Source organism: Miscanthus floridulus, chromosome 1 (assembly GCF_019320115.1).
Source record: "Miscanthus floridulus cultivar M001 chromosome 1, ASM1932011v1, whole genome shotgun sequence".
Lineage (NCBI taxonomy): Eukaryota > Viridiplantae > Streptophyta > Magnoliopsida > Poales > Poaceae > Miscanthus > Miscanthus floridulus.
The window spans coordinates 117,651,032-117,794,482 of NC_089580.1; the positions used below are offsets into that span (position 1 = coordinate 117,651,032).

Genomic DNA, 143,451 nt, shown 5'->3' on the forward strand with positions numbered 1-143,451 from the left:
ACGGCTGGTATGTTTCTTGTCAACAAGCATCCCGCTGTTGTTTTATTTGATTCGGGAGCTTCTCATTCATTTATGAGTCAAGCATTTGCATCTAGACATGATCAAGAAATAATAGAAGTAAGTAAAGGGGGTTTTAACATAAGTTCAGCAGGGGGTACTGTTACTACCAAAAAGATAGTCAAAAATGTACTCATTTTGATACAAGGGAGGGAGTACACAACAGATTTGATAATATTGCCGGGATTGTCGATAAGTGTAATCTTAGGCATGAATTGGATGAAGGATCATGGTGTTCTTATTGACACTAGCACCCGTACTATCATGTTGAGAGAACCCACGGGAGGGAATGCTTTTCTAGTTCCACTCTCCCGCGATTTCGAACCCCAACATCTAGCCTGTGCTATCCAAGCCACCACCATATGTGATATTCCCGTGGTTTGTGAGTTTCCGGATGTATTTCCAGAGGAATTACCAGGTCTACCACCGGATAGGGACGTGGAATTTAAGATTGAATTAGTGCCAGGTACCGCACCCATATCCAGAAGGCCATATAGAATGCCACCCAATGAGTTAGCAGAACTTAAGGTTCAATTGCAAGATCTATTGGACAAAGGTCTTATCCAACCTAGCTCATCTCCGTGGGGATGTCCAGCACTGTTTGTGAAAAAGAAGGATAAGTCACTAAGGATGTGTGTAGATTACAGACCACTCAATGCTGTGACCATCAAGAACAAATATCCGTTACCCCGCATCGACATCTTGTTCGATCAGCTAGCGAAGGCAAAGGTATTCTCCAAAATTGACTTGAGATCAGGTTACCATCAGATAAAGATTAGACCGGAGGATATACCTAAGACTGCTTTCTCTACTAGGTACGGCTTATACGAGTATTTGGTATGTCTTTCGGACTAACAAATGCTCCAGCCTATTTCATGTACCTGATGAACTCAGTATTCATGCCCGAACTTGATAAGTTCGTAGTCGTGTTTATCGATGACATATTGATTTATTCAGAAAATGAGTCAGATCATAAAGAGCATCTGAGGATTGTCCTATCCAGACTCAGGGAACATAAGCTATATGCCAAGTTGAGCAAATGTGAATTTTGGTTGAGCAAAAGTACCATTTTTAGGTCACATTTTATCCAGGGATGGAATTTCAGTAGACCCATCAAAAGTGCAGGAGGTCATGGATTGGAAAGCCCCAACTTCGGTGCATGAAGTTCGGAGTTTCCTAGGGTTAGCAGGATACTATCGTCGGTTTATTCCAGACTTCTCAAAGATAGCCAAGCCTATGACCAGACTACTTCAGAAAGATGAGAAATACAAGTGGACATCAGAATGTGAAACAGCTTTTCACACCCTCAGAACTTTGTTGACTACAGCACCTGTGCTAGCACAACCAGACATTGAAAAGCCTTTTGATGTATTTTGTGATGCATCAGGAATAGGTTTGGGATGTGTACTTATGCAAGAAGGGAGAGTAATTGCATATGCCTCTCGGCAACTGAGAAAACATGAAGTCAACTATCCTACACATGATTTGGAACTTGCAGCCGTTGTCCATGCACTAAAGATATGGAGACATTACTTGTTGGGCAATGTATGTCATATCTATACTGACCACAAAAGCCTCAAGTATATCTTTACCCAGCCGGAACTGAACATGAGACAACGTAGATGGTTGGAATTGATTAAGGACTATAATTTAGAAGTGCATTACCACCCGGGTAAGGCTAATGTAGTAGCCGATGCACTTAGTCGAAAGTCCCATTGCAACACAGTGGAAGCGCTATTGGAAGATGGATTCAACTTGCTACATCCTGCTGTACTACACAATATCACAATCAGTTGTTCGCTTGAGGGCAGAATCATAGAGCTACAGCAGACAGATGTAGGAATAAGTCACATCAAGAGAAAAATGCAAGAGCAAGAAACAAAACATTTTAGATTGGACGAAAGAGGTGTATTATGGTTTGAGGACCGACTAGTGGTGCCAAAAGACCGTGAGCTAAGGAATCAGATTTTAGAAGAAGCTCACTCGTCCAAATTGTCTATCCACCCGGGTAGTAGTAAGATGTATCAAGATTTGAAAACCCGTTTTTGGTGGACTAAGATGAAAGAAAGAGATCGCAGCCTATGTTGCAAGGTGTGATAACTGCAGTAGAGTGAAAGCCGTCCATATGAAAACCGCTGGATTACTTCAGCCATTGCCTATTCCAGGATGGAAATGGGAGGAAATCAGTATGGACTTTATTACAGGCCTTCCAACAACACCACAAGGTCACGATTCAATCTGGGTCATTATTGATCGTCTCACCAAGTCAGCACACTTCATACCCGTGAACACGCGGTATATAGTTGGGAAATACGCGGAAATATATGTTGCCCAGATCGTGAGATTGCATGGAGTACCCAGGACCATAATCTCAGATAGAGGACCACAGTTCATAGCTCGTTTCTGGGAGCACCTACACCAAGCTTTGGGAACCAAGCTAATCAGAAGCTCAGCTTATCATCCGCAAACTTCAGGACAGACAGAGCGAGTGAACCAAATCCTAGAAGATTTACTTAGGGCTTGTGTTATATCTTCAAAAGGTTCATGGGAGAAATGGTTACCTTTAGCTGAATTCTCCTATAACAACAGTTATCAAGCGAGTATCAAAATGGCTCCATTTGAAGCCTTGTATGGCAGAAAGTGCAGAACTCCATTGAATTGGATCGAGCCCGGTGAAAGGAGATATTTCGGTATTGATTTTGTCAACGAAGCCGAAGAACAAGTACGTATCATCCAACAACACATGAAGGCAGCGCAATCAAGACAGAAGAGTTATGCCGATCGAAGAAGAAGACCACTAACTTTTGAAGTAGGTGGCTATGTGTACTTGAGAGTATCACCCATGAAAGGTGTGAAGAGATTTGGGGTGAAAAAGAAGCTTTCACCAAGATATGTAGGGCCATACAAAATTTTGGAACGAAAAGGAAATGTTGCGTACAAGCTACAACTACCACCAGAGATGAGTGCAATCTTTGATGTGTTCCATGTGTCTCAGCTAAAGAAATGTCTTCGAGTACCGGAAGAAGCTATTGCACCCACCAACGTGCGGCTCCAATCGGATCTGACCTATGAAGAAAAGCCAATTCGAGTATTAGAAGTGATGGAGAGAGTAACAAGGAGTAAGATCATTAAGTTCTATAAGGTGGTGTGGAACAATCACAGTGAACAGGATGCTACATGGGAAAGAGAAGATTATCTGCAAGAAGTTTATCCCGCCTTTTTCCAAGAATGGTAGGTCTTGCAAATCTCGGGACGAGATTTTTATAAGGGGGAGGGGCTGTAACACCTCGGGTGTTAGCCTTGCATAACTTGACTTGCATAACATGAGCATGAGCATCAAGCATTCATAAATCATCATTTACAATTGAAACATCTGATCGAAACATATGAAACATTGCTTGTTATTTCATGTTCCTTGTAACATATACATATGATCATGAGTGACTAATACATGTAATGATTGTGTGACCTTGTGAATTGCTTAAACATGTTTAGAATATCATCATGAACAACTTTGGTATTAAGTGCTAAGGCTAGTTTGGTCATTTAGCCATAGTTTGAATGTGTAGCATGTTTTCAAGGTGACATGTTTGACTAAAGTTGAACTAGGTGTTAGAGACCTTGCATGGAGGAGTTCACTAAAGCAAAGTTGTAGTGTTTGACATAAGGAACAACTTTTATTTTTATGACATGGACTGATTTAGCTTCTAACATGCTTGAATGGGTCCCACAAAAACCAGCAAAATCCAGTTTTCAACACTTAACAAATTTTTCTAAGTGTTCGCTCACTAACAGCCTGACAGCCGATCTTTGGGAGGACTTTACTCGATTTCGGTTGGGAATTTGAGCTTGATCTTTGAATAAGAATTGTAGCTGGCACATTGGACTTCATCTTTGATGTACGAAATTTTCGCTGAAAGTCCACGGTAACGGAGTTTTCTTCACGGCAAGGTGCGTCGTCAGGCTCGGCCATCACGTTCTGACGAACTGAATCAAGTCCGGCACGTCGGCTTCGGTGGCCGACCAGCTTCAGAGCAGGGCCGCCGCGTGGAGGTCCCGTCGGCCGCGCGTCGCCGTTGCCCTGACCGCGCAGGCCACGCCGCGCCCGAGCGAGCCTTCATCACGCCAACGCCCGCCCGCACCCAGCCGCACCCCATTTTCGCGTTTCCTCGGCCTTTCTTCCTCGCCGCAGCAGCCGCCGAGCTCTCGGAGCCCCGCCATCGCCTTAGCCGACGCCAGCTCGCCCTCGCTGCTCCTCCACCCCGGCAACGCCTCCACTAGTGCCCCCGCGACTCACTGCGCCCGCCCGTGCCCGTTGACCACGCTCGGTAAGCTCCAGCCGCGTGCACCGGCTCGTCGGAGTCTCGCCGCCGTACTCCATTATCGTGGCCACGCCGCCACAGTCCCCTTCTCCAAGCGTTAGCTAGTGCGCTAGGTCCACCGTAGTACCCTAGTGCTTGTCCGAGCCTGTGATCGAGTCACCGAGGACGTCGCCGGCGTTTTGCCGTGGTCCAGCCTCGCCGTTCCGCCATGGCCGCCGCCGCTAGCTCTAGGGTCAGCAATAGGGCCGGCCAAGTGGCTCAATAGGTTCGCCAGGTCATGTCGGTCCTACCCTGATGACCTCACCGCCGGCGAAGCTCGCCGTCGTCGAGCCGCAGCCGCGCAGTGCCCATCAGCGCCGCTGCTCTGCTCTGTGTCGATGACGTGTGGGGTCCCCTGACCAGCGGGGTCCCACCTGTCAGCGACAGCAGTAGTGTAGGCTAAACCATTTTGAATCCAGTTTTTGATTGGTTTTGTTATTTTTGTATCTGCAGATTGGTAGCTCCAAAAATGTTGAAATAAATATGGTTGTGTTCCTTAGGAAGTGTAGTATTTAGGAAAAATATGTTCTTGGGTTCAACAGTAGAAATTTTTGGAGATTTAAATAGGGATTTCAAATGTGCTTTTGAATGCATTTAAATTTGTTTATTTTATATCTAGAGTTCCTGTGCTCCAAAAATTATGAAATTTTTGTGGTAGGCTATTCTTGTCATACATGAGCTTGGATAAAAATTTGAGAACCAGTGCATGTGTAGATCTATAGTTATAGATTTTTCTTTTATAAATAGTTAATCCTTGCATGAATTTTTATAAATTAAATATGAGTCCAAAATTCATGAAATTTGTTGGAGGTAATACTAGTACCATATGGATGTTAGGAAAAATAAGAAATCTGTTGCTTGACACTTTTCAATAGGATTTTCCATTTATGCTATTCCAAGCCTTGCTTCCTTATCATTTTTGTATAGGATGTTCTACTTAGTAAAATGACATGAAATTTTTATAGTAGTCCTTTGATATCATTAGTAAGGCTCTGTAAATTTTTGAGAATTTATTAAGCACATCTGATATATATTTATTATTTAACCTAGATATCTAAATAAAATGATAAAAGCAATTTAATAAATAGTTTGGGCTTTGCCATTATATTATCTTAACTATGTTTGGTATGCTTAAACTGTTGGTAGGTTCTAGGTTGTCAATTTGGGGATGATTACATAAAGTAGAAGTGTTATTACTTTATATTGCATGTTAAATCATTTCCGGACTGATTCTAGAGTATGAGGAGTTACATGTTGAAACTGATGTAGACTGTAAAAATGGATAATAACAAAGTTGTAGAAAATTTGATAAGCTTTCCAGAAAGTCTAGGATCACTAGATTTGGAATTGTAGAACTCCAGTTATGAGTGAAACAAGTAGATACTGTTTATGGCATAGTCGATGCTTTGTAGAAGTAGTTAAGTAGTAAGCGAGAAGAGATATGCACCTACTCAAACAACGCGATGCACTTGTTAACATTATGCATTCGTAATACTCATACCATACTCATGCATCTAGGATCGGAGGAAGAGATCACGTTGTTGGAATTCGAAGAAGCAGAGGAAGGGAACCCGCAGGAGGATCCGCAAGCCGCAGCTCCCGAAGGCGTGGAGCAGAACCCTGAAGAGCTTCCGGAGTGCCCTGACCACCGTCCTACTTCCTTTCTGCGAGGCAAGCCCCGGAGCATTATAAGTCTCCCAGTAATTTACGAATGTTTACTTACGTATTTATGATTGATGCATTAGGTTATAAGAGTTGAATGAAACCACTTGATGCATGTACATTCCTTGTCCAGATATTACACCTTTAACCGGTACAGGTCCAGGATCGAATATATTTATGCTTAGCCATGCTTAGACCGGTAGAAGTCGGGTGATGTCCTGTCACCTGCGAGATATAGGTGGATACCGGAGCACGGTTGGCTATATCTGCTATCGTGGAACAGAACCATGAGGTAAAAGTAAATTGAGACCGGACGGGAGGTCGATAGGGAAGCAACAAGGCATGGAGGTCTTGGGTGTGGACTTATCCCCGTCTGTGTCGATTAAGGACCGTACCGTTGTTGGCGCTTCTGACAAGATTGAACGCATGCCTCTCACTTAGCTGGCCGGATAACTCGTTCCGACCGCGAAGCCGAGTAATTCAACTCAGGCCGGGAATCGTTCTGTTGTGCGCTCCTTCCGGGGAACGATCAGACTGAGCCCAAGGGCAGGTTTGGCCTGAGCATCCTGGCATCTGGTGTTCCAGATTGTGCGGCGCGGTACGAACCCGCGAAATGTGTACCTGAGTTGTACCAAAGGTGACCTAAGACTATCGTGGCTGGTAGATCTAGGTTTGTGTTAGGAAGAAATTCCCAGCTGGTTGAAATCGATTCGAATCGCCGTCTCTCCCGGATAGTGAGAAACTTGGCTAGTCCCAACATCGTAGTAACTGTGTTATGAAACATGATGGTTCAGGTGAATATGGAATTACAATACCTGCTATGGTTACTAGTGTATGCTTCTAAATGATATACCACATGTTTGGCACAGGATAGTTGCAAATCTAGAAATGGATAGTTATAATTAACTTGATAAAAGAATCATAATGGTACAACAGGTAATTGCCTTTTTCGCAAAATGTTGTCAAGTTACGTCCACTTATATAGCCTTGCATAATCCTTGGAGTCATTTTATTTCTGGTTCATGACGGGTAAGTCTAGCTGAGTACCTTCTTGTACTCAGGGTTTATTTTCCCATTGTTGCAGATGGCACTGTGTATCATGGTTATTGCAAGAGTTGCTTCTATCCCGCTGTGGATGAGGAGTAAGCCTTGGGCAGGCTTCCTTAGTAATTCCTATCTTTGCTTTTGTGGATCGTGATCTGGCATGGCACTGTATCAAACTACGTTGGAATCTTATCTTTGAACTTATTTGCTTCCGCTTTAATTATCAAACTTGGTTTGTAATAACTTTCTATTCGTACTCTGATGATGAAAAGTATCTGTGAACTTTATGTAATATGTGGCATGTATGTTGAATCCTGTACGATCTTGGTTGTTGTAAATCGTTTATCGAGACCCGTCGTGGTACTCGACGGACTACCGGGTTTATATGGGTTCAAGTATGACAGTGCAACCGCTTGCGGATTTGCCATTATACTTGTATTCTTATAAATTGGTCGGTTCTGCGACAATCTATAGACTCCTTCTCATTCTGCTCGAAGTCAAGGATTGCCCTTGGTAGAGAGACGATATGGGACATGGGGAAAATGCAAGACAAAACTTGTTTTTAAGTTCATCCTAGTCCCCTTTTGTACTTCCTATGGCATGTGTGTACCATTACTTTGCCTCTCCTATGAGAGAGAAGGGAAACAACTTCCACCTTAGAGTTTTTTGTGCCATGCCCGAGATGCTCAGGCATAAACACATTTCCTCGAATTCTAGCAGGTGTTGGCAAGGTTTTTCATTATCATGCCCCGAGAAGGGTAATGCCCGAACCATGGTTGTTAAGCCAGGGTGGAGTTCATAGACAGATGAACGGTTCGATTTTAAAGAAAGTGGTGGCTCATGGAACTCCCCCTTTGAAGCTGGACAGTGTTGGATAAGAGTTGGGTTCATGATGGAAGAGATAACAAGAAAATATTTTTGTTTTTTATAAGAATAAAGGATACAGATACAAGGATGAACTAGGTTCGAAGAAAATAGCAACCGTTCCTCGGTAACGGTGCCAGAAAGCTTGTTGGTATTTCTTAACGTTACAGAAATTAATCCATAAGCGTACGGAATTACCGTTGTAGCTTTCACCCGGAAGTATTCAGGTATCGTATTTCCATAGGGAACAGAGGTATATCTTCTAGCTAATTTGTCCAAGGACAACACAAGGATAGCGGATGAGGGTAGAGAAGGATTCCTATGGCTTAGGGTCTAAGGATAGATAAACTCTACTTCTACTTGCTTACTTCAGGCATCGGAGCACACCGGGTCTGCCAGGTGATACCGGCATGTAGCTCTAAACCGTACCCGAACGTGGGAGATTACGAGGGATGGACAGGGCTGTCACCACCTGCCGCCTACCCCTCAATCATGGGATACGAGGCAAATGAAGGTACCCTCTAGCCTAGACACCACGTCTATGCTATCAACTACTACTCTAGTGTGTTAACAAGGGTTATCCATTTTTATGAGGGCCCTTCAACTAGAGCATCTGCCACAGGGACGAACGATGATCCTGCAAACAAGTAAAAGTATAGTGTAACTACTCAAAGACTTTATAACCAAAAGAACCATGAAAACTTACTAAGATACCCGTTGAGGTATAAAGCAGTGTTCGTCGAGGTACAAGCGGGGAAAGGTTATAGACAAGCCTGGCCCTTCTTCCCCAAACTCTCCCTCACATCTCTCCCTACTAAGTTGCTAGAGCTAGCTAGGGCCTAAGCCCATGGAGTGGAGATGCTCTGGCTCTTGCTCTTGCTTTGTGATGCTCTTGTGCTCTTGTGTGTTCTTGTTATGAGGGGGGAGAGGTCCTCATTTTATAGGTGGAGAGGAGGGGTGTATTCCTAGGAATATTCCCTAGATCCCCTTACATGGAAAGATCAAAACTACCTCCCCGCATTGATTATGCCGACATCCCCACCTAGACCAACCATGGGGAGGCAGTAAGAAGGGGCCTGTGAAGTTTGGGCCCGAATGGGGCCATTGACGGTGTGGCCACACCCCAACTAGGGCCTTTGGGCCCCATCTTTGGGGGTGATCTCCTTTGGACCTCTTAAGTGGGTCCACGTGTGTGCCCGACAAAGATTACGCGATTTGTTTTGGATTTAGCCTTATGCTCCTCTCGTTTGGGCCCTATTTTGCCTGGTAATGGGCCTCACTCCTTTGGGCTTGTGTAGAATGGCATTTGTGCTTTGTTCTTTTGCACATTTTTAGCCCTTTTATGTGTATTTCCACAAATGCCCTCCTGCAAATGAATAAACACCAAAACTCATGGAATTCGTTAGTTATAAACCCTATCACTAAGTTTGGTGTTTATTTTAGTGGATTTTATGCGAGTGTTGGTGGTTAAAAGTGTGAGTTAAGGACCGCCAACAATAGTCATCATCTAGCTTGCAATATTTTTGAATGACTTCATAAAGCTCAACAACTGTACTTGGTTTTTTGCGAGCGAGATGAGAAGCACATTGGCCTACTCGAAGCCCTTTAATTGCGGATATTATCACTACTTCGTCTAGGATATTTGGAATTTGTGCCTTGATTTAGATGAATCTTTTGAAATATTGACTCAGGGGCTCTTTGATTTGCTGCTTGCAATTGAACAGGTCTATGTTTGTGAGGCCAGCTGGTTGAAATCCTTGGAAGTCAACAAGCAAATTTGCTTTGAGTTGATCCCATGAATGTATGGATTTTGCTTTTAGCGAAGAGTACCACTGTTGTGCTGGTCCTTTAACTGCCATGACAAAAGATTTTGCTAACATAGTTTCATCACCATCCCCAGAAATTACTACGGCTTCAAAACTCATCAGAAATTGCCTTGGGTCAGATTAGCCATCAAATGTTGGTATCATATTGAATTTGTACCCCAAGGGCCATTGTGCTAGCTGTAAATTTATCGAAAGAGGAGAGCTTGTGTCAATTGATATGAATGACTTTAGGGAATTCTTCTCTTGAGAGACTTTGGTTGCTGAGTTTGGGTCTTCTAAATGTATGACTTCGTGACTTGCACTTTGAAGTTATTCATTTAGTTCTCGAAGTGTAGCTTTGGCTTCTTCAATTCTTTGTTTGAGAGACTTTTCTCTTGCTCTTGTGTGGTATTCTTTGAGTTCTTTTTGCTTTCTCAAGACCTGCACTTCTAGTTCTCTGAGTCTTTGTTCTTCGGCTTTGCTTGCCTTTGAAGAGCTTGGGTCTTGGGGTGCATCTTTTTTGAGACTTTGGTCTTCGACTATTGGTGGGTCATCTTCGGTTACCCTAGTGGTAACTTTCTTGTTAGGCCTGTCCATTAGCGTCATGTGGTAGTGGGAGTTTTCGAGCACACACAAACGATGGGCGCTAGATGTTGGGTAAAGAAGTTACTCAAGCATCAAAATCTGAACACAAGTTAAAGTTGTATTCATTTCATAATCGTACTATACATGTCAGAGGGGGTATTTATAGGGGTCCTAGTCTTCGTACTTTACATAAAATGACTATTTTACCCCCCAACTCAAATAGTTACGACCCTTCTCAACTACAAGGGCGAAGTGGTCTTTTTCCCTTTTGAGTCTTCGTTCTTTAATTTTTGTACAAAAATTTTATTGATGTCTTCATCTTCTAGACTTAGTTAATTTCTGTCTTGGTTTTCTTCTTCTTCTAAAATGTTAGGCAAAGTCAAACTCTTGTCTTCGCCTAACTTTTCCTTCTTCTTTTCACCAGCGAATACGGAATCTTTCTGGTAAAGTCAAATTTCCACCTTCGCTTCACTTCTTTTTCCTGCAAGTAAACTTTGTTATAGAAATCACAATTTCAACTCCAAAGTTCTAGGGGCTGAGTTTTCTTGGTGAAGTTAAATCCCTGACAATGTTGATCATAATCCCTTTTTGGTGGTAACTCTGTTGGTTCACTGAACAAATATTGATACTTCTCAAGCAATTGCTGTACTTCAGGATGGTTTCTATTGTCTTCCACAAAAGTATTTGAAGACAACCAACTAGTTGGAGATATTCATGATAGATAATGACCCTAGGAATTGCTGCTCTAAAGGATAGCTTGCTTTTAACTCTAATAGATGAGTGACTGCCTTTTTCTTCAACATACCTTTGAGTTTACGAGCAGACACCTGAGAACATTTCCTCGGTTCATCAGTAACTCCCCTCAACAATATCCTCATGTCATTGTGAGTGAACCTGATATGCCTTTTCCTCTAATGAATCAGCATAGGACTGTGATGTTCTAGCCAATCAGCTCCCAAAACCATATCATAACATTTCAAAGGCAGGACTTAGACATCATAAGCAAAAATATGACCTTGCACATGCCACTGCATTTGAGGGATAATAGAATCTGATAACATCAAACTACCATCAGTAGAAGTAAACTATATAGGGTCATAAAGGAACTGGCTTCTGAGCAATTTGAGCTGCCAGCTCCTGACTGATAAAGGATCCAACACTTCCTGAATCCAACAAAATGAGCACATCCTGAGAGTTAATGATACCTCTCAATCATAGAGTTCTATTCTTCTTATCAGACTTTACTATAGAACAACCAGCAGCAGGTGACTGGATAGCCATAATAACTTGTCCTGCATGCAGTTCAGAATCCTCTTCCCCAGATGAATAATCCAAATCTGTTTCAACTTGCACTACTTCAAGTAACTCGTGGATTACATGGGTTGGTACTTGTGTTGGACATTTGTGATTTCTGCCTGTCCACTTTTCTCCACAGGTGAAACACAAGCTATTGGCTCTTCTATAAGCTTTGAGTGCTGATAGCTTGTCAGAGTTGCCATTAGTCTGAACATTCTCAATTGTCTTGACTTCTTCCATCCTGAACTTAGCTCTGTCAGACACATTGTTGATCTTGGACTGAAACCAGACAGAATCCCTATGATCAGACCTTGACTGGACCTTGCTCCTAGCCATTTCCAACTTCGCTTCCCATAACAAGGCCAAAGTACCCGTAGCTTCCAGATTCAATGGGCGATGCAAGATAATAGGTGCTCTTATTTCTTCTTTGAGCCCACCTAAGAACCGTGTCACAAAGTACACATCATGATATGAAGGATTATACAATAATATACTATGAGCAAGTTTCTCAAACTTGGTCTGATAATCTACTACTGAGCCTGTCTGTCGTAAACTCTCAAGTTGCTTCATATGCAGAGGGTACTAATATTTGTCAAAATGTGCAAATACAGCCTTGTGTATCTCATCCCAAGACTGAAAATGACCATGCAACTGAACCGTCTAAAGCTAGATCACAGCCGAGCCAATGAAATTCAATGTAGCAAAACGAGTCTTCATAGCATTAGAGACTCCATAGATATCAAAATAAACTTTGCACTGCTCCTTCCACAGCCTCGATGATAGGATGTGAAGTCCTATCGAAGTTGCTGCGGAGGTTGTAGGGATGGAAGAGGGGAGGGTGAGGTCTAATCTCTTGGCGACGGCGCGGAGCTAGGGCGACGAGAGGAAGAGGCGACGGTTGCTTGCTGTTGTTGCCCTAGGGATGTGCGTGAGAGGAGGCAGGGAGGCAAGGAAGTCACGTTGATGCAGCCCTTGGCCCTTGAGGCTGGGCAAATAATGTTTGCCATGCTTATCTTCCAATCATTCCAGATTACAAGTATTTATCTTTTCCTATAGATGCTATAATTAAGGAACTATATTTGTCTCTAAGAAAATACCAAATAAGCGATAAATTGGGCCTCTAAGCCCCTTAACAGAGCTGGCTCCCAAGCCACTATTGGGCCTACGCCTGGCATAGGGGATGCCTGTCATAACATCTCTCCCCGCTTGCACAAACAGCTCATCCTCGAGCTAGAAGTCAGGGTAGACATCATGAAGATGCTGGAGAGGCTCCCATGTTGCGTCCTCCACTGGCAGGCTGCGCCATTTGATAAGCACGTGCCACACATCTCACCAAAGTTGTGCACACAGGGCGCGCTCCAGAGCTAGCAACAGCCGGCCATCTGATGTTGGCAGTAGAGGAGCAGGCATCGTTGGGGCTTCAGTAGCCCCACATGGAAGACATCATGTAGACGGGCACCCTCCAGAAGCTAGAGGTGGTACGCCACCTGACCGATGCACTCCAGCACTTGGAACGGACCGGCATAGCGAGGGCCAAACTTCCCTTTGGCGCGGGGCTCAAGGGATTGGGCAGTGCGGTGGAGCAAGCGCAACCATACCCAATCCCCGACGGCAAACTCCTAGTCATGGTGGGACACATTGTAGTATTTCTTGGATAGCTGCTATGCTTGGAGAAGCCTTTCCCGAATCTCCACGAGCACCTCGTCGCGCTCCCGAAGAAGGTCATCCACCGTGTCCGTTTTGGCCAACCCGACCATGTAGGACAAGATGGCTGGGGGTGGCTAGCCATAGACCACCTCAAAAGGTGTGGCGCGTAGTGCTATGTGGAAGGAGGTATTGTAGCAGTACTCCACCTAGGGCAGCCAGTCCACCCACGATCGCGGCCGGTCACCTATGACATACCGAAGATACATTGCAATGACCTTATTGACCACCTCAGACTGACCGTATATCTGTGGGTGGAAGGCCATGCTCATGCGGAGCATGACGCCGGCCATCTTACAGAGGTCACGCCACACATGACCAGTGAAAACCGGGTCCCTATCGCTGACGATGGAAGAAGGGAACCCATGCAAACAAACAATGTCGTCGAAGAATGCACGTGCAACCGAGGCGGCAGAGTAGGGATGGTCGAGGGTGATGAAGTGCGCGTACTTGGAGAATCTGTCGACCACCATGAGAATGACGGATTTGCCGCCGACCTTGGGTAGGCCCTCGATAAAATCCATCGAGATGTCTGCCCAAACCTGGGATGGAACGTCGAGGGGCTACAATAATCCGGCGGGCTACAGGGACTCTGTCTTGTTCCACTGACACACGGTGCACGCCCGCACGAAGTCTTTCACAAGAGCGCGGTCGCCCAGGATGTAGAAGTCTGAGCGTAGGCGATGGAGCATCTTCTGGACTCCCTCATGGCCCACTAAGTGAGCTAAGAGGAGCACCTAGTGGTGCATGTCATCATAAGCTGGCACAAATATGCGAGCACCGTGGAGCAGGAGACCGTCGTTGACGCGCCAGGGTGCGGCCAGCGTGCCTTCTTGGAGGCGCTGAAGGAGAAGTTGAGCATCCCTGGCTGCTGCTGTAGCCACGTGGATGTCGTCGATGAGGGCAAATGTCGGCGTGGATAGAAGTGCACAGCTGCCCCTAAAGCAGCACCATCCTCGACATCACGGCGGGACAAAGCATCCGCCACAGTATTAAGCCGTCCGGGGCAATATTCCATGGCGAAGTGAAACCCAAACAGCTTACTGATCCATTGGTGCTACGACACGGTGGAGAGGTGTTGGTCCAGCAAGAACTTGAGGCTGTAATGATCCGTGCGGACCAAAAAGTGACCCCCCATACGTATGGCCGCCAGTGGCGGACAGCCTGGACAAGCCTGGTTAGCTCACATTCATAAGCCGCGAGCTTGAGATGGTGTGCAGCGAATGACCAGCTAAAGAAGGCGAGCGGTCCAGCGTCCTAGTGGAGAACCACGCCAAACCTAGCGACGGATGCATCACAGTCCACGGTGAACTACTTTGTGAAGTCGGGCATCTAGAGTATGGGGCCTATAGACAGAGCCCGCTTGAGCGCCTGGAACACCATCTCTGCCTCATCGGACTAAGCGAACACATCCTTGCTTAGGAGGCGTGTCAGCGGGGCTATGATGACGCCAAAGTCATGGATGTACTTCCGATAGTAGCTGGTGAGGCCTAGGAAGCCGCGTAGGCCATGGGTGGATCGTGGAGTCAGCCATGACACCACAGTGGCCACCTTATCGGCGTCCATGGTGACACCACCTGCTAAAATCACATGGCCGAGGTACGCCACCGAGGAGGCCCCAAAATGAGCATTTGGAGCGCTTGAGGTGGAGCCTATGCGCCCGTAACATGTCAAGGACGATGCGGATGTGCTGCAAGTGCTCTGCCCATGAAGAGCTAAAAATGAGGATGTCGTCAAAGAACACCAGCACGAACTTGTGGAGGAAGGGGCGAAACACGTCGTTCATCAGGGCCTAGAACGTTGCCGGAGCGTTGGAGAGGCCGAATGGCATCACCAGAAACTCAAAGTGCCCATGGTGTGTGCGGAACACCATTTTCGCGATGTCGTCGGGATGCATCCGCACCTGATGGTAGCTCGAGCGTAAGTCGAGCTTGGTGAAAAATCTGGCGCCATGTAGTTCATCGAGGAGCTAATCAACCACCAAGATTGGGAACTTGTCTTTAGATGTCTTGGCGTTGAGAGCACGGTAGTCGATGTAGAAACACCAGGAGTTATCCGCCTTGCGCACCAACAGCACGGGGGCGGAGAACAGGGATGTGCTCGGTCTGATGATGCCTTGGGCGAGCATGGCTACACACTGTCGTTCCAGGTCATCCTTCTATAGATGTGGGTAGCGGTAGGGACGGACCACGACCGGTGTTGTGCCCGAAAGCAGGTGGATGCGGTGATCATATGGCCACGCCGGTGGCAGCCCTGTGGCTCGTCGAAGACTGGCCCGAACTGGTGGAGGAGGTGGTCCAATAAGGGTTGTGATGGGGCAGCCACGACCGCCCACGTGGCTGGCTCTCGAATGTCATCATGGGGAGAGCCAATGCCCTTCCACAGAATACGTCGGTCGCCGCGGGTGAATGCATGCACAGATCCTCGAAGTCCTAGAGAATAGGACCCAAGGTGCGGAGGTACTCGATGCCGAGGATGAGATCGAACCCCCGAGGTTGATGCCAAAGCAGCTAATGGTAAACTCCTCTCCACCAATGGCGAGAGCGACGTCACGGGCGACCCCTTCGTAGGGCACATGGTCCCCGTTAGCCACCAGCACCCGCATGGAATGATTTGGCGTGGTGGAGAGGCATAGGCGGCGCATGAGGTCGGCGTTGATGAAGTTGTGCGTAGAGCCTGAGTCGAGGAGCGCCACGAGATGATGGCCATGAACATGGACCGGGAGGAGCATGGCATTCTCAGTCCAGATGCCAGCGATGGCATACAGGGAGATGGTGGGCTGGGTTGCCGGCTCCTGGACGATAGCAGGAACAACCTCTTGAGGTGCGGCATCCTCCTGGAAGGCTGCTACTGTAGCCACCTCCACAGGAACCTCGTCGATGAGGAAATCTATGGACTCCAAATAAAAGAGTCATGGACACACATGACCGCACACACATGGCTCATCGCAGTTATAGCAAAGACCCTAGCGGCGACGCTCCAATTGCTCGACTAGAGATAGATGGTGGAAAGGCTGAGTAGGGGCTATTGACCCTGCTATTGCTGGCACAGCAGCCACGCTGGTAACAACTGGAGGGGTGTTGGAAGACCTGGCCGCTGGGGTGGTCGGGTGCCACGTTGTCCTATGGCTGGCATAGTGGTATGAGCTCGGTGTTCAAACACCCTAGCCAAATGCATGGCCGTCTGAAGGTCCTAGGGCTCCCGAAGCTCCACGTCTACTTTGATATGCTCCGAGAGGCCGCCCACAAATAGCTTAGCCTTCTATAGTGCTGAGAGATTGTGGGCATGGTAGAGCACAGCGTTGAAGCAAGCCGAGTAGTCCTACACTATGGAGGTGAATGGAAGGCGAGCGAGTTTGGACAGACGGGTGTTACGAACCGCTAGCTCGAACTACAGATTACACAGTTCCTTGAAACGCTCCTAGGTGGGCATGCCCTCATCCTGCTCCAAGGCATAATACCATGCCTGGGCCACACCAGTCAGATGATAGGACGTGAGCCAGGTGCAATCTAAGGCGAGGGTATGTTGCCCTCATAAAAATTGCTCATAGTGATTGAGCCAATTCAGGGGGCCCTCGGAGCCGTCGTAGGTCATAAACTCAAGCTTGTAGAAACACAGAGGGTGAGCACCCTGAGAGGCCCCATGCGCACCATGGATGAAGGGCTCTAGAACACTGCCTGTGGACAAAGAGGCACTCACACCGAGGTGCCCAGCTCCATAGAAGAGGGGGCCGTCGAAACTCCCATAGAAAAAACCATCAACCTAGGGTCCCCCATGGAAGACCATAGCGGCGGTAGTGGGCGGTGGCACTACTGGTGTCGCAGCCAGAGAGGTCGCCATGGTGTACACCGGGCTGGTCATCGAGGCTAAAGCCCACGACGGAATCGGCGAAGGGGAAGGCGGCATCCGGAGGAGATGGATGGGAACGCCCATCATGCTAGAGTAGGGCATCCCATATGACAGCACCACTGGCAGGGTGGTCATAGCTTATTGTGGCGGTGGTGGCACACCGGCCAGGTAGGACTGGATGGCAGCCACCGAGTGAGTCAGCTCCCCGATGGCGACAGCCACCTGATCTGGCATCATCTGTGTAGCAGGCGTCATCTGGGCAGCGGGCGCAGAGGCAGGTGGCAGCAGCGAGGTGGTGACCACCGCGGCAGCGGAGGTGATCAACGGTGGCGGCGGCAGGGTGTTGGTGGGATTAGGGCCTGACATCTCTGATATCAGGTTGATAGGACGTGAGTCCTACCGGAGTTGCTGTAGAGGTTATAGGGATGAAAGAGGGTAGGGCGAGGTCTGATCTCTCGGCGACGACATGGAGCCGTGGCAACAAGAGGAAGAGGCAATGGTTGCTTGCTCCTGTTGCCCTAGGGCTGTGCATGAGAGGAGGCAGGGAGACAAGGAAGTCACGTTGATGTAGCCCTTGGCCCTTGAGGCCGAGCAAATAATGTTTGCCTTGCTTATCTTCCAATCATCCCAGATTACAAGTATTTATCTTTCCCTATAGATGCTATAATTAAGGAATTATATTTGTCTCTAAGAAAATACCAAATAAGCGATAAATTGGGCCTCTAAGCCCCTTAATAGAGCTGGCTCCCTAGCCACCATTGGGCCTGCGCCTGGCATAGGGGATGCCGATCATAACACTCAGGTTGACTCCATCAAATTTTGGAATGTCCATTTTAGGCACAGAACCAGCACGAGAGGTATGAGCATGGTAACCAGAGGTGACATTAAATGATTGGGGAGGGGGTTAGGATTCATACCTAGGTGGTTGTCCGGTGGAGGGCCTGACCCCGGAATGGGTCCGAGGATCCCTCCGCCCATGTCGTGCCCATCGGGTTGCTCCCCAGGGGAAGCAGAAGAGGACGGAGCCGCATTGAGGTCGACGCGTCCTGGGATCCATCCTGCCGGTGGAGGGGCGGTGACGGTGGTGGTGGTGGTGCCTTCTCTAGGCTGTTGATGTATGACAACGCCTCGTCGTCTTGGTAAGCAGCGACCCCAGCGATGCATCCGTGGTGGTCCTCCACTCCTCAAATCCGTTCATCTTGTCGAGCATTTGCTGCATCATTAGCTGGAAACCCTTGATCTCCTCCATGATGTTCTCAACGTTGTTCGCCATCTTCGCCTACAATGATGGAGGTTTCTTCTTCGGCGCCAGTCCAGATGCGATGGGAAGAATAGAAAAAAAGTCCGCCAAGGATACATGGCTCTAGATACCAATTGTAACTATCCTGAGTAACCAAGATACAGGAACAGACAAATTTGGGGATTGGTGAAGCAAGAACAAGGGAAGAGTAGCAAGAACAGCAGAGAGGTGGGGTGGAGATCAGACGTAGTTGGGGAATAGTATGGAGTTCTGTTATTCGATAAGCCTTCAGAGTTTGTTACTGCGACTCATATACCGTCGCAGCCACCGACCAACTACATGGGCCGAGCCCCTACACCTACACGGGCGAAGCACAGCTTACAAAGCTATCAACATAACAATGAAGAGCCTAGCCACTCTTGGAGCTTCTCCTGGTCTTCTTCATGGGCCTTATCTTGGTCATGACATAGGGTTGGACGGTTTTTCACCGAAAACCGAGAACCGAACCAAGCCAAACTGAAATGTTGTTTTTCTCCAATTTCAGCTTCGGCTTCAATTTTTGTTTTCTAGAAGGCCGGTATTTGGCTATGGCTTCAGTTTTGTACTCGAATGGAACCGAGCAGCCGAACAACCGAAGACAACCTAGGAGTGAACGTAAACAACAAGCAAGCAACCCATCTTAGCTAGTCGGCCCAATAATCGTGATCGTGGCATAAGCCTACTACCCTAGTGACATCCCCTCCTGGCCTCCCCCACCCCCGTCATTGTCTCCCAGTTCCAACTCCCGATCGGTGCCTACACTCCGTCGTCAGTCCCGCACCCCAAATCCAAACCCTAGCTTCACGGCGGGTGGCAGCATGGTGGTGGTTCGAGCAGCATCGCATCCTCACGAGCAACGCCTGGTGGCGGTGCTGGCAGCGGCACCGTGAGCCAAGAACGACGCGAGGAGTGTCGCGCTTCTCCAATGAAAGGGCAGCTCAGTTTTATCGGTTTAAACCAAAAAAAAAGCAATGTAAAAATTCAAAAACCGAACATATTGGTTCTCTGTTATGAAATTAACCAATTGGTTACTGATTCTTGAGAACGGAAGTATTTGAAAACCAAATAAACCGAATCAAAATGTCAGTTTAAACCGTATGCGCTGTCCTATTGGAGAAGATAGTGCTACTACAAAGTTGTAAACAACATGATGCATGTTATTTAATGTGCAATCAGAACTTGAATTTTATTTTTTATTTGAAATTTTCCATACATGTCTCAATGGTTAAGCAAGACATTGCGTTTGAGGAAATGTTGTTTGCATTTGAGCAGTGGGTTGGATATGAAACATATTTTTCTGAGCTAAAACAAACTTTTTATGATTTTTAGTAATAAAAATATATTTTAGTATTTTTAAATACATGTTTATTCTATAAAAACTGTTTTTATAATTCTTGATAAAATTTAATTGATCTTTCCAGACAACCACCAAAGTTCGATTTACCTTTCTCGTAATTCATGACTAATGTGGCACCAAATAGAACGGCTGACGCTGCGTCATGTCAGCTAAAATAGGTTTCGAAAATAAATCGAATAATGTTAAAAATTAGAGAAGTCTAGCATTCTGTTTTTAAATTTTTTTAGGGGAACATTCTGTTTTTTAATTGTGTGTGTGTGTGGGGGGGGGAGGAGGGTAAATCGGATTTGCCCACTTTTTTTTATTAAGAAACGGACTTGCGCACTCGTTGAGGGAGGCTGGGCCTGATCGTTATATTGAGACGCAAAGGCTGGGGTGTGCTAGGATGGGCTTGAACTGAAATGAAACAGCCCAACACCGCCGAAGCCCGGCAATTTTTGCCAGCTAATTTGGCTTGTTATTACCTGCTGGGTCTCGATCGGCCGCCGCCTCCTCCGGGACTCCGGTCCTCTCCGTGTGGCCGTGGGAAGGGGAAGGGAACCAAACGAGGACGGAGGCGGACGCCTAACGCCTTCCCTCTTCCGCCGAGCGGCTGCTCCATCCTTTTCCTTCCTCGTCTCCGTCTTCATCGACCAACGGATTGCCGCCGACTCCGACCATCGTAGACTGTCCCCCGGTACGTTCCTCGATCCCCTTTTCTTGTATGCTTCTCGATTCAAAAAGTCTAGTCTAATATCCCCAATTTCCAAACCCTAATCCCCCGCATCCCTCCTCGATCACGCCGTAGAACAGAGCAGGCAGATGGATAGAGGATAGGTATACGCGCAGATTACACAGCCTGCGTTATTTCCTTTTTATGCTTGAACGTTTGGTGTTCACCTCACCTTATCTCAGCTCTAACGAATCTTGATTTCCTCCTCTCTAGGTCTTTCTTCAACGATTTCAGCGGATCGATCGATTCGATTCCATGGCCGGCTGGACCAATTCCACCGGCACCGGCACCGGCGGCGGTCGAGGATCAGGAGGAAGAGGCTACACGAACCACCTTTATGCTAATAATTCCATTGACATGATCCATGGAGGTACCGGCGGCGGCGGCGGCGGAGGTAGCGGCAGGTTCATAGGAGGTCGGTCAAGGGGGAGGCCGCCCCAGCAGCCTCACTATCGCTACCGCCGTGTCGATGCCGTTCATCGCGACTCCCCGCCCGCCTCCCTATCTGACCAGCAAGCGGCATCCTCCACTTCCAGCCGCCACGCGCGGCTAACTCATCCCATCTCAACCGCGGACAAGTCTTCCGCCTCTAGAACCGCGGCTCCTCCAAGCACCAGGGAGCCCGACGACAAGACTATCCGCAATGCCGCCAACTTCGAGTGCAACGTCTGCTTTGACATGGCCGCTGACCCTGTGGTCACCAAGTGCGGCCATCTCTTCTGCTGGGAGTGCCTCTATCAGTGGCTCCATGTCCACTCTCACCACCGTGAGTGCCCTGTCTGCAAGGGCCAGGTAGCCGATGATGCTATCATACCCATCTATGGGCGTGGTGGCTCCGCAGCCTCTGTGGACAATGCGCCACCAAGGCCTACTGGAGCCAGAGTAGAGAGCTCCAGGCAGCAGCAGCAGCAGACTTCCCCCCATCCCATGCTGTTTGATTTCCCAAGCATTATGAACTTGAGAATGAGAACTACCTCATTCAGAGAGGCTGTCTTGAGCATCATGTCTCCCAGCATTGAAGACACGGAGATGGACAATTCTGATGCCATGACCTATTTTGACGACGGTGAATTCTACCCAGGGGTCAATGAATTTGACATGGAGGTGGATCGATATGGTGACCCGGATGATGAGGTTTATGAATATGACTACCATTTTGGAGGTGTTCCGTTGTTTGGGTCTGCTGGGACTGAGGCCAGCAATCCCAGCTCTTCACAGGCACATGCTGATATGATCAGTATTAGAGACAACACCGTTGGCACTACCACTGGTGGTTATCATCATCAAGAGTTTGGCTACTCTGGCGCGAGACCTAATAATAATAGGGGACGGCGTGGTTGTCGTAACCGCACAAGGCTGTCAGCAGATCACTTTTTGAGCACTGATGAAATGGTGATGGCGTTGCCGATGCCGGGTGGCGGCAGTTCTAATGTTAGTGCAGGCGCTGCCTTTCGGCCTAACGGTGGCTGGACTGAGAGAAGAGGAAGAAGCAACAGGAACTCGAATTCAGGTGGTGGAAGAGGAGGGATGCAGGATCGCAGGAGACAGAGGACACACTACATCTGATGGTGATGTTGATGAGATAAACAAACTTTTTAATCTGTCATCTTCCTTTTTTTTCTTTGTTTGTCTTAATCCTTTTGTACTCCGTGGCTATGCGCACCTTGTTAAACATGTTCTTCATCTTCTCTCCTTTTAACCCTGAAATGCTTTGCTTGGTTAATTTTACCACTTTTTAGTACCATCATCTATATCTGTTAATAAGGCATTGGGCTAGCTGAAAAACTAAGGCCCTCTTGTTTAGTTGTTTAACTACGCGGTGCAGGCAAAAATTTGTTGCTGGCGGCAGTGCTGAAACTGTCTGAGCAGTTGCATCAAGAAGCCTGAGTATTCAATTGTTTGTCGTTCAATGTTTGGAATCAAAGAAACAGTTGGTTTCTCTTGCACGCATGTCATAGTCAATTCTGAAGATTGGAGGAAATAAATTATAAAAATCGCAAACATTGGAATGATTTGTCTTACTTCGGTGCCTGATTACCAGTTCTTGAATCGCCACACCAATACATTACAGAGGATCAGTTATAACGGCATACATTTGCCGATAGATGGATACTCTAGGCAACAAATAAGCGCAGCGCTGACAAAGCTGCCTGAAATTGCAGATGCTGTAGTAACTTGCAGCTCCTATCCTGTTCTAGACTAGTTGTCGTCTCCGTAGGCGAGGAAGCGGTAGCGCTCCTCGTACGGGCCGTCGAAGTAGAGGTCGGCCTCGAACCAGCGCGGGTACCTGACCAGATCCCCGGCCACGAAGTGCATGTAGTCGTCGCCGTGGACGGCGCCGGCGGGGATGACCTTCACCTCCCCGGACACGACGTACACGAGCTGGTCCACCTGCCAGTCCCACGGCATCCGGCACCGGGCGCCCGTGCGCCACGACGACCACGTCTCCATCACCCGCAGCGCCTCCACCCACGCCCGCGCCACCTCGCCGCGCTCCACGCGCACCTTGTACACGTCCTCCAGGGGACGTCCCAGCAGCGCGCCTCCGCCGCCTGCTGGCGCTGCTGCCTCCGCCGCTCGTATTCTTACTCCTCTTCGGCTACTGCTGCTAGGAACGCAAGGAGGAGGCCTGTGCGCCGCGGGGAGCACGAGACGGAACCCGCCGGTGCTGGCGGCGGCGGGCCTCACCGCGCGCGAGGCCCCTATCCTTTCCTCTTCTCCGGCTTGGGCTTTGGGTTGGGTTTTGGCTCTCTGAAGAAGCGAGGAGGGACGGGGCAGGCAGGTGCCTTATCCTGTGTCCTCCGCACTGCTCTGTTTCTCAAGTGGCGAGGTCCGTCGTCACATGCTCCCAAAAAAAAAAATTGGCAGTTTGACACTGTAAACACACACTGCCACTTTGATTAGAGTAAGAAATGAGCGAATGTTATTTTGTGCGGTGGCAATGGGCAAATACGATGCGTTGAAACTGGCTATCTGCTATGCAACTATGGGCCTGTTTGGTTCCTTGACGGCCCGTCGCGCGACTGCGATAAGCGAATGTGGCTCGGACGATGCGTTCGCGATTTTCGAGCGTTTCATTTTTTCGCGTTTCAGTTGCACGTGGTCGTCCAACGCGGGTCGAATTAAGGATGGCAATGGGTAAATCTCCATCGGGTATGGCCATCTCAGATCCATCCCTGTCATAAAAATTTGGTACCGTCAGAATACCCATACCTGTCATGGGTGGGGAGTTTTTCCCCGACCCATACCCGGCCGGGTAAATCATACCCGTCGGGTCACCCGTACCCGCCAATAATTTATTCACGCACATAAAAATCAACAATTCAACAGCAACCACCACTAACCAGAGCACATAAAATTAGACAAATAATAGCATATAATAATATCTTCTGCAAATTAAGATTCCTTTTCATTTAGTTTCTCTTCTACATTAGTCATGATTAATGTAGAAGTTACTGATTATAGGCATGGCATGCAGGACATGGGAAACAAGCAATATGTAACTAACTGAATGGCATGCAGGACATGGCTTACATATGGCAATAGCAGATTCAGTTATTTTAGCGGTATACTAACTGAATGGAAGGCTATATTGCCTATATGCTTGATGTAAAATGTTTCCGTACTGAACTCCTTGATGTGGCTGGTTACTGGCTATAGAAACAAAAAATTCATGTTGCTATGTTTAAATTAGAAACTTATAACTCATAACTCTTACTGGCTACATAAACTCTTATTGGAAACTCATAACTCATGTTACTATGTTTAAATTAGAAGAAGCATATAGTCACAATAAATACAATCTGCCACTAGCACTATTACTCTTGGGTTTACTTACATCAGTGGCTGCAGCAACTTGCGGCTAGTACCAGTAGGCCTAGTATTAGTTACTGCTCCACCTCCACCCGAAGATGTGGCTGCAGAAGAGGGGCGGCGGCCGGAACGAGCAGCAGCAGCACCTTCCCGAGATGAAGCCGGAGAAAGAGGGGGTTGGCCGGTCCTTTTTTTCTTCTCCTTGGTGGTGGTGTTCTTGGCCTTGGATGTAGGAGCGGTGTCGTTCCCGTTCTTGGGCTTGGATGCAGGAGTACTGCCAGCGCCAGCGCCGTTCTTCGGATCCGCTGCAGGAGCGCCGCCAGCGACTTCAGCTTGGACCTCCGGATCTAGCAGCTTCGGAGTCTTCACGGCATCGATGAGCTCGGGATCCGACAGCTTCAGGCGGTCACCGTCCTCCAGGACCTACACGAAGTCCCTTGACGCCGGAGTGAAGGAGCTGGTTAGTGCAATAGTGCGGGGGAGAATATGATATGAAGGGAATTAGGGGAAGGGGAATCACCGTTCTTGCTCCGTCGCCGGCATGGCGTGGCGAGTTCCTAACGCTAGGATGCGAATCTGCGATGCGAATACGATAAACGCCGAGACAAGGTCACGAGGGGCGGGCGGCGTTGTTTTTTCGGCGGCGGCGTTTTTTTTGGCAAGGAGCGAGACTTGCGATGCGAGCGCCAGAGGAGTAAACGCGGCGCTATTTTTTCGGCGGCGGGAGGCCAGGCGTCGACGGCTCCAGAATCTAGGCGACCAACCGGGTCACGCGGGTGGGACCGTGGGAAAATGGCAATTGGGATAGGGTTGGCAAACCTAGGGTTTTACATGGGCTGGTGGGCTTCTTCACTTTTGGGCCGGGTATTTTTCACCCATGGGTAAACGGGTACGGGGACTGCTGGAACATACCCATACCCGCGTACCTGATGGGTGAAGGGTTTGGTCCATTTACGTACTCGTGGGTAGTGTGTTTAGTCCATATTTAGACCCTAATGGAGTAAATACCCGTCGGGTATCGGGTCGCAGGTCCCCATTGCCATCTTTAGGTCGAATGCAGATCATTCGGCGGGATTTGTTCGCGTTCTCCGCTGAAAAGTCGACGCTGAACCAAACAGGCCCTATGCAAGGATTGACGGTTACATGAGATCTTACATGGGCAAACGCTACCCCTCCAACAAAATTACACTAGCACTTTGCACTCCGTCTCCAATCAAATGACTGCGATTTCAGTGAACTGTTTCATCAGATCACACCAGACCTTGAATAAAAAAAAAGATCACACCAGACCAGACGAGTAGCTCTCTTGCACTTCAATCAGTGCATGGTCATGTCACCGCTCAGGAGTCAGGACTTAGCAGGCGGCGGCGTACCTATGGGATTCCATTTCTTCAGTTTCAGACGACGAAACCAAAGAGAACCATGTCATCAGTGGTAGTATTTACAGTCACTTCCACACACACAGGCGCGATGGATGACGATGCCTGCTTTCGAGTAGCAGACGAGTACGATAACACCACCGTCCCTTACATCATCACCACGGAAACCGGCGACTACAGGCCCTGTTCGGCTTACCTTATATTCGGCTTGTTCGGCTTCTTTTTCGGTCAGAACAGTGTTTTCCTCTCACAACAATTCAGCCGGAACAGTATTTTCAGCCAGTTTCGTTTCAGACCAGCGAACGGGACCGCACCTAGCCTTGCCAGATGTACCACCCAGTTCATAGCACAGGTATAGCCAACAGCAATTGGGGAAACACAAAAGAAGAAAACAAAAGTGTACAAAGCCTGAATCGCAAGATGATCCTTCAATGGGCGAATCAGGAGGATCAAATCATCTGTTCGTCCTGTTACACGTGGTTTTCAGGATGCCGATGATGATGCTGAGGTTATCCGTCCAGAAGCACGCATTTCGTCCAGAGTGGTCGCTAGCCAGTCCAACCCTTCATACAGGCCATCACCTTTCAGAGCGCAGGTGCCCTGGATGTGCCAGATGCGGTTCGTCAGGTCATACAGCCCAAGACCCTCACACACTTCCATCGGAGTCATTGCTCCCCTCTGAATTAGCATGCGTGTTACCAAAGTGAACATTAGTATATGGTAAAAAAAAGGAGACAGGCCATTTATCTGACACAAAAGTACAACTACATTTGAGCTTCGTTAGTGCAGTACACACATCTAATGCTACCACACAATATGGCAACAATACAGAACCCATAACGCCTGCAGTATTAAGTTTATGGAAAACCAACATATTGACATATTCTGTCAACAATGGAACAGAACTGCTTACACAACTAAAAGATGGAGCAGCTATTTCCAGTACAGGCATTGGGATGGCCACAGACTTAGGCAAGAAACGATAATTTGCAAGTTTATATTTATGAACGAAACATATTCGTTAATGTTATATATGAACAAAAAATAATCAGACTCAACCAGACAGAATCAAAAGCCAGAACTGAAAAAACAAGAAGTCCAGGAATCACAAATCACCTACTAAAATGAATCACAATATAAAATAAATGCTCCAGAGTAAACGTAGCCGAACATACCATGTCTTGCTTGTTAGCAAACACCAATAGCACACTGTTAAGCATAAAAGGGTCATTGATTATAGCCTGAAATAGATTTAAGATATCAAAACAAGTTAGAGTAGATATTACATAGAATCTCAGTGCACAAAGGCACCCATTAGAAAAAGGAAATAAAAACCTGAAATTCTGCCCTGGCTCTCCCGATTCTCTCTCTATCCAGTGAATCAACCACGTAAATCTGCAAGTTCAGCAAATAATGGGGAGCATCTTACATTTCAAGAAAGCCGTGTTTACTACAAATAAATGTAAATAAATCAAGGTTGAGCTATAGCATAATAAATGAAGATCTTGAACAAGGATATATATGTATATCAACAGCTACGAAGAATGAGCTATTTCCTATAATAATATTATGTTTTCTAGTACCTATATGTGCTAAGTTATAAAGAGTAGTAAAAGATGCCCAATAAAAATGGGCTCAAGCATCCACAAAGAAATCAGTGGACCTATATGCTTGGGAGTGGTATTGGTCTACTGGAGTTGCACTCTGAGCTACGAATACTAAATCCAAATGGGCAGATTTAGTGGAAGAAACATTACAGCACAAACACTTCTATGTCGAATTTCTACTTTGAATAGAATTTATGCTGCTTCACTTGTGAAACAGAAATGAGAGTAAATAATGACCAAAGCATCGGTGTTGTTGAAGTAGTGCCTCCACAAGGGCCTGAGCTTCTCCTGGCCACCAACATCCCACACAGTGAACACTACATTCTTGTACTGAACCTTCTCAACATTGAAACCTACAACATGATAAAGTGCATGCTATCACTAAACATACGAATGAACGAATCAATTAGCATGGCAGATGTAATTAGCAATGGTTGAAACCAAAAGTTATGAAATGCACAAGCAGACAGCTGGTACAATTGTACCTATGGTAGGGACAGTGGAGAGAACTTCACCAATGTGAAGCTTATAGAGTATGGTGGTTTTCCCAGCTGCATCCAACCCAAGCATCACCACCTGAGGACAAAAAACACGAGAGGCCATTCTATTAGAGGCATGTTCAGCTTAAAAAGGATATTGGTACTAATCTCCGATGATACAAAATATTAGGCCAGTCTCAATGGAGTTTCATGGGGGGTTTCATGCACAATTAATAAGGTGCCACGTCAGTTTTTGCATGAAACTGGGAGGAGAGAGAAGAGATTCGTTTCATGGCCATGAAACTTATCCGCACTGTTTCCAAAACTTTGGAAACGCCGTGAAACCTGCACTGAGGCCCTTCCTTCGTTTCATCGCGACTTTTCTTCTCCGGGACCACGCAGGGAAGAGAGGGATGATAGGGATAGGTGGGACCCGTGAATAGTAAAATAAGGGATGAAACCGTGCCATGAAACTTTGCACTGTGGGAGAGACCCGTTTCATATCAAAGTTTCACGTGTTGGAAACTGGGAGGTGAAACTCTCCATTGAGACTGGCCTTAGAGGCATGTCATTAAGAAGACATGATACATGGTTGAAACACAGTATGCCCTGCACTTGAATTGGCATGGTGCTGTACACACTATGGAAACACCTAATCTGGAAAACGAGTGAAGTAATAATCCATCAATATATCATTTGACCCAGGTACAATTTGATCTGGCGTATGAAAGATCCAGCACGCTGTGGCTGGCAACACATCATTCTACTCTCCTAGGATGACTGGCAGCTCGACGCAAAGATTTATTGCCGGTATAAATGATCCACTACTAATAGAGTGCAAGAAATCAAATCTATAACCGTCAGGAACAAGAAAGATTAGCACAGGACACTATAGCTGTGTATGGCTGGCCAGCATCTTGACTCATTTTTTTCTTGCCCTTGGATGTTAGTGATTGGTAGCCAAAACAGTGCTGGCAGATTGTTGGCGGAACAAATGATTCACTACCTATTCAGTAGTAACTGAAATCAATGCTAGGAGACATGGAGATAACAGTGCGACAAGACCACCACCGCCCTTGTGAAGGGATCGGTGTATCGAGGAGCCCGAATCATTGCAGTCTCCTGTCGAGATGGGAAGGGAGCGAGGGGAAACAGGAGGGGAGGAGATAGCGTACCCGCATCTCCTTGTTGCCGAAGAAGGCATCGAAGAGCTTTCGGAAGGCCTGCCCCATCTCCTGACCTTGCCCCTCGATCCAACCGGATCTGGGAGGCCGCGGCGGGGAGGGAGGTGACGAGACAGGCGGCGCAGGCGGAGGCGGGGAGGGCGGCACCTCGGTGGAAGGTTCTAGAAGGTCGGAGGGCGGGCGGGCTAGGTTTTGGAGGAAGGATCGGCGGCAAGACGACGAGAGGTAGGGTGCGGTGCGGCCGTGGAGGCCAGGAGAGGGTGGACTCGCACTGGCCTCCCCTGCCCAGACCCCAGAGTGGCGTCGTCCACTGGATGCGATGCCGGATCGATCGATCTCGGCCGTCCAATCTGTGTTTGCCAAACTATCGCGCAAATTCTTGCCAACTTTAAAGTTGGTTGGTCCTGCATGATTGATGGACGAACATTGCAATTGTAAATGGAATAATTTTTGCGTAGGGGGAGGTGATTTTTATTAAATGAGTGAATACACTCTATATTCCTGAACTATTCCCTTGTTGTCATATGGATCCATGCTTTTTGAAAGTGATCATCTAAGTCCTTACTTTCTACGTGGTTCATTCCATAGTTGTCTGTATGCCAATCCATACTCCAGAATCTTAGGATATTATGATCCTGTTAATTCAAAACAATATTTAATTCTAGATCCCAGATTTTGTAGTATCCTGATTCTATATAAGGTTCTATATGATTTTGTATAAAATTTCATACTATTCTGATACTATAACTCTATACAATAATTAATATACATGATTTCTTAAATGAATCATCGGTAAAAAAAAAGTACTGTTTAAAGTCAAGCGGTGTTAAAAAATAATGCCAAGAATTGTGCTTAAATGTAAAAAAAGTCAAATAAATAAATCAAAATCAATATTATAGGCTTAAATATTTAAAACATATTGCACATCTTGTGATTTGTTCAAGTAGTTGCTACTTTCTAACTTGAGATCTCTTCTAACTTTGCTACTAGACTTGGATGGGAGCGCTAGTGCTTTGGCTTGCTTGCTAGTTAGGCTTAGTGCTTTGTCAGGGCCATCTTGTCTAACTAATTTGGCTAGTGTTGTGCCTTGAGAAAATTTTAATAAGCTATTTAAACACCCCCCCCCCTTCCTCCCTTCTAGTCATCAACCGGTCCTTTCAAAATGTGTCCTGATGTTGGTGCAGTTGATCTCCGACTGCTCACACCACGAGTGCAAGAAACACAGCCTCTACAAAGATGCTCCAATGTACGAGCAACCATAGCAAGGTCGTTGCGGCTCTCACGGAACCCTTGTCCATTGGCTACGTCGTCGAGGTGCTCACCATGTCCGCACGCGGGTCTAGCTTCGTTTGAACACGTGACAGCTTCCGAACCTAGTCCCTATAGCTGGATGACACTCATATTTGTTCAAGGACCATGATGTGCAATTTGAGAGTTTAGATACCTGGATGACACTTTCAATCAAGTTTAAGGTCCGTCGATGTATTTTACCGGCAATTTAGCACATGTTGTAGAGGTTTGAACCTCTCATGAGGTAATTAGTAAGTTTAAAAACTCCAATAAGTATTTTAGGAGTTGATGAATTTAGGTGACACTCCTGCCAAGTTTAAGATCCACTAGTATATTTTACTTGCTTATATTATAATTATAAATTGCAGTTGCACGCTAACAAACCTAGGCAGATCATCGTCCTCACCAACCTTAGACCGATCACGGATCACATGCACGCTTTTGCTTTCCTGCTAACCTAAGCGGTCCTATTTGTGGATGTAAATTGCAGTTGCACGCAACCACAACGGCCCTGCTTGATTTTTTCTGCCGCGGTAGCACTACTGCTACTAATAAGATCACAAACACAGCGTGTCAGCACAGCTGGCCTAAGCAGTGTCATGTCACTTGTACAAATGACGACGACATTACTGCTAGCGTGGTTAAAATAACTATGAAATCTGCCCTCTCTGTTTACCTCGAAACAACTACTCCCTTGGTTCCAAGTTATAAATCGCTTTGACTTTTTTTTTCTCATCCATTTTGCTATATATATAGAGAGAGATATTATTATATCTAAATACACAGCAAAGTTGATGTATAAAAAAAAAGTCAAAACAACTTATAATTTGGAACGGAGGGAGTATGAAACATCTTTCTATTTCTACAAATTTGAAAAAAAAAAGAAAGCATAAAGCCAAAATCAAAGATCTAAAATGCTGTGAAATTAGCGGCTTCTGAAGAAGCAGCTTCTGATTTTATCCATTTGATTGGGGTTCTCTTCTATTTTTAGCGACAAAAGCACTTTACAGAAGCTGAACTAAACGCAATCTAATAACAGGTCGATCTGAAAGAAATGTTAACTGGGGAGCATCCATGTTTCTGCTAGTGTAGGTGTATAGTGTAGTGTATCCTACTCGACCATATCATTCACTCGCTGTCTCGTTCACTGTATAGTAAGCGGATCAAGTTGCACTCGATCGATGTGCCCAATTAATCATTCGTCGCTGCTGCTGGAACGCATCGGCTCCACGGCGGCGGCGACCTGCTTGGGCGTGTACCGGGCGGCGAGCACCATGTAGAGCAGCAGGTTGGCGACGCTGATGATGGTCCAGAGCCAGAAGTAGTAGTCCAGGTGGCCGGCGTTGAGGTCCGGCGCCAGCCATCCGGGCCGCTTCGTCACGGCCGCCACCAGCGTCACCACCAGCGAGTTGACGTAGAACCCCAGCGACAGCGCCAGGAAGGAGAAGGCCGAGCAGATGCTGCGCATCGCGGCGGGGGCCTCCCCGTAGAAGAACTCCAGCTGCGCGATCCCGCAGAAGACGTCGGAGCCCGCCACCAGCACGAACTGTGGCACCTGCCACGCGATGGTCATCGGCCCACTCCCGCCGTGGATGACGCGTAGCCGACGCCTCTCGACGAGCGCGGCCGTCCCCAGGGCCAGCACCACCAGGAACCGCCCCACGCCCATGCGCTGCAGCTGCGTCAGCCCGCCGGGGCGCCCCGTCAGCCGCCGCGCCGCCGGGATGATGGCGGCGTCGTGCAGCACCACCCAGAGGAGCATGAACACCACCTCCACGGACACCAGCGACGCCACGGGCACCTTGAACCGCCCGCCCAGCCGCGTGTCCATGGCCATCCCCTGCTGGATGAAGGTGGTGGTCATCTGCCCCAGCGACGCCGCGTACAGAACGCACGTCACCCAGATGGGCAGCATCCGCACCAGGATCTTGACGCCCTCCACCTCGCTCACCGTGCACAGAGACCATTCGCCCTCCTGCGCCTTGTCGACGATCGCGGCAGCCTTGTCAAGGCACCGCAGGCCCTTGGTGCGCGCCAGACGCTGCTGCTCGCCGTCGTCGTTGGCGTCGTCTTCGTGCAGCAGCTCCGCAGCGCCGTCGTCCCGTTCCATCCTGACGTTGCGCTTCCTGAAGGCGGCGACGAGCACCCTGATGATGTCCTTGAGCGGGCTGCCGGTCGGCATCTGCACCCTGTAGCAGGGCGTGCCCGCCACGAAAGCGAGCGCGGCCACGAAGAAGCAGGCCGTGCCGATGCCGAAGCCGAGCGCCCACGACACGTTCTGCTCCAGCCACGACACGAGCGTGCCGGCGACGAAGATGCCCAGGTTGATGGCGGCGAAGAACCAGCTGAAGAAGGCCTGCTTCCGCTCCGGCCGGTCGGCGTCGTCGTCGTACTGCTCGGCCCCGAAGGGGAGCAGCGCGGACTTGACCCCTCCCGTGCCGACGGAGGTGAGGTAGAGCGCGGCGAAGAAGACGGAGAACTGCGTCTTGGTCGCCGGCGCGCACGACGCCCCCATCTGGCACGCCGTGGCGGGCCGCAGCGACGGGATCGCGGCGGACACGGTGAGGAGCACCAGGCCCTGCCATTCGGCAACAATTGGTTGCATTCAGACATTCAGTATTTCAGTGGGTGATCTGAGTGTCATGCAGGCATTCCTGAATCTCACAATAAATTACTTGTACCCACTCACCACGAGGTAGAAGACGATGGAGGCGAGGATGGTCCTGTACTTGCCCCAGTAGCTGTCGGCGAGGAAGGCGCCGATGACGGGGACGATGAAGGTGGTGCCGTTCCAGGTGTCGACGTGGGCGGCGTTGAAGGCGGTGCTCCCGTGCAGCACCGTGGCCAGGTACACCACCAGGTTGAGCGCCACGCCCGAGAAGGCGATGCTCTCCAGCAGCTCGAAGACTGGATGGAAAAAGTCACCAACAGCTCCCCTCCGGAATCGAAGGCCATGGACCGGGATCAGATTCCTTACCTAGGACGATTACCGGGCCCTTCCAGGTGAAGCGCTTCCTCGCCGCCGCCGACGCGTCGCCGCCGGATTCCATGGACGAAACCGCCTGCTGCCGCTGCTGGTGGCGGCGGCCATTGGAGCCGCCAGGGGGAGGGGGAGACATGCCGCTCTGCGGGGACAGGAACGAGAATGAGAAGGATTGTCTCAGGCTGGCTCTGCTCCTAGTAGAAACTTGTAAACGAGAATACGAGATGCAATGCTGGCCACAGACGCGACACGCACGGACTGATGACGACCAGATCGCTGGCTGCGGAACAGCGGCAGTCAATGAGGAGGAATACGGATCATGGATGATCTCGATTCTTCATCTTCATTTAAATATAGTAGGCAGCTCAGCACCGAGGAGTCAAAGGAAAGTACGGATCGGATAGCGTGCGGTGCGTCATCGTCGCCGTCTCGATCGCTCTCCCCTCCTTATTCGCATTGCCTTGCGTGATCTCATCTCATTCTCATCAGGGTCGGAGGCCCGGAGCAGAGTGAGAGACAGCGCACGTACGCGCAAGACGAGAAGGGGTAGGAAGAAGAAAACCAGGCGGAAAAAAAGGACGTCGAAATTGGAAGCCTGACAGCCAGCGGCGGCGGCGGCGGCGGCGGTTGCAACATTTGGCTAGGATCTCTCTTCTCACTCGCTCACTCTCGTCTCGTCTCATCTGCCAACCACCATCCAGCTAGGAGCGCAGATGGATCCAACCAGGCGTGCATGCAAGGACTGGTGGCAATAATCAAGGCAACAAATTAACCAACCAAGGCAACTAGTAACTGGATTGATGGGTGGCATCAAATTGCCAGCCAGAGTAGAACAGCGAGGACGAGGAGAATGGCATGAGTAGTCAGTCAGTCAGTACCTGCGTCTCCGGAAGCAGGGGGCCGCCGACCCCGGTCTCGGCCGCACCCGCGCCCACACGGCTCCTGCCGCCACCGCTACCGCCGCCCATGGGACTGAAATGGTAGTTGTGGGAGCCCAGCAACCCCAGCACCAGCACCAGCACACGAAATCTTGGAGACGCGTCGACGTCAGGGTCAGCTTGCCTCTCCTCGGCTATCCTATCCCTTACAGGTGACTCAAGGGGAGGGGGGGCAACATAGCTAGCTCATCAGCTGAAAGAAAGGCAAAAAAGAAGAATATGAACAAGTGACCATCCATCTATCGACCGGTCCATCTCCTCCTTTGCAAGCAGAGTACGTGGCTAGGTACAGCGCAACCAACGGCAGTTGAAGCTCGTGCCCCTCTCCTCTCATCTGACAGCAGAAAGTCCGCGCTTCCTTAGCTCCTCTGAATATCACTGTCGCCGGGGAAGGCAGGCAGGCACACAGAAGTACAGAATACATTCAAGTTGAGCACTAGTATAAAGACTGCCATCTCTCCCGTCAGCAGCTCGCAAAATAAACCAGTCAGCAGCAAAGTACAGTAGGCTCGCTCCATCATCTGAAAAACCGGCTGGGCTGGCACTGACAGGCAGCTCGCAAAGCCCAGGCCGAACCGAACGACCTCACGTTGTCAGTAACATGTCCAGTTGCTGCTGCTTAGGCTCCGTTCGCGTGTCCTTAAACCCGACTTAATTCGTTTATTTTTTTATCCGAAACAATATTTTTCTCTCTCAAATTCCTCTAACATTTCTCTAAACCATCCAGATTCTAATTCAGACAAGCAACCGGCGATAACAACTGCTGCCCGGCCTACTGCTCCTACTCGATCCCTTCTCGAAAGGGATTAAAGAAAGATCCGAGCCTTCAGTTGCTTAAACAAATCCGAGTGTGGGGTATCAATGCCTGCAAATGCTGGTGACAGGCAGGCACATCATGTGACTTCATTGAACTCGTGAATACACTACACTGCACACCGTTAGGGTGTGTTAGTTCGCGAAATAAAAATTTTTAGATGTCACATCGAATATTTCGAGACGTCGGAAGAGGTTTTCGGATACTAATAAAAAAAACTAATTACATAGCTCGCTTGAAAACTGCGAGACGAATTTATTAAGCCTAATTAATCCATCATTAGCGCATGTTAGTTACTGTAGCACTTATGGCTGATCATGGACTAATTAGTCTTAAAACATTCGTCTCGCGATTTCCAACCAAACTATACAATTAGTTTTTTTTCGTCTATATTTAATACTCCATACATGTGTCACAAGATTCGATGTGATAGTTTGGGTGAAAATTTTTGAAAACTAAACCAGACCTAAGTTTATCTACAAACACTCTTACAACTAGCCATCCACTGTGCCGTGGCGGCAAAAGTCAATGCTGACCACGTACGCGTAAACGGTATGTCGGTATTTTTCTCTCACAACAAATCAGTCAACACTTCAGTCATGGCTTATCAGCCGCGTTAGCTGTGTGCAGCTCCTCAGGTCAACTGGAATCAATCGCCCAACTTGCCTCGGGCGCGCATGTTGTTTGCGCAAAACATAGGCTCAACCAGATGAAAGGCTGCAACTGTGCACAAAAACAATGCCTAAGCTCTTGCCTAGAAGATGAAGCAAATGCATGAAAAAAATCCACTTGTCCAAAAAAGTTCAGCTCATTGGACTAATGAAAAGATAGATGAACACCACGGGCTGCACAAGTAAAGCAACAAATAAAGTAATGCTCGCTCCTTTTCTACCAGTCAGGGGACATGAGATCTCAATCTCAACTGCCCAGTTCCATCAGATTAAACAGAGCAAAGGAAGTTGCAAAGTTACATCAGGCAAAGAAACACCCAATCACCTGGTACCAACACAACAACCAAATCTGCATATTATGCATACCAATTCTCTTCCTTTTTCCATGAAAAATATTTATGCAAATCGTAAGACAAGACAGTACGATGGATCATCCTAGTAGGCTAGTACAGAGGTCCATGCATTCAAATGAAACAACAAAAGTCTTGGTTCCGGAGTAGTGTACACTGCAAAATACAGTAGGATACATGCAGTACAGAGAGTCTGGAACCTTACTGACAGACAACCTTCTTGACCGTATAACGCCTTGCAAATGCCATGTATACGACATAGTTCACCACACTGATCCCCGTCCACAGCCAGAAGTAGTAGTCTAGATGGCCGTTGTTGAGGTCAGCGGGGAGCCAGCCCTGGCCGCCCCAGGCCGTGGTCACGGCCGCCACCAATGAGACCACCAGCGTGTTCACGTAGTACGCCAGCGACATGGCCAGGAACTGGAACGCCGAGCACAGGCTGCGCATCGACGCAGGCGCCTCCGCATAGAAGAACTCCAGCTGCGCGATGCCACAGAACACGTCTGAGCAGGCCAGGATCACAAACTGTGGGAGCTGCCACCCGATGCTCAGGTTATGCCCGGCCCTCACGCTGCGCAGTCTCCAAGTCTCCACCAGTGCTGCTGCTGCCAGAGATGGGATCGCCAGCAACCGCCCGACGCCCATCCGCTGAAGCAGCGTCAGTCCCATCGGGTTCCCGGTGTACCTCCTGGCTATTGGGATGACGATGCTGTCCTGGAACACAACCCAGACAAGCATGAAGATCACCTCGGCAGAGTTCATAGAGGCAGCGGGCACGGAGAAGGATCCAATCTTAGTGTTCATCGCGTTCCCCTGCTGAATGAAAGTAGTAGCAGTCTGGCTCATTGCAGCCGAATAGAAGACACAGGTGAACCATATTGGAAGCATCCGGATCAGAATCTTCACTTCCTCCACCTGGGTTACGGTACATAGTAGCCATGTGCGATGTCTGTCCTTCGTCTCTTGGTCCTCTACAACCACAGCAGCCTTATCTAAGCACCTGAATGGATGAGTTCAGATATATTTAGCAGAATTCCAAACAAAGGATTACAGAAAGTACATCAATCAATTTACAAAAAAGAGTCCATAACATGGCGCTAGACAAAATCTTATCTTCAAGAGGAAAATGCCTCAATCGATCAAGAAAATATGTAGTTCTAGGATGAGAAAGGAATAGGCCTTATCTAACAGAAGATGGCAAAAAATATGTCAATCACAGTTAGGAGAGAGCATTTAATATGACAAAGAAATGTCCACCACAGTTAGGAGAGAGACATTAATTCAATCCCATATGCAAACAGGGCTACATTGTATCTTCAATTGAGTTGCCTGGGTATTATCTTTCTCCAACAGGCCCATCTATATTAGAGTTCATCTTTTCAGAACATATAACAGTTTTATCAGCTACTTTCTTCACATGATTTTGAAGCTATTTCCAGTACAGTGAAGCAAATTTTTGAGATCCAGAAAAATATTTTGTTCTCAACTCAAGGTACATTTAGGAGTTGATTCGAAAAATAAGATGAGTAGCATGGGTACCCCCCCACCCCACCGAAAAACACCAGACCTGTATTTCAAACATAACAGTTCATAAGATACCTTTTGTTCATGGGATTTCAAAACTATATGCAGTATGGTGTAAACTTTCAGGTCTAGGGTCCACATCTAGAATAGTCATTTTATTGCTCAAATCACATAATTCAGAGGAGCATTTCAGAGTTGTTGACTTCTTCCAATAATTTTGTATTTATTTTTGGCCAAGACATGCTTTCTTTCATCATACAAAGTTTCAGTCCTGCATAATTGCAGGTTCTGGTGAGCAGTAGCGAGATTAGACCCTGTCTATCTTTCAAATGCCTCTTTACTCTTTGTATATAGGTAATGAAGCAATTAAACTAAAGTGTAAATTTAAGTCAACTTTTCCTGCTATGCTAGCTCTGAAGTCCATTATCGGGACAAAGTGATAGGTATACCTGAATTCATCAGTGTGTTCTAATTTGTTTGGCACTATGCTGCTCGATTCAGCGTCATCCCCTTCAAACAACAGCGTGCTACCAGCAGGAAGCGCCACTCTTCTCTTCTTAAAAGAGGCAACAAACACCATTACTATACTCTTGAGTGGGCTCCCAGTTGGAAGTTGAACCCTGTAAAACGGTGTTCCAACCAAAAAGGCAACTGCGGCGATAACAAGGCATATCGAGGAGATGCCAAATCCAAAAGACCAAGCAACATTCTGCTGTATCCAGACAAGAACAGTGCCAGAGATGAACACTCCGAGGTTGACAGCCATGAAGAACCAACTGAAGAACAATTGTTTGCTTTTACTCTCTTCGGGGTTTGCATCATTGTATTGATCCGCTCCGAGGGGAAGTAAAGCTGACTTGACGCCCCCCGTACCAATGGAAATGAGGTACAATGAACCAAAGAGCACAAAATACTGAAACCCTGTTGCAGGAGGGCAAGAACCGCCTTCACATGAGGCAGGCCGTAGGGATGGTATGAGAGCAGAGGCAGTAATTATGAGCAAGCCCTATTTGCAGACAATTGTTATGAACATAAGACGGGGCACATAGCGGAAGAGGATTAGTACTGTATGAAGATGGTGCCTGCACTTACAACGACGTAGAATATTATAGAGATAGCTGCGGTCTTGTACTTTCCCCAGTATGTATCAGCAAGAAAGGCTCCAAGGACCGGTGTAAGAAAAGTGGCACCATTCCACGCATCAACGGTTGCAGCATTGGAAGCAGTGGTTCCATGGAGGACGGTTCCAAGATATACGACCAAGTTGAGTGCTATACCAGAGTAAGCAATGCTCTCCAAGAATTCGAAGCCTGGGATCACGAAGCAGCACGAGTGGTTAGACAAACAGCTTGGTAGATAACATTTACGATAGTGAACTGAACATAATGCAAGGACATGACAGGCATGTGAGTACACTGCTTAGTGCTTAACATATGGTTGTGTTAAGATGAGATGAGACATACCCAAAATAATGGCTGGGGCCTTCCAGCTGAAGGGCTTGTTATAGTGCTGATTCGCTGAGGAAACCTGCAGGGAGAAAAAGAAATCACCATGTTGTGGGACTGAAACGAGGAAACAAAGCATGGAGAGTATTGGTGAAAGAAAACAAGAAGTCGTGTTTGTTTTTTCTTTCTTTCTTTCTGAACCAATGAACCATACATAGCAATATTAAGAAGAGTAAATATCAGCAAGCATGGTTTGGTTAAACATAAGATCCAATTCATTCGGAGTTTCGGACACTACAAATTAAGCCGTGGTAGGTGAACAAATACATGTACTCCAGTGAAGAAGCAGAGCAGCAGTAGAACTGTAGCAAGGATGAATCGAACCGGGAGACGCGAATAAGGAGGAGGGCGGAGGGGATTGGGGGATTCGGTTACCTGCGTCTGGCTGGGAAGGTGATGCGGCAGCAGGGGAGACCGGGTATCTCCGGTCTCCGCATCCATCGCGGCGGCCGGTGGCGCCTGAGCGAGCTACCTCCTCTTCTCCTCTTCTTCCACGGAGAAGGGAGGTTGCTACTCCAGGTGTAGGTCCAAGCAAGGGCAGAAGAAGGGAAGGAGGCCAAGCACGTATGGAGCCCCAACTATAATTAATATAATAATTGGCCTCGCCGAGCACGAGCGTGACCTCCAGCACTCTAGTTCTTCCACCGAGCCCGACCAGTCGATTGCCCGCGGGGGGTGAATCGGAAGACGAATTAGTCGTCCACCTCACCCACCCCCACCCCTGTGGCAGAGGAGGAACAGGCACTGCACACGGGGGCTGACGGCTGAGAGGCTGACAAAAAGGGACATCGCACCCCCGCCGGCTGGACTCTCAATCTCTCGTTCCGTCGTCGTCTTCCCCCCGTCGGTGTCCCCCAACAGCTTGCTCTACCATCAATTCGCGGCCTCCCCCCCGTCACTGCTGACATGACATCATTGCCATGATGCGACGACGAAGGAGCTCTTCAGACCACAAACCATACCTAACTGCGACACAGCCAAAGCATTCCTACTCCTTCCCATGAAACGTGTTTTTAGGTGGTGTTTAGGGCGCGTTTAGTTCCAAAAAATTTTGGTTTTTCTCGTCACATCGAATTTTTGGACGCATGCATAGAGTATTAAATATAGACGAAAAAAAACTAATTGCATAATTGGATGAGAAATCACGAGACGAAACTTTCAAACCTAATTAGTCCATAATTAGAAACTAATTGTCAAATATAAACGAAAGTGCTACAGTAACCAAACCCAAAATTTTTCGCAGGCTAAACGTGCCCTTAGATTCAGCGAGTGAGTTGGGTATCACATCGGATATTCGGATATTTACATGGGGTGTCGCATTAAGTGTTTGGATACTAATAAAAAAATAAATTACAGAATTCGTCAGTAAACCGCGAGACAAATTTATTAAGCCTAATTAACCTGTCACTAGCACATGTGTGTACTGTAGCATTTTTATTGTCAAATTATGGACTAATTAGGCTTAAATGATTCGTCTCGCAAAGTAGTCGCAATTTGTGCAATTAGTTATTTTTTAGTCTATATTTAATACTTCATGTATGTGTCTAAATATTCGATGTGATAGGGTGTAAAGTTTTGGGGAGGAACTAAACAAGGCCTTAGAGTAAAAAATGGACGTGGTTTTTAAACATTTTCTATATCTTTAATTTGGGTCTAAACGATCGGGGTAGGTTCTTCAACTTTTTCGAGTGATTCGTTCAAAGTTTACTCTTCAAATGAACTACAAACAATTAGCATGTTTGGTTGGCTGGTTCATATCGTTGCTGGTTCGTGAAGAAGTACTGCTGGCTGGTTTGTGTGAGAGAAAAATACTGTTCCGACTGGAAATTTACGATCATTTACGATAAGCCACAGCCAAACGAACAGGCTGAATACAGGTGGCAAATGATCACATGTATCTCAATAAGAATATGAAAATAAAAGATAGTATGCACCATGCATTTCACTCTTTTTGCTATATAATAATGTAACTATAATTTTTTTTATATATTTATTTATTTGTAGGTGTTAATGTATCTTTCGTAAACTTGATAAAACCTAGTTTTTTACTTATAAAATAAAACTAGTAAAGGTATCTTGCATTTTAGAATATATTTTCCTCTATCCTAAAAAAATGTAAATTCTATATTTAAACTAAGCCAAATTTTCTTAAGGTTAATTAAATTTATAGAAACAATATCAACCCTTCTTGGTAGTGCTACAAGAAGAGTTAGCGTCAACAAGAATAGGAGCACAAATAGATTCATAAAAAATATTACAATTTACTCCTACACTTGCTATTTTAATAGGCTCCTTCTTTTGTGCAAGAAGAAAAGAGTGAGCCTCCTTCAACTTTTCATGAGTTTTAAGAGTAGCCAAGTGCTCCTCAAGGGATAGATCAAGAGCCTTGTGCCTCTTGCACAGTTACTTGAACTCCTACCTGTAAGGTCGAGATGGCGGACTAGAAGGGGGTGAATAGTCTTTTCTAAAACTTAATTACGTTGGCTAACCGATACAAATGCGGAATTAAAACTATCGGTATAGCCAAGACTATACCCCACTATATATGTTCACTAGCACCTTGCAAAGATAACAATTATGCAACAAAGGTGCTGGGCTAGCTAGAGCTCTCCTAATCAATTCTAGGAGCAAGGTCACACAAACCTATGCTACTAGTACTTTAAGCTATGAGGGAGCTCCTACCTATGCTAGTAAGCAAAAGCACAAAGCAAACTAAGCTTACTAGCAATGCTCAATAACAAGGCAATCAATGCCTAATTAGAGAGCGCAAATACTTAGCTACACAAACTAAGCAATGTGACTAACAAGGTTACTAAAACCAAATTAGTCACGCAAGGGAGCTACTTCTATGCTACACAAACAAGAAGGTAATTAGCAAGCTACACAAGCTATCTAATTACAAGAGGAACTACACAAGCTTAATATGTATAAAAGTAATTGCAAGCTTGTGTAATAGGGATACAAACCAACGGGAAGAATAAGGTTGACACGATGATTTTTCTCCCGAGGTTCACGTGTTTGCCAACACGCTAGTCCCCATTGTGTCGACCGCTCACTTGGTGGTTCGACGGCTAATTAGCATCACCCGCTAAGCCCGCACATCTGGCGCCGCAAGAACCTACCCCTTGAGTGAGGGTAGCTCAATGACACGCTTTACTAGAGTTGCTCTTTGCGTCTCCCGCGGGGCGAGCACAATGCCCCTCACAGGCACTTCTCCGGAGCGCCGCACAAGCTTCTTGCGGGCTTCGAAGGAGACCACCACCAAGCCGTCTAGGAGGTGGCAACCTCCAAGAGTAACAAGCACCATAGGCTTACAACTCGATCGCCTAGTGCCACTCGATGCAATCTTATGATGCAATCACACTAGAAACGCTCACTCACACAATCGGATGATCACTATCAAGTATGTGTGAGATGGAGGGCTCCCAAGCACTCACAAGCATGGACACTAAGTCCCCTTAGGTGCTCAGCACCAGCCATGGCCGAAGGCCACTTCTATTTATAGCCCCAAGGGCTAAACTAGCCGTTACCCCTTCACTGGGCAAAAATCGGGCCGACCGGACGCTCCGGTCGTGTTGACCGGACGCTGGACCTCAGCGTCCGGTCACCCACAGACGACCACGTGTCCCGATTCCAACAGTCACTCGACCTGACCGGACACAGCAGCTTCAACTGACCGGACGCTGAGCCTCCAGCGTCCGGTCGTTTCCAGTAAGCTCCCCAAGGCGTATTTCTTTGACCAGACGCGTCTGGTCCATCATGACCGGACACAGACCAGCGTCCGGTGCAATACCCTCGGTACTGTGCCGACCGACCAGCTCGACCGGACGCATGCTACCAGCGTCCGGTGCTTTCAGACCCAGCGTCCGATCAGTTGACCGACGCCAGCGTCTTCGCGATCAACTCGTTTTCACTTCTAACTTCTTCACCCTTGCTCCAATGTGCCAACCATAAGAATTTGCATCCGGCGCAATAGAAAATAGGCATTCCATTTTCTTGAAAGCGCCGAATCCTAGGGACCCAAACCCATCTCATTCCTACAAACCACCACCTCCTTTGTAAATGTGCCAACACCACCAAGTGTACACCACCATATGTATGTGTGTTAGCTTTTCACAATCATTTCTCAAAGGATATTAGCCACTCAACTTGCCACGCCACTCGATCCTAGCGACGATGCAAAGTTAGATCACTCGAGTGGCACTAGATGACCGATATACAAACAAGTTTGCTCCTCTTAATAGTACGGCCATCTATCCTAAACCCGGTCATAAATTTCTCTACACACCTATGACCGGTGAAATGAAATGCCCTAGGTTATACCTTTGCCTTGCGCATTCCATTCCATTTCCTCCAACGTCGATGTAACACATGCACCAACATGATCAACACTGATATGATCCACTTCATATCATCACGTGATCATATTGGTTCATCGATCTTGACTTCACTTGCCCTTCACCGTTGTCTTCGTCCATCAGCGCCAAGTCTTGCTCAAGCTTCACCACCACGCGGTCCATCACTCCAAAGCCTTCGACTTGCCCTTCACACTTGCAACCGATCCATCAAGCCAAGTCTTGTCTTGATCTTTTCCACCTTGATCACATGACTCAATGTCATGTCTCATGTGCATTTAAGCTCCTTCATCATCACATGTGTGAGCTTTGCAACATCTCCAAGCCATTTTCACCTTCATGGCATATGTTGCTCATACACATATACCTATGGACTAATCACCTGTGTATCTCACATAAACACAATTAGTCTATCTAGGTTGTCACTCAATTACCAAAACCACATAGGGACCTTTCAATCTCCCCCTTTTTGGTAATTGATGACAACTCTACAAAGATATGGAAATTAAGCTCTTTTGGATTCATGTTGTTTGCCCAAGCAATTTTACCATGCGTAAATGATTTTGGACAAGTACCACAAACCCAAAATGGTAGTATTAGCTCCCCCTACATATATGCTAGAGTGATTGATTTTAAGTTCGCACATATGCATAGATTAAAAATGTGGGAGAGTAATATCTACCGAATGATGCTAAGGTGTATAGAATAAACCTTTGAAGTGTGATACCAATCGGAGTTGCACCTTTAAGTTCATCCTTAGCACCATGGTTAGCTAGATAACACTTGGAAATAAAAAGCACTAGATACCTCATGAGATCAACATTAAAATCAAGGTACTAGCATTTACTTGAAAGCATACCAAGTGTCTAGCTGTCATCCTATGCATGCTAGTTATCAAATGATCATTCAAGTTCTATAACTAGCATACACCCCACAAGCATGCATATTAAATTTAAAAACTTATGCGATGCAAGCAAGCACATGAATATGCACATATCAAATGCAACCAATCAAAGTTCATGAGCTTGCTCCCTCTACTTGTGTGCTTCTCTTGTCCAAGACTTGTGATCCACTCTTTTCTCCAATGTTGCTCCCTCTTTGTCCATGTCCATGTCCAACCTCTTTCATATCTTATCTCTCCCCCTTTGTACAATCTCTCCCCAAGCTTCATATCTTTGTACAATCTCTCCTCTTTTGTCATCAATTTTCATAAAATGTATGCTTCTTATTGATGCAAAGGTGTGCACTTTGGGGTAGATGGTTGAGACTTGAATCTTGCATTTTGATGGACATTACTTGATTGTTGGAATGACACTACTTGTAGATATCATTTTAAACTTGTAACTTGTACTACTTGTATCTTATCATTCTATGTATGGGTCATCCATTTTATACACTTAAGATCTTGTAGGTGAGGGATGCATTCTTTATTTTATGATCACTTAAAGTTTAGGATCACTTGTGGAACCATCTTTTGCATGATTGATATCACTTGTATGATTGATACTATATGTAGATGTGATACCATTTGAAATAATTTTCTAGTTTAAAACCACTTGTTGGATGTATCAATTTTGATCATTTCTTGAACATTTGCTATCTTCATGAGTACCACTTATAGGATATCACTTGTGGGTTGATCTAGACATTACTTATGAATTTTTGATAAAATACTTAAGTCTAGATACCACTTGAAATATACAAATTAGATATCCATTTGCATTGTTGTCTTGTGCTTGTACTCTTATCATTACCATGAGCTTTTAAGTTGACTTGAACTAAATTAATTTGCCTAAGCTTCCAAGTCCGGTTTGAACCAATGATAAGCTTCTTCACACCTCTTATAAGGGTTATCTTGTCAATGTTGTACTTGTTACTTGTTTAGCAATCCAAAATAAATCAAGTACTTGGGTTCACTAGCTCATGAACAAATTCATATACTAACCACTAGATCAAGTAATCATTCAAGCAATAGTGGTAGGCTATGAATTTTAAACATTTCATTTGTAATGCATGATCCTATGAAGCATGTACTATATGCATTAACCGCATACTAGTAAGGGATAAAATGATCATGCACATTATAATGATACCTTTGTTATGTTGGAGTAGAGGATAGTCACATAGATTCCAATTCATTACTCCAATAGCAATGTGAAGTCCAATTTATAAGCTTGGTGAAGACCAATAGATACCAATTTGAATTTCATTCTTCACCCATATGACATGAATACCACTTATGATCAAGTGCACTTTCTTGTTATGGTTGACTTGCTTCATCTTTTGATTCTTGCTTGCATGAGAGAACTATTTGGAATACCACTTGGAATAACTAGCTCTCTTTTGGGTGTTGCTTGCTCTTCTTGATCAATCCTTTTGATTGCTTCAACTAAGCATCTTAAATGTTCCTCGGATCACTACTTCCATATTAGCCTTACAAGTACCACACTTGGTTTACCTACTCATAGGCGGCAAGCCCCTACACTAGGGAGAAGTGACCTCTCTCTAAGAACCATTCTTGATACTCACTTGAAATGACTTGATTGATTGATCCAAGTGATGGACTTAACTTGGTGAGTAACCTTGATTCCTTCTTTAAGTCCTTTTCTTTCTACCAAATGATTTCCAATAGTCACTAGAACTTAAATTTCAACTTCATCTTGAGTTTGATCTTGATCTTTCAATTTGAGTACCGAATGTGTGCAAAGCACTTCACAATCAAATAGCCTTGTACTCTTTGCTTGTCATACTTCTAGATCATCTCAAAACCAAACTTAGGTACCTCAAACACTTATAAACATGTTTCCAACTTGAGGACCTTTCAATCAAAGTGACTCTAGATCAATCCAACATTTGTCACTTTTCTGACAGATTCTGTACTCTCTAAAGAAGTAAGCATATTTCTCAAAGTACAAATCTAAATACCACGAAATTTGGTGGAGATGAGCTTCACTAAGTTATCTAGCAGCCATAAAAATTTTAGCTTCATTTGACTTATGTATTGCTGCCAAATTTCAATTCTTCCACCACTGCTACATGCTGAAAACTGCTGCACTATAGCTGACAAGAACCACTCCAAAACCGAAGCATTTCTTATCCAGCATCTCATACTATAAGTCTAGAGCATGTATACCAATTTTCAAGCCAATCCAATAAGATTTGATCACTCAAACATGGCTATGATCATAGGTAGCTCAGATTTTGAATATAGGACAGATTTCAAGCAATTGAGCTATACCTCATCAAATATGAATCAAACTTGAAACTAACTTGTTTGAATACTTCCATAAGACATATATCTATTCAAACCACTTACTAAAAGTCATCTTATGAACTTATCCAATCACAAATCAATCCAAACTTGATTACTAATCAATTTATCCATTCAATCATCTTATAGCAAGCAACATTGCATATTTATCCAATTCAATCAACTCATATGCACCCAAATGAAATGATCAACAAAAGATATACCTTAGTTGGCTCATGATCATCCACTTAGCAAGCTTTATCTCAATTATTTGCAAGTCATCAAATATATCCAATGAATCACCAACAACTTGAAATTTACACTTGTATGTTGTAGCACATTTGGACTTCATTCAATTTGTCATGGCATTAGAATAATGATCATCACTTAGCAATACTTGGCTCAACTACATGATCAACAAGATGAATATCATTTGAACCAAGCCTCCAATGCCGATGGTACCTACAATCAATCATCCACTTTTTGATGGTACCCAAATAATTTTGGGTCCTCTCAAGTTAGGTGCAACATACTTAGGCAACGCCTTAGTATGAATAGCGGGATGTTTTGCAATAGCAACCATAGAGGTACCATTACCATCCTTTCTAAGCACATTATTATCATCAATTGAAATGGGCTTAGAAATATCACCTAGGGGACATGAATGTGCCATGTGTCATCTTTCCCGGCATGTGTAGCACTTCCTCTTTGATTAAGCCTTTTCTTCATTGCTCATGTTGTGCTTCTCATTGCCTTGCCTCTCATGGATTGCTTGAGCCTTCTTCTCAAGCTTGGTAGGACACTTAGAGGCAAGGTGTCCCATACTTTTACACTTGAAGCACTTGATGTGAGCATAAACTTTCTTCTCATCTTCATTCTTGCTCATCATCTTGGCATCTTGAGTTTGCATTGGATGCCTTGCCTTTCCACCCCTTCTTGTTTTCTTCTTCTTTATCATCAAATCATCACCATCTTCATGGTTGATCTTGATTTGAACTTAGGGTGTCTTCTCTTGCTCAACTTGTGGCTTTGGTTGAGGCTTCACTTGTTGCTTCACCAATTGCTTGGTTGGGCACATTGAGGTAAGATGACCCCAAGTGCAGCACTTGAAGCATTTGACATGCCTTAGCCTCTCTTCTTCTTTCTTCAACTTGAGCTTTTCTTCATTGGGGCAACCATTGGCAAGATGTCCCACTTCATGGCACTTGAAGCACATGAAGTGAGAAAGCTTCTCTTGTTCTTGCTTCTTCATCTCTCTTTCATATCCTCTCTTGCCCCATCTTTTACCCTTGATCTTGCTATTGTTGAAGCTAATGCCACTTGTGTCATTGCGGCTTTCTTGATGATTGACTTTGCTAGTCTTAAAGCCGACTCCACTCTTGTCACCAAAGTTTTTTTGAGTCTTTAACATATGGTCAAAGGTGACTTGAGAGTTGTAGCACCTCTCTAACTTGTTGCTCAATTTCTTCACTTCATTTTTGAGCTCATTGTTCTCCTTCAAAAGGTAAGTCTCACAAGACATAGAAGTAGAACAAGTATCTATATGTGAAGAGTATGGCATATCTAATAAATCATCACAAGAGGTGGATACATGCTTCTTACCTACATCACAAGGGTTAGCAACATTTTGCAATTTATCATTTGATCCATGTGATGAGCTCTCATTATTTTTAAGTTTCTTTATAAACACTTTAATGAGAGAAGCATGTTGTTCTAATAATTCATCATGAGATGCAAGTAGTGTCTCATGATTCAATTTAAGCTCATCAAGTGAAGATTTATAAGCATCAAGTAATTTCTTATGTTCTTCACAAGAGTTCTTTAGAAATGAGTTTTCATTTTCTAATTTCAATGTTTTAACTTTCTTATTTTCTAAAGACATGGTCATGCTAGCAAGTCTACTAACAAACTCATCATATGAATCAACATGATCAACCACATTATCATTTGATACCTTAGTGTCACCTTGTGACATGAAGCAATGTGGTGATGTAGATGGAGAGCTTGTAGTAGCATTATCATCATGGCTAGAGCATGAGCCATCATCATCATGATCACCACCAAGTGTGCTTGAGGTAGGATCTTTATGTGCAACACTTGTGGCATCATTATCAACCTTGTCAAGTGAGCTTGTTGTGGATTGATCATCATTATCCTCACTTGACAATGAGGTGGAGCAATCTTCCACAATCACCAAATTGTGGTTATGCTCAACACACTCATGTGACTCCTTCTTGGGCTCATCCTCCTTAAATTTTTCATCATCCCATGTGGAGGAATCACCGAAGGTGTCCTTGATGGAGTCTCATATCTCACGAGCGGTCCCCTTGTAGTTTACTTGCTTCATCAAATCAAAATGTAAAGCATCCAATAGAAAACAACAAGCATGTGCATCAAATTCATAGAGGACTCTTTGAGCTTTGGTTAGAGTTCTATAATCCAAGACATGGGAGAGACCACTAGTGACAACCCACCAAAATTTAGGTCCCTTTGCATGAAAATAATCAAGCATATGATTTTTCCAAAGTGCAAAGTTAGTGCCATTAAAAATGTGATTCTCACAACCATCTAGCCCATTAGGTGCCATCCTCTCGGGTCGGTGAAGACCACAAATGAGAGACCGGGCTCTGATACCACTTGTAAGGTCGAGATGGCGGACTAGAAGGGGGGTGAATAGTCTTTTCTAAAACTTAATCACGTTGGCTAACCGATTGAAAGCTCTAGTTTGGTTTTTGTTAATTGATGAAACCCTAAGTGCTAACCTAGTTTATCAAGATGATTATGAGATAGGTAGCACTACTCCAAGTGATGAAGCAATGATGAAGATCATGACAATGGTGATAGCGTGGTGATGATCAAATGCTTAAACTTGGAAAAGAAGAAAGAGAAAAACAAAAGGCTCAAGGCAAAGGTATAAAATGTAGGAGCCATTTTGTTTTAGTGATCAAGACACTTAGTGAGTGTGATCACATTTAGGATAGATAGCCGTACTATTAAGAGGAGTGTAACTCGTATCAAAATGCGGTTATCAAAGTGCCACTAGATGCTCTAACTCATTGCATATGCATTTAGAATCTAGTGGAGTGCTAACACCCTTGAAAATATTTGTGAAAATATGCTAACACATGTGCACAAGGTGTTTGCAGGGTTGAGATTTGGAAAAATGAAATGTCTATTTTCTATTGCGCCGGATGCAAAATTCTTGGTGGTTGGCACATTTGAGCAAGGGTGAAGAAGTTAGAGTTGAAATGGAGTTGGTCGAAATGATGCTGGCGTCGGTCTACTGACCGGACGCTGGGTCACTCAGCGACCGGACGCTGAAAGGCTGTGTCCGGTCGAGCTGTCAGATGGCACAGTGGGTAGGGTTGAGCACCGGACGCTGGTCTGCGTCCGGTCAAGGTGGACCGGACGCGTCCGGTCGAAAAAACATGCCTCGGGGAGCTTACTAGAAACGACCGGACGCTGGGGCTTCAGCGTCCGGTCAGTTTTGACCGGAGCGTCCGGTCAGCTTCGTAGCCGTTGAAATCTGACGAACAGCGTTTGAAGCTGGTGACGCGTGGCGTCCATCGGGTGACCGGACGCTGAGGGCCAGCGTCCGGTCGGTATGACCGGAGCGTCCGGTCAGAGCATGTTTTGCCCAGTGAAGGGGTACAACGGCTCTATTTGATGGGGGCTCTATTTATAGCCCCATGGCCGGCTCAAGGGATAACTCTTGCACATTTTCATTGACATAGCATCCTTGTGAGCTTAGCCAAAGCCCTCCCACTCATCTTCATCATTGATCCATCATCATTGTGAGATTGGGAGAGAATCCAAGTGCATTGCTTGAGTGATTTCATCTAGTGGCACTTGGTATTCGTGTTGCGCTGCGGATTTCGCTTGTTTCTCTTGGTGGTTGCCACCACCTAGACGGTTGGAGCAGCGGTGAAGGATCGGCACGAGTTGGTGATTGTTCGTGGCCGTCTTCGGTGATTGTGAGGGGAGTTGTACCTTCTCCGGCGGAGCGCCGAAAGGTAACTCTAGTAAATTGCTCGTGTCATTGAGTTACCTCACTTGTGGGTCGGTTCTTGCGGTGTCCAATCGTGTGGACGAGGTTTGTGAAACACCTCTTAGCCGCTGAACCACCAAGTGTTGGTCGACACAACGGGGACGTAGCGTGTTGGCAAGCACGTGAACCTCGGGAGAAAATTGATTGTCTCTCTTCTTTGTCATTCTCCCGGTGATTGGCTATATATTCATCTTGTGATTGGTTCATCCCCTACACATCGGTATAATCACTCTACTCACTCATTTACATTCTTGCAAACTAGTTGATACAAGCTCTTTAGTGTAATTAGAATTGAGAGCTTGCTTTATTATTTACATTCATCTAGTTGAGCTCTTTAGAGTAGCAAGGTTGAGAGCTCTTAGTGAGTAATTACATAGCTAGTTTGTGTGCCTAAGTATTCATTGCAACTAGAATTGTTGGATAGGTGGCTTGCAACCCTTGTAGAGCTAGAGCAAGTTTGCATTACGCTATTTGTCATACTAATCAAATTGCTCTAGTTGATTTATAGATTTTTAAATAGGCTATTCACCCCCCTCTAGCCATATTAGGACCTTTCACCGATACAAATGCGGAATTAAAACTATCGGTATAGCCAAGACTATACCCCACTATATATGTTCACTAGCACCTTGCAAAGATAACAATTATGCAACAAAGGTGCCGGGCTAGCTAGAGCTCTCCTAATCAATTCTAGGAGCAAGGTCACACAAACCTATACCACTAGTACTTTAAGCTATGAGGGAGCTCCTACCTATGCTAGTAAGCAAAAGCACAAATCAAACTAAGCTTACTAGCAATGCTCAATAACAAGGCAACCAATGCCTAATTAGAGAGCACAAATACTTAGCTACACAAACTAAGCAATGTGACTAACAAGGTTACTAAAACCAAATTAGCCACGCAAGGGAGCTACTTCTATGCTACACAAACAAGAAGGTAATTAGCAAGCTACACAAGCTATCTAATTACAAGAGGAACTACACAAGCTTAATATGTATAAAAGTAATTGCAAGCTTGTGTAATGGGGATGCAAACCAACGGGAAGAACAAGGTTGACACGATGATTTTTCTCCCGAGGTGTTTGCCAACACGCTAGTCTCCGTTGTGTCGACCGCTCACTTGGTGGTTCGGCGGCTAATTAGCATCACCCGCTAAGCCCACACGTCGGGCGCCGCAAGAACCTACCCCTTGAGTGAGGGTAGCTCAATGACACGCTTTACTAGAGTTGCTCTTTGCGTCTCCCGCGGGGCGAGCACAATGCCCCTCACAAGCACTTCTCCGGAGCGCCGCACAAGCTTCTTGCGGGCTTCAAAGGAGACCACCACCAAGCCATCTAGGAGGTGGCAACCTCCAAGAGTAACAAGCACCATCGGCTTGCAACTCGATCACCTAGTGCCACTCGATGCAACCTTACGATGCAATCGCACTAGAATCGCTCACTCACACAATCGAATGATCACTATCAAGTATGTGTGAGATGGAGGGCTCCCAAGCACTCATAAGCATGGACACTAAGTCCCCTTAGGTGCTCAGCACCAGCCATGGCTGAAGGCCACTTCTATTTATAGCCCCAAGGGCTAAACTAGCCGTTACCCCTTCACTGGGCAAAAATCGGGCCGACCGGACGCTCCGGTCGTGTTGATCGGACGCTGGACCTCAGCGTTCGGTCACCCGTAGACGACCACGTGTCCCGATTCCAACGGTCACTCGACCTGACCGGACGCAGCAACTTCAACTGACCGGACGCTGAGCCTCCAACGTCCGGTCGTTTCCAGTAAGCTCCCCGAGGCGTATTTCTTCGACCGGACGCGTTCGGTCCATCATGACCGGACATAGACCAGCGTCCGGTGCAATACCCTCGGTACTGTGCCGACCGACCAGCTCGACCGGACGCATGCTACCAGCGTCCGGTGCTTTTAGACCCAGCGTCCGGTCAGTTGACCGACGCCAGCGTCTTCGCGATCAACTCGTTTTCACTTCTAACTTCTTCACCCTTGCTCCAATGTGCCAATCACAAGAATTTGCATCCGGCGCAATAGAAAATAGGCATTCTATTTTCTCAAAAGCGCCAAATCCTAGGGACCCAAACCCATCTCATTCCTGCAAACCACCACCTCCTTTGTAAATGTGCCAACACCACCAAGTGTACACCACCATGTGTATGTGTGTTAGCTTTTCACAATCATTTCCCAAAGGATGTTAGCCACTCAACTTGCCACGCCACTCGATCCTAGCGACGATGCAAAGTTAGATCACTCGAGTGGCACTAGATGACCGATATGCAAACAAGTTTGCTCCTCTTGATAGTACGGCCATCTATCCTAAACCCGGTCATAAACTTCTCTACACACCTATGACCGGTAAAATAAAATGCCCTAGGTTATACCTTTGCCTTGCGCATTCCATTCCATTTCCTCCAACATCGATGCAACACATGCACCAACACGATCAACACTGATATGATCCACTTCATATCATCACGTGATCATATTGGTTCATCGATCTTGACTTCACTTGCCCTTCACCGTTGTCATCGTCCATCGGCGCCAAGTCTTGCTCAAGCTTCACCGCCACGCGGTCCATCACTCCAAAGCCTTCGACTTGCCCTTCACGCTTGCAACCGGTCCATCAAGCCAAGTCTTGTCTTGATCTTCTCCACCTTGATCACATGACTCAATGTCATGTCTCATGTGCATTTAAGCTCATTCATCATCACATGTGTGAGCTTTGCAACATCTCCAAGCCATTTTCACCTTCATGGCATATGTTGCTCACACACATGTACCTGTGGACTAATCACCTGTGTATCTCACATAAACACAATTAGTCCACCTAGGTTGTCACTCAATTACCAAAACCACATAGAGAACTTTCACTACCTCTTCTTGTTCATGAGGGAAGGATCTGTTGTAATAGCTCTATGAATTCCTCCTTTGAAGGGCTCTTCATCCTCACTATCACTACCAGTGGTGGAGGGAAGGGGGCTGAGGGGGGCTAGGCAACCCCAACATTTCTATGCCCCCATAATACACTCCTTAGTTTGCTACTTAACGTTCCAATTATCTAGTTAATGATGATATTTGTACTTAAATTTTTTTCTCTAATAGCATTTAACATAATTAAAAATTGGTCTTTTGTTATTTTCTCCACCTCCTTTGTTTCTTTTATTTTATTATTTGCCTATCAAACATCTAGTTTGCCCGCACAGTATGCTCTTTAATTAGTTTTGTTAAATGTAGTTAGTGCTTTTTTGTTTGCTCTCCCTCTAATCTAGTAAAAGTATTGGTCAAACTAGTAAAGTTTTGGTCGATGCTTTGACTCTCCAAAAAAATTAAAATAACTTATAATTTAGAACTGAGGGAGTATCATTATCATGGCCAAAGGAAGAAAAGCAACTTTTATAAGCATTTTGTCAAGGGCAGAAGAAGGGAAGGAGGCCAAGCACGTATGGAGCCCCAACTATAATTAATATAATAATTGGCCTCGCCGAGCACGAGCATGACCTCCAGCACTCTACAGCCTGTTCGGTTGGCTGGTTCGTATCGTTGCTGGTTCGTGAAGAAATACGACTGACTGATTTATGTGAGAGAAAAATACTGTTGTGGCTGAAAAACACTGTTCACATAAACAGTGTCCAAATGGGCTGGCCAGCCTAGCCATCCAGACAGCCAGCACCAGCCGAACAGGCTCCTATTTCTTCCACCGAGCCTGACCAGCCGATTGCCCACGGGGGTGAATCGGACGAATTTGTCGTCCACCTCACCCACCCCCACCCCTGTGGCAGAGGAGGAACATGCACTACACACGGGGGTTGACAGCTGAGAGGCTGACAAAAAGGGACATCGCACCCCGCCGGCTGGACTCTCAATCTCTCATTCCGTCGTCGTCTTCCCCCGTCGGTGTCCCCCAACAGCTTGCTCTACCATCAATTCGCGGCCTCCCCCCATCACTGCTGACTTGACATCATTGGCATGATGCGACGACGAAGGAGCTCTTCAGGGCCTGTTTTAGTTCCCAAAAAGTTTCTCAAAAAATACTACAGTAGCCATCATATCGAATCTTGCGATACATGCATGGAGCATTAAATGTAGACGAAAAAAAACTAATTACACAGTTTGGTTGGAAATCGTGAGACGAACGTTTTGAGCCTAATTAGTCCATGATTGAATACTAATTGTCAAATAAAAACGAAAGTGCTACAGTAGCTAAATTCCCAAATTTCGCAAACTAAACACAGCCTCAGACCACAAACCATACTAACTGCGACAGTGCTTGTTTAGTTTCCAAAAACTTTCCCAAAAAATGCTACAGTAGCTATCACATCGAATCTTGTGATACGTGCATGGAGCATTAAATATAGATGAAAAAAAAACTAATTGCACAGTTTGGTTGAAAATTGCGAGACGAACGTTTTGAACCTAATTGGTCCATGATTGAATAATAATAGCCAAATTCCCAAAATTCGCGAACTAAACGCAGCCACACAGGCAAAACATTCGTACTCCTTCCCATGAAACGTGTTTTCAGGTGGTGTTCAGGTTCAGGGGTAGAGTGGCGGTATCACATCGGATATTTTACATGGGGTGTCGCATTAGGTATTTGGATACTAATAAAAAAATAAATTACAGAATCTATCAGTAAACCACGAGATGAATTTATTAAGCCTAATTAATCTGTCACTAGCACATGTGTTTTATAGCATTTTATTATCAAATCATGGACTAATTAGGCTTAAATGATTCGTCTCGCAAAGTAGTCGCAATCTGTGCAATTAGTTATTTTTTAGTCTATATTTAATACTCCATGCATGTGTCTAAACATTCGATGTGATAGGGTGTAAAGTTTTGAGGAGAAACTAAACAAAGCCTTAGAGTAAAAAATGCACGTGGTTTTTAAACATTTTCTATATCTTTTATTTGGGTCTAAACGATCGGGGTAGGTTCTTCAACTTTTTCGAGTGATTCATTCGAAGTTTGCTCTTCAAATGAACTACAAACAATACAGGCGGCGAATGATCACATGTATCTCAATAAGAATATGAAAAAAAGATAGTATGCACCATGCATTTCACTCTTTTTGCTATATAATAATGTAACTGTAAATTTTTTTATATATTTATTTATTGTTAGGTGTTAATGTATCTTTTTTTTATCAAAGGTGTTAATGTATCTTTGGTAAACTTGATAAAACCTAGTTTTTTACTTATAAAATAAAACTAGTAAAGGTATCTTGCATTTTAGAATATATTTTCCTCTATCCTAAAAAATGTAAATTCTATATTTAAACTAAGCCAAATTTTCTTAAGGTTAATTAAATTTATAGAAACAATATCAACCCTTCTTGGTAGTGGTACAAGAAGAGTTAGCGACAACAAGAATAGGAGCACAAATAGATTCATAAAAAATATCACAAGTTACTCCTACACTTGCTATTTTAATAGGCTCCTTTTGTGCAAGAAGAAAAGAGTGAGCCTCCTTCAACTTTTCATGAGTTTTAAGAGTAGCCAAGTGCTCCTCAAGGGATTGATCAAGGGCCTCGTGCCTCTTGCACAATTACTTGAACTCCTCCCTCTTCTTGTTTATGAGGGAATGGGTCTGTTGCACTGGCGGAGCCAAGGGGGGGCTGGCAGGGGCCATGCCCCCCCCCCCCCAATGTTTCACAACAAAAAAATTAGTAGTATGACTTAATATTTTTTATTTATATTAAGAGGGAGATTATATAAAATTCTTGTCATTTATACCTATTAATATCTTCTAGATAATATAATTATACAAAACACAACTAGATAATAAAATTATCGCAATGAAAAAGACCGAGCCGGCCCCCCTAAGTATAATTCCTGACGGCCGGCCCCCCCTGAGTATAAATCCTGGCTCCGCCACTGGTCTGTTGTAATCCTCACTATCACTACCAGTGGTGGAGGGAAGGGGGCTGAGGGGGGCTAGGCAACCCCAACATTTCTATGTCCCCCATAATACACTCCTTAGTTTGCTACTTAACGTTCCAATTAGCTAGTTAATGATGATATTTGTACTTAAATTTTTTTCTCTAATAGCGTTTAACATAATTAAAAATTGGTCTTTTGTTATTTTCTCCAGCTCCTTTGTTTCTTTTATTTTATTATTTGCCTATCAAACATCTAGTTTGTCCTCACAGTATGCTCTCTAATTAGTTTTGTTAAATGTAGTTAGTGCTTTTTTGTTTGCTCTCCCTTTAATCTAGTAAAAGTATTGGTCAAACTAGTAAAGTTTTGGTCAAACTCGTGATGCTTTGACTCTCCATGAAAGTTGGAATGACTTATAATTTAGAACTGAGGGAGTATCATTATCATGGCCAAAAGGGAGAAAATCAACTTTTCTAAGCATTTTGTTTTTCAGTTGATAGTCATCCGGTTGGTTGAGATTGTACTGATAAGTCTATAAGGCTAGTAGGATGTAGTCTCCTTAGCTTCAACTCACCATAAATAACATGAAATCCAACTATGTTAACGAAAGGTGGCCTTGTAGTAGAAGATAAAATGTAAAACAATTACTACAATCGATGTAGAATAAACAGGCAAAATCTACTGCAGCATGTATCAACGAAGGATTAAAGAAAAAAAACAGTTTCAACAGTTAAGCAAAGATAACAACACCCTTTTGCGGTGGCGGGTCTAGGCTGAGGTGAGACAATCGGGCCAAACCAAATGAAACAGGCCCTTGTGCCCAAAGTTCGATGGGCTCCAAAGCAAAGAATGGATCAACATGGCATAACGAAATGGAGGAACCCTAGGCCCGCCAAACACACACACAGAAAACTGAGACAGAGAGGTGCAGATCGATGCGGCGGTGGTGGTGCGCCGCCGGCGGCTTCGGCCGCCGCGTCGTCTCGTCGTCCACCTCCGCCGTCGCCTCCCATGCCCGTCCGCTGCCGCTACTCCTGATACCTAAATCTCCCTCCTTCACCGTCCCTTTCTCCTTGTCCTGTCGCAGGCACCACTCTCTCCAGGGGTTCTTTCACCCGGCCATCGCTTCTTCCTTCGGCCCTCCGGTGAGCTTTCGTCTCGGCTCATCTCATTTGGTTTGATTTTCTACCGCCTTATAATGCTGATTGCCTGCGTGGACGGTGTCGCGTAGTCGGCGCATCATCAGCAGGTGCGGCACTACGCCAAGGAGAGATCGCGCGCGCCGCTCACGCCCACCAAATCCAAAGTCAAGAAATACAAGATCAAGGCCCCCTCGTAATCGCCCCATTCTTTTCCCTTGTGCCTTCCTTACCTTCTCGGCGGGCACCTCAGGCAGCTAATTTTATGCTTTTATTGCTAGGTCCATGAAGTTTAGATTCAGAACCATGAAAGACGGACAGGTCCGCAGGTGGAGGGCCGGCAAGCGCCACAATGCACACCTCAAGGTACATTTTCAGACTATTTTAGTGACCATGTTTTTCTTTACCAATGACAGCAATGCTACTAGCTTGACGTATTGACTGGTATTGATTGCCATGCACTGTGAACCACACCAAACTGAACACTGCGTTCAGCAATCCTCTTATTATTTGCACCATGAAACTAAATTGACTTGTCTGTACAGTTCACTAAAGTAGAACATTGGAGTGAGTGGCACAGATTTTCAAATCTAGCATATTGAGTGCCTTGATAATTGTATTGGCAGGAATGATTTTCATTTACTATACTATTTAGTTAAACAAAACATGCTTTCGAATAGGTATTCAGTACAGCATAATTGGAAAATACCTGTATTTGATGGAATCATGGAATATATATCTACTAGTTTCTCCTATTATGTGATATAGTGTAATTGATCTCCAGCACAAATCAAGTTGAGCACTTCATAGAATATCTATTCCTTGCCCTGCAACTTGAAGCAGTAACTTGTCTAATTGTTAACAAAGTACACTGAATCTACTTAGGCTGCATTTTCTGTTGTAGACCTGTAAAGTAGAAGCATACTCATTTCCAGTCTATTTTGATTCTTCTTTGCAATTGTGAAAACTGTCAGAGCACATTCACACTCTTGTCTTATAAAGATAGTTGGCATTGCTCATAATTGCATTCACCACTAATGCATTTATACATCATAAAGTTGGTTAAACGTTTTAATTTGTGAATCGTGGTGTTTCAGTCTAAGGCGGCCAAACGAAGACTTCGGAAACCAGCCTTGGTGCATTTGGCCTATGCAAAAGTTATAAAGAAGCTCAACTTCTGTGGGTAGGAAATGAAGAAAGACATAGCAGAGTTTGGCATGGAAAACTAGTTAACTGATACTGACTGCCAACCGCTGCATCTCGATTGTAAACGCTGGAGTCTCCATGGACTAAATACTTGCTTTTGTCATATGATGCATTGTATTCAGATGCTGTGCTCTCATTATCTCATCTGTTCAGACACTGATAAGAAGCCGTTTGTTTTCTGCAAATGTAGCTGATATAAATTTGCACTGCATTCTGTTATGCACACAATCGGAGAGAAACTCATCATCAGAGTATAGTTCGGAAATAGCTGCCAGCAAATAAAAAGCTCTGGAACATCCAGTGGCTATATTTTTTTGTTGGTAGTTTTGATGTGGGAATTTAGTGGATAATTTGCTACTTTTCTGAAGCTGTGCCCAGTAAAGTTTGTTACTATGGTTGTGTTGGTTTTGCAGTGATGTTACTGCAATCCTTTTGGTACGGAGCCTTCTGGTGGGATATGAATGTTATTTCTGGATATGGAATTGGTGCGGAAGACTATCTAAAGAGGGACTAATGCATTCTGTGAGATGGAAGTGACAGATTGAGTTTATGAATTTGCAAATTAATATGTTTAGTCATCCTAGACAAGTTAATTTTGAGAGTGTTTCTTCAGCTCCAGTTGTTTTGATTTTGAGCACGTATCTAACAATCATCCACAGTAGAAGAAATCTGACTACGGCGGCCTTTTCCCCTCTTGGTAACTACATTAACAGGTCAGGGATCCTTCAATTTAAAAATGAAAAGGCAAAATAAAGGCTACCTGTAGAGTGAAATAGGCAGTACTAGATGCTGCATACACAAGAGACTAATGAAACTGTAAATAAAAAAAATCAGGATAGGATTTGTAGGTGCAAGTCGGAGGCACGCGAGATGTTAGGGTGCAAACATGTCCAGGAGGCCAGGATAGGCTCAGAAGACAACACCATGATTCAGCAGCAGCCCGGATTGGTGATAGGTTATCCATGTCGAGCACCTCCTTGATCAGCTGGTGAATTGGTGATGGTCACTGGTCGTGACAAAAAAAAAAAAAAACTCGACCTACGGGATAAGACAGCTCCGGGCATTGTGCTTAAGAAGAAGATATTCTCATACAGGTCGAGAAAACCCCCGAACATTTATCCCACCCATACACAGCGGCACCGTAGCCCCCGTGAGCTAGGCTAGCCTTAGATCTGTGCTTTGGCGTGGAGCAGATGATGAGGATTTTAATATAAGAAATGAGTGTCTTCATCAATTATAATATGCAATGGCATTTATTCATGTGAGAGCTATATATTTAAGATCTAATTGTTTATGTAAGTATGTTCCTATGTGTATATGTATGACTAATTCTTTATTGCCCTATGTATAATTGTGCAACTTTGTGTATGACTCAGCTTGCACTTGGGAAAAAAAGGTAGCGTGAAACTATAGTATTTATAGTTCTGTATGCGTATTTACTACTAAAGTGTAAAACGTTTAAACCATACAATACAATCAATATAAACCATAAACGGATGGTTGCTAACCGTTTAGAGTTCAGGATCTAGCGTCTAGCATATCAACGCAGCTTTTGGTTAAGCTGCGCTGGTCAAGCTGGCGAGCGTGTTGCACTGCAGGGCCCAGGGTGGTTGTGGTAAGGTGTATTTGTGTATAGAGATGAAAACGAATCAGACAATGCCTCTCATATCCTAGTATGCTTTTCTTTGTCAGTTCGCATAGGAGCGGATAATGCCTCCCATATCCTAATTTGCCCTTTGTCGGATTCATATCGGAGCAGATAATACACGATGCGAATGCGGATGTGAATGTAGATTTTTTCGGATGTCGGAAATGGTACAGAGATAGAGCAAAATCAGATCGGAGACAAAATTGAATAGTAGAGTAATATGTGCATATGTAGAAAATTATATATTTCTCAAAAATTAATTTTAAAGAGCCAACAGCAAGCGATAGACAATAATTTGTCATTGACACTTTATTAGCAATGTATTGACACAAATGTTAATTTATTAGCAATAAGTAATCGGACTTGCTAGCGCCTGGACGTCCGATCCGGGCGCTAGCGTCCGGACGGTGCCCGCACAGGGAGCTCGCGAGCGCCTAGCGCGTCGGGCTCACGAGCGAGCGCACCTGCAGTGGGCTCGCGCCACCCCAAACGTCGTCCACACCGCCAGCCGCTTCCCACGCGAATCCCATGTGCAACACCCGATCTACTTTTGAAACATCCAGATGCAACAGTAGCAACACACTCCCTCAGTCCCGTTTTAATAGCCGTTCTAGCACTGCAGTAAAATGCCTACATTCACTGTCACGCAACGTCCTCTAGGTCCAAAGAATCTTCGTTGCACCAGGTTGAAAACTAAAATGACTATTAAAACGAGACAGAGGGAGTACAAAAGAAGACAGATGGAACACTTGAAACAAGTGTCTGAAACATTTACGAAAACACCTGAAAAACATTTGAAAATCATTGCAAATATATGCAACATCTAGATGAAACACTTGCAAACATACGTATGAAACACTTAAAACACTTGAAACATATGCTTGCAACATGCATGTATATGCAACATTCAGATCTACTTTTGCAACATCCAGATAAAACACTTGCAACATACGTCTGGAACAGATAAAACATTTGGAACATACACTTGAAACATACGTGTATAGCCATTACAACATGTGCAACATCCCGATCTATTTTTGCAACATTGATATACAACACTTACAACATACCTCTGAAACATCTGAAACACGAAACATACTCTTGCAACATGCAGTTTTCATCCTTCTTTCCGTACGACGCAACACAGAGTGAGGGAACGACCAATTCCAGAAATCTACATCCTAACCACCGTCATCGTAGCCAATACTAGGGGAGTCACCCCTGCTAGGGGACTCGCCTCTACTGGGGGAGTCACCCCTACCCAATCTTGTACGCATCACTGCTGGAGACCGTCATCGAGGGAGGCAGCAGGCCGGGCGCCATGGAGACAGAGGGAAAGACAGATTGGTCACCACTCCTAGCGTGAGTTGCCACCAGAGAGGGACGGAAGCAGGCGAGGGCGCGATGCAGAATGGAAACCACACACATCAGTCGGTGAGCACGGTGGAGAGGGAAGAAGCCATGCGGCGGTGCTCAAGTATGGTGGAGAGGAAGGATGAAAGTAGGCAGGCGGTCGGGCACAGCAAATAATGCCGCGTCGGAGGGGTCACCGTGGACCATGCCACGACAGCCAGAACTCGATAAGTGGATGCTATGGTTTGGTCTTTGTTTCTGGTGTGGATTGACTGAACGATTCTCAGTTTTTTTTTTGAGGAAATGAACAATTCTCAATTAAGCAAGCGTCCGAGCTTAAGCATTTCCAATAAGTAATAACAGACAACAAGTTCTCAATTCAAAAGTTCAAAACATAAAACAAACCCATCACAAAATAAGAGTTCTCAACTAACAAGCGTTTTTTAAATCCTGAATTCATCTAGTTATTAGACTAGTGATAGAAATTATTGGATATCCTATTTTAAACGTCGCTACACAGAATTTGCATATCCACCGGATTTTTTCAATTCCATATCCTACTTCGCATCAGTACACAATTAGATTAGGATTATCGGTATCTCGCATGGATATTAAAAGTTTTTCTTCATATCTTTAATATTCGGATTAGGATCAGAGCGGAGAACTATCCACACACTTTCATCCCTAGTCATGTAGTCGTGTATGTGATGACGAGCATGCCCTCCGCCTGTCCGAGGGCACCACCACCGGTGTGGCCATCAGCGCGGGGATGAACACCACCTTCGGCATTTGGTTCTTCCTATGACACCATAGGATATGATAAGCTTATATGTCATGCGATCTCTTCTTATGACACCGTACCATGCACGTGCAATTATGTTAATGCAAAGTATAATAAACTAAAAAATGATCATGCAAAGTACTAATAATATGATACAGGTTCTTTCCAAAAAAAAAATGATAAAGACCTTCGCACTATTGCCGGGGAATGAGGCTGAGGAGCCATAGCCATGTCCAGGTTGCTCGTCCAGTATGGGACCTCATCTTCCCTCTGGACGAAGCTGGAAGCGCACAGCTGTGGCTGAGGACCGGATATGGGTTTAGCGTTGAGGAATTGGTAGTCCCTTTGCCTCAGGATGTTCTGTGGACACAAGGCAGCATGATCTCAAGCACCTATGCATCATGGATTCTGATACTATCGGTGTCAAGCGCAGCCATTATTGCTTTCCAGCATGGGCCGCAGCCACCATTGCCGTGCACCAGCTGCCGCTGCAACTGTAGTGCGCTTCATCATGATCGTGTCAACGAAGTACAATCGGCCTTACATCAGCAGCTCCTCTTACTCTGACAGATGATGGGGGCACCATGAGTCCATGAGTCCATGACCCATGGGCGCAGACGGTTGGGGCAGGAGTGGCTGGCAGTTGATGGTGGTGAGGCCTGGACGACGTCCGAGAGGTCACCTTGGTTGGCCGGCGACAGCCAAAAGAAGTTGCACATGATACTGCTACAATATTATGGATCGATCACAATCCTAATTCAGGAATCAATATATTGCTAAAAGAAATTGAAAGAGGCGAAATAGTTACCCAGAAGAACTAGTAGAGAAATTGACAAGCAGGGATCGATTTGTAATTGTTGTATGACTATCTCACCAAAAATCTGAACATGAGCATGACCCATGTTTGAATTGGTGGAACCTGTAAGGATCTCTCAGAACAATTTCCCTGTGAAAAACCATGCTAACCAGCTTAAATACCAAATGGCAGTCTGCACAGACCCTGAGATTCTTGAATATCCTTATTGTAGATCCTTCTGGCACAACAAGAAGCCCATATGCCAATGCAAGCTTCTCGCTGTGGTTCCAAAGGTTCTGCTCTTTTTGCTCTTCATCCGTATCATGTAGTGCAGATGAGGTATCAGCGACATAACCTACTTCTCTGAGCTTTAGCAAGATTTCATCCAACTTAGCATAGATCTGTTCTGCGCACATATGACTCCGGTCACCTATACCAAAGGTGCTCACCTCATTCTTCAACTTAAGCCAGCTGCAGGCAGGTCTTTTGTTTAACTTAATACTCTTCATGTGACTTCTCAATTTGTCAACATCTAACCATCTTGCATTTGTAGCATATAAGTTTGACAAAAGAACATAAGCTGAGTCATCAAATGGGTCCAATTCAAGGAGATTCTTCGCCGCTTTCCTCCCAATATCCAGATTTTTGTGGGTTCTACTTGATGACAACAAACTCCTCCATATTAGGTCATTTGGCAAGACTGGCATTTCATCAATAAATTTTTCTGCCTCTGCAAATCGTCCCAAACGCCCAAGGAGATCCACTATGCAAACACAATGTTTAATTCCAGGAGAAACACCAAATGTAGGTACCATAGAGTTATAGTAATGCATGCCCTTGTCTATTAGACCAGCATGACTACAAGCTGAGAGGAGAGCAACAAATGTCACATAGTCTGGCTTTTGCCCCATTGAGACCATGTGCTTGAACGTATCCTCAGCTTCCTTGAAACAGCCATATCTTGCATAACCTGATATCAATGTGTTCCAGCATTGCGTAGGCCGACAGGCAGGATCAGGCAGCATTTTCAACATACAATCCATCTTTCCACATTTCCCATACATATCCACTGCAGCATTAACAACGTGACTATCATAATCTAGCCCGCTTTTCACACTAAGGCCATGGAGCTGCATGCCTTCTTCTAATGATGCCAAGCTTGCACTGGATGACAAACATTCAGCTAGACAAAAACGATCAAGTTTATTTCCAGCATGCCGTGAATCCATGACGAGCTTTAGAGCTTCCTCTCCGCGGCCATGCCGTACATTGGCAGCTATGATGGCGTTCCAGGAAATGGCACTTTTATTGTTGATTCTGCAGAATATATTAGTACTAGATTCTAAATCACCACAGGTTGCATACATTGTGATCAATGAGTTTGTAATGTACTCATCTGATAATAATCCAGTCTGTGTTATGTAAGCATGCAGTGGCATTCCATAACTGTGCAAATCACCTGAAGATTTAAATGTGCCCTGGAGATTTATCATTGTGATATAATTTGGCTTTATCCTGGTACTCCTCATCCAAGAAAACACACGCATTGCGTTTGCAACATCCTCCAGTGTTGCATAGCCCCCAGTAAGCACATTGCAACTAACAACATCATAACATGGCATTGACTGAAATACTCTCTCCGCTTCTTCCATAGAATTGCATTTACTGTACATTGTCAGAAGAGAATTACCAATCAGTAGGATGTTCTGAAGACTCCGCTGCAATATCATGGCATGAATTGTTCTGCCATTCATCAAGGCTTCTGGACTTGAACATGCTCCTAGAGCACTGGAAAATGTCATGTAGTTTGGTGGACCTTCATCAGTTTGGAGTAACTGATCCAATGTTTCCAATGCTGCAACACAGCTATTACTCTGCACATAAGATGAAATCATAGTGTTCCATGATATTACATCCCGTCTGCTCATGTTCCAGAACAGAGACTCTGCCTCATCCAATTTCCCAGCTGCAGAATACATATTAACCAGGGCATTAATAAGTGGAACAGAAGAATGCAGACCACTGGTGACACACAGGGAGTGAATCCCACTTCCCAGGGCAACAAGATCCGATGAGGCACAGACAGATACCAAGCTGCACAGAGTCGTCACATCAGGCCTCACTTCACCATGACGCATATCTGAAAGTACCATAAAGCATTTGCTGTAGACTTCTTCATGCGAGTACATGGATATCATCGCGTTCCATGATATACGGTCACGCTCCTCCGTCCGATCAAAGAGCCTCTCCGCATCCTGCACCCTCCTGAGGTTCCCAAACATGGTGATAAGCGAATTTGCCACTGAAACATGGGTCAGAAGGCCAGAGACCACGACATGGGCTGTGACCTGAAGCCCAGTCGCCTCATCCTCAAGTGACCCACACAAGCTGACCACCGTAGCCAATGCATTCGCATTGCACATAACCCCTTCCTTCCTCATCCGACGATAGGCTACCAATGCCTCTTCCATGCACCCGTTTGACGACAATGCCACCATGAGCGCTGTCCAAGAAACAACGTTCCGCTGAGGCATCTCCCAGAACAGTCTCTGGGCATTCGAGACGAGCCCACGGGAGCCATAGAGGTGTAGGAGCGCAGTCCCGATGTAGACGTTCCCCATGAGCCCCGCCTTGTGAGTGAGCGCGTGGATGGCGGCGCCGCACGCCGCGCCCTCCTGCCAGCCCCGGTGCTCGCAGGCCGTGACGAGGCTGGCGAGCGCGAAGCCGCTGAGCGGGACGTCACGCTCCCGCATGACCCGCAGCAGGGTGAAGGCCGTGGATTCGAGGCCGCAGCGCACGCAGCCGGAGACAGCGGTGTACCAGGAGGAAGACGTCCGGTGCGGCATCTCATCGAACAGGTGGAGGGCCGCAGCAGGGGAGGAGCCTTGACGGAAATAGAAGGCAAGAAGGGTGTTGCGGTGGAAGGCACTGAGCGGGAGAGCGCGGCGGATGGCGAGGGCGTGGACGGCGCGGGCGAGGAGCGGGTGGTTGGCGAGGTGGGAGAAGCCGGTGTGCGGGAACGCTGCGATGGCTGGGTGCGGGTGGGTTGCGAGGGGGTGGAAGGGCGACGACGCATGTGGAGCAGGAGGCAGGGGCACGGAAGGATGCGGTGGTTCGAGGGGGCATGGAGCCGCGGCGGCGGAGAGGCGGCGCGCGGCGAGGCGTGGCCTCGGCCGCGGCCGCGTTGTGGCGTAGCGCCTGGCCAGTTTCGTTTCCTTTTCCCTTTTTCCGTCAAAAAAAAAAAAAGGAGGGAGAAGTGAAGAAGAATCCGTATATCCGTCCGGTCCTCCGTGCGATAGGAAACCTCGAATCGCGCGGCCCACGGAGCCCAGCACGGCATCTATACATCTATATAAAGAGCGTGCAACCGCCGGCCTTCCGTCCGTCTCACAGATCACTGTTACCGGCCTTCCGTCCGTCTCACAGATCACTGTTACCGGCACAGCGAACACGCGCCCGTTTTCGTGATGAACAGTAACGGGTTTCTGTGAACAGTGACGGGTTTTATGAACAGTACCGGGCTACTATGAACAGTAACGGGTTTTTATGAATTTTTTTTTATCGGCACAATACAGATCTTTTTTCCCCCACTGTTACCCGCGCAAAGCGCGGGGTCACCTGCTAGTGACCCATAAAATCGGACAGCAAGTCAATGAACAGCGTGCATCTGCAAATGATGTTTTTTTGGCGAGAAATCTATAAATGATGTATATGTATACATTATCAAAAAGCTGAGATACAAATTATCTGTTACACCTAAAAAAATATGAAGAATTTTACTATAGCATGGCATGCAGGAAACCCACCACCACCATCTGACCGCACGTTCCATTTTGGGAAACCTGATCCCACTGTTGGGCAAAGATAAATTTGAACCAAACACCACCAGAGGAATAAATCAACTCAATTGAGTATTCATTTCATATTGAACAATGTATGTCAGATGGTGTATTTATACAGGTCCTAATCTTTATAGTTCCTATACACTTACTATAATACCTATGCTATGAAGAAATACAACACCTATAATTACCAGGGACAAATTGGTCATTACATGTTCGACTTCATACTCTTTCTATCCTGAAATGATCTTGAAGTCTATCATCGATAGTTTGTCTTCGTGCCTTCAGAACAAGACAACTTCATCTCGTTTTTCCTTGATGGCAAAGTATGTAAGATGTCTTCGCCCTCTTTTTTTTTTTTTTTTTTTTTTTTTTTTGCCTTGGCAACATGGACTGTTTGGCTTCGTTATTAATCAATTCTGAAGTTTTGGGGGGCTGTGTTTACCTGAGGATAAATCCCCAACCGTAGCACATCGTGGCCGAAGTTCTACTTCAAAGGTCTAAATCCCGCGAAGTTCTCACTTAGAACGAAGGTAAAATGCTATCCCCGAACTTCGGAGTTGGCCTTATAACCGTTAGGAAGTGAACATTTATTGTCTTTTGAATTTTAAGGGTCTAATTTGTCTGGCGGAAGCTGAACGGTCGTGTTTGACCAAAACTGCATATATATATACTATGCCTGTTGTCCCTATTTTTATCGCTTTGCTGAAGACAGAAGGTGCTACTAGTTTTTTTTTACTAAAGCGAAGCCTTTTTACGCGGAATGATTTTCGCAAAGTCTTCTTGCCTCTTTGTCTATTTTAAGAGTAAGTTTTATTTTGCTTTTGTTTGCTTTGTCCCTCTTTTGAATCAGAGCTTCTTGAAGATGATACCAAGTCATTAAGATTTGGTAAAACTTTGGTGACTGAGGCGATTTTGTAGTCACTTATTGATAATAAGAGGACCTTGGAGAAGGATCTTGCTAGGTTGCCAAAAGATGAGACAGTTCCGCTACCAGAGCATGATGAATGTGTTGTGTTCAAAGATTATTTTACTGTTGGTCTTCGTTTCCTGTACAAGTTTTGATAGGAAATTTCGCAACATTTGACTCCTAATGGTGTTTCAAAGATTGCTTTGTTTAATCAAATGTGAATCCAGATATAAAGGCGTTTTGCTCTCTTCATGAAATGCATACTCACTTCAAGAACAAGATGGTTAATGGAAAAAGGTAATTAAATATTTTGGATGCAACAGCTTTAAGCCTGTTCACGGAGGTAAACAAATTGCTCATGCTTCAAATTCTTTCATTTAGGTGGTGTCGGGGTCATAACCCCAGGGTGTCTCAAGGCATTGATTAGTTAGCAGGCCACGCGGCCCGCAATATCTCAACTAGCGAAGCCCCGAACGATCAAGGCCCAGCTAAGCCAAGCAGAACAGGCCCGACGCTAAGGCCAGGGTCGGCCACGACCTCTTCTTAGCCACACAACGCGCAAGAAACTCATGACCTCTCTGCTGTCCCAACCCCTGGGAGAAACGGGGAGAGGTCGAGCATAGCCAGATGTGCCTGCTCTGACAAGAATAAGCATGCCGCATTGACCCCGCAAGGACCGAGGGGGACAGTAGTCACCTCGGCCCGATCAGATGCCATCCCTGCACCACACAGTTTAGACAAGACAACACGGCACGGCGGTGACGACCGATACAATAACCACCGACCAAATACGACCCGACAAGACGCAAGTACGATCCCACCCACTACGGGATGGGAACCACGATGAAGCCCTTGACTTAGAGGCCATCCAACCAGACCGATGGGAGCCACGACCCCAACAATCAGGATCGTGGCCCTCAGCTCCACAAGCCATCCAGGCGACCGATAACCCGGGGGCGACTACCAACTCCTGTACGGCGTCCCAGGAAACTAGGAGATGATGACGAAGACCACGGTGGAGAACACGTCGCACAGGACGACTAGCGAACCACTAGCATGCCTATAGTGCTGCCACGGTCGACACAGTAGCACCACGCCACACCATGCCACGACGTGGCCACAAAACCATGACGATACAATACACGGACATGTACCTCAAGATGGCGTAGCTTGCTAGCTAAGATAGCTAGGCCCTCCCTCAGGCTCACGACCCTTCGGTCGGAAGAACCTACTGATTTGTATATGCCTTGGCCCCGACTCTATATAAGGGCAGCCATGGCACCATCTCCAGACATCCTCTACCATTTTACTCATTCTCCATCGTAGCAAGGCTCCTAGAGCTTCCCTCTGGGCAGTCCATCTCTTAGCTCTAGCTCTTCTTCATCTTCCACCATTCTTGCACCCTCCATTGTAAGAACTTCAGAGCATTCAAGTGAGGAACACGCACTCGATCATCTCTAAGATTAGACGTAGAGCTCCTATGGCAGAACTGCCTAATCTAATGCCTCTCAGGAGTACTTATCTTCCATTAGACACTAAGTACTCAAGAGAGGATACTAAATTACGCAGTTCCGTCGAGCACACCCCAAGGGAGAACTCAAAAATCCATATTTTTCCATCAGGATCATAAATGAGAGAATACAGCTTACAACATTCTTAAGTTATTTCTTACATCACTTTATTACAGTAATAGAATATTACCTCAATTGATTATAACAGCGGAATATAACAATGTTATCAGAGTTACAGAGGAAGCAAAGATTAATTTAATGACATGGTGGAGCATTAACGTAGTGGACATTTATATACAAGAGATGCTGGTAGATTTTACATCTTTTCTTATAAAAACCTTTACTGAGGGTTATAAATAAACACTACGGTCATAGCAGGAAGGAATCATCTCTGAGCCCACCAAGAGGTTTTCACACATAAGAGTCAGCTCTAAGTATCCTCCGATCACCTGCAACAGGGGGAATAAAACCCTAAGTACTCGATTGTACTCAGCAAGACTTACCTGACAGGAGGAAAATAAAAGACTAAGGATATGCAAGGCTTATTTGTCTTGTGGGTTATTGTATCTGCGGAAGCATTACTAAACATGCGTCCTTATATTTAATTTTATTAGCAGTCATCATTAGTTCATTAACTAACCATTCTATGTAAGCACCTATGCTACTTTCAAGCACGTGGTAAGTAATCAGAACCATTTTATCACCTTTCAAGTTCTAGTACTTACTACGGTGCTAGACCATAGCCAAATCGTACCATCTCACAGAAACGATGATTCGTGAATCAATGTATCTCAGCTGGGTACCTCGAAACACACACTCTGTTTGCACCCCAGGCACAAACAAGACCAACCCATTCCACTCCTATCGAGGGGTCTAGGCCCTTGTCTAAACTTGGACTCCAAGCCCCCACACTTGAGACCCGGTCTCAGCATGGTGCTTAGACCTCCACCTTTTCTCGCCTCCAATCAGTCTGTCCAGAAAGAGCCAGAACCCACACAAGAGCGTAACGAGCCTTCCCGCTCCCATAAGCAAGTATGTGCTTAGGATAATAAGTCTGTGACCTGACTACCATCCACAGCAATGAACGGTCCTCAATCAACATAGGCGGAACAAGTGCAACCCGAGCCTCGCTCGAATGCCTAACCAAGTCCAGATCCAAAGTACCATTCCGTCTGGTCTCCAATTATCATTCATATATATTCCATATGATAGTAATATAGTAACAACAATAATATCTTTCCTATCTCTCGCGAGTGACAGGTAATCACTCGATATCTACCGGGTCCTAAAGCAGAGCAATCTACACGATCCTGACATACTAGTAGGACTCATAGGATAAGGATATATATATGCAAATGGTTTCATTCAACTCCTTAAAACTTAATGCATAAGCATAAAATAAAGTGCAGAATAATAGGGGTTATGCACCGGGAGTTGCCTGGGTAAGATATAACCAAAAGTTAGCATTTCATCATGGTGATATGATCATCAAGGCACCATCCTTTCTGCTACTTTGACCATCTCCATGATCCATTGTTGTTCCTATTATGATATACATGGATGCAACGCAGAGTCATAAATAATCAACGGCAACTGAAACTCTTAAAAATACGATTACGCCTCGCAAGCTAACGAGATAGCTCTAATAACTAACATGCTAGGCTACGTATCCATGTTGTCGAATAAGGCATTATTTTCCAAAAAATGTTCTAGTTTTAAAATCCCAAGGTGTTTCGGCATTCTATTGATTAAATATATATTTTTGAACTAGGGCTCATTTAGCTACCTTAGCAAACTAATTATTATGGAGCTACAAAAATTATAGTGAGCACCTAATAATGTTAGAAATTTACTGTGAAAGTTTCAGAGCCAACACTATCACTAATTTATCACAAAAATTCCTACAAGTTTATATCTTATAATATTAAGCATCTTAAATTAATTAGATAACTCCTGAAAATATTATAAAACTATGTGAACATAATAAACTAGTAGATAAATCATGATTGTAGGAATCTAACAAAATTAGTTTCATAATTTTTGGTTAACTACATTATTTTATATTAAATTTACAAGTTTACCTTAGAAACTAAATTATAAAATGCTTTAGAAAACAAAAAGGGCCAGTGGCAAGCATTCGGCCTAGCAGCCTGGCTTGGCCAAACGTGGAACGCAGCATGCGCAGCAAGCCAGCCTAGCAAGCGGCCCAATGTGAGACCCCTCGCGCACTAGCTATTTTATAGAAAAGACCTTGATCTATCAATTTATTATGTGGCACTATGCGCATTATTCCTACCGTCAGTAATCTTGCAACCAAACCCTCGGATGTTTTCACCTTTACCACGGGGAGGTCCTTGGAAACTCCGCGCGCGCCGGCGCGGTGGCCGACAGCATAAGGCGGTTACACCGAGCAAACTAGGCTCGCTACGAAGGAAGTAAGGAGCTGACCACCATCTATAGCGGAACGCGTAAGGATGGGTGGCGGTTAGTGACTCAGAGGCGCACTGTCGCGAGCTGCAGCGGCGAGCGTCTATCCACGGTGGTGGCGTGCCTGTTTTGATGAACCTACGTACGCTCAGCATAGTAGTGGTGGTGGATAAGCATCAGTGGCTCACCATTGTGCATGCCCTACTAACGGTTGAAGCAGGGGAGTGCTGCGATGGTCTGGCCATGTGCGACCCACCGGGGCAGCGGTGCTCTAGGATGGACACCCATGTATCACCACGTCTCTAGTAAGCGCCCTAGGCAAATGGCGTGAGCACCAGATAGAGGAGGTCAAGGCGAGCTCATGGATACAAACAATTGAACCAATTTGGACCTTACCCCAATTTAACTAGCACGGCGGCGCACCTGGCAGGTGTCGAGAAAAATGCCAAATTGGCTGCCAGTAGTGCTCGGTTGCGCCAAGGTGAGGGTCGAGCTGCTAGCTGGCTTTCCTGTCTAACTTCTGGAACATTGAATTGAGGTGTGGTGCCCCAAACCACACGTATTTGTCGTACGAAGTGAGGCAATTCTGTTGGCGACAAGGGCAAGCGTGAGCGGTAGCTCTTCGAGGCTGTGCCTGCTTTGGTCGAGGCTACGGTAATGAAGCAAGGTGTTTGCATAGGGAAGACTCAGAGAGAGAGTGTCATGGAGCACCGTGATGGGACTGCTCAGCCAAGGCGGGATGCGGGCGGTGACAGTGAAACAGCGATCGCGCGCGGGGCCATTTCACAGGGCCTATTGTAGACTAGGCCCAATCTTCCAAAAGGTATGATAGCGTCGATTGGTGGAGACTCAACATTCACAATCTAGGCTTCGAACCAAGACTGATTCGGAGCCCCACAACCGTTACACCACTGCTCTGTTGGTTATCAACCACGCGAACACGATTGACCTCACCGAGAAGGCTTTCCTGCAAGCGAATCGAGAACACAAGTAAGAACGGGATGAACGCAATCTAAAATTGCAAATAAATATGAGGCTTATGAAAATAAGAAAGAGTTCAAGTCTTTATTTGAAAGGACTAATCGCCACAGGCGAACAAGATCAAGAACTGGGGCCCTGGTTCACAGCAAGCAGCCTTGGCGGTACAGTTACAGCAAAACGATGTCTGTTTCACAAGGAAATCAAGAACTAAACAAAACCCAAACCCTAAAGAGAGCGACAGCTGATATTTATAGAGTCTTGGGCGTCACCCCCCTGGACGCGCCCCCTAATGGGCTCAAACACAATACACGGTCCAATGGACCAAAAGACGGTGTCGTAGCACCCTGACAGATTCTGGATGCTGACTTGTTTTGACGATTCCTGTCGATTTCGAAGGGATTTTGATGTGAGACCAATTGGGTTGGCTTCCTTACCAAATTAGATTTCCAACCATATGTGGATCATCAAAAACGGAGTCCGGATGCGTCCTGGGTGACCAGTTTAAGAAAGACTAGTCCTAGAGGCCGAGACGGACTCGAACTTGATTTGGGTCTCCACCTTGGTGACTCGAACCGGATGAGCTTCGGGCCTCCTTCTTGCTTAGAACACCCTCGCTGATCTCCTTGGTCTCCATATGGTTCTCCAAGCATGGTCATATGTATAGAGGTCATGTCCTCATCAGGGCCGGTGCAACAAAACGACACAAGAGAGGGCAGTGACACCGCGACATGACATTAGTGCGATGTGACCATGGAGGCAGGTAGTGGCTTGGCAAGTAGGTGATTCAAGCGACGGAATGAGTGCCATGTCGGCTAGACGAAGGCTGCCGTGACATCGGCTTGGCCAGCAGTGAGGTGGGGCAGCAGCGCGTCGGCCAGCAGCTGCATGGTGATGACAGCGGCCCGCTAGGGTTAGCCACGGCTAACCCATGGTCAGACAGGACGAACTGGCTCAGTTCCACGGCGCATAGAACACGGCCAGCCGTGCAAGGTGACCATGCGCACGGGCCAGGCACATGACGTGCATGAATTTTAAAGTGAAGCAAAAACTACTAACGATCATAAGTGAGGCCTAGCTAATTCCCCTATCCTATAGTCAACATTATCAGTGACCTAGCAAAGCCATCACCATGGCCAGAGAGCAACCAGAAAGGGGGATAGGAGGATGCCAACCTGAGCTCATCGCGCTGAACGCTAGTTCATGAACAGAGCACCAACAACGTGGTTTACAGCGCGTTTCAATGAAGTTTGGGGAATTTTTACGAGAGCCACATGACACCCAACATAACAACCACCTATGCCATGCTCAAGTATTCACTTTGATGCAATCAACAATACCAAAGCATGCAGCTAGTGTTTAAACATTTAGCAATAATTTAAATGTCAAAATAGCATTGTCTTACTATTTTCCCATACTTAGAAAAGTTAAGGTTCAATTCAAACTAACAACCATTAACACTTTTGTTACAATGTTTAAAAGTCCTAAACCCTCTTAACTGCTACCAACAAGTATTTCATACAATAGTCCATACCTTATACTAACCCATAGGAGCCAAATATTTAAGCACCATTTTACTATTTCCCTCTCTATAATTAGCCAAAATGGTACTTTACACAATAGTTCAAGTGTTTGATGACTTAACGAAAGAAGCTTATCTTAACGAGAGAGAGAGAGAGAGTAAGATGGGGTTACAAACGAGAGAGAGAGAGAGAGTAAGATGGGGAGTATCAGAGGTGCGGTCAGACTACGAACCGAAGGGCCAAGAGTGACGGGAGCTCTGACGTGCGCTAAGTGTTGCTCCATTTAGCTTTAGAGTCCTAAAGCTGAGCAGAGAGAATCGGAATGATCCGTATGTTGTTCGTTGGGATCCTTTGATGGTTGTTTGACTCATCTGAATCAATCGTCCTTGTTTTGGAGAGAGCGCATCCCCTTTTATAGATGAAGGGGTCGGCTTTACAAGAGAGAGAGTGTGAGATAAAGAGAGTGTGTGTACTACCTAGTCTTGTTGCCCACGCCATCAGGTATAAGGTGGTTTGTCAGTGCCCACAATACTATTGATGGCTGGTTGCATGTGGTTGGTTCCACCATGATCTTATGGTATGGTAAATGTCGGCGCCTACCATACTATAGGATAAATGTCGGCGCCCACAACACCGTTCATGTTCTGATGCATCTAGAAGTTTGCGGAGCATCCTTCTGACATAGCCTGATAGTATAGTCCTACAGGTATGCAGGGTACGGTCCTGTGTATTTCGGTTGACTAGAGCGCCCTACCTTACTTGCTCTATCCGTTTCCTGGGTCTTCACCGAGCGGGTGTCCCTGGTCGGTCGGAGAAGAGCAATAAGCAGAGGTTCGGAGTACTCCTAGTTGGAGAAGCGAGTTAGAGTCGAAGGTGAGCGTCATCCCTTCTCGGCCAGGCCTTTTGGTCGGAGAGGTGGGCCAGAGTCGGAAGCGATGGAAGTGAGCGCTGTTCCTCCATGGCTAGGCCTTCTGGTCAGAGAGGCAGGCTGGAGTCAGAAGCGAGCGCCAGGGTCAGAGGCAAGCTAGCCAGGCCTTCCAATTAGAGAGGTGGGCCAAAGTCAGAGGCGAGCGTCATCCCTTCTTGGCCTGGCCTTCTGGTTAGAGAGGTGGGCCAGAGTTAGAGGCAATGGAAGCGAGCGTCATTCCTCCTTGGCCAGGCCTTTTGGTCGGAGAGAGCGGGCTAGAGTCAGAAGCGAGCGTTGGTCCTCCTTAGTCAGGCCTTCCGGTCGAAGACTGGATCACCCCTAGCCTATTGTTTGATTTTTGTGATGGCCCAGGAGTTGCGCATCATTCACAACATCGTCTGCTAGGCCGAGGTTTTGCTGGGAAGCAGGTCCATGAGGAACCTTGGGTTTATGAACCCGATAGGAGCCCCTAAGCCCCTAGGCGATTCAGGTAGAATCGTTTGGGGGATCTTTCATTTTGATAGTGGGTGCGCGCGAGCGCACCCGTGGGTGTAGCCCCCATGCCCTCGTGTGATTCGGATAGAATCATCTAGGGGGGTTTTCATGTTGCCAACGGGGGAATTTTTGTTTTGATGGCGGGTGCGCGTGAGCGCACCCACGAGTGTAGCCCCTAAGCCCACGTCCGACTGGTGAGTTGGTTGGAGGCTAAGCATCTTGGTACTCTTTTCCTAGGGCTGCAGACTATCATTTGGGGTGTTCACCCGTGTTTGTCCCGCCCGCGACCTGCGCGGTCGGTTGATTTCCTGAGTCGGTGTCAGGCGACCTGAGCCCCTGAGCCCCGTTGGGCTCGGTAGGGGTTGGTTGAGTTTCGTGCATTACCCCGTCCATAGTTTCCATAACCTAAGGGGTTGAGCTAACATTGCTTGCCTCGATGGCTCGAGCGACGCGCTCGGTGAGCTCGCTAATGGGCATGTTCGAGTGGAATCCAGGTCTGTCGTTCATGACAGGGTTGGCATAGCCCTCATGTGGCATTCCACTACTCCTTAACCCATGTCTCGGCAGATGCCCGGGTCATTCCAAAGACTGACTCAGGTGGCCCGCTGGCCTCCCCTCGATGGAGATTCTGTGGGCATGGCTCGAGGTTAGAATCAAACGAGAAGGTTGTGATGACCCTGTCTGCTTCGGAGCAGAGTGGTTGAGGGCAGCTAGGGCTCATCTATGTTTTCTCCCCTAGCTCTATTTGACATGAGGTAGCCTCGAGCCCTTCGTGGGCCGACCTTCGAACCCCGGTCGGTCGTTGCTCATGTCGAATGAGGCAACTTCTGCTTTGTTGCACAACACGGAGCGTTGTGATGCATTTAACTACATATGCGATGCTTTGGATGTATGGGATGACTGAATGAATGTGTGAATGAATGTGCGAATGCATGCATGCGAATGGATGAATGAGTGATCATGCATCAGAAAAAATAAAGTAAGAGGGATTGGTAGAGTTACCTTGTCGACTCGAGTGACAGGCTTGAGGAGTTTTTATCGGATGTGTTCGAATGGGATACGCCTTCGTCGTTCATGATGGAGTTAGTGTGGCCCACATGGGGCGTCCCTTTGCTCCTTACCTGTCTCTTGGTGTTCACCTAAGCCATCTGATTGACTCAGGGAGCCCATTGGTCTCTCCTGGGTAGAGATCCCGTTGTTGGGCCCTTCCAAGTCCTACCTAGGAAGGCGGAGGGGCGCCTGTGTGCGATTGTGCCTTGTTCCCCATGCCTGGTGTGCGGTAGTGATGGGCCATGCCTAGGCCATGTTTCATCTAACCAAGCACTGTCTCGTTGAGGAGGGCGCATCCTATTAGTCAGGATGCATCCTACCGCATCCCATCCACATTGAATGGGGGAAGGGAGAGAGTTTTTCGCCCCAATCCTTTACTTTTCCCCAACTGCTATGCCTCCTACTTAAATAGGGAAGGCGAGAGGGTTTTCGTCCTGTTCCTTCGCCTATTCCCCAACTGCCACCTCTCCCCCTTCTTCCTTCTCGCCAAGAGCATTCATGTGCCATAGTGGTTCCTAGGAGAAACTGGGTAGAGCAAGGGAGAGGAGAACTCACAGATCTATTCATGAGTTCGAAGCGAGATGTCAAGTTGGAGGCCATCTAATGTGGATGAGATGGTGCTGGCCGCCTTCGCCGAGAAGGGGCTGCTTCTGCCAAAGAGGGTGGCGCACTAGAGGGCTCCTGCAGGGGAGGATTTCCCGTGACCTCGGGCCGGCGAGGTCGTCTCCTTCCTCGCCTTCTATGAGCATGGGTTAGATACCCCACGCACTGGTTCCTACGTGGGCTCCTCAATGAGTGGGGCCTAGAGCTATAGCACCTCAATCCGACTAGGGTGCTGCATGTTGCCGGCTTCATCACCGTCTACGAGGCCTTCCTTGGGATAGAGCCGTATGTGGACTTCTTCTGGTGGATTTTCACCGGGCGGGCCTTGTCGGAGGGGAAGCTAGCCAAGACTGTGCTGGTTGGTGGCTTTGCCCTATAGAAGAAGCTGAGCTCATCGGGCTCCTACCCCATGTACACCCCTGCGACTCCAATTGGGGGTGGCACGGGGAGTGGTTCTACATAAGGAACCCGGTGGAGGCGCCATTCCCGCCATTCATCGGAAGGAGACTAGAGAGGCAGGAGAGCTAGTTGTGGGGCCCGTCTAGCTGGTAGAACATGCTGGAGATCATTGGGGTGGACCTCCAGAAGCTGCTACAACATGGCCTCGATGGGGTGTGGGTGTTCCACACCTTCTTCCACCATCGGGTTGCTCCGCTGGCGGAAAGGACATGGCCGATGTGGCTATACTCCGGCCTAACGGACCCCAACCACGCGTCACCGGTGGAGTTGGTGAAGAACGAAGTCTAGAGCTGTCTCGACCGGGTGCTGCATCTGAAGGCTTGGGAGACCCTCAAAGGAAAGCCCAAACCCCTTCATGCTGGGAAGCTGCCCAATTTGGTACATTCTCCTTTCCTCATTCCATGTCCCTTTCGATCTTGCTCTCCTATAATCTAACTTCAAGTCATCTGTTTCGTAGGGACTCACCAGTTATAAATCCCGGCCGCACCTTCTGAAGGGGCCAGGGGGCGTGGCTCGGCAAGCTGCCCTAAAGAAGGAAGCGGATGGCAGGAAGAAAAGAGAGCTGAGAAGGCTTAGAGGAGGCACCAGAAGGAGCAGGACATCGCTCGGCATGTGTGGGTCGGGGAAAACAGGAGCGACATCGTGGCAGAGCTTGAGGCCAGGTGGTCGTCGTGACCTCGATGGAGCATCATGAGTGTAACATCCCGGCCTAGGGCTTAACAGGATTAATAGGATACTCATACCAACAAGTTGCAACTTCTTTTCTATAAGCCCATCTCTAAAGAACTCTGAGGTTAAGCGTGCTTGGTCTAGGGCAATTTCAGGATGGGTGACCAACCGGGAAGTCCTTTCTGGGTGCGCATGAGTGAGGACAAAGTGCGTAGAAAAGACTTGTGTGGGTCTATGAGGGCAGTCTATGTCCTAGAAAAGCTATTAGATGTAAGCAGGCCTGACCTTGTAGAGGTGGGACGTTACGGAATGGTATCAGAGCCGACTCTCGTGGTTTCACAGGCACGTGTGTCGTAGTCGCGCAGGCATGGTGCGCATGGCTGGAGTGGTCCTAGAGTGGTCACACAGCATGGCACATGCGCTGGCACTAGACACACGGATGTGGCCAAGAGGGGACGTTCATGGCTTGGGATTGACCGATGAGGACGTCGGTCTCTTAAGGGGGGTGAGGATGTAACAACCTGGCCCAGGGCTTAATAGGATTAATAGGATACTCATACCAACAAGTTGCAACTTCTTTTCCGTAAGCCCATCTCTAAAGAACTCTGAGGTTAAGCATGCTTGGTCTAGATCAATTTCAGGATAGGTGACCGACCGGGAAGTCCTTTCCGGGTGCGCATGAGTGAGGACAAAGTGCGCAGAAAAGACTTGTGTGGGTCTATGAGGGCAGTCTATGTCCTAGAAAAGCTGTTAGATATAAGCAGGCCCGACCTTGTAGAGGTGGGACATTACAGTGAGCCTACGATTGCGTCCACCAGTGGTGGGCGAGAGGCAGAGAGACACGGTGATGTTCCTACACCAAGGAAGCATGCTGTGAGCTTAGACACTGTCAATGAGCAGGAGGAGAAGCGAACGCAGTCGTCGTGCCCTTCAAAGGCGTCGCCGGCCTTGTCCCAACCTGCTCTAGGCGCGGCAAGGCAGGCTAGGCGGTTAGAGTAGCAGGCTCGCACCCACGCATCATCAGGGCTAGCACCCACGCATGACCCACAATGGGGGGATGCCCCACCAGCTGCTCTGGTCGGCACACCTTGAGCCGGCGGTGATGCGCAGGCCAATCGAGAGCCGGCTAGGTCGACTCCGCCCTCGGTCAAAATGAGGGGGTGCGGCTCATGACCTACAAGCAGCCCTCATCCGGCGGGCCCATTGCCAGCGGGTTGGGGCTTTAGAGCCCTACCACTTGCGTCCCAGTATGCTTCCTTTGTTTCTTTTTGATCTCATAGTTGAGTTTTTGGGGTGCGACTGACCTGTATTCTTTTGACAATGGCTAGATACTGACGGGGTTGAGCATCGCCCTGCCTCCCATGTGGGAGGAGTGGAGGCCCACCTTGCAGCGCATCACGATGAGTGGTGGCAAGAGCAGGGTGGCGGCGGTGCGTCCTTCCCCTCCTGGGGTGGTGCCTTCTCGGTTGGTCGCAAGTATGGTGGCAGTGGCAGCGGAGGTGATGGCGGCGATCTTGGTGCCGATGGTGGAGGTTGGGTTGGAGGTGACCCTTGCGATCCCTCCTACATAGGCAGTGGAAGAAGAGAGGGGGGAGACCAGGCTCCCTGCCTCTCCTAGCGGAGGGGCGCATGGCTCGCCCTCCTAGTCAAAGCTGTAGGGGTCGAGAGGAGACATGGCCAGACCGGAGGGAGAACAACCGTCGGCGGGCCATGAGGTCAAGGTGGTGGAGATCCCTTACCCCGGTGAGGTAGGCGCTAGGGTGGAGCCACCGGCCATCCCACCATCATGGGAGCTGGTGGTGGTCTGGTCGTTGATGGGGCCTTCCAGCGGGTTGGGGGCGACCACCGACCTAGTATGGCCCTACCCCGATGACCCGAGGAAGGTGCGGTTCATCCTCCAGGATGAGGAGGAGGTGCAGCTCTAGGACATATTTGGGGGAGAGGACTCACCATGGAGTCTGATCTCGCCCAAACTAGGGTGAAGCTCGAGGAGGCCCTAGAGCGGGTCAAGTCCATCCCCTAGGCGGTTATGGTTGACTTGCCCCATGTCATAGAGGTAAGTTCTCCACATTCATCCTTGACTCCTTGGTCTTTTGTTGGTTGCCTCAGCATGCTTGCTTCTTGTTTTGCAGGGTCTAGAGGAGACATCGAGCCACAAGTCCCATTTCCTCTAGGAGGAGCACGCTCGGGAGGCCATGATGTCACGATAGGTCACTGAGCTCGAGCACCAGCTAGAGTTCACCCACCGTGAGTCTCAAGAGCGAGCGGCCGAGGTGACGGTAGCATGGGTGGTGGAACCGCTCATGGTGGAGTGGGCGACCACCGCTAAGCAGGGACTTGATGCGACAAAGGTCCGCCTGGTGGAGACCAAGGCAGCACTCTAGAAGTCCCTGGCGGAGACCAAGGTGGTGCTCCAGAGTTTCCTAGAGGCCCTAGAGTCAGAACAGAAGGACCGGTCAGAGGTCGACCAGGAAGTGCTCGCGCTCTAGGGGCAGGTGCTGGGGACAGAGGAGTTGAACGCATGGCTGCGCGAGTAGGTGACTCAGTAGGAGGAGGGACTCTCCATCCTCGAGAACACCATCCTCGGTATGTACTTATTCCACCTTTTATGTCTTGGTTTTTTCCTTTAGCCTGCTTTTGAGCTTGTTGTCCTTCTTCCAGAGCTAGGCAGAAGGGTGGGTTCTCTGGAGCAGGACCTGGAGATGGCCAAGGCGACAATCGGTCGGAGCATGGAGGCTCTAGCCAAGTCCCTTGAAGAGCGATGTGCTCTTGACTGGGAGCTTGACCGGGTCCACAATGTCACCCAGGTCATCATCTCGGAAGTGTTTGGGTTGGCGCCGAGCACTAGCACGCCCGCCATCCGACTGGCGGAAGTCCCAGACGAAGTTCAGGCACTTATCTCTGATGGGATGTTCTACGGGACATCGGGGGTGCTGACTTCGGTGGTGACACACCACCTAGACCTAGAATTCACTGCCATCTGCAGCAGGTACGCTGATGGCTAGAGCCCAGACGCCATCCATGCGCTCGTGGAGAGCTTGCTGCCATACGCACAGTTGGTGGCAGAGCAAGTCTTCGCACAATGGGTGATGGAGGCTCACCGTGCGAGCACAGCTAAAGGCGCACGCCAGGAGGATGTCGCCCAGCCTATGGATGGAGTGGAGCTTGGGTCGGAAGCGAATGTCACCCCCCCCTCTGACCGAGCCAAACGTCGTTTGGCCGGAGAGTGAGCCGCCCCTACCTTCACCGGTCGCATCGTCAGCCGATGCCATTGAGCGGCCACAGTAGTATTTAGAATAGAAGTAATTAGCACATGTAAAGGATAAGTTCGTGCGAAAGTCCCTGTGTGAATAGTTGTATTGATGAATACATCAATTTTTGTTTTGTGATGAATCACTTTGTAAGGAGAAGCTTGTCCCATCCGTTCCTTGTTTTTACCCTAGCATAGCTCTATTTTTATCCTTTCTTTTTTGCACCTGCCCATTCGTCCCATAGGCTGCAACCTTTAGGGCTTGAGCGTGGCCTATGAGGCTCAGTTGCTCGTAACCATAGGTAGTGGTGGGGTGCGATCGGTCAGAATATTTAAAGCAAAGTCACGTAGGGTAATTAAAGGAACGGACTACCCTTTTGTTTAGGGAAAAAAGGTATTTACCATATGATAGTAAAAAAGAGAGGTGGTATCGCACCTCCATGGAGCCCCTGAGTGACCCAGTCCAAAAGTGTTCGAGCCGGGGTGCTTTGTAGGAGCGAACTTGAATGAAAGAAATAGGTAAGACCGAATTTTAGGGGAAGAAACGACGTAACTGTTTAATGTTCCAAGTGTTGGTGAGAACGTTGCATTGTCGTCCTTCAGTCGGTAGGCGCCCGGTTGGATCACTTCGGTCACCATATAGGGTCCTTCCCAAGGTGGAGAGAGCTTGTGTTTCTCCTTGGTTGATTGAGTCCTTTAAAGCACGAGGTCTCTGACCTTGAGGATTCTCCCTCTAATTTTGCTTTTGTGGTACCTGCCGAGAGTTTGCTGGTAGTGAGCGGAGCGAATGACGGTCGTCTTACAAGCCTCCTCGAGCAGGTTGACTACGTTTTGTTGAGCCTCCGTGGCTCAGTCATGGTTGAAGGCCTTCACTCTTGGGGCGCTATGGTCGAGGTCGGATGGCAGCACTGCTTTAGCTCTGTAGGCTAGGAAGAAGGGTGTGAACCCTGTGGATCGGTTTAGGGTCATTCTTAGGCTCTAGAGGATCACTAGGACCTCTACAACCCATCGCCCGGTGTACTTGTTGAGTCAGTTGAAGATGCATGGCTTAAGTCCTTGGAGGACCATGCCATTGGCATGCTCGACCTGACCATTAGTACATGGATGTCCGACCGAGGCCCAGTTGATCCTGATGCCGTATCCATCACTAAAGTCTAGGAACTTCTTCTCGGTGAAGTTAGTTCCATGGTCAGTGATGATACAGTTAGGAACACCGAACCGGTAGATGATGTCGAGGAAGAATTTGACTGCCTCTTTTGAGCGGATGTTGGTGATGGGCTTGGCCTCTATCCAATTGGTGAATTTGTCGACCACTACGAGCAGGTGAGTGAAGCCACCTAGGCCCTTTTTGAGGGGTCCTACCTTGTCGAGGCCCTAGACAATGAACGGCCAGGTGATGGGGATGGTTTGGAGCTCCTATGCTGGCAAATGAGTTTGCCGAGCGTAGAACTGACATCCTTCACACCTGCGAATGACCTCCTCTGCATCTCATAGTGTGGTGGGCTAGTAAAAACCTTAATGAAAGGCTTTTCTGACCAGCAACCTCAGGGCCGCATGGTGTCCCTAGATTATGGCATGGACCTCGAGGAGGAGCTGCTTGCCTTGGTCGGTAGGGACGCAATTCATGATTACTCCTGACAGACTTTGTTTGTAGAGTTTGTTACCAATTGCAATGAATGTCTTGGCACGTTGAATGATTCATCGCGCTTCAATCCTCTTTGGTGGGAGAACATCCTTGAGGAGGTAGGCGAGTAGTGGCGCTTGCTAGTCAGCTTGATCGAGTGCCACTATGGCGATGTCGACAGGTGATGTTGTCGTAGAGGTACCGGGGTCAGAGCCCCCGAGCACTGGGTCAGCATTGGGGTGTGTCTAGATTGGACCTTCTAGGATGTGGGCAGATGGTTCATGAAGGTCATTGATGAAGACCCCGTCCAAAGATGGAACTCGCCTAGCAGCTAATTTCACGAGAAAATCAGTGGCATCATTGTCCTTTCGGGGGACATGGTGTAGCTCGATCCCCTGGAATCTATCCTCAAGGTTGCACACCTCTTGGCAGTATGCTACCATGAGGGGGCTTTTATAGGAGGACTCCTTCATGACCTGGTCGACGACTAGCTCTGAGTCGCCGTGGACATAGAGCTGCATGGCGCTGAGATCGATGGTGATGCGCAGTCCGTTGATGAGGGCCTCGTATTCTACAGCGTTGTTTGAGGCCAAAAAGTGGAGGCAGATTGTGTAGCATAGCCTACTCCTATCTGGGGAGATCAGAACCACTCCAGCCCTTGAGTCGGGTGCCATTATGGACCTGTTGAAGTACATCATCCAGTACTCGTGGGTGATGTCCAGAGTCGGTAGCTAGACCTCCGTCCATTCGGCGACAAAATCCATGAGAGCCTAAGACTTAATAGCGTTACGAGGGATATACCTGATGTCATGGCCCATTAGCTCAAGTGACCACTTGGAGATTCATTCCGTGGCATCATGGTTGTGGATGATGTCTCCAAGCAGGTATGAAGTGACGACCAAGACTTTGTGGTCGGTGAAGTAGTGCAGGAGCTTTTGGGTCGCCATCAGCACGGTGTATAGGAGTTTTTGCACCTAGGGGTACCAGACCTTGGGGTTAGTGAGTACCTCCTCGATGAAGTATACAGGTCATTGGACCTTAAGGTGGTGTCCTGGCTCCTCCCTTTCAACGACTAGGGCGGCGCTCACCATGTGGTTGCTTGCTGTGACGTAGAGGAGGAGGAGTTCTCCCCATTCGGGAACGATGAGGATTGTGGACAACCTCAATGACACTTTGAGGCTCTCCAAAGCTTGCTGTGCCTCCTTAGTCTAGACAAAGGTGTTCATCTTTTTGAGGAGCTTGTAGAGAGGCATTCCCTGTTTGCCAAGTCAAGAGATGAATCGGCTCAGGGCGGCCAAACAGCCGGTGAGCCTCTATACGCCCTTGACGTTGCATATGGGACCCATGTTGGAGATGGCCTTGATTTTTTCGGGGTTGGCCTCAATACTGCGTTCAGACATGATGTATCCAAGTAGCTTCCCCTTTGGAACCTCGAAAACACATTTTTTGGGATTTAATTTGATGTTGAACCTTTAGAGGTTCGTGAACGTCATGGCCAAGTTTGCGATCAGGTCGCAAGCTTGAGCTGTGTTTGACCACTATGTCATCAACATAGACGGCGATTGTTGGTTTTGGCCGCTCAACTTGGTCAGGCTGATTGAGTGGATCGATTTGATCGGTGAACAATTGCTACATGCACCGTAGATAGGTGGCGCCAGCGTTCTTCAGACCAAAAAGGCATGGTTACGTTATAATACGAACCAAATGGGGTGATGAATGAAGTTGTGAGTTGGTCGGACTCTTTCATCATGATCTGGTGATAGCCTAAGTAGGCATCTAGAAAGGAGAGGATTTCGCATCCTGAGGTGGAGTCGACTATCTGGTCTATGCGTGGTAAAGGAAAATGGTCCTTCGGACACACCTTGTTGAGGCTAATATAATCAATGCACATTCTCCATTTCTTGGTCTTCTTTTTAACAAGAACAGGATTGGCAAGCTAGTCGGAGTGGTATACCTCTTTGATGAATCCGGCTGCCAGGAGCTTGGCGACCTCCTCGCCTATGGCCCTGCGCCTCTCGTCATCAAAGCGACATAGGCGTTGCTTGGCGGGCTTCGAGCCCGAGACGAGGCATAGTGCATGCTCGGTGACCTCCCGCAGTATGCCTAGCATGTCGAAGGTTTTCATGTGAAGACATCATGATTGGCGCATAGAAAGTCAGCGAGCTCACATTCCTATTTGGTCGGGAGCTAGGTCCCGATCTGCACCATCTTGGTTGGGTCAGTGGGGTCGATCCCCATGGACTTGGTCTCCTCAAGTGGGTGGAAGGCAGTCGAGGAGGTTGGCTTGTTGCAGTCTGGGACTGCTAGGGTCGACAACTCCCTGAGCCACAGGAACTCGGAAGAGTTGATGATGGCAGTGGCGAGCTCGTAATGCTCGCGGTCGCACATGTAGGCATGCGAAAAGGTGCTACCCACAGTGATGATGCCGTTTGGTCCTGGCATCTTTAACTTTAGGTAGGTGTTGTTGGGGACCACCATGAACTTGGCATAGCATGGCTGCCCCAAGATGGTGTGGTAAGACCCTATGAAGTCCACCACCTCGAAGGTAAGTACCTCCGAGCAAAAGTTGGCTCGGTCGCCAAACATGATGGGTAGGTCGATCTACCCGAGTGGGTATGCCTATGTCCCTAGGATCACGTTGTGGAAGGAAGAGCTCACTGAGCGGAGCTCCGACCGAGGGATGTGCTTGGCATCGAGGGTGTCGACATAGAGGATGTTGAGGCCGCTACCTCCGTCCATCAACACCTTGGTGAGGCGCTTCTTGCGGATGATGGGGTCGACGATGAGCGAGTAGTGACTCAATCTAGTGACGTGGGAAGGGTGGTCCCTCTGATCGAAAGTGATCGGAGATTCCAACTAGCGAAGGAAGGAGGGGATGGCCGTTTCAGCGATGCATGCCTCTCTGTAGCGCACTTTGTGCTGGCGCTTGGAGTAGATGGCATCAGATCCCCAAAGATCATGATGCATTCCTTGGGGTTGGGAAAGCCATCCCCATCCTTGCCCGCTATGCCTCCTTTCTTGGCTACTGCCTCCTTGCCCTTTCCTTCTTTCGACCCGCCGGCCTACATCGATGACATCTGGAAGGGAGTTGCATCTCTTTGAGAACCTATAGATGTAATCTCGTAGGGACTCGTTGGGCTCTTGCTAGCAGCTCTTGAGGTCCCAGGAGTTCCCAGGGTGGACATACGTCCCCTAGAAATTCCCGACAAAGATCCTCTTGAGGTCTGCCTAGTCACGGATGCTGCCATGTGGGAGGAATTCGAGCCATGCTTGAACATGTTCCCCTACGTAGATGGGGAGGTACTGAATGATGAAGTGGTCATCATCCACTCCTCTGGCTCGGTAGGCAAGCCAGAAGTCTTCAAGCCATATACCAGGGTTTGTCTCCTCGGTATACCTAGCGATGTTGGTAGGTGGTTGGAAGCGTTGTGGGAACGACGTTCTCTGGATGTGTCAGCCAAAGGACCATGGTCCTGGGCCATCCGGGCTAGGACTCTAGTCATCCAGTTGGTGACCATGCCTGGGGTGCGTCTCGCTAGTCCCCTCGATGGTCCGGTCGAAGCCCGTGCTACCTGCTCTCACCGCCACCTGATGGACATCATCATCATGCTGGGCCTGACACCGGTTGTTGATGATGCTATGAGCATCTTGGTTTGGCCCGAGGCATTTGTGCAAAGGTGGTCAGTGTGGAGCGGGCACCGGGTCAGGCCATGGTGCAGCTATGGTGAAAGGTCCTAATGGCTAGAGGGGGGGTGAATAGCCTAATAAAAACTTCTACAACAACACTTAACAAAATGGTTAGACAATTATGAGGCGAAGCAAGTGTTGCACTAGCCTACTCAAAAAGCAAGCCACCTACCACAATTCTAGTTTAGATAATATCTATTCACACAATAGCTATGACACTACCCTATGTTAGTGTGCTCTCAAAGGCTAACTAAAGAGCCACACCAACCAAGCAAGCAAGCTCTCACAACTAGTTACACTAAAGAGCTTGACAACTAGTTTATGGTAATGTAGGAGAGTGATCAAGGAGGTTATACCACCGTGTAGATAAAGGAACCAATCAATCACAAGGATGGATAACAATGAAGACCAATCACCTCGGAATCAATAATGAACACAATGATTTTTACCGAGGTTCACTTGCTTGCCGACAAGCTAGTCCTCGTTATGGTGATTCACTCACTTGGAGGTTCACATGCTAATTGGCTTCATATGCCAAACCCTCAATAGGGTGCCGCACAACCAACATAAGATGAGGATCACACAAGCCACAAGCAATCCACTAGAGTACCTTTTGGCTCTCCACCGGGGAAAGAACAAGAACCCCTCACAATCACCATGATCGGAGCCAGAGACAATCACCACTCTCTGCTCAACGATCCTCGCTGCTCCAAGCCGTCTAGGTGGTGGCAACCAAGAAGAGTAACAAGCAAAATCTGCAGCGAAACACGAACACCAAGTGCCTCTAGATGCAAACACTCAAGCAATGCACTTAGATTCTCTCCTAATCTCACAAAGATGATGAATCAATGATGGAGATGAGTGGGAGGGCTTTGGCTAAGCTCACAAGGTTTCTATGTCAATGAAAATGGCCAAAGGTGTGAGCTTCAACCGGCCATGAGGCTTAAATAGAAGCCCCCACGAAATAGAGCCGTTGTACCCCTTCTCTGGGCACAACGCGGGCTGATCGGACGCTCCGATCATCTTGACCGGACGCTCCGGTCATGTTGACCGGACGCTGGACCTCAGCGTCCGATCACCCAACGACAGCCACGTGTCCTGATCACAATGGTCACTTGAGTTGACCAGACACTGTGCACAATACTAACCAGACGCTGACCCACCAGTGTCCGGTCGTTTCCAGTAAGGTTCCAGAAACACCTTTTGCCCACCGGATGCGTCCGATCATGCATGACCGGACCCTGCCAGCGTTCGGTCAGAAACCCTAGCTTCTGTGTGCTGCCCGATAATAGGACCAGACACACCTCGCTAGCGTCTGATCATTGAGCAACCTAGTGTCAGGTCGTTTGATCGACGCCAGCATCCCTGTTGGTACAACTGACCAGACACGCCGGTTCCACTAGAACCTGCGTCCGGTCACCTTGTGACCAGCGAGACTAACTCCTCTTTACCTCTAACTTCTTCACCCTTGCTCAAATGTGCCAACCACCAAGTGTATCACCTTGTGTACATGTGTTAGCATATTTTCACAAACATTTTCAAGGGTGTTAGCATTCCACTAGATCCTAAATGCATATGCAATGAGTTAGAGCATCTAGTGGCACTTTGATAACCGCATTCCGATACGAGTTTCACCCCTCTTAATAGTACGGCTATCAAACCTAAATGTGATCACACTCTCTAAGTGTCTTGATCACCAAAACAAAATAGCTCCTATGGTTTATACCTTTGCCTTGAGCTTTTTGTTTTTCTCTTTCTTCTTTCCAAGTCCAAACACTTGATCATCACCATGGCATCATCATTGTTATGCTATGATCTTCATTTGCTTCACCACTTGGAATGTGCTACCTATCTCATGATCACTTGATAAACTAGGTTAGCACTTAGGGTTTCATCAATTCACCAAAACCAAACTAGAGCTTTCAATCTCCTCCTTTTTGGTAATTGATGACAACCCTTACACAAAGATATGAATTGAAATACAATTGAATCCATGTTGCTTGCCCAAGCATATTTACCATGTATAAAAGAATATGGACAAGTTTCATGAACCCCAAATGGTAGCAATTGCTCCACCTACATATGTGCTATGAGTTTGGATTGTAGCTTGCACATATGCTTAGATAGGAAATATAGGAGACAATGTCTACCAAATAATGCTAAGGTATAAAAGATGGACCTTTGAAGCGTGATACCAATCGGAGTGCACCATTATACCATCCTTAGCACCATGGTTAGCTCTAAACCACTTGGAAACATACTTTGAAAAGATATCACTTGTGAAAACTTACTTGAAAAAGAAAGTAATCTAATGATTTCATTTCATCATTCAATCTTACAACTAGCTTACATCACACAAGCATGGATTTTGTAATTTAAAACTTGTGCTATGCAAGCAAACATATGAAATGCACATTCAAATGCACCATACAATGTTCATGAGCTTGCTCCCCCTACTTGTGTGCTCAAAGTTTCAATTGTTCCCTTTCCATTTATCATATCTCTCCTCTTATACCAAGTTCTCCCCCTATCACTTGTATCTTTATTTCTCTTCCCCTTTGTGTTGTCTTTTCACTTATCTTTGAGGACTATCTCTCCCCCTTTTGTCGCTTATGTCTTTGTTTCACTTATATCTTTGTTTCTCTCCCCCTTTGTCATCACTGACCACAAAGACTTGAAATATAGATAGTACCACTTGTCGAGATTATCAATGTCAATCAATGGGGTGAGGATCATTTTCCAAATTTAATCTAATCTAGATCATTTATCAAAGATATTTAACTCGGTTTGATCCAATGACAAGCTTCTTCACACCTCCAAATAAGGGTTATCTTGTACCATGTTGAGTTAAATACTTAGAGCTCATTCTCTAGATCAAACACTAGGTTTACAAGCCCACAAACATGTCATATGCTATCACTAGATCAAGTCAAGCATAGAAGCAATAGTGATACCATATAAACATCAAAATCATTTGATTTTCATGAATGAGCCTTATAAAATTGAACCACTAGAAAGGTCCTAATAAGATTGAAAATGTGACTAGATGCACTAAACATGTCCTTAGCAAGGATGTATGTCATGCCAATCAACTTTTACCTTGAAAAAGCTCGAATGAGAGGCATGTCATATAAGTGGGGGTGCATCAACACATATTTGAGAAATCTAATATGTTCAACTCATTCCTTAGCTTGCAAAACCTTTTCTCATCCAATGGCTTGGTGAATATATTGGCAAGTTGATCTTCGGTGCCTACACTCTCAATGCAAATGTCCCCTTTTTGTTGGTGATCTCTTATGAAATGGTGGCAGACATCAATGTGCTTTGTTCTTGCATGTTGAACCGGATTATTGGTCAACTTGATTGCACTCTCATTGTCACATAGCAATGACACTTTCTTGAACTTGATTCCAAAGTCACTCAAAGTGGCCTTCATCCAAAGTACTTGTGCACAACAACTACCGGCGGATATGTATTCGGCTTCGGCGGTTGATAATGCAACACTATTTTGCTTCTTTGATGACCATGAGACAAGTGATCTTCCCAACAATTGACATGTGCCCGATGTGCTCTTTCTTTCAACCTTGCATCCCGCATAATCCGAATCAGAGTAACCAACTAGCTCAAACTTTGCTCCTTTGGGATACCACAAACCAACATTTGGTGTATGCTTCAAGTACCTCAAAACTCTCTTTGTAGCCTTCAAATGACTTTCTCTTGGTGAGGCTTGAAATCTTGCACACATACATACACTAAACATGACATCCAGTCTTGTTGCGGTTACATAGAGTAGACTTCCAATCATAGACCGATACAACTTTTGATCCACCATGTTTCCACTTGCATCACTATCCAAGTTGCCATTGGTTCCCATTGGTGTGCTAATGGCTTTACTATCAATGATTTCAAACTTCTTGATCATGTCCTTGATGTAGTTGCCTTGACTTACAAAGGTACCATTCTTCAATTGCTTGATTTGAAGACCAAGGAAGTAACTCAACTCTCCAATCATGGACATCTCAAACTTATTAGCCATCATCTTTCCAAACTCATCACAAAAATCTTGATTGGTTGATCCAAATATAATATCATCAACATAGATTTACAATACAAATAGATCTTTTCCAATCTTCTTGATAAAAAGAGTGGTGTCGACCTTGCCCATTGTAAACCCTTTAGAGAGTAGGAAGTCCCTCAATCTCTCATACCATGCTCTAGGTGCTTGCTTCAAGCCATACAATGCCTTCTTCAACTTGTACACATGGTTGGGCTTCTTGTCATCTTCAAAACCAGGAGGTTGCTCAACATATACTTCTTCATTGATGTAGCCATTTAGAAATGCACTCTTAACATCCATTTGATAGAGCTTTATGTTGTGGGCACAAGCATAGGCTAGTAGGATTCTTATTGCTTCCAATCTAGCAACCGGGGCATATGTTTCTCCAAAGTCAAGACCTTCAACTTGTGTATAGCCTTGTGCTACCAATCTTGCTTTGTTCCTTACTACTATCCCATCTTGATCTTACTTGTTTCTAAAGACCCATTTAGTTCCAATCACATTGTGTCCCTTTGGTCTTTCTACCAACTCCCATACTTGATTTCTTGTGAAGTTATTCAATTCTTCATACATAGCATTTACCCAATCAACATCCTTCAATGCTTCATCTATCTTCTTTGGTTCAATGGATGACACAAATGAGAAATACTCACAAAATGAAGCTAATCTTGATCTAGTTTGCACACCTCTTGAGATATCACCAATGATAGTGTCCAATGGATGATCCCTTGCAACATTGATTGGTTGGAGGATTGGAACTTAATTGCTTGCACTTGCTTGATCATTGGGTTGAGATGATGTACTAGCCACTTGATCTTGTTCATTATCATGAGATCTACTTGCACTAACTTGATTTGTATCATCTTGCACATTTGAGTTAGAGAGCACTTGCACTTGATCATCTTCATCATCCTTCACTTGCCTAGGCCTCAATTCAACAATATCCATGTTCTTCATGGCATTTGAAAGTTGAATGCCTCTAACATCTTCTAAGTTCTCATTCTCTACTTGTGAACCCTTGGTTTCATCAAATTCAACATCATGAACTTCCTCAAGAGTACCACTATCCAAATTCCAAACTCTATATGCTTTGCTTGTAGTGGAATAGCCAAGTAGGAATCCTTCATCACATTTCTTGTCAAACTTGCCCAATCTTGTGCCTTTCTTCAAGATATAGCATTTGCAACCAAAGACCCAAAAATATGCAATGTTGGGCTTTCTACCATTCAAGAGCTCATATGATGTCTTCTCTTTCAATCAGTGACAATAGCGGTGGTTGCTACAATAGCAAGCCGTGTTGATAGCTTCAGCCCAAAAAGATTGACTCACATTGTATTCACTAAGCATAGACCTTGCCATATCAATGAGTGTTCTATTCTTCCTCTCAACAAGGCCATTTGATTGAGGTGTGTACTTGGCTGAGAATTGATGTCTAATTCCAAATTCATCACATAACTCATCAATTCTAGTGTTCATGAACTCACTACCATTGTCACTTCTAACTCTCTTGATGGTTGTTTCAAACTCATTGTGAATGCCTTTGACAAATGATTTGAATGTTGCAAATACATCACTTTTGTCCACTAGAAAGAATACCCATGTGTATCTAGTGTAGTCATCCACTATCACAAATCCATATTTGTTTCCACCGATACTAGTGTATTGAGTTGGCCCAAACAAATCCATATGCAATAACTCAAATGCTTTACTAGTGCTCATCATACTTTTCTTAGGGTGGGTGTTTCCAACTTGTTTGCCGGCTTAGCAAGAGCTACAAAGCTTATCCTTTTCAAACACAACATCTTTCAAGCCTTTAACTAAGTCATGCTTAACCAATCTATTCAATTGTTTCATTTCAACATGACCAAGCCTTCTATGCCATAACCAACCCATGCTAGACTTAGTGAACAAGCATGTAGATAATTTAGCTTCACTAGCATTGAAATCAACCAAGTATAGATTCTCATATCTAAAGCCTTTGAAGATCAAATTAGAGCCATCTACACTTATGATATCTACATCAACTACCCCAAATATGCATTTGAATCCAAGATCACACAATTGAGCCATGGATAGGAAATTGAAATTCAAGCTCTCAACTAGCAACACATTGGATATGCTCATGTCATTGGATATTGTAATCTTACCAAGCCCTTTGATCTTGCCTTTGCCATTGTCACCAAATGTGATACTATCATAACCATCATTGCCATTGGTGTTGATTGAGTTGAACATTCTTGCATTACCGGTCATGTGTTGAGTGCACCCACTATCAAGAACCCAATGCCTTCCTCCAGCTTTGTAATTGACCTACAAAAGAACATCAATTCTTTTTAGGTACCCAAACTTGCTTGGGTCCTTGAAGGTTAGTCACTAAGCTCTTTGGTACCCAAATGGCTTTCTTCTTTGAGCCCATCCATGGTTTACCAATAAACTTAGCCTTCACACCATTTGTACCCTTAGTAAGCATATAGCATGAATCAAGCTTTATGAAGGATACATTAGCTTGTGATTTCTTGTTCATGCATTTTTGCTCTACATGACCAACTTGCTTGCAACTAGTGCAAAACCAATCATTGTTATTCACAAAACTAGTCTTATGAGGAGCAAAGGCCGCCTTGCCTTTCTTGGGGGTGTAGCCCAATCCCTCTTTGTAGAGAGAAGCTCTTTGGCTACCCAAGCACATAAGCAAGCGGTCCTCACCACCATAAGCTTTAGCTAAGGTGTGAGTGAGCTTGTTGACCTCCTTCTTGAGGTTCTCATTCTCAACCACTAGTGAGATGTCACAAGTGAGACCATCACTACTAGATGAGGTAGAAGTGGAAGTGCTATAAGAAGGGTTAGTGGGAGCAACAATGATAGGCATAGATAGTGATTCATCAATTATATCACAAGTTAAACCTACATTGCAAGTTTCAACATGCTTCTTTTTATTTTGCTCATCAAGAAAAGAGGAATGAGCCTTTTCAAGCTTTTTGTGAGCTTTGCCAAGCTTCTCATTGGCTTCCTCTAGCCTCTTATGAGATGCATTGAGCTCATCAAAGGCTTCCTTAAGGTCTTTTAGTTCCTTACGTAAGCTTTTGCATTCCCTTCTCTTGATATCAAAGTATTCTCTAGCATCCTCTAGCATGTCAAATAATTCATCTTTAGTAGGTTCATCATTATCACTATCACTATCATTTTCATTTTCATGTTCATTTTCATCATCATGTTCTTCATCACTTTCATCATCACAAGATTGTACCTTAGTGCCTTAGCCATGAAGCATGATGAAGATTCAAAGAGAGAAGGCTTCTCATTGATAGCAATACTTGCAAGAACCTTCTTCTTGGTGGTCTTGTTATCATCACTATCATCATCATCACTTGAGGAAGCATCACTATCCCAAGTGACTACATATGAACCACCTTTCTTCTTCTTGAATGCCATCTTGTCCTTCTTCTCATTCCTTTCCATCTTGTCCTTCTTCTTGTTCTTCTTATTGTCATCATCATTGTCGCTATTGTATGGGCATTGAGCAACAAGATGATCTTTGCTTCCACACTTGAAGCACCTTCTTGACTCTTCTTTGTTCTTGGATGAAGACTTCTTCCTTCTAGCATGATAACCCTTCTTCACCATGAACTTGCCAAATCTCTTGACAAAGAGAGCCATCTTCTCATCATCATCATCATCTTCACTTGATGTTTCTTGCTTAGCTTTGCCCTTGGATGATGTGGCTTTGAATGCCACGCTCTTCTTCTTATCATCCTTCTTCTCATCTTTCTTCTCCTTCTTTTCTTCCTTCTCATCATCATCTCTATATGTGTCATCGGTCATTATATCCTCCAATACTTGGTTTGGTGTCATGGTGTCCAAACCGCTTCTCACTAGAATAGTGACCAATGTGCCAAATCTTGAGGGTAAGCATCTCAAGAACTTGTGGGAGAAGTCCTTGTCTTTCACCTCTTCTCCAAGTGCTTTGAGATCATTGATAAGCACTTGAAGCCTATGAAACATCTCTGGCACACTCTTATCCTCCTTCATCTTGAAGCTTGCAAACTTCTCTTTGAGAATATATGCCTTAGCACCCTTTACGGCTTGAGTGCCCTCAAATGATTTTTTCAACTTCTTCCAAGCTTCATGTGCCATTTCAATATTCTTGATTTGCTCAAATGTTCTCTCATTAATTGCATCATGAATAGCACTTAGAGCAATGTCATTATTTTGGAGAAGCACTTCTCCGGCCACGGTGGGATTCTCTAGATCACCAATCTCAATTTTGGTCTCTACCACCTTCCACACTTTTCTATTGATTGACTTGATGTGTGTGGTCATCTTTGACTTCCAATAGGGATAATTTGTGCCATCAAATTGGGGTGGCTTCTTGGTGTTGTTGATTTGAGCCATTTTTACACCAAAGGTTGTTAAGCCTCAAATCACGGTGACCTCGGCTCTGATACCACTTGAAAGGTCCTAATGGCTAGAAGGGGGGTGAATAGCCTAATAAAAACTTCTACAATAATACTTAACAAAATAGTTAGACAATTATGAGGCGAAGCAAGTGTTGCGCTAGCCTACTCAAAAAGCAAGCCACCTACCACAATTCTAGTTTAGATAGTATCTATTCACACAATAGCTATGACACTACCCTATGTTAGTGTGCTCTCAAAGGCTAACTAAAGAGCCACACCAACCAAGCAAGCAAGCTCTCACAACTAGTTACACTAAAGAGCTTGACAACTAGTTTACGGTAATGTAAGGAGAGTGATCAAGGAGGTTATACCGCCGTGTAGATAAAGGAACCAATCAATCACAAGGATGGATAGCAATGAAGACCAATCACCTCGAAATCAATGATGAACACAATGATTTTTACTGAGGTTCACTTGCTTGCCGACAAGCTAGTCCTCGTTGTGGTGATTCACTCACTTGGAGGTTCACGCGCTAATTGGCTTCACACGCCAAACCCTCAATAGGGTGTCGCACAACCAACATAAGATGATGATCACATAAGCCACAAGCAATCCACTAGAGTACCTTCTGGCTCTCCGCCGGGGAAAGATCAAGAACCCCTCACAATCACCATGATCGGAGCCGGAGACAATCACCACTCTCCGCTCAACGATCCTCGCTGCTCCAAGCCGTCTAGGTGGCGGCAACCACCAAGAGTAACAAGCGAAATCTACAGTGAAACACAAACACCAAGTGCCTCTAGATGCAAACACTCAAGCAATGCACTTGGATTATCTCCCAATCTCACAAAGATGATGAATCAATGATGGAGATGAGTGGGAGAGCTTTGGCTAAGCTCACAAGGTTGCTATGTCAATGAAAATGGCCAAAGGTGTGAGCTTCAACTGGCCATGGGGCTTAAATAGAAGCCCCCACAAAATAGAGCCGTTGTACCCCTTCTCTGGGCACAACGCGGGCTGACCGGACGCTCCGGTCATGTTGACCAGATGCTCCGGTCATGTTGACCGGACGCTGGACCTCAGCGTCCGATCGCCCGATGACAGCCACGTGTCCTGATCACAATGGTCACTTGAGTAGACTAGACACTACGCACAATACTGACCGGACGCTGACCTACCGGCGTCTGATCATTTCTAGTAAGGTTCCAGAAATGCCTTTTGCCCACCGGACGTGTCCGATCATGCATGACCGGACCCTGCCAGCGTCCGGTCAGAAACCCTAGCTTCTATGTGCTGCCCGACAACAGGACCAGACACACCTCGCCAGCGTCTAGTCGTTGAGCGACCTAGCGTCCAGTCGTTTGACCGACGCCAGCATCCCTGCTAGTACAACTGACCGGACACGCCGGTTCCACTAGAACCTGCATCCGGTCACCTTGTGACCAGCGAGACTAACCCCTCTTTACCTCTTACTTCTTCACCCTTGCTCAAATGTGCCAACCACCAAGTGTATCACCTTATGTACATGTGTTAGTATATTTTCACAAACATTTTCAAGGGTGTTAGCATTCCACTAGATCCTAAATGCATATGCAATGAGTTAGAGCATCTAGTAGCACTTTGATAACCGCATTCCGATACGAGTTTCACCCCTCTTAATAGTACAACTATCAAACCTAAATGTGATCACTCTCTCTAAGTGTCTTGATCACCAAAACAAAATAGCTCCTATGGTTTATACCTTTGCCGTGAGCTTTTTGTTTTTCTCTTTCTTCTTTCCAAGTCCAAACACTTGATCATCACCATGGCATCATCATTGTCATGCTATGATCTTCATTTGCTTCACCACTTAGAATGTGCTACCTATCTCATGATCACTTGATAAACTAGGTTAGCACTTAGGGTTTCATCAATTCACCAAAACCAAACTAGAGCTTTCATATGGCCTCCTGTTCCATGCTCGACGACTGTAGTGGTGAGCGGACGGAGCAATGTGTCTGGTGCATCCTTGCTCCTCTAGTGGGGACATGCCATGAGTCGGTGTCATGACGCGGAGCTCTTCGCCTGTTGAACAGTGGCAGTTTCCACCAGTGCCCAAAGGTTCTAGTGGACCACCTATTCCTGGGGGTCGATAGGCTCTAGAAGGCCACGCTGGAGCATCACCATGGCAGCGATGTTCTGGCTAGCTCGAGCAAACTGTGGAGGGTTGTTCCCCCTATTCATGATGTTGCGCTGGACCTGGCGAGCGCGACCCCGGGTGCTGCTCGCTGGGTTACGCGCGCGGCGGAGCATGCTGCGCCGAGTGCACCGGCGCAGGTGGCAGCTAGTTCTACCGCCTTTATCGTAGCTCCTTGCCATTCTCCTTTCCACACACGAGGTCCTTCGCACGATGGTCTGGAGGGGTGTGGGTCTGTAGAGACTCCGCCACCACCGGTGGCTATCCTAGAGCGTCTGCCATGGTGCACTCCTAGGACAGAGGGTGGCTAGATGCCACAATGTCGCCGATGCTAGAGCCATCGCTCTCAATATCGTCATCCATGAGGTCATGAAAAGAGGTGGGAGCATAGCCCGCCATTCCCACGAATTCGTATGTGAGAGGGGACGATGCCAGCATCTTTTGGAGCCCCCATGCATACGCGTCCATGGGGGATGTGAGGCCATAGGGGAACCAGTTGCATGGTGGTCGCAGCAAGGACAGCGGTGTCCCTCCAGAGAGTCAGTGGAAGATATAAAAAAGCAAGTAAATAACAGTATGTATGTTACTTATAGTGGCGTTTGAGCCTAGTGTAGGCTCGGAGTGAAGCACAGGTGCCTCATCGTTGAGGCCATCAGGAGTCCTAGAGCCGATGGAGGATGCCCCTCTGATGGCAAAGCACGCCGAGCTGGTCGGTGATGAAGTCTAGGCTTACGAAGAGGAAGGCTTGGGATGGTTCAAAGATGGGTGGAACCCATATCTCAATAGGTGGGAGTGCGGGAAACTCTAGCGAGCCAAAGCGAGTCATATTGCTTGAGCCCACCATGCTAAAGATGATGGAAAGGTGGGCCATCCAATGACCAAAAGCGTAAACGTACGACATCTTCCCCATGAACGGTGCCAACTGTCAGTGCGAAAAGTGACCAACATGTAAATATTTGTAGTTTTGCCATACGTTGTGATCGGATGTGGACTAACACTCAATGACATAGGGTTTATACTGGTTCAGGCAATGTGCCCAACGTCTAGTTTGAGTTGGTCGGTGACTTTATTCCTAAGCCTAGGTCCTCGAAGTTTGCTATGGGGTTACAAACAAGAGGGAGTAAGACGGGGGATATCAGAGGTCCGGTTAGACTCTAGACCAAAGGGCCAAGAGTGATAGGAGCTCTGACATGCGCTAAGTGTTGCTCCATTTGGTGTTAGAGTCCTAGAGCTGAGTAGAGAGAATCAGAATGATCCATATGTTGTTCGTTGGGATCCTTTGATGGTTGTTCGACTCGTTCGAATCAATCGTCCCTGTTTTGGAGAGAGTGCATCCCCTTTTATAGATGAAGGGGATGGCTTTACAAGAGAGAGAGTGTGAGAGTGTGTGCTACCTAGTCTTGTTGCCCACACCATTAGGTACAAGGTGGTTTTTCGGCACCCACAATACTATTGATGGATGGTTCCATGTGGTTGGTTCCACCATGATCTTCTAGTATGGCAAATGTCGGCGCCTACCATACTGTAGGATAAATGTTGGTGCCCACAAACTGTTCATATTCTGACGCATCTGGAAGGTTACGAAGCATCCTTCTAACATGGCCTGATAGTACTATCCTACAAGTGTGCAGGGTACGGTCCTTGGTATTGCGGTTGACTAGAGCACCCTGCCTTACTTGCTTTGTCCGTTTACTAGGTCTTCATCGAGCGGGCATCCCCAGTCGGCTCTGGCCTCCTAGTCAGAGAAGAGCTGTAAGTAGAGGTTCGGTGTACTCCCGGTCGGAGAAGCAAGTCAGAGTCAAAGGCGAGTGTCATCCCTTCTCAGCTAGGCCTTCCCATTGGAGAGGTGGGCCGATGTCGGAAGTGACTGAAGCGAGTGCCATTCCTCCTTGGCCAGGCCTTCTGGTTGGAGAGGTAGGCTAGAGTTAGAAGCGAGCATTGGAGTCAGAGGCGAGCTAGCCAGGCCTTCTAGTCAGAGAGACGAGCCAGAGTCAGAGGCGAGCATCGTCCCTTCTCGGCCAGGCCTTCTGGTCAGAGAGGCAGGCCAGAGTCAGAGGTGATAGAAGTGAGCACCATTCCTCCTTAGCCAGGCCTTCTAGTCAGAGAGAGCGGGCTGGAGTCAGAAGCGAGCGTTGGTCCTCCTTGGCCAGGCCTTCCGGTCGGAGACTGGATCACCCCTGGCTTGTTGTTAGGTTTTTTGGCTAGCCTAGGAGTTGCGCGTCGTTCACAACGTCGTTTGCTGGGCCAAGCTTTTGCTGGGAAGCAGGTACATGAGGGACCCTGGGTTTATGAACCCGACACTATTTATTTTGATTTTTTTTCTCAACCACAAAAGTGAGTCATATAGAATTGTTTATCATTTCACGTGCGTTATAAATTTTAAAACCTAAAAAAATGTTTGGCTAATTCCTCTGAGACCTAAATCTCAGTGCTAAGCAAGCCCATAACACTAGGGGTGTTACAGCTTCAGCCTAAACCAGTATAACTCCTTATGTCTTTTGGATGCTACCATCATCTTCCTAGAGTAGCGTGGCAATCGTATGAATTCACTAGTTTGATTTATAAAACATCGACAGTTGGCGCACCAGGTAGGGGACAACCGCACACTCTCGATTATTGAGCAGGAAGTGATGGCTCCTCGTACCATTGGTGGACCCACTGGCAGAATATCCCACGGTGGCCACATCCGCCATGAAAACTATGAGTTCACTGGCATCGGAGGGCCAGCGCCTACATCCGCCTTCGGCCGCATCCTAGACTTCCACTCCAGGGATCTGGGCCCTATGGTCTATGGTGGGCACGCTCTTGGAACTACCCTCAGTGGCACCATCCCAGAGTTCACCAACATAGGAGGGCCAATACCCTCTCTCATCACCAGTCATGACCAAGTCCTCCACCCAGGAGGCCAAAAGTCCATGGCTCATGTAACACCTCAGTGTTATGGTTGCACTAAAACACTTGCATCACATGAACATGTTGTAGGGTCGAGATGGCGATTAGAGGGGGGGTGAATAGTCTTTTCTAAAACTTAATCGCGTCGGCTAACCGATACAAGTGCGGAATTAAAACTATCGGTCTAGCCAAGACTATACCCCACTATATATGTTCACTAGCACCTTGTAAAGATAACAATTATGCAACAAAGGTGCCGGGCTAGTTAGAGCTCTCCTAAACAATTCTAGGAGCAAGGTTACACAAACCTATGCCACTAGTACTTTAAGCAACAAGGGAGCTCCTACACATGCTAGTAAGCAAAAGCATAAAGCTAACTAAGCTCACTAGCAATGCTCAATAACAAGGCAACCAATGCCTAATTAGAGAGCGCAAAAACTTAGCTACACAAACTAAGCAATGTGACTAACAAGGTTACTAAAACCAAATTAGCCACGCAACGGAGCTACTTCTATGCTACACAAGCAAGAAGGTAATTAGCAAGCTACACAAGCTATCTAATTACAAGAGCAACTACACAAGCTTAATATGTATAAAAGTAATTGCAAGCTTGTGTAATAGGGATGCAAACCAACGGGAAGAACAAGGTTGACACGATGATTTTTCTCCCGAGGTTCACGTGTTTGCCAACACGCTAGTCCCCGTTGTGTCGACCGCTCACTTGGTGGTTCGGCGGCTAATTAGCATCACCCGCTAAGCCCGCATGTCGGGGGCCGCAAGAACCTACCCCTTAAGTGAGGGTAGCTCAATGACACGCTTTACTAAAGTTGCTCTTCGCGACTCCCACGGGGCGAGCACAAGTGCCCCTCACAAGCACTTCTCCGGAGCGTCGCACAAGCTTCTTGCGCGCTTCGATGGAGACCACCACAAAGCCATCTAGGAGGTGGCAACCTCCAAGAGTAACAAGCACCACTGGCTTGCAACTCGATCACCTAGTGCCACTCGATGCAACCTCATGATGCAATCGCACTAGAATCACTCACTCACACAATCGAATGATCACTATCAAGTATGTGTGTGATGGAGGGCTCCTAAGCACTCTCAAGCATGGACACAAAGTCCCCCAAGGTGCTCCACACCAGCCATGGCCGAAGGCCACTTCTATTTATAGCCCCAAGGGCTAAACTAGCCGTTACCCCTTCACTAGGCAACGGTCGAGACAACCGGACGCTCCGGTCGTGTTGACCGGACGCTGGACCTCAGCATCTGGTCGCCCACAGATGACCATGTGTCCTGATTCCAACGGTCACTTGACCTGACTGGATGCAGCAGCTTCAACTGACCGGACGCTGGTCCCTCAGCGTCCGGTCATTTCCAGTAAGCTCCCAAGCATGACCGGACATGTCTGGTCGAACGCGATTGGACGCAGCCAGCGTCTGGTCACACTCCAGCTACTGCGTCACCATACGTCAGCCTGATCGAACGCAGCCAGCCAGCGTTCGGTGCTTTTAGACCCAGCATCCGGTCAGTTGACCGACGCCAGCGTCTTCGCGACCAACTCGTTTTCACTTCTAACTTCTTCACCCTTGCTCCAATGTGCTAACCACAAGAATTTGCATCCGGCGCAATAGAAAGCTTGCTCGGCGGGAGGGAGAGAGGGACCCAAACCCATCTCACCCTTGCAAACACCACCTCCTTTGTAAATGTGCCAACACCACCAAGTGTACACCACCATGTGTATGTGTGTTAGCATTTTCACAATCATTTCCCAAAGGATGTTAGCCACTCAACTTGCCACGCCACTCGATCCTAGCGACAATGCAAAGTTAGATCACTCGAGTGGCACTAGATGACCGATATGCAAACAAGTTAGCCCCTCTTGATAGTACGGCCATCTATCCTAAACCCGGTCATAAACTTCTCTACACACCTATGACCGGTGAAATGAAATGCCCTAGGTTATACCTTTGCCTTGCGCATTCCATTCCATCTCCTTCAATGTTGATGCAACACATGCACCAACACGATCAACAATGATATGATCCACTTCATATCATCACATGATCATATTGGTTCATCGATCTTGACTTTACTTGCTCTTCACCGTTGCCATCATCCATCGGCACCAAGTCTTGCTCAAGCTTCACCGCCACGCGGTCCATCACTCCAAAGCCTTCGACTTGCCCTTCACGCTTGCAACCGGTCCATCAAGCCAAGTCTTGTCTTGATCTTCTCCACCTTGATCACATGACTCAATGTCATGTCTCATGTGCATTTAAGCTCCTTCATCATCACATGTGTGAGCTTTGCAACATCTCCAAGCCATTTTCACCTCCATGGCATATGTTGCTCACACATATGTACCTGTGGACTAATCACCTGTGTATCTCACATAAACACAATTAGTCCACCTAAGTTGTCACTCAATTACCAAAACCAAATAAGGACACTTGCATCACATGAGCATGTGCATCATCATCTCATTCATAAGCATCATTCATTCCTGCATAAGCATTTCTATATGAAACATTGCTATGAAACATGTGAAACATGCTATTGTTCTTTTAAGTTTCATTGTATGTATGCTTTATGATCATGTGTGATTGAGTGCAAGTGATGAATGTGGGTAACTAAAATACCTTAGCTACACTTAGAATGTCATTAGGAACAATGTTCATGTTGACCATATTGCCTAAATACACTTCCAAGTAATAGTTTGACTTGTGTTGACCCCTAGAGCTCCTTTGTTTGACTATTTAAAAAGTATAGCTTAGAGTGTTTGCATGTCTGAGCAACCTAAAGCAAAGTTGTAGCAAATTATATATAGAACAAACTTTGTTTAGAGGACAAGTCATGAAAATATGTGGAATAGTCCCAAACATGGCCCAAAAGTCAGATTTGGGTGCTGATTCGGCACTTAGAAAGATTTCTAAGTCCCTCGCTGATTTCTAGTTTCGCAGGTTCGACTTTGGCTTGATTTTACTCTCTATCCATTGCGAATTAGACTTTGATCTCTAAAGGCATTTTGTAGCTGGTACGTAGGGCTTCAACTTTTGTTTAGGAAGTTTGCGCTAATGATCAAAGTATTAGGAAATTGATCGGCCCCAAATCGTGCTGTCAGGCTCGGGCATTGTAACACCCTAGGTGTTTGGCTTCCACTAATTGCATGTCATTTCATAATCATGTGCATTATCTATATCACCATGTCATTATCATTGAAACATACATATGCAACATTTGAAATTGTATGTGTTTCGTACTTGAGTGCTTATGAATGATAGTAGTGCAACTTGTGAATGCTACATGAAATTCTTATACCATGAAACATGGCAACATGGTAGAAATATGACAAGTGTAGAATAACAACCAAGCCATGAAACATATGAGACATTTCATTGCAACATATGATTGAATTGTTTGTTTTAATTGTTTTATTCCATGTGGTCAGTAGAAGTAGTATAACAAGTTTGTAAAGTGGTTGATTATGGTCTAATACACCTTAACTACACTTAGGTTACTTGTTGGGACATTGTTCATGTAGATCAAAATGACCAAAATGCCCTCAAGTGCAAGTTTGACTTGAATTGACCCTAGGAGTCTCACTGTTTGACTGTTTAAAAAGAGTAACTTAGAGTCTATGCATGTTGGAGCAACCTAAAGCAAAGTTGTAGTAAATTTATTAAGGAGCAAAAGTTGTTTTATGGTCAACTCATGAAAAGGTCTAGAGCATGGTCAAACATGGCCCACAAGTCAAAAATTACATGCTGGTTTCACTGAAAAATTTGTCTAAGTCTTAAACTGCATTTTCAGTTGGATCTGGCCATCTTGGGCTTCATATAACTGCTGATCCTTGGCGAATTAGGAGATGGTCTTTGAAAGTAAATTGCAGATGGATGTTTGGTCTACATTTTTCATGAACACTGTTTTTGCAAACGAGCAACGGATTAGCCAGTTTACCGCGAGGAAGTCATGCTGTCAGGCTGCTCACCCCGACTGAATGGAAGCTACAGTGGTCGCGTTTTTCAGAAAACACCGGACGCGTGTGCGCCGCGCGTCGACGGCCGGCTGACCGCGCTGGCCACGCGCCGTGCACCTCCTGGCGTCGCAGCCGTGTCTTGAGCACCCCGCGCGCCTGTCCGACGCACTCGCCTCCCCATTTCGTTTTTCCTCTCCTCCCACAGAACGCAGCAACGCACGAGCTCTGCGGTCCGCCATTGCCGACCAAGCATCGCCGCTGCCGTACGAGCTAACCACCGCGAAAACGCGTTGCCCCGTCCGCCTGCCGCCTCGCCGTGACCCCCTCCACCTCCTCCACCCTTCAGTCGGGTCGTTTGAGCCTCGGTAAGAGCGCATTTCCGTTTTCCCCCACCGCGGCCATGGCGGGAGCTCGCCGGAGTTGGCGCTCCACGCGGCCAGCTGCCCTCGCGCCGCTCCCATTCCTTCCTCGGCCGCGCGCTAGGTCATAGGAACACCACTGAAGCTTGTAGGGTCACCGCTAGGAGCTGTGTCGTCGTCGGTCCACCGGAGCCGGCCGTGCCGTGGCCGTGCGCCGCCGTGTCAGTCGCCGACCCCGCTAGCCACCACCATAGCACCGATTGAGGTCACCAATAGATGCGCAGGTTCGAGTCGAACGTCGTAGCGTAGATGGTCTCGCCGGAGGAGCCACCGGCGGCGAGCTACGCCACCGACCGTCGCTCCTCCCCTGTTTCGCTCACTGCCGAGCGGGCCCTCCCTGTCAGCGTCGTGGTTCAGGCGGGAGTCCAGCTCGGGCCGCGCCGTAGTCTTGGGCCGCCGTTCTTGGGCTGGCCCGTGTAGGGCTGAGTGTTGTTTTCCTATTTTGTTTCGTTTATTTATTTCACAGATTTATGTACATCTTGAAAAATATGTAGCTCCTAGTATATAGATCCAAATGCTATGGTTCAAATTTTGTTAAGTTCCTGGTCATGTCTAGTATTTAATAAAAATATAATATGAGCACATGTTTTAGAAAACTTGGATGAATTAAATAGGAGTTTGAAATGTGTTTTTAGAAGCATGCAAACTTGTTTGAATTTTATCTTGAGTTTCTGTGGTCCAAAAATTATGAAATTTTGTGGGTCCTCTATTTTGGTTTATTAGAAGCTCTGGTAAAAATTTCAGAGCTAGTGCATGTGTAGTTTTTAAGTTATAGAATTTCCTTTTATTAATAGGTGGATCTTGTGTGAATTTTCATAATTTTTCTATAGATCCAGTGAAGGTGAAATTTTATGGGTGCTATTCTTGTGATAGAAGGATGCTAGGAAAAATGGGAAATCTGTTGCTTGACACTTTTTAATAAGGTTTCCTAATTATGCTAGAAATAGACATGTCATCTGTTATTTTGGATACAGCAAGTTATGTTGGTCCAATGGCTTTGAAATTTTTATGGTAATCTATGTGAAGCATGAGATAGCTACTGTAATTTTTGTGGATTTTTATGAATAGTTTTACTATATATTGCTTAAATCACCTAATTAACTAAATAAATTGGAAAAGGATATTAAATAAATTATTTAGAAGTTAGCACTATACTTTCTGATGTTTCTTAGGTATGAAAAACAAGTGGGTAAATTTGGTTTGGTCAAATTAGGCTTTTGCATCATCATTAAATAATTAAGTTAGTAAACCTGTCAATTCTGGACAGATTCTAGATTTTCTGGAGTTGGAGTTGGTCAACTTCAGAATCATGCTTTGATGTTTACAAATAAATTGTAGAGAATTTCATAAGCTTTCCAGAATGTCCTCTTGTAAGTCATTTGGAGTTATAGAACTCTGGTTATGATAGAATTAAGTTGCTACTTGTTGCATATGAAGCTTTAACGGTTATTTTAAGTATGTCTTTACTATTCTAAGTTCATGGTACTGTTCCTAGGTGTTAGGCCCTTAACTGAAGATGAGCATCTTTATCTTAGGTTATGCAAGTTAGGTAAGTTAATCTTGTTCTTTCAGTTAAGTTAGAAATATGCTTAAAGTGATTTGAATAGGGCTAGTCTTACTCGGTAAACGAGTGTCCAGTAATGCGTTCATAAACACTTACTACGATCCATTCATCATGAGCATCATGTCATACCTTATTCATCCATGGTATTTATCTTTTGCATCGGCATGCAATAGGTGTACCGGAAGGAGTGACCCTGCTGGAATTCGAGGAACTGAACGAGCAGCAGCAGCCGACACCGGAGATTCAGGAGGAGCAACCTTCAGGAGAAGTGCCAGACGAGGTCGCCGTTGAGTGCCCTGACCACCGTCCTTGCAACTTTGTGAAAGGCAAGCCCCGGAGCATATTAAGCCTCCTATTTTCCGAACTGCAGTTACAGTATTATTATTACATATATTGTTGCATTAAGTTTAGGTGTTGGATGCAAACACTTGCTGCATTGGTTACCCATTCCTTGTCCAGATATTGTCACCCTGAACCCTATGTAGCTCAGGCTCGAGTAGTGCTTAGCCCTGCTTTAACACGGTAGAAGTCGGGTGATTTCCTGTCACCTGCGAGATATAGGAAGATACATGTGGCACGGTTGGCTATATTTGCTATCGTGGAAAAGAACCAGTCTTAAATTGAAATGAAGACCGGACGGAGGCTTGCCGGTTTGCAGTGACTCCGTCTGTGTCGATTAAGGACTGGATCTTGGAGCCTTTCCTGTTCATGTTGAACGCATGCCTCTCTCTTAGTTGGCCGGGTCTGGAGACCGACCACGAAGCCGAGTAGCTCACCTCAGGCCGGGAGTCGATAAGTATAAAGTGCGCCTCGGAAGGGAGCCGTAGGCGTGAGTCCAAGGGCAGGTGATTTAAAAGTCCTGATCGTCCTGGCAGAAGGGTAATCCCTGAGAGTGCTGGCGCTGATCGAACCCGCGAATTTGGTTCCTGAGATGTTCCAAAGGTGACCCACGGCTACCCTTGCAAAGTATGCCAGGGTGAGAGTTAGGAATACCCCCTCAGCTGAGTTGTAATTCGATTCGAATCGCCGTCTCTCCCGGTTAGTGAGAACTTGACGGGCTTATCTCCAATGTAGATACACTTAATATCTTAATGGTTCGGAAATGATGATATGATGATGACAGCCTTATTATACCTGCTATGGTTAATATTGTTTGCTCCTAATAAGTGAGTGCTCTAGTACAGGTGCTAATCTAGCGGACAGGTAAATAATGATAAGCTTGATGCTAAGTTTAAATGGGTTACTATAATCTTAAGCTCTTTTATGCAACTGTGTCAAGCTAGCCCACCTGAAAAGCCTTGCATGATCCTTGGTGTCTTTATTTCTGATTTTCGTCGGGTAAGTCTAGCTGAGTACCTTCTCGTACTCAGGGTTTATTTCCCACCTGTTGCAGATGACCAGTTCTACTTTGGTTGCTGCAAGTACTGCCTTCTCCCTGCTGGGGATGAAGACTAGACCGTTGGGCACGGTCTCTACTAGTTCTCGTACCTGATAATGCTTTTGTGGGACATGACTCTGATCTTGGCAATGTATTTGAAAACTATGATGTTTTGTACTAAACTATGTTGCTTCCGCACACTCAAACTTGGTTTGTAATATTTATTTGAACTCTGATGGATGTAATCCGAATGCTACTTATGAAATGTTGTAACGGATGATGTGTTGTGTTGAATCATTACGATCTTGGTTTGTATGTCGAGAGTTGGTTGAAATCCTTCGTGATTTCCGGACTACCGGGATTATGGGAGCTTAAGTACAGGAATTTGATCGCTTCGGTGATTGTTTTTGTACTTACGTTCTTATGATTTGGTCGGTTCTGTTACAGGCATTGCTCTGTTGATCGAACTGAATCAGCAGCTACAGTGCTGACCGGCAGCAGGCCATTGCCGCCGCATGGCCGCCACACGCAGTGGCTGGCCTAGCGCCGCTGCCCTGCTGTTGTCCACAAGGAGGCCACGCTCGCCTGCTCTCCCACTCGCCCTCGTTCTCTATCTCCCCCTCACGCGCGTCTGAGGCACCGAAAGCAAAGCCGTCGTCGCACCATTGTCGTCGAGCTAGCGTCGCCGTCGTGCAGCTCCTACGCTAGCCAGCCGCTGAGCAATTGCTCGCACGCATTGAAGCGCCTGGCACTGCTCTACTCTCTCGACCCCTTCACACCTCCAGTTGAGTCAAGGTGAGGGTCCTTTGGCGAATTCCGTCATCACCGCCGTGCCTGTCACCTCACCGGAGCACGAGCTCACCGTGGCCCGAGCTGACCAGCGCTCCTCCGTGCGCCCTTTCCTCCGCATTGTCTTCCCCATGCCTCATAGTGTCTCTAGTCCTACCTTGTCTAACCACTACCTCCCGGATGTCGCCGGCAGGTGAGCCTCGCCGGAGTAAGCTCCGCCGCCGCGCGGGCCTCTCCGTGGCTAAGCTTCCCGAGCACATCTCCTAACCCTAGATTAGCACGAGTAGTGTCGCCTGAGCACCGGGGTGCTGTAGGACCATTCACCTGGGCCAGCCATGGCCAAAGCTGGCCGGCGCACTGTCGTGCCGCGCTACCGAGCCACCATGGCCGGCGATGAGCTGTCTCCAGTGCACCTCAGCCCTAACCACTTACCTCTATAGATGTGGCATGGTGAGGAGAACACCAAGGTGGGGTCGGTTTTGCCGGCGGACTCACCGTCGGCGAGCTATCGCCGTTTAACCGTCGATCCCCATTGTGCTCTGTTTTAGTGCCACTGACATGCGGGGTCCACTGATGTGTGGGTCCCGAGCGTCAGTGACTTAGCTTCTGAAAGCTAGTGCATTTGTTCAGTTTTGAATGCTGTTTTGTAAAATTTATAACTAGAGTTTTGTAGATCCAAATTGGGTGGTTCCAATTTTGTTAGGATCTTGGTGAAGTGTAGTATTTAGGAAAAATATAACATAAACACTTATAGTAAAGTTTCTAGAAGAATTAAATTGCAACTTAAAATATGTTTTTAAATGAATGCAAACTTGTTTAGCTCATATCTAGAGTTGCAGTGCTCCCAAAATTATGAAATTTGTATGGTAAGTTTTTCTTGATAAGTAGAAGCTCTGGTAAAAATTTGAGAGTCATTGCATGGATAGATTTTGAGTTATTAATTTCCCTTTTATAATTAGGAGATTCTTGTGCTATTTTTCATGGTAAAAATATGTATCCAGTGAGCTTGAAACTTTTTGTACAGTGTTATGGTGTTATGATGAACCTAAGAAAAATATAAAATCTATTGCTTGACACTTTTCACTAGGGTTTTCTATTTATGCTATTTTAAGCCCTGTGGGCTTGTCATTTTTGTGTAGGGTGTTATGTTTGTTGAAATGATGTGAAATTTATACAGTAGTCTATTGGGGACAAGTATAAGCTATTATAATGTTTGTAGAATTTTCTGTACACTTTGGATATGTGTTTATTATTTAACCTAATTATCTAAATAAATTAATAAAGGAATGAAAATAATTTATTTAGGAAGGTTCCACTATGTTTTCTTATGTTCATTTGATGTATGTTAACTGTTGGTAACATTGGTAGTACTCATGGTGCTATTCTTGTATGTAATGAAATATTATTTTCACTATAATTCTATTATAGTGACTTTCTAGACAGATTTTAGAGTTAAGCAGATTTACTGGTGAATTTGATGTTTGCTGTGAAATTGGTCAATAACAAAGTTGTAGGAAACTTGTTTATATAGCTTGTGTCAAAATTTCAAGACATTTGGCCTAGTAGTTTGAGAGTTATCTCAGTTGGAAGACAGCACTCCCAACTGCCTACTCTCTGGAATTCACAGACAGTTTTGGAAGATCAGTCTGTTTGACCTAGTTTGAATTTGAATTAGACTTTGGTGATTAAATAAAAGTTGTAGACAATTTTATAAGCTTTCAAGAAAGTCTTAAATCATGGTATTTGGACCTGTAGAACTCCAGTTATGGATCAAACTTGTAGCTGCTGTTTGCAGCCTGAAAACTGTTGAGTGCAGTGAATAACTTGTTTGCTTGATATGAGTCGATGTGATGAGCTAGATGTTAGGCTAATCGAAATAACTTGTTAGTTGCAGGTGATAGACCTCTTACTAAAGATGAACGACTTTTATCTTAGGTTGTTAGAGCTTGGTGAGTGTGCCATTCTTGTTTTCTAAAAGCGATATGCACCTACTCGGTAAAATCGATGTTAATCTTGTATCATCATGTCTTTCATGCGTCCATCCATACATGGCTGTACATTTCATCATCACCTTCCATCTCTTGTGCATGCATGATTCTTATACTATGCATATGCATGCAACAGGTGTTCTAGAGGGAGTCACGCTTCTGGAATTCGAGCAAGTACTTCCAGAGGATCAGCAGCAAGCTCAGGAGCAGGAGGTGCAGGCCCCCGAAGAAGGAACCGACGAAGAAGTTCTTGAGTGTCCCGATCACCAACCTTCATCTTTTCTGAAAGGCAAGCCCTGGAGCATTCTAAGTCTCCTATGTTTTGAAAATGGTTACTTTGAGTATCTTTATTTGTGATGCATTAAGTGATAGGAACTGGATGCAAACACTTGTTGCATATATATATATCTATTCCTTGTCCAGTAAACGTACCCTGAATCCTATTTAGGTCTAGGAGCGAATCAAAGCTTAGCCTTGCTTAGACCGGTAAAAGTCAGGTGATTTCCTGTCACCTGCAAGTTAGGATAATGTATGGTCACGGTTGGCTATATTTGCTATCGTGGAAAATAACCATGTGTTAATAATGAATTGTGACCGGGCAGGATGTCGATAGAGAAGCGACAAGGCAAGGAGGTCTTGGGTGTGGATCTATCCCCATCTGTGTCGGTTAAGGACCAATTCGCTGTACGTCCTCATGTCATGTTGAACGCATGCCTATCACTTAGTTGGCCGGACAACTCATTCCGACCATGAAGCTAAGTAGCTCAACTCAGGCCGGAAGACCGAGAAGTGAAAGTGCGCACCCTGGTGGTAGTAAGGATGTGCGGGGAGCTATTGGCATAAGTCCTAGGTGAGATTGACCACCTGGCAGAGTGGACTCCCTAAGGGTGCGGCACTGCTCGGAGCCGTGATTCCTGAGTTGTACCAAAGGTGACCTAAGGCTGCCTTCACGCGGTATGCCTGAGTTTGTGTTAGGAATACCCCTCCAGCTGGATAGGAATCGATTCGAATCGCTGTCTCTCCCGGATAGTGAGAACTTGACTGAGCAGCGGCAACGTAGATGCACTTAATGGAACTTGATGGTTAAATTGATGATGATGATGATACAACATTATACCGGATATGGTTACTAATGTTTGGAGTTAAATCAATTGCTTGCTCTAGTACAGGTGCTAATCTAGTTGACAGGTTAATATTGATAACTTGCTGCTTACTCATAAATTCAATTATGCTCTCATATCACTAAAGCTTTTATGCAAAATGGTTGTCAAGCAAGATCCACCGATAAAGCCTTGCATACTCCTTGGTGTCATTTATTTCTGGTTTACGACGAGTAAGTCTAGCTGAGTACATTCTCGTACCCAGGGTTTATTTCCCCCTTGTTGCAGATGACGTGCTCTATAACGGCTACTGCAAGTATTGTCTCCACCCTACAGGGGATGAAGACTAGATCATGGGCATGGTCATCTATGTTACCTTATCTTGTTGCTTTTGCTGGATATGACTATGGAACTAGCTTGTATTTGAATTAAGTGTGTGTGATGGTCTCAAACTACTTTGCTTCCGCTATTTGTGAACTTGTTTTGTAATAACTATGTGTACTCTGATGTATGAGGTACTTGTGAACTACTTGTGAAATGGATGTAACATGTGGCTTGTTATATTGAATTACTATGATCTTAGTTGTATGCAAGTTGGTTTGAAATCCTTCGTGGTTTCAGTTGACTACCGGGTTTATATGGGTTCAAGTATGACGGTTTGATCACTCCGGTGATTGCTTTCATACTTATGCTCTTATAAATTGGTCAGTTCTGTTACAGCTGGTATCAGAGCTAGATTCAACATTAAACATGTCATATGTGTATTTAAAACAAAGGTTTTTGTTTGCGAAAATCAGTTTTGACAACTTATAGCTACTTATATATAGGTGTGTTCAAATCTGAAATTTTACTTAAGTGTGCCAGTGGTCATATCCTCTATGCCCAAATAAGGACTTTCAGGTGGCTTATTTAAGTAATGACTTTGGGGGATAATTACTTGCATTCTATTTCATCATCCATACGGCGTGCTATTGTATGGATGCCATCCATTTGGGTGGTAATGTATGGATCAATCGCCTCTACGCCCAGGTAAAGTGAGTTGTGAGAGCATGACCGTCCAACTGTTGGTCTAGGGGAGTGTTAGTTGTGGTTACCGGAATATTTACATGTTGCACACATGTACATATGAAGGTACTTAATTGTGGGTGTATCTATCAGGTAGCTTTGGATACCGAAGTATATATATCCGGGGATGTATATATGGAGAGTATCTTAGTTTACTGCTTTCATTGTGTGCTTATTTCTCTTTTGTTGGGATGGGCTGCAATGAATTTGTCTGCAGGTACACTAACAACGCAATGTGTAGCTCGACTAGATACGTATATGAGAGAACGTATGTATGCCACCGTCTATGTCGCTAGAATTTTAATTTTTTTTCTTAAGATTCGTGAGGACGTATGGAACGTGCATGCATCATGTTCACTCGTGCCATTACATTTTTACATCGCTCCCTCCCTTATCTTTAATTATTTCGTTATAGATTTTTCATCCTGTAAGATAATCCTCTGACACCCAAGTTGCAATGTTACTATAGATGACGCACTCCGTCTAGCTCAAACCAGGGACAACGCAATGTGTAGCTCGACTAGATACGTATATGAGAGAACGTATGTATGCCACCGTCTATGTCGCTAGAATTTTAATTTTATTTTCTTAAGATTTGTGAGGACGTACGGAACGTGCATGCATCATGTTCACTCGTGCCATTACATTTTTACATCGCTCCCTCCCTTATCTTTAATTATTTCGTTATAGATTTCTCATCCTATAAGATAATCCTCTCACACCCAAGTTGTAATGTTACTATAGATGATGCACTCCGTCTAGCTCAAACCAGGGACAATGCTAGGATCATGATAGGAATTCGAGCGGAAATCCGAGAGAATGAACTCCTCCGCCTGCAGATTGATGTTCACCGCCTCAACAATCAGCTCAATCCGATTCCTCATCCTATTCCTGTGTACCCCGTGGTGGGAGGACCACAGGTGATCTTCGCTGATGATGATGGCATGGAATTAGATGCCAATGTCATCGCAGTACCAGAAGCTGAAGAAGATGAAGAAGAGGAGGAACTCGACCCTATCGAGGATAAAGACGGTGAAGGAGTGATCGATGCTGACACTAATGAAGATGTGTAGTTTAGCTATAGCACTAAGCTAGATGTACTAGAGCCTATCTTTTGTTTTCTTTTGGAAGAACACGTAACTTAATTTCAGTTAGAGACTTGGATGTAATCTCTGGAAATTCGCATGTTGGCTCCATATGGATGTGAGCCTTAAATAAAAGTCTAGCTTTGATGTTGGCAAAATTTGGCATGTAAGCGTATGCATCGCGAGAATGTGCGGAGTAAAGTTATTGGCGATGTTATGAGGATGAATTATTGTGTCTCTGTTTATTGCATGAAATTAATCTCTCCAATAAGTCCAGTTTGGCATAATTCTACAATTCCTCTGCAATGTATCTGACATCATCCATCATTACTCACAAATGCACTTCTGCAGATGTCGCGCAATCTACGTTTAGGCTGTGCTGGGGGTAGTGGTGATGATGATCTTCCACCGCCACCACCGCCCACACCGTCTGATCTGTTGGCCATGCTCGTGGAAGGTCAGCGTGCATTGGGGGACGCCATGCGTACCCTGGCCCAGCATCAAGCATAGGGCCGCAATCAATGACAGGGACTAGAGCCCAACTAGTTTAGTGATTTCAAAGACTTCCAAGATACCAAGCCGCTAGTCTTCAAAGAAGCTGAAGAGCCGCTTCAGGCAGAAGAGTGGCTGAACACGCTTGAGCATAAGTTCTGTTTGCTCAGGTTGATTGAGCAGATGAAGGCGGAGTATGCTTCACATCAGCTACAAGGTCCAGCAGGTATATGGTGGTGACATTATAGGTCCACCCTACCGGAAAATGCCCAAATCACTTGGAATCAATTCCAGGAGGCTTTCAAGAGTCATTATATTCCTCCCGGTTTGATGGCCATAAAGCATAATGAGTTCATGAAGCTGGTGTAGGGCACCAAGACCCTCACTGAATACCTTCATGCATTCAATCATCTGGCAAGGTATGCTCCAGAATTCGTTGATTCAGAATCAAAGAGAATTGCTAGCTTTAAGAGAGGGCTTAGTCCCAAACTGATGAAGTCCATGGGAAATAACAAGAGTGTCACTTTCAATGAGTTCGTAAGCGATGCTCTTACTCAAGAGAATAACAATAATGTCTATGCCGCTTCCAAAAATCGCAAGAGTCCTTTGAGGCAGGTGCCTCTCAGGCTAAAACTCTAGTAGCGAAGACTCAGTTTCGCCCCTCGGTTACAACTGTTAGGTACCAGCCGCCACAGAAGAAGAATGAGGTAAAGACTGGTTTCAAGAAGGCATTTACTGTACCTCTCCCAAATGGCACCACCAGACCAGGGAATTCTTTTGTTCCACCAGCAAATAGGCCCTGCTGGAATTGTGGCAAGACAGATCATTGGTCCAAGAATTGCCCATATCCTTAGAAGAACCATCAGAAGCAAGGGAAATCTAGTGCTCATCAAGGACATGTTAACTACACCAACGTGACTAAGATCCCCTCTGGAGAGGTGGTTACTATGGGTAAGTTCCTTGTGAATCACCATCCGACAGTTGTACTATTTGATTCTGGTGCTTCGCATTCATTTATGAGTCTAGCTTTTGCATCAAAATACAATCAGAAGGTAATTACAGTATCCACGGGTAGTTATTGCATTAGTGCAGCTAGAAGTAATATTTCGACCAATCAAATAGTGCTAGGTATGAGTATCGAAATAGAGGGACGAGTGTTTATGGCCGATATGGTAGTGTTGCCAAGATTAGGGATAGATGTAATCTTGGGAATGAAGTGGATGAGCGGTCATGGAGTGCTCATTGATACTTCCACTAGGGTCGTTATGTTGAGGGATCCTATCAATAAGGAGGCTTTCCTTGTGCCACTTCCCAGAGAGCTAGAACTCCACAACACTGCTAATGCTATCCAGACCCCAAGAATTGAGGACGTTCCAGTAGTGTGTGAATTTCCAGATGTATTTCCTGATGATTTACCTGGTTTACCGCCTGATCGAGATATCGAGTTCAAGATCGAGTTAGTGTCGGGTACTGCACCTATTTCTAGAAGGCCATATAGGATGCTGCCCAATGAGTTAGCAAAGCTTAAAGTTCAGTTACAAGATCTGTTAGAGAAAGGTCTTATCCGACCTAGTGCTTCTCCTTGGAGTTGTCCTACAATATTTGTGAAGAAGAAGGACAAGTCATTACGCATGTGTGTGGATTATCGTCCACTCAATGCTGTGACAATCAAGAATAAGTACCCATTGCCCTGCATTGATATTTTGTTTGATCAGTTGTCTAAGGCAAAGATATTCTCCAAAATTGATTTGAGATCTGGTTGTCATCAGATAAAAAATAGATCGAAGGATGTGCCTAAGACCGCTTTCTCCACCAGATATGGGTTGTATGAGTATCTGGTTATGTCATTTGGTCTGACCAACGCTCCTGCATACTTCATGTATCTAATGAATTCTGTATTCATGGAGGAATTGGACAAGTTTGTAGTTGTCTTCATTGATAACATCTTGATCTTTTCCACAAATGTCGAAGAACATGCCGAGCATCTGAGAGTTGTTTTATCCAGGCTACGAGAACATAAGCTTTATGCCAAGTTCAGTAAATGTGAGTTTTGGCTTAAGAAAGTACCTTTCTTGGGTCATGTGTTGTCCGATGAAGGGATTTCGGTTGATCCATCTAAGGTGCAAGAAGTCATGGATTGGAAAGCACCAACTTCAGTGCATGAGGTTAGAAGTTTCCTTGGTTTGGCTGGATATTATCGTCGATTCATCCCGGATTTCTCTAAGGTAGCCAAGCCCATGACCAGGTTGCTTCAAAAAGATGTAAAGTTTGTTTGGACTCTAGAGTGTGAGACTGCTTTTTGCACTTTAAGGACCTTGTTGACATCAGCTCCTGTTTTGGCACAACCTGATATCGAGAAACCTTTTGATGTGTTTTGTGATGCATCAGGTACCAGTTTAGGATGTGTCCTTATGTAGGAAGGACAAGTTATTGCTTATGCCTCATGTCAGCTAAGGAAGCATGAAGCCAATTATCCAACTCATGATCTTGAGTTAGCTGTTGTTGTTCATGCTTTGAAGATTTGGAGGCATTACCTGCTCGGTAACTTGTGTCATATTTATACCGATCATAAAAGTCTCAAGTATATCTTCACTCAACCAGAATTGAACATGAGACAGAGAAGATGGCTACAGTTGATCAAAGATTATAATTTGGAAGTCCATTATCATCCGGGTAAAGCAAATGTTGTTGCTGATGCTTTGAGTGGAAAATCTCATTGCAATTCTCTCTTGGAAGCAGATTATCATTTGGTACATCTGTTACATCCTACTGTGTTGCACAATATTACCCTTAGTTGCTCTCTGGAAAGTAAAATCATTGAGCTTCAGAAAACCGATGTGGGTGTGTTCCACATCAAAAGAAAGATGAAGGAACAAGAGACAAAACACTTTCGTATTGATGAGAAGGGTGTTGTATGGTTTAAGGACAGACTTGTAGTATCGAAGGACAAAGAGCTTAGAAACTAAATCTTAGAAGAAACTCACTCATCCAAGTTATCTATCCACCCGGGAAGTAGCAAAATGTATCAAGATTTGAAATCTCGCTTTTGGTGGACCAAGATGAAGAAAGAAATCGTGGCTTATGTTGCAAGGTGCGACAATTGTTGTAGAGTCAAAGCAATTCACATGAAGCCTGCTGGACTTCTCCAACCATTGTCTATACCAGGATGGAAATGGGAAGAGATTAGTATGGATTTTATTGTTGGACTTCCCCCTACCCAAAAGAATTTTAATTCCATATGGGTAATAGTGGATCGCTTAACAAAGTCTGCTCATTTCATACCAGTTAGAATTGACTATCGCCCAAGTGACTATGCTGAGTTATATTTTAATCAGATAGTACGTCTCCATGGTGTTCCTAGAACCATTGTATCTGATAGAGGACCTCAGTTCACCGCTTGTTTTTGGGAACATTTGCACAAGATGATAGGGACCAACTTAGTTAGAAGTTCTGCTTATCATCCACAAACCTCCGGACAGACAGAGCAAGTGAATCAAATATTAGAAGACATGTTAAGAGCTTGTGTCATATCATCCAAAGGTTCATGGGATAAGTGGTTACCCTTGGCTAAATTTTCCTATAATAATAGTTATCAAGAAAGTATCAAGATGGCCCTGTTAGAAGCGTTGTATGGCCGCAAGTGTAGAACCCCTTTGAATTGGGTTGAAGCTGGAGAAAGGAGATACCACGGCATTGATTTTGTTGAAGAGGCTGAACAACAAGTCCGTACTATCCAGAAACATGTGGAAGCCACTTAGGCTAGGCAGAAAAGCTATGTGGATAAGATAAGGAAGCCCATTGAGTTTGAAGTGGGTGATCACATTTATCTGAAAGTATCATCGATGAAAGGTGTGCAGCGATTCAGAGTAAAGCGAAAGCTTGCACCTAGGTATGTAGGCCCATATCCGATCATAGAGAAGAGTGGGAATGTAGCTTACAAGATAGAGTTACCTTACGAGATGAGAGCTATCTTCAATATTTTTCATGTCTCTCAATTGAAGAAATGTCTTCGTGTTCCCGAAGAAAGAGTTTCACTTAGAAATATCAAGTTGAAGTCAGATCTATCCTATGAAGAAAGGCCAGTGCGGGTTATTGATACCAGAGATAGAGTAACCTAGAACCGTGTGGTCAAGTTTTACAAGGTTATGTGGAGTAACCAGAGTAGTGAGAGCGATGCAACATGGGAACGGGAAGATTATTTGAAGGATGTATACCCTACCTTTTATTTAAAATGGTACGCTTTTCAAATCTTGGGGCGAGATTTTTATAAGGGGGGGGGTGTAACACCTCAGTGTTATGGTTGCACTAAAACACTTGCATCACATGAGCATGTGCATCATCATCTCATTCATAAGCATCATTCATTCCTGCATAAGAATTTCTATATGAAACATTGCTATGAAACATGTGAAACATGCTATTGTTCTTTTAAGTTTCATTGTATGTATGCTTTATGATCATGTGTGATTGAGTGCAAGTGATGAATGTGGGTAACTAAAATACCTTAGCTACACTTAGAATGTCATTAGGAACAATGTTCATGTTGACCATATTGCCTAAATACACTTCCAAGTAATAGTTTGACTTGTGTTGACCCCTAGAGCTCCTTTGTTTGACTGTTTAAAAAGTACAGCTTAGAGTGTTTGCATGTCTGAGCAACCTAAAGAAAAGTTGTAGAAATTATATATAGAACAAACTTTGTTTAGAGGTCAAGTCATGAAAATGTGTGGAACAGTCCCAAACATGGCCCACAAGTCAGATTTGGGTGCTGATTCAGCACTTAGAAAAATTTCTAAGTCCCTTGCTGATTTCCAGTTTCGCAGGTTCGACTTTGGCTTGATTTTACTCTCTATCCATTGCGAATTAGACTTTGATCTCTAAAGGTGTTTTGTAGCTGGTACATAGGGCTTCAACTTTTGTTTAGGAAGTTTGTGCTAATGATCAAAGTATTAGGAAATTGATCAGCTCCAAATCGCGCTGTCAGGCTCGGGCATTGCTCTGTTGATCGAACTTAATCGGTAGCTATAGTGCCGACCGGCAGCAGGCCGTTGCCGCCGCATGGCCACCACACGCCATGGCCAGCCTGGCGCCGCTGCCCTGCTGTCGTCCGCAAGGAGGCCGCGCTCGCCTGCTCTCCCACTCACCCTCGTTCTCTATCTCCCCCTTGCGCGTGTCTCAGGCACTGAAAGCAAAGCCGCCACCGCACCATTGCCGCCGAGCTAGCGTCGCCATCGCGCAGCTCCTCCGCTAGCCAACCGCTGAGCAATTGCTCGCATGCATTGAAGCGCCTGGCACTGCTCTACTCTCTCGACCCCTTCACAGCTCCAGTTGAGTCAAGGTGAGGGTCCTTTGGCGAATTCCGTCATCGCCGCCGTGCCTGTCACCTCGCCGGAGCGCGAGCTTGCCATGGCCCGAGCTGACCAATGCTCCTCTGTGCGCCCTTTCCTCCACATTGTCTTCCCCATGCCTCGTAGTGTCTCTAGTCCTACCTCGTCTAACTGCTACCGCCCGAATGTCGCCGGCGGGTGAGCCTCGCCGGAGTAAGCTCCGCCGCCACGCGGGCCTCTCTGTGGCTAAGCTTCCCGAGCACATCTCCTAACCCTAGATTAGCACGAGTAGTGTCGCCTGAGCACCGGGGTGCCGTAGGACCATTCACCTGGGCCAGCCGTGGCCGGAGCCGGCACACCATCGTGCCGTGCCGCCGAGCCGCCATGGCCGGCGATGAGCCGTCTCTAGTGTGCCTCAGCCCTAACCACTTACCTCTATAGATGCGACATGGTGAGGAGAACACCAAGGTGGGGTCAGTTTTGCCGGCGGACTCGCCGGCGGCGAGCTATCACCGTTTAACCACCGATCCCCGCCGTGCTCTGTTTTAGTGCCACTGACATGCGGGGTCCACTGACGTGTGGGTCCCGAGCGTCAGTGACTTAGCTTCTGAAAGCTAGTGCATTTGTTCAGTTTTGAATGCTGTTTTGTAAAATTTATAACTAGAGTTTTGTAGATCCAAATTGGGTGGTTCCAATTTTGTTAGGATCTTGGTGAAGTGTAGTATTTAGGAAAAATATAACATAAACACTTATAGTAAAGTTTCTAGAAGAATTAAATTGCAACTTAAAATATGTTTTTAAATGAATGCAAACTTGTTTAGCTCATATCTAGAGTTGCAGTGCTCCCAAAATTATGAAATTTGTATGGTAAGCTTTTCTTGATAAGTAGAAGCTCTGGTAAAAATTTGAGAGTCATTGCATGGATAGATTTTGAGTTATTAATTTCCCTTTTATAATTAGGAGATTCTTGTGCTATTTTTCATGGTAAAAATATGTATCCAGTGAGCATGAAACTTTTTGTACAGTGTTATGGTGTTATGACGAACCTAAGAAAAATATAAAATCTGTTGCTTGACACTTTTCACTAGGGTTTTCTATTTATGCTATTTTAAGCCCTGCGGGCTTGTCATTTTTGTGTAGGGTGTTATGTTTGTTGAAATGATGTGAAATTTATATAGTAGTCTATTGGGGACAAGTATATGCTACTATAATATTTGTAGAATTTTCTGTACACTTTGGATATGTGTTTATTATTTAACCTAATTATCTAAATAAATTAATAAAGGAATTAAAATAATTTATTTAGGAAGGGCCACTATGTTTTCTTATGTTCATTTAATGTATGTTAACTGTTGGTAACATTGGTAGTACTCATGGTGCTATTCTTGTATGTAATGAAATATTATTTTCACTATAATTCTATTACAGTGACTTTCTGGATAGATTTTAGAGTTAAGCGGATTAACTAGTGAATTTGATGTTTGCTGTGAAATTGGTCAATAACAAAGTTGTAGGAAACTTGTTTATATAGCTTGTGTCAAAATTTCAAGACATTTGGCCTAGTAGTTTGAGAGTTATCTCAGTTGGAAGACAGCACTCCCAACTGCCTACTCTCTGGAATTCGCAGATAGTTTTGGAAGATCAGTCTGTTTGACCTAGTTTGAGTTTGAATTAGACTTTGGTGATTAAATAAAAGTTGTAGACAATTTTATACGCTTTCGAGAAAGTCTTAAATCATGGTATTTGGACCTGTAGAACTCTAGTTATGGATCAAACTTGTAGCTGCTGTTTGCAGCCTGAAAACTGTTGAGTGCAGTGAATAACTTGTTTGCTTGATATGAGTCGATGTGATGAGTTAGATGTTAGGCTAATCGAAATAACTTGTTAGTTGCAGGTGATAGACCTCTTACTGAAGATGAACGACTTTTATCTTAGGTTGTTAGAGCTTAGTGAGTGTGCCATTCTTGTTTTCTAAAAGAGATATGCACCTACTCGGTAAAATCGATGTTAATCTTGTATCATCATGTCTTTCATGCGTCCATCCATACATGGCTGTACATTTCATCATCACCTTCCATCTCTTGTGCATACATGATTCTTATACTATGCATATGCATGCAATAGGTGTTCCAGAGGGAGTCACGCTTTTGGAATTCGAGCAAGTACTTCCGGAGGATCAGCAGCAAGCTCAGGAGCAGGAGGTGCAGACCCCCGAAGAAGGAACCGACGAAGAAGTTCTTGAGTGTCCCGATCACCAACCTTCATCTTTTCTGAAAGGCAAGGCTCGGAGCATTCTAAGTCTCCTATGTTTTGAAAATGGTTACTTTGAGTATCTTTATTTGTGATGCATTAAGTGATAGGAACTGGATGCAAACACTTGTTGCATATATATATATATATATATATATATATATATATATATATATATATATATATATATATATATATATATATATATATATATATATATATATATATCTATTCCTTGTCCAGTAAACGTACCATGAATCCTATTAAGGTCCAGGAGCGAATCAAAGCTTAGCCTTGCTTAGATCGGTAAAAGTCAGGTGATTTCCTGTCACCTGCAAGTTAGGATAATGTCTGGTCACGGTTGGCTATATTTGCTATCGTGGAAAATAACCATGTGTTAATAATGAATTGTGACCGGGCGGGATGTCGATAGAGAAGCAATAAGGCAAGGAGGTCTTGGGTATGGATCTATCCCTGTCTGTGTCGGTTAAGGACTGATTCGCTGTACGTCCTCATGTCATGTTGAATGCATGCCTATCACTTAGTTGTCCGGATAACTCATTCCGACCGTGAAGCCGAGTAGCTCAACTCAGGCCGGAAGACCGAGAAGTGAAAGTGCGCACCCTGGCGGTAGTAAGGATGTGCGGGGAGCTATTGGCGTAAGTCCTAGGTGAGATTGACCACCTGGCAGAGTGGACTCCCTGAGGTTGCGGTGCTACTCGGAGCCGCGATTCCTGAATTGTACCAAAGGTGACCTAAGGCTGCCTTCGCGCGGTATGCCTGGGTTTGTGTTAGGAATACCCCTCCAGCTGGATAGGAATCGATTCGAATCGCCGTCTCTCCCAAATAGTGAGAACTTGACTGAGCAGCGGCAACATAGATGCACTTGATGGAACTTGATGGTTAAATCGATGATGATGATGATACAACATTATACCGGATATGGTTACTAATGTTTGGAGTTAAATCAATTGCTTGCTCTAGTACAGGTGCTAATCTAGTTGACAGGTTAATATTGATGACTTGCTGCTTACTCATAAATTAAATTATGCTCTCATATCACTAAAGCTTTTATGCAAAATGGTTGTCAAGCAAGATCCACCGATAAAGCTTTGCATACTCCTTGGTGTCATTTATTTCTGGTTTACGACAGGTAAGTCTAGCTGAGTACATTCTCGTACTCAGGGTTTATTTCCCCCTTGTTGTAGATGACATGCTCTATAACGGCTACTGCAAGTATTGTCTCCACCCTATGGGGGATGAAGACTAGATCATGGGCATGATCATCTATGTTACCTTATCTTGTTGCTTTTGCTGGATATGACTATGGAACTGGCTTGTATTTGAACTAAGTGTGTGTGATGGTCTCAAACTACTTTGCTTCCGCTATTTGTGAACTTGTTTTGTAATAACTATGTGTACTCTGATGTATGAGGTACTTGTGAACTACTTGTGAAATGGATGTAACATGTGGCTTGTTATGTTGAATTACTGTGATCTTGGTTGTATGCAAGTTGGTTTGAAATCCTTCATGGTTTCAATTGACTACCGAGTTTATATGGGTTCAAGTATGACGGTTTGATCACTCTGGTGATTGCTTTCGTACTTGTGCTCTTATAAATTGGTCGGTTTTGTTACAGCTCATGTCGAACTCACCTAGGGAATGGCCTCGACCGGCCACATCCTTTTGGGGAACCATGAGGTTATCCACACTAATCGGCCAGCGCCCATCTAGGTCAATCGCGTGGGAAGCCTAGACCCGGTGGTGAAGACACGCCTCAAGCAGCGTCTCTGCAACCAGCAGAGTGCTACATGTCAAGGCATAAATGAATGACATAACTACCCGCCGCCATGCAGTGACGTCATTAATGGTCAGATGGCTACCGGTACCATGCCTCAAAAGACCAACCCTGAAACTAGAGCCCTACCCTGGTTGGTTGATGAACTGCCCTTCGTGCCTCAATAGACTATCGGCTATCACTTGGAGGCACGTGCATCCGAGGAAGCAGGCTCCCTAAGCGCACCACGTGCCATGCCGAGCAGACCAAACCGCATCACGCTTAGACCCCACTCGTGTAGTGACAGGACATGCCAGCCCTTCATCAAGAGCGGCAACCGTGCCCAAAGGTGGGGACGCGACGACGGTGGCACCATCGCGCCATGAAGGCTCAAGCATTCGAACACATGAGCCCTCCTGGCCAGAAGCCACAATGGGTCAGACTCGAAGGAGTTACCGTCGGGGGCTCGCAAGCCCACCAAGGATGAAAAACTAGCAAAGGTCAACTCAAAGCCAGCCAAGAGGTGGATCCGCATCGGCTACAACCGTTCTGAGTGATAAAGAAGCGTCTTTACCAGCTCATTGCCTAGGGACTGCAACAACTCTATTATGAGCAGACGCTCGGGGGCTCGATGCACCCTAAGCAATGGTAACCAGTCTCATGAGAGCTTCCAACATATCGGTCAGTTACATCTGCTTTGTCCTTAGCCTCTCTACCTAAACACGTCCACATACACATACGAGCATGAACAAGACTCACTCGCGGGGGCTACACACATACATATGCACGACCTGTGGTGTAGCACTGTTTGTCATTGTCCCAGTGACCTCGACCTCCCACTCGCACAGGACTGAAAGGAAATGGGGAACTCACTCGATCAAAGCAAAAGGAGCGAAAGGAGAGAAATCTTTCGCTACTCGATTGCTTTCTTCTCACATCATGCCTAGATCTACAATTCACCCTCGATGCCTCACTGCTCCTATAGATTGCGCACCTTTTAGCCCTATGGGCTAGTTCCTAGGTTAAAATGTGCACCCACGAGCACAAGGCTAGGAGAGACAAAGCACATTACAACTCGAATGAAAAGAAGCGAAAAGGCGGCAAATTGACAAACGAATGCGCCAATTACGCGCCATCATGTGCCCTGAACCCAAACATATTCATTACAAAACTGACATACACACAAAGTCCTGGTCAGTTATGCTAGAAACTCCTACACATCAGAAGCTTGAAACTAGAGATGAACAGTGGCAGCCGACACCTTACTTGCGAGGACCTCTGCACCATGAGTGACGGAATTGCCGATGGCAAGGATCTCAGCGTCGGACTTCCTCGACGAGTATCCTTGTCCCACGGCATCGTAATCAATGCCCTCGTAGTGGGAGTCGACCAATGTCAAGGCTGTAAGCACACCACTGTGAACCCCTACAGAGACTAGGGAGTCCACCCGGTGATGAGCCTCATCAAGACAAAGCGCTAGCTAGGCACTCCCTTGGCCAGCACCAAGCATGACATCACACATGGCCTACACAGAACTGGTTAGTGCCATTAGTTCCGCGGTTGCCTCCTACGCCCTCTGCTTTGTGGCCATCCTCACCTCCAAATCCGAGAGTGCTCTTGCATGCAAACCTAAAATAAGCGGTCGATCTGCAATCAAACATGACCATCAAGCTAAGACCCAACGCAGGCAAAAAAGAACTTACCTACGCAAGTGGAACGAAGGCCTTGACACTCAGCTTCGAGACATCGATGACCCTTCTCAGCCTCATCCCGAGCAGTGTCCGCCACGGTGCGCTCCACCTCTTGAGAGGCCATCGCCGCCTTGAGGCCGACCACCTGGGACATCAACAAATTGATCTAAGATCGATCTTGTGCCCCTTGTTCCATGAGACGCTCTTAGGCCGAGTCAACCCCTCCAATAGCATTGACCAGACCCTCACGGGGCTCCACCTGCGCCTTTTGGGAGGCCTCCAATTCCTCCCACATGCGCCAAACTTTTGCCTCCACCTTGGCTAGGCAGTTGCGGTCCATAGCGCTCCACCACTGTGCTTGGAAGGCCAGACACAAACACTAGGACTTCTCCATTGAAGCCCTCACCAATTCTTACAAACGAAGAAAGATGTAACCATGTCATTCAGCTGAAGGAATGACTAGCATAGCGAGCTCAAAAGACGAAGCAAAGTGGTAGGGCCTCACCTATTGGTGGGGCATGACCTCCTCGGTCATCAGCCGTTGAGCCTCCGTGCCCAACCCAGCGACAGTGGTGGCTGCATTGACCAACTTGGATAGGGTCACTAGGATCCCCCTGGCTCCGCGAGGCGCTAGCCCACGCGGCCTGCTCGGCCATGTCATCCACCACGAATAGAGCCTCGCGGGGGTCCATGGGGTGTGGCCAAACAAGAGGATCTCTGCTAGGCCCAACCTCCTCACCATGAGGAACCAAGGCCGGTCCACCAACATCATAGACTACCATCCCATGAGTGATGGATCGATGGTGGACTGTGAGTCCATTTCCTCCTTGGGGGCTGCAGTCGCTTCACCTGCATCAGGGGCCTCTCCCTCGACCATGACTTTTGTCACTACAATGTTGGGGCAATTCTCACCCATGGTTAGTGAACATAGGGTCACGAGAGAAAGGCGCTGTGCTATGGTCACCGCAACTCAACGAAGGGCGTAGCCGTATAGGCGGGTTCACAAAGCCTAATAGCTTGGTGATCACGAACCCAGGAAGAACCTCCCTACAACAGAACTCCCTAAACACATGAGAAAGGAAATGATCTACCGCTAAAAGAAAAAGGCCAAGGGGTAACATACCTCTCAGAGGGGCTCACCAAAGGGGGGACGACGAGACTCGTCATGCCTCTCCCCAATAGCGGAACCGCAACTGAGGTCGCGGCATCTGATGAGGCACCATGGGCCACAACAGCGGTGTTGGCCTTCGACCGCTCACCAACTCCTGCCCCGTGGTCAGATGGCTGCAAATCAACCAAGGATGGGCCAGACAGGGTCAAGGACAAAAGGCCTTGACCACTACTGTGGTGGTGCAAGGACGCTTTGAACTCAACCTCCTCAACGACAATGAAGCCGAATGCTTCCGCGCGACCCTATCCTCACTCACGGCACGCGTCAAGCTACCACCGCCGCTCGACCCGACCCCATCTCTGGATCTATGGGACTCGGTGAGGACACGACGGAGCACCTTTGACTCTTCATCAGAGTCACCCTATGGGTTCTTGCCTCCATCGACACCGCCCTCACCCAGCAGTAGAGTGCCATGCCTTCGTCGCTCTACCCTCCTGAGCGACTTCTCCACCCAAGGCCGCCTCTGCACGCTAGCGGACGCCTGCTCCTAGGTGGCGTGATCGGCGCCCCTAGGATGGGGGATATGAAAGCGAAAGCAGAATGAGGGGACCGATTGCTAGAAATAAGCCATGTCATCAATCACCCAACCGATGCCAACCACGGATAAAGGGAAAAGCATAGGTAAGGGCGACTCACCAAGTTAGGATGACGACTCACCAAGAACACCATGATGGTGCACTAAATCACGACCATCAACCCCTATGCCAACCAGCCTGGCCATCTGCATCACAACTGCATCATCCTCGAGTTCCTCCGTAGCCTCATGAGTTGGATCTTCAGCCCCGACATAGTCGCACAACAGATGAGCCTGCCACTTCAATGAAAGGACCCGACGCTTGACCATGACTCGAAGGACCGCAATGCCATTCAAACCAGACAACACTCAGCCCCCAAGAATTTCCAAGATCTTCGACACCTCTGCATGACGCTTCTAGTCACACCATAGACCCTAGGAAGCCGACCTCACCAGAGGCGCGACTGAAAAAGGAAGCAGGGAGGCAGAGGCATTGTCAAGAATGTAGAACCAATTTCCATGTTAGCCGAAGTTCAAACTCCTCAACGGTAGGCACGAATAGAGAAGAGACACCCCAGAACGCATCCGGATGTTCATCCCGCCCACGAGGGCCAACGCTCCACCCACGGACCCTAGCACCCACGACTCTTGACTTCGAAGAGCACCATAATAGGTCTTTGATGGGTTCTATCCCAAGGAAAGCCTCACAGATAACCATGAATCCTGCCAACTATAGCACGCCGTTGGGGGGGGGGAAGATGGTGCATCTAGACACTGTGCTCCCAAATCCCCAAAGAAAATCCAACGCCGGAATCCCAAACATGCGCTCACAAAAATGGATGAAAGACACCATTTCCCCAGGTCATGGGTTGGAGAGCGCCTTGCCGATGGTAGCCCTCCACCCAGTGACTTCCTTTGGTGGGAGAAGACCACCTTTGATGAGCCACAACAGTCGCACCTCCTTCACCGTCGAAGGTACCCACTCACTCATCACAATGTAGGCAAGGGCGAAGGCAGAGGTAGCGGCGAAGGGAGACGATCACTGGCAACTACACACCTCCCAGATAAATCCCTTGAGTTTGGTTTCCTTCCACCCCTCTCTAGATTGTAGTGCACAACAATGGAAGGCAGAAACAAGGTAAGAGAACTCGAGCCAAAGGGGTCATATATGTGGTGGCGACCAGGAGTGCGAACCGCACCCATGTGGAATCCACCCTAGAATGAGCCCCACAGACCCATGGCAAGCGAATCGCCACACCACTACAACTGTGCCCTAAAAACATGGAGGAAGGGTCTCTCTCATCAAACTTCAGAAACAGGCGCGACCAAGCCGCGCCCTAAAAAACAAATCTAGAAATCACCACACTAGTGACATCTCTAGTAAGCCCTGGGAGGCCTTGCCACTGCCATGGAAGAATAGGTGTCACATCAACCTTCCTATAGCAATGAGACTCCCGGGGCACGAGAGCATAAGAGGAGGCCCGAAGGTCGCACTAGCTCAAGGATGCCTGAACGGGCACCTGCGGGCTTTCACAAGCACTAGCAGGGCGCAGGTAGAGAGCCTTGGAGTCAGGCATGACCCATCTCGCCCAAGATGGGATTGCCTAATCCCCATAGTGCGCGCGCACCATGGGCATACCCTCCTCTGCTCACAAATTTCCTTCTAGCCCCAGTTGCTGAAAGGTCGACACCGTCTCTAGCCACCATAGATGACCCTCAGAGGGACATATGATGGGAACCACATGGTTCTCCTCGAACTTTTCTCTCCCATTTCTACGCTCTCTCAACAGGAAGGTAGGGAACAATTTGTAGACATAGCCATGAGTGGTTCGAACAAAAGAAAAGCCCATATTTATAGGCCTAAGGGCAGACCGAACAACCTGAGACTCCCACACTACGTGGTGAACCATGGGAGGTCACAGCCAATATCAGATGCTCGCATGAGGTCGGGAAAATTGAGACTCTTACAAAGGTAGGACCGATACAACATCGACGAGACTACTCAGTCCCGCCTGGGTCATGAGCCCCGATACGCATCACACTAACATGGCACACAGAAGGGCCCAGTGGTCACATACCACATCGCCAGGGTGTCTAGATGGGGCGGAACATAATGGCCATCTACCGCATTGAACGCACCAACCCATGAGAGATCAAGAGATGAAGCTCAAATAAGCTGCAACTACAGACCCATGCGCAATGCACACGCATCTCAGCGCTTTTATGATCACTTCATGATCGTAAAAATGCTCAGGGGCTACTATCGGGGTCATAACCCTAGGGTGTCTCAAGGCATCGATTAGTTAGTAGGCCACATAGCTCGCAATATCTGAGCTAGTGAGGTTCTGAATGACTGAGGCCCAGCTAAGCCAAGCAGAATAGGCCCAACGCCAAGGCTAGAGTTGGCCACGACCTCTCCTTAGCCACACAACATGCAAGAAACTCATGACCTCTACGCTGTCCCAACCCTTGAGAGGAGCGGGGAGAGGTCGAGCATAGCCAGACATGCCTACTCTAACAAGAACAAGCATGCCGCACTAACCCTACAAGGACCAAGTGGGACAGTGATCATCTCGGCCCAATCAGACGCCACCCCTATGCCACGTAGTTTAGACATGACAACACCACACGGCGATGATGACTGATACGATAACCACTGGCCAAATACGGCCTGACAAGACGCATGTATGATCCCACCCACTATGGGATGGGATCTACAATGAAGGCCTTGACTTAGAGGCCATCCAACTAGACCGACGGAGCCATGACCCCAATAATTAGGATTATAGCCCTCAGCTCTACAAGCCAACCAGGTGACTGATGACCCGGGGGCGACTACCAACTCCTATACGGTGCCCCAGGAAACTAGGAGATGATGACAAAGACCATAGTAGAGACCATGTTGCACAGGATGGCTGGCAAACCACCAGCGTGCCTATAGTGCTGCCACGGCCGACACAGTAGCACCATGCCACACCATGCCATGATGTGGCCATAAGACCATAACGATACCAAGCATGGACATGTACCTCAATACGACGTAGCTTGCAAGCTAAGATAGCTAGGCCCTCCCTCAAGCTCATGACCCTTCGGTAGGGAGAACCTACTGCTTTGTATACGCCCTGGCCCCAAACTCTATATAGGACAGCCAGGGCACCATCTCTAGACATCCTCTGCCATTTTACTCATTCTCCATCGTAGCGAGGCTTCTAGAGCTTTCTTCCGAGCACTCCATCTCCTAGCTCTAGCTCTTCTTCCTCTTCCACCATTCTTGCACCCCCCCATTATAAGAACTTTAAGCATTCAAGTGAGGAACACGCACTCGATCACCTCTGAGACTGAATGTAGGGCTCCGACCTAAACCAGTATAACTTCTCGTGTTTTCTAGATGCTACCATCGTCTTCCTAGAGCAGCATGGCAATCGTATAAATTTAGAAGTTCAATTTACAAAACACCAATAGGTGGCATCTAGATTGGATCTATTGTGACAAAGTCTGATATAGGTGGCTCAATTCATGTCATAATGACAGAAGCTGATCAAATCCCATTACTAGATTACACTGGATCATAAACTAAAGTATGCCTGATAATGATGCGAGGTCAAAAAGGATAGGTTCGGATAGTGTTTCCAATTTGATAATGATGATGACGAGAAGTTTAATAGCGGTATCCAATCTTCCTTGCTTTCACTAACTATCCAAAAAGTCATTTTATGCAAAAATGGGATGAACCTTTACACAAGAATACTTTGAATATTTGTGATTATTGTCAACTTTTTGTAATAGACCGACTGTAAGTAAATTAGTGATGATCATGTGACCCCTGGCAGATGAATGATTCATATCCAATAAACCTACTCCAGTCCACCATTTAAGCAGAGTATCCCTCCTGATGTTCTTTCCCTTCTTGAATATAATGAGCATACTAAAGAGCAACCTCTCACTCTCTCTTCCAAATGGTCATAGCTAACTTTCAAGCTGTGAAACTTATCACTATTACTTATGTTGGTTATTAACTGAACATGAGAGATGTGGGTAGAGAGAGACAATGAGTGAGAGACTAGAATTCTCCTTTCTCCCCCTTTCCTCTCCCCTTTTATAGGGAAGGTGGGAGGGGAGGTTTTCATCACTCCCCCTGGCCGGTGGGGCTTGTATTTTACAAAAGAGCATCCAGAGGCCACAATTGGCCCTAAGAATTGTCTTACAAGCACTCAAAGCATGTAATTGGGCCTTGGAAACACTAATGGGGGTCCTTAACATATAATACACCCCAACAGTAGCGCCTGAGCTATTCGGTATTGATCGAAAGTACAAGACCCAATAGCTGAACACAAATAAGTGTGGTCCAATTACAACTCAATCATGATACACAACTCTCGTCTAAATTGATACAAACTATGGATGATTTTAACTTTGGCTAATCTTTGGCGTCAACCTTTGCTCAAGGCTCCATGACCTTGTCTTTAGCAGCTCGCTCCCTCATATGGCCTTGATCCTTTGTTACCTTCTTTTCGTAATTAAGCCTACACCGAAGACATTGATGTAGTCAAAGTAAGCAAAGTAGTCGACATAGGTGAGGTAGTTGTAGATGAATCATGACACACATCTTTAGGCCTTCACTCATGAGTGCTAGGCAAAGCTTTTGTCTTTGGACGGATTGCTTGTCCAATGCGCTCCTCACTAGCCCCTCTTGGCTGGTGCTTTTGAGAAATTCTTTTGCATGCTTGAAGTAAATGACATAGGCATGGTTGAAGTCCCAAATGTCGATCCATCCACTCTAAATTTGTGGAGAAGGCAGTGTCGATTAATTATGCCAAAGCGATTGCAAAAACCCTTGCCGAAATGTTGACGAAGCTGTAGCCAATGATGTCGAAGCTGGAGTCAAAGTCCCTCACTAAGATGTTGGTGAACACAATGCAGATGAAGTTAAAGTTGATGGCAAAACCTCTAACTAAAATGTTTATGAAGGCGTCATCGAAACTATTGGTGAATCAAGTCGCTAAAATGTTGGCAAAAGTGGTGTTGTTGACATCGAAGTGGATGGCAAAACCCCTCAGCGATATGTTGGCATGGGCGAAGATGAGTTAGCCAAAGTTGGTGGTGAAGCTGCTCACCAATATGTTTGCAAGCTGCTGGTGACATCAAAATCGACAATAGGGTCTTTACCAAAAATGATGGGTTGGTTAGTGACAAGTTCGCCGAAGTTAGTGGCAAAACCCCTCGTCAAAACATTAGCGAAGTCATAGCTGACGATGCAGAAGCCAATGATAGTGCCCCTCGCCATAACTCGACCAAAGTGACAATGGGTCACCGAACTTTCAATAGCAAAGTGGGGCCGAGAGGGAAAGATGCAATTCTTGGAGCGCGTGCTCTGATGGGATGCTTTGGTGTCTTATCCCATTCTTTTTTAAGGGTGTGAAATGGGCGAGAGGTAGCGAAAAGAGCCCCTTGGCTTTTTTAGATTACTTTGGTGCCAACATCGTGCCTTTTGCGGCGAGGGGACATAACTCCCAAAATAAGACCCTCGGCGCTTTTTTAGAATACTTTGGTACCAACCCCCATACCGTTTGTGCCAAGGGGGCTAGAAGCAACGAAATGACCCCCTCAACTTTTTTAGATTGCTTTGGCCTCAGCCCCATACCATTTTAGGCAAAGGGGGCTAGAAGTAGTGAAAGTGAGCCCTTCGGCTTTTTTAGATTGCTTTGACCTCAACCCCCTTACCTTTGATGCAATAGGGCGTGGAGTCACAAAATGAACCTCTTGGCACTTTTAGATTATTTTGGTGCCAACCCTCATACTTTGAGGCAATGGGGTGTAGAGTCACAAAATGAGCCCCGTTGCGCTTTTAGGTTACTATATCATCAATGTTGCCGATGGAGAAGCCCCTCATTGAGACATTGACAAAAGCCTAGTTGATGACACTAGTATTGATTGCGAAATTTATTAAACAAAGTTTGCAAAACTTAGATTCACATTTTGCTTCTGTTGCATGTATTCTTGGCAGCGCAAAGTTACCAAGCTCTATCAAATCATTCTGCTTCAGTTGTGCTTATCTTTGGCAACGCAAAGTCATTGAGCTCTTATCAATTCAATGTGCTTCAGTTGCGCTTATTTTTGGCAACACAAAGTCACTGAGCTCTTTCATTTCATTTGTGTACTTAGAGATCAAAATGGATGCAGGTGTTGCTTTGCGGCCGCTAACTAGTTTTCATCTCATCAATCATGTTTTTTTGCTGATATTGGGGAGCCTTTTGATGCTATAAGGTGCCCTTTTGGGCTCATGCGTTAAATGGATGTTATCGATGAATTCAATAATGCATAGATTAGCTTTTCTCTCGCATGTTTCGGAGGGTCAAAGTTTTGAGCCCTTAGGCTTATCAACTAGCTTCACCCTCACATGTTTTTAGAGGGTTGAAGTCTTGAGCCCTTAGGCTTTTCATTTGCTTCGCTCTCGCTATTTTCGGAGGGTAAGGACTTATGTTAGTAAGCTCTTTTGCAAAAGTTTATGTTGTCCAGCTTGGTCCACCAAATAAGTCTTGCATATCCTTAGAGTCATTTTATTTTTCTCCTGTTGGGTTAGTTTAGTTGAACAATTGAGTGCTCAGGGTTTTATCCCACCTTTTTGCAGGTAAAGCACGATATCCTGGTGTTGTACTTGTTACCTCGTCCCTGCTAAGGGTGACGAGTTAAGTGCCACTAGGCTCGGCAGCTCTCTATACATTTCTCATATGTGCTTTTATCTAGAGGATGTCATCTAAGCTAGCAATGTATTTTTAACTTATGCTATTGTAATCATTTCAAAGCTATGTTGTTTCAAATTTATCAGATTGCAACTTAATAATGTATTATTATTTGTGAACTCAATTGTAATACTATTTTTGCTACAAACACCTAGTATGTGATGTGTATTTGCTTAATCGAGTATGATCTTGGTTGTGATGTGGCTTTATCGAGGTCTTTCATGACACTCAACGGACTACCTAGTTTATATAAGTGATGATATGCGCATGCCAATGTTCTGAGCGGGGGCAGTCATACTTGATCTTGTATAAATTGAATAGTTCTATGACAACAAAATTGAAAAATCATAGGAAAACTTAGTGACTCTAGTAATTATAGTGAGACTATATGGCTCACAACACTATCTTTGGTTAGGTGTGGTCCAACACCAAGATCGGAAAGGTGGGTGTCATAGTACACGATGTGACTCCTTTTCCTTTGGTCGTCATGATTGAAAAAAACTTGGTGTTTAGGAGCGTAACTCGGTGGAGCTCTAATGTGAACTAGGAGTTTTCTGTTAGCAACCGATACCACATGATAAATCTATTGTCTTTTTGTCTTCTTTATGTCTTGCATTTCTTACCTGTTCTAGTTTAGGAGTTAGTGCTAGTTTGTGTGTAAGAACTATAAGGTCCGTGACGCCAAAGAGGAGGGGGTGAATTAGGCAACTTAAAATTCTACTTCTAACTATGGTCTCTAATTTTCACCTTAGCAAAACTCATGCAAGAAAGTAATCTATCGAAATGTGCCATTACAGTTTTGCTAGGTGTGTTGCTATCTCTACCGCAAAAGGAGTTATGCAACCTAGGTTCCAATCCTATCAACTAGCCTATCAACTAAGCTAGAAAAGTAAAGAACACAACCAAGGTAGCAGTATAAATGCAGAAGGTAAAGATGAGGTAGAGATGCAAACTCCCGTCGATGACTCTGGTATTTTTACCAAGGTATCGAGAAGCGTTCAAGCTTCCCCCTAGTCCTCGTTGGAGCCCCTCGCAAGGGCCAAGCTCTCGGTCGGGTAACTCCGTGGATAGCCCCGGGCCTTCCCCACGCGTAAGTGGGTCTCCGGTGTACCTTCCAGCAAGGCTCTCATAGATCACTCCCCATCATCTTCACTATCAAGCTTCTGGCCAAAACACCGCATGCCTTGTTCCCTCCGGTACACGGTGGCAGCCACACCACAAGCACGGTTGGTGTGGTCTCGCAAGACTACAAGCCCCACCGAGTACAAGCATGGTGTGTGAAAACACCTTTGGTTAAGAGGTATGCAAACCTCACTAGCAACTAGACCTAAGCGTTGAGCAAGCGCATATGAGCGTGGTCTAACTAACCTAAGCTCTTCGCAAAGCACCTACGCTAATCACCTTGTGATCTTTAAGCCCTATGCAAGTGGAGAGTACAAATGTGGTGTAGGAACACCCTTCTACCTTTCCCTTGCTCCCTCTTATCTCAGTTGGTCGGTTGGGGGTGGTATTTATAAGTCCCAACTCGAAACTAGCCATTGGAGGCTGAAATCAGCATTTCTGTAGAGCATCATATGCTATAGTGCTAGCATCGGACGCTCCGATGGTTCCACGTCGACTAACCGTATGGAAACTAGCCATTACACTTCTTTTATGTGAGCATCGGACGCTCCTATGGGCATCAGACGTTTGGCATCGGACACAACGGTGCCACTGTTCACTTCGGGGCTGACTTTGTGAGCATCGGACACTCCCCATCGGAGACTTCTATGGGCATCGGACGCTCCGCTGCTCCATTTTCAACACGTCGGGTTTTCGTATTTTGGGCATAACTTTTAAGCTCCGAACTCTGATTTTGATGATCTTGGACTTTTTGGAAAGCTAATGAAAAGCTCTACAGCTTTGAACTGAATTCATGTCAATTTGAGCGGATCCAAAATCATGAGACAATTCCAATCCATCCATCTCTTCATCTCGGCTTCAGTGGCTTCAACTTTGTTTGGTATTTGTGTCCGGGCTTCTACTTCTTGGTGACTTAGACTTCTTAGCATGTCTTGCAGGTCTTCAATCATGGCTTCTAATGTCTTGCTTGAGATGTTGATCATTTGGATCACACCGTATCCTAAGTCCAAGTTCACTTTGCATCCTTTGAACTATATCCAAAAACACTAGGAGACAATATTAGTCCAAATGGTCATGTTGATTATCAACCACCAAAATCCAAACTAAATGGGCCAAGGGTCCATTTTCCTTACAAGAACCTTTATGTGTGACAACTAGAATATTGTATGATAGAGTGTGCTTAGCTATATGGATTAATTCTACAACCAAAGACATAATTCTACAACCAAAGATAATATCTGAGTGTGCTTTTTGCTGAGTACATATTTAGTGTGATGGCCCTAAAGATTTGATATTAGTGTGAATCTTTTTAGCACTTACAAGAACTACGGGTGATAGCTTTGCATAGACGAAGATTTGTCGCGAGTTAAAATTTTAGAGTTCCAATTCATATCTCTACTCGGAACCATTCGATCTTTACAAACACGCTTTCTCCTCTTCTTGCTTCCTCTCTCTACGTCTCCCCGGTTCGTTGCTCGTGTACGCCGCCTCCACCATTTGGCTATGCGCGCGCTCGACGATTGTCCCAAGTGAAATGGAGTCTCCACTCGAGTTTTTAAAAAAAAATATAGTCATCTTGCATATTAAAAGAATATTTTTGAGCAAGATAACTCTATTCTAACTCATCTTCGAACCAAACACCCGTAGAAATGAGATTGACGACCCGCCTCCTGTTGTCCCTTCAGTTGTCCAACCAAACTCACGGTGAGAGATGGACTATAAACTATAAAGTAAAAAGAATTTGTCTTTTTTTTATACTTGATCTTGTATAAATTGGACGGTTCTGTGATAGTAAAATAGAAAAATCATTGGAAAACTCATTGATTCTAGCAATGATAGTTAGACTATATTGGCTCACAACACTATCTTTGGTTAGGTGTAGTCCAGCACCAAGATCGGATAGGTGGGTGGCATAGTACATGATGTGACTCTATTTTTCTTTGGCCATCGTGATTGAAAAAGGCTTGGTGTTTAGGAGCGTACCTCGGTGGAGCTCTAATGTGGACTAGAAGTTTTGTGTTAGCAACCAATACTACGGGATAAATCTGTTGTATTGTTGCCTTCTTTATGTCTTGCGTTACTTACCTTTTCTAGTTTAGAAGTTAGTGCTAGTTTGTGTGAAAGAACCTTTGTGTGTGACAACTAGAATTGTATGATAGAGTGTGCTTAGCTATATGGATTAATTCTACAACCAAAGACATAATTCTACAACCAAAGACAATATCTTAATGTGCTTTTTGCTAAGTACATATTTAGTGTGAATGTGTGATGGCCCTAAAGATTTGATATTAGTGTGAATCTTTTTAGCACTTAGACAAGAACTGCGGGTGATAGCTTTGCATAGGCCAAGATTTTATTTGTCGCGAGTTAAATTTTAGAGTTCCAATTCATGTCTTCTCAGAACCATTCGATCCTCACAAACATGCTTGCTACACTACTTTCTCTCCGCGTCTCTCCGGTTCGTTGTTCGTCTACGGCGCCTCCACCATTTGGCTGTGCGCCTACTCGATGATTGTCCCAAGTGAAATGGAGCCTCCCGCTTGATTTTAAAAAATATAGTCATCTTGCATATTAAAGAATATTTTTAGCAAGATAATTCTATTTTAACTTGTCTCCAAACCAAACACTCCTAGAAATGGGATCGACCACCCCGTCTCCTTCAATAGTCCAACCAAACTCACGGTGAGAAATGGACTATAAAGATTAAAAAGAATTCGTCTTTTTTTTTCATCGTCCAGTCTCATCAGCAACTACGAGCAACAGCGATTGCATATTTGCACTGTGGTAAGAAGATTCTTGCTGTCGTTTGAGTTTTTTTTTTCTCTCGAAGCAAAAGATTTACCCATCATTATATCAAAGAGAAGAGTTAAAAAAAGACGCGCTTCTATCTAGCATCGAAAAAGGTCGACCTAACACAGCAAAAGCTGGACCATCCTAGCAAAAAAAAAAAAAACCTCATGTTTCGATATTACACTAAAAAAACCAATATCGAGCTTTTTATCCCAGCATTCTGTCCTCAGGTTCTCCTTTCATCCTGCTCCACTTTTCTTTTTCTTTTTTCCCTTTTAATCTTTTTGGGGGTTCAACAGTACCTTTGGACTTATCTTTGGCATCAATCATTAGCACGGCAGACTGGGAAGCTCGAAGTGACACATCCAGATTCAGAAGTGTGAACATTATTCAATCTAACAGGGGCCTTTTTTTAGTTTGGTTTTGCGTGCATATTTAACAATAATCGCCCACAAAGTAGTAGAACACCTGACAACAGGGCCTTGTTTCCTCTTGGTAACTAGCTAGTAGTAACATATCATTGATCCTTTCAGTTAAAACAAAATGAAAAGGCACAATCAACAGAAAATAAAGATTGGTCGTAGAGTGAAATACGCAGTACTGCTATCTACTTGAATACTCAAAAGAGACTAGTAAAAAACTGTAAGAATATAAATATCAGTATAGGATCTGTTGGCGCACTTACTTTGATTATGAAATTAAATAGAGGCTAGCTGGATGGCTGGATGTAGATCAGTTTTAGCTAGATTAATAGTAGTAGTGAATACTGAATAGTGATGATGGATTATTAGGCAGGCTAACTGTGATCACCGTTATCTGCTGCTGTCTCTCCAACTCCAAATGAAGCGCCAACCCAGTCCAAGAAGCTGAAGCTGAAGGGATCCGGACCCAGCAGCAACTGCTTGTCTTCTTCCTCCGGCAGCTTCTCCAAATGCTGAGCAGTGGCCTGCTGTTGCTGCTTTTTTGGGTGGAAGTCGGAGGCGCACAGGACGTCGAGGGCGCCGTCCATATCCGCAAACATGCCCAAGCAGTCATGGTCAGCTGCAGCGTCCTGCGCGGGCTGCTTGCTGCTGGGGTTATTATCCATGTCGACCACCTCCTGCTTGAGCAGCTGGTGATGGACACTGGCGCTAATGATGGATCCTGGCGTTGCATTGTCGGCGACGGCGACGTTGCTTGCGTGACGGTGGGCCGGTGTCTTATCAGGAACGGCAGCCGCGGAGTGATGGTGATGGTGATGGCTCCTGGCCGACGACGAGGAGGACAAGGCCGGCCTGGTGGAGCCGGCGAGCGCGTTGCGCTGCGTAGGCCAGGGGTGGTTGTGCTCGGAGGTGTAGGTGATGACGAGCATGGAAGGGTCGGTGCGGCTGCGCTCCACCTGCTTGCGGGCGGAGCAGCCCTTGGAGCTGCTGCAGCGGTAGTACCCCCTCGGGTACGGCGACCCCTTGACCGGCTTCTGCCCGTACTTCCTCCACGCCCACAGGTCCGACGGCACCACCTCGCCGCTCGTGCTCGGCCGCCCGCCCACCCCCGGCGGCGCCGCCACCGGCGCCGGGATGCACACCACCTTCTTCGTCTGGCTCTTCCTAACAACACCGTACGTGCACGCACGCCACGCATGCATCAGTACGTAATGTAATGCAATGCAACGCAATTATGTTGATCGATGCGAAGTAAACAAAATATATACTGTATGACACTACGAACGAACCTTCGCTTGATTGCCCAAGTATGAGGGTGAGGGGCCATCGCTATGTCCAGGACATGCTCCTTCAGAACGGGACCATCGTCGTCCCTCTCGACGAAGCTGGAAGCGCAGAGCTGTGGCTGCGGCCCGGACATGAGCTGAGGAATCAGTCCCTCTGCCTCTGGATGGTGCTGTGGACACAGGGCAGCAGCATGATCACAAGCGCAGCCGCCACTGCCGTTGCTGCCCAGCAGGAGCGCCATGCTGCCATTGCCATTCACCAGCTGCTGCTGCCGCTGTGAGCGCGCTTCATCGCGATCGTCGCCATCGAAGTTCACTCGGGCTTGCAGCAGCAGCAACCCCTCTTCCTCCGGCAGATGATTGGAGCCCAACGAGCATACGGTTGGGGCAGCTGGAGTGGCCGCCGGCAGTCGGTGGTGGTGTGGCGGCGGCGGCGGCGGCGGCGGCTGCAGGCTCGCCCGGACGACGTCCGAGAGGTCGCCTTGATCGGCCGGCGACAGCCAAAAGAAGTCGCACATGATACTACTGATAATACAATTCTGTTGCCGACAGAAATTCAAGGAGGCGAAAGAGTTACCCAGAAGAAGTGGTAGAGATAAACAAAATTGATCGACAAGCAAGGATCGATTTATAACTATAACTTGCATGGAAATGGAGAGAATTAAGTAACTGTCCGTGTCAGGCTGAGGCAGCACAGCACAGATATATAATGGAGCCAGCGTTATCGATCGAGCACTGTAGTACGATTGAGCTAGCCAGTGATGATCTACAGCCTAGCTACATGCGTGTGCTCGACTGCACGGTCCAAATCAACGACACTGTAGTGCCACAGACAGGTTCAGCACGTACCATCATCGATCCAAGTTATGGCATGCATGCCAATGACAGACAGACATACGTGGTACATACAATATGTGATGAATATGCAGCAGCTGCCTATATATAGTCAGCTCGTGTCTTTTTGTCCATCTTTTCTCTCCTCTTCATTCAACCATCCACCGTTCCATCTCCGTCGGACTCGGGCTCGCGCGGTGGCTTGCCTTTTGCATATCCGGCCGTCCACATCGTCCGTTTGATCCACCGATGGACAATTATTTCGCATCGCGCTCAATGTATCATGCAGCAATATATCTGTCCCGTTTTCTTTGATGTATAAAATGGTTTAGGAAATGTTGCTCAAGGACACCGTTCATACTTGTAATATGCTGATACATAGCTAACTCTTAAATTTATTGAGTATCCTTATGAAAATATGTATCTTTGTTGGTGTTGGACACCACGCAGCCATTAAAATAGTTATTTACTCAACATCAGGAGAGAGAGAGAAGGGGGCATGAAACGTCTCTTTTACCCTCCACTATCTTCTTTTTCCTCACTCCTTTTTATCTTCTACTGTTTCCACTCCAGCCCGTCACCCAGGGACAAGAATTCTCAGAGGAACACCGCTAACGCTTCATCTCCGCCACCAAGAGCTAGCCCATTGAGTTTGTGATGTCATCCGGCCCGTGTCGTAGGGCCACAAGGAATGTGTCTCATGGGCTATGGCTAGAGATCGACGTCCCACCGACCACACACCGTCGTGTTCTTACCCTCGGTGAAGACTGCCGCCATCGCTCCGGCCTTGCATCTCGCGCAGCTGCTCCACCACCAGCGCAGCCCTGCACAGCGGCACGCACATCGTGCCCGTCGTCACCCTGGCTGCCCAAGCGCTCACGCCATCGTGTTCTTGAGCTCAGCAAAGATCACCACCGTCGCTTTGACCTCGCCTCTTGTGCTGTCATGCCGCCATCTACGTCGCCTTGCACAGGTGCACACACATCGCGCCCCGCTATCGCCACGCCTCGATGCTGTTGGCCACCGCCATTGACGGGGACAGGGTTCCCAATCTTTCGTCAGGTTTAAGATAACTATCGATTTGGTGGAGAGCGACACACCGATCCGGCTAAGACCCGAACCTGCAACCTTGCATCACGTCTCCTCTGGTTATCAACCATGTCACAATCCGGTTGACCTCGCTAAAAAGGTCAATCCCTTCTGCGAATCGGACAACACAAACAAGAACAAGATAAAGCGTAACTCAATTGAAGTGACAATTGCGGATATATAATTAACCACTTGAAGTTGGGGTCTCACAAACCGATAACGGCGACTGTTCAAAGACAGATTGATCTAAAGCAAAACCCAAACCCTAACGATGGTGGTGGCGACTGATTATAAAGTCTAAGCGTCATCGCTCCCCCTGGATGCGCGCCCCTAACGGTCTCAAAGACGAGATACATGGCCCAACGGACCAAAGAGAGTGACGCAGCACCCTGATAGATTCTGGATGGTGACTTGTTTTGATAATTTCCCTTGACTCCTATGGAATTTGGACCTCAAAACAAAGCCATTTGTTACCTTATCATATTAGCTTTCCATACATATATGGATTCTTGAAAACGTAGTCCGAATGCTTCCTGGACGTCTCTTTTATTACAGACTGGTCCTCAAAGCTGAGGCAGACTCGAACTTGAGTTGGATTAGGCTTTCGGCTTGGCTTGGAGGCCCTTGCTGGCCTCCTAAGGAGGTGGCCAAGGATAAGGACGTCCAAGGGCTTCCTTGGTTTGTTCTCCATCTCCTTGGGACGTGCTTCCACTTGGGCCAGGGTCCCAAGGGTGAATAACAAGCCCATGACGACGACATAGCTCCCGACAGTGACAAGTCTTGATGATTTGGTGGCTTTGCCAACGTGATCTTGAGATCAAACCAGATCCATTTGAAAGCTTATCAAGTAAGCTTTCCATCAAGTGCTCATGGACCTCAAACTCACTCCAGACGAAGGAGTTATGGCCTTCTCAATGAAGTATTGTCGGGGCGCTGGCGAACTAAAAATTCAGCTTTGATGAACTTGCACTTTGAGATTGGTCTTGTTCATGACATATCCATTCTCTATCACCCCAACCATTGTTCCTAAGCACATTTGAAATATCCATATTAGGTAGCAACCAATTCTTAGTTTTATCATTATGCAAATATAGGTGTTATGTCATCATCATCCTCCCCTTCTTTACAACAAACCGTCATCGGTTTGAGCTTTGTTGGAGGGCAGGTTCTAGGTAGTAGGCAACATTGCTCCTCTTCTTGAAATTTAACCTGTTTCTTTATAACAAAATCTGATGATCTTGACATGACATGATTATATCTATTGAAACCCTCTAATTGATCATATTGTTGCATAACAAAAGGAGATTTCATATTTAAACAAAAGTAGACACGATGTACCATATACTCTCCTTTACAATCATATTTACCAGTAAAGTAATATGTACATCTAGATAACCATGGCAATTCAGCACATAAAAATTTCTCCTTCAAATTACATAGGGCATATAGATTATCAAATTCTATATAACCCAAAGTATTTAAAGAAGACAATAATTTTAGTTCATCTTTTTCAGTAGCAATGGGAAGCCAATTTTTATTTTTAGCATAAGTA

The 143,451-nt window shown here is 46.1% G+C and overlaps 8 protein-coding genes across 13 annotated transcripts; 2 read left to right on the forward strand and 6 right to left on the reverse strand.

Annotated features, from left to right (window-relative positions):
• The first annotated feature begins 20,353 nt into the window (after nt 1–20,353).
• LOC136491631 (uncharacterized) lies at nt 20,354–22,303 on the forward strand. Its single transcript, XM_066487918.1, has 2 exons — nt 20,354–20,539; nt 20,789–22,303. The coding sequence occupies exon 2, from the start codon at nt 20,831–20,833 to the stop codon at nt 22,139–22,141; it is 1,311 nt and encodes a 436-aa protein (XP_066344015.1). The 5' UTR covers nt 20,354–20,539; nt 20,789–20,830; the 3' UTR covers nt 22,142–22,303.
• Nucleotides 22,304–22,447: 144 nt separating this feature from the next.
• LOC136491639 (uncharacterized) lies at nt 22,448–23,362 on the reverse strand (the record flags this gene model as incomplete). Its single annotated transcript, XM_066487921.1, has 1 exon — nt 22,448–23,362. A coding segment is annotated over one exon (588 nt), but the record flags the coding sequence as incomplete, so codon positions are not given.
• Nucleotides 23,363–25,659: 2,297 nt separating this feature from the next.
• On the reverse strand, nt 25,660–29,408 carry LOC136491649 (ADP-ribosylation factor-like). Of its 2 annotated transcripts, none has more exons than XM_066487933.1 (6): nt 29,029–29,408; nt 27,860–27,950; nt 27,612–27,727; nt 27,103–27,162; nt 26,943–27,008; nt 25,660–26,367 (listed from the first exon to the last, which is right to left on the reverse strand). In XM_066487933.1, exons 1-6 carry the CDS (start codon nt 29,083–29,085, stop codon nt 26,251–26,253), a joined length of 507 nt encoding a protein of 168 aa, XP_066344030.1. In that variant the 5' UTR covers nt 29,086–29,408; the 3' UTR covers nt 25,660–26,250. The 2 variants fall into 2 exon arrangements, with proteins under 2 accessions (XP_066344030.1, XP_066344026.1); XM_066487929.1 differs by having other exon boundaries at nt 25,683–26,445; nt 29,029–29,376.
• Nucleotides 29,409–31,221: 1,813 nt separating this feature from the next.
• On the reverse strand, nt 31,222–34,442 carry LOC136539261 (protein NRT1/ PTR FAMILY 8.3-like). Of its 4 annotated transcripts, none has more exons than XM_066531201.1 (4): nt 34,189–34,442; nt 33,305–33,452; nt 33,017–33,234; nt 31,222–32,905 (listed from the first exon to the last, which is right to left on the reverse strand). In XM_066531201.1, the coding sequence occupies exons 1-4, from the start codon at nt 34,276–34,278 to the stop codon at nt 31,523–31,525; spliced, it is 1,839 nt and encodes a 612-aa protein (XP_066387298.1). In that variant the 5' UTR covers nt 34,279–34,442; the 3' UTR covers nt 31,222–31,522. The 4 variants fall into 4 exon arrangements, with proteins under 4 accessions (XP_066387298.1, XP_066387317.1, XP_066387312.1 ...); XM_066531220.1 differs by lacking the exon at nt 34,189–34,442 and adding an exon at nt 33,704–34,117; XM_066531215.1 differs by lacking the exon at nt 34,189–34,442 and adding an exon at nt 33,566–33,700.
• A 1,636-nt stretch (nt 34,443–36,078) lies between these two features.
• LOC136539283 (protein NRT1/ PTR FAMILY 8.3-like) lies at nt 36,079–39,960 on the reverse strand. Its single transcript, XM_066531233.1, has 5 exons — nt 39,491–39,960; nt 39,074–39,137; nt 38,703–38,920; nt 38,060–38,616; nt 36,079–37,086 (listed from the first exon to the last, which is right to left on the reverse strand). The coding sequence occupies exons 1-5, from the start codon at nt 39,554–39,556 to the stop codon at nt 36,285–36,287; spliced, it is 1,707 nt and encodes a 568-aa protein (XP_066387330.1). The 5' UTR covers nt 39,557–39,960; the 3' UTR covers nt 36,079–36,284.
• A 17,570-nt stretch (nt 39,961–57,530) lies between these two features.
• Nucleotides 57,531–59,216, forward strand: LOC136491665 (uncharacterized). The gene is made up of 4 exons (XM_066487938.1): nt 57,531–57,797; nt 57,884–57,987; nt 58,073–58,157; nt 58,889–59,216. The coding sequence occupies exons 1-4, from the start codon at nt 57,588–57,590 to the stop codon at nt 58,976–58,978; spliced, it is 489 nt and encodes a 162-aa protein (XP_066344035.1). The 5' UTR covers nt 57,531–57,587; the 3' UTR covers nt 58,979–59,216.
• Nucleotides 59,217–62,520: 3,304 nt separating this feature from the next.
• On the reverse strand, nt 62,521–66,797 carry LOC136491673 (pentatricopeptide repeat-containing protein At3g24000, mitochondrial-like). Of its 2 annotated transcripts, none has more exons than XM_066487948.1 (3): nt 63,588–66,797; nt 62,967–63,502; nt 62,521–62,797 (listed from the first exon to the last, which is right to left on the reverse strand). In XM_066487948.1, the coding sequence occupies exon 1, from the start codon at nt 66,419–66,421 to the stop codon at nt 63,650–63,652; it is 2,772 nt and encodes a 923-aa protein (XP_066344045.1). In that variant the 5' UTR covers nt 66,422–66,797; the 3' UTR covers nt 62,521–62,797; nt 62,967–63,502; nt 63,588–63,649. The 2 variants fall into 2 exon arrangements, with proteins under 2 accessions (XP_066344045.1, XP_066344039.1); XM_066487942.1 differs by having other exon boundaries at nt 62,967–63,505; nt 63,588–66,567.
• Nucleotides 66,798–138,849: 72,052 nt separating this feature from the next.
• LOC136491687 (probable WRKY transcription factor 14) lies at nt 138,850–140,786 on the reverse strand. Its single transcript, XM_066487952.1, has 2 exons — nt 139,980–140,786; nt 138,850–139,854 (listed from the first exon to the last, which is right to left on the reverse strand). The coding sequence occupies exons 1-2, from the start codon at nt 140,621–140,623 to the stop codon at nt 139,065–139,067; spliced, it is 1,434 nt and encodes a 477-aa protein (XP_066344049.1). The 5' UTR covers nt 140,624–140,786; the 3' UTR covers nt 138,850–139,064.
• Nucleotides 140,787–143,451: the final 2,665 nt, after the last annotated feature.

What these genes read in the sequence shown, in the direction of transcription:
- LOC136491665 (XM_066487938.1), top strand. Translation starts at nt 57,588, where the DNA reads ATGCGGCGGTGGTGGTGCGCCGCCGGCGGCTTCGGCCGCCGCGTCGTC. An exon ending in CTTCTTCCTTCGGCCCTCCG is followed by an intron (nt 57,798 to 57,883) that starts GTGAGCTTTCGT and finishes GGTGTCGCGTAG; the next exon opens with TCGGCGCATCATCAGCAGGT. An exon ending in GCCACAATGCACACCTCAAG is followed by an intron (nt 58,158 to 58,888) that starts GTACATTTTCAG and finishes GTGGTGTTTCAG; the next exon opens with TCTAAGGCGGCCAAACGAAG.
- LOC136491649 (XM_066487929.1), bottom strand. Translation starts at nt 29,085, where the DNA reads ATGGGGCAGGCCTTCCGAAAGCTCTTCGATGCCTTCTTCGGCAACAAG. An exon ending in TCGGCAACAAGGAGATGCGG is followed by an intron (nt 27,951 to 29,028) that starts GTACGCTATCTC and finishes TTTTGTCCTCAG; the next exon opens with GTGGTGATGCTTGGGTTGGA. An exon ending in TCAACAACACCGATGCTTTG is followed by an intron (nt 27,163 to 27,611) that starts GTCATTATTTAC and finishes CTGAACTTGCAG; the next exon opens with ATTTACGTGGTTGATTCACT.
- LOC136491687 (XM_066487952.1), bottom strand. Translation starts at nt 140,623, where the DNA reads ATGCAAGTTATAGTTATAAATCGATCCTTGCTTGTCGATCAATTTTGT. An exon ending in ACTTGGGCAATCAAGCGAAG is followed by an intron (nt 139,855 to 139,979) that starts GTTCGTTCGTAG and finishes CGGTGTTGTTAG; the next exon opens with GAAGAGCCAGACGAAGAAGG.
- LOC136491631 (XM_066487918.1), top strand. Translation starts at nt 20,831, where the DNA reads ATGGCCGGCTGGACCAATTCCACCGGCACCGGCACCGGCGGCGGTCGA.
- LOC136539261 (XM_066531201.1), bottom strand. Translation starts at nt 34,278, where the DNA reads ATGGGCGGCGGTAGCGGTGGCGGCAGGAGCCGTGTGGGCGCGGGTGCG. An exon ending in GGGCCCGGTAATCGTCCTAG is followed by an intron (nt 33,235 to 33,304) that starts GTAAGGAATCTG and finishes TTTTCCATCCAG; the next exon opens with TCTTCGAGCTGCTGGAGAGC. An exon ending in CCATCGTCTTCTACCTCGTG is followed by an intron (nt 32,906 to 33,016) that starts GTGAGTGGGTAC and finishes GCCGAATGGCAG; the next exon opens with GGCCTGGTGCTCCTCACCGT.
- LOC136539283 (XM_066531233.1), bottom strand. Translation starts at nt 39,556, where the DNA reads ATGGATGCGGAGACCGGAGATACCCGGTCTCCCCTGCTGCCGCATCAC. An exon ending in GGCCCCAGCCATTATTTTGG is followed by an intron (nt 38,921 to 39,073) that starts GTATGTCTCATC and finishes TCGTGATCCCAG; the next exon opens with GCTTCGAATTCTTGGAGAGC. An exon ending in CTATAATATTCTACGTCGTT is followed by an intron (nt 38,617 to 38,702) that starts GTAAGTGCAGGC and finishes GTCTGCAAATAG; the next exon opens with GGCTTGCTCATAATTACTGC.
- LOC136491673 (XM_066487948.1), bottom strand. Translation starts at nt 66,421, where the DNA reads ATGCCGCACCGGACGTCTTCCTCCTGGTACACCGCTGTCTCCGGCTGC.